This window comes from Parus major, chromosome 1A, assembly GCF_001522545.3.
Source record: "Parus major isolate Abel chromosome 1A, Parus_major1.1, whole genome shotgun sequence".
Lineage (NCBI taxonomy): Eukaryota > Metazoa > Chordata > Aves > Passeriformes > Paridae > Parus > Parus major.
This window is the reverse complement of record NC_031773.1, coordinates 63481366-63625544: the sequence shown is the minus strand read 5'-3', so window position 1 is coordinate 63625544 and position 144179 is coordinate 63481366. Positions and strand designations below refer to the sequence as shown.

General features: G+C 41.2%; 2 protein-coding genes and 1 long non-coding RNA gene across 9 annotated transcripts in view; 1 reads left to right on the top strand and 2 right to left on the bottom strand.

The window, feature by feature from the left end:
* Positions 1 to 13775, bottom strand: part of LOC107204696 — a 44156-nt gene extending 30381 nt beyond the window's left edge. The window contains exons 1-4 of one of the 3 annotated variants that reach the window (XR_004497500.1): positions 12988 to 13775; positions 11535 to 11827; positions 6342 to 6714; positions 693 to 1037 (exon numbers count right to left, since the gene is read on the bottom strand). This is a non-coding gene — a long non-coding RNA (uncharacterized LOC107204696). Of the gene's footprint in view, positions 1 to 692; positions 1038 to 6341; positions 6715 to 11534; positions 11828 to 12987 lie in introns of those variants that run through there. The other 2 variants (XR_004497501.1, XR_004497502.1) reach the window with 2 other exon arrangements.
* A 65-nt stretch (positions 13776 to 13840) lies between these two features.
* On the top strand, positions 13841 to 29851 carry NUP50 (nucleoporin 50). Of its 2 annotated transcripts, none has more exons than XM_015628280.3 (8): positions 13841 to 14082; positions 16639 to 16717; positions 17794 to 17877; positions 20492 to 20687; positions 22135 to 22794; positions 24050 to 24128; positions 25152 to 25270; positions 25938 to 29851. In XM_015628280.3, the coding sequence occupies exons 2-8, from the start codon at positions 16649 to 16651 to the stop codon at positions 26138 to 26140; spliced, it is 1410 nt and encodes a 469-aa protein (XP_015483766.1). In that variant the 5' UTR covers positions 13841 to 14082; positions 16639 to 16648; the 3' UTR covers positions 26141 to 29851. The 2 variants fall into 2 exon arrangements, with proteins under 2 accessions (XP_015483766.1, XP_015483768.1); XM_015628282.3 differs by lacking the exon at positions 13841 to 14082 and adding an exon at positions 14340 to 14459.
* Positions 29852 to 36698: 6847 nt separating this feature from the next.
* KIAA0930 (KIAA0930 ortholog) lies at positions 36699 to 110840 on the bottom strand. 4 transcript variants are annotated; one of them, XM_015628381.3, is made up of 10 exons: positions 110495 to 110840; positions 85545 to 85693; positions 59027 to 59134; positions 57719 to 57796; positions 52608 to 52709; positions 52044 to 52184; positions 49806 to 50000; positions 47470 to 47632; positions 43283 to 43438; positions 36699 to 41625 (listed from the first exon to the last, which is right to left on the bottom strand). In XM_015628381.3, the coding sequence occupies exons 1-10, from the start codon at positions 110616 to 110618 to the stop codon at positions 41585 to 41587; spliced, it is 1257 nt and encodes a 418-aa protein (XP_015483867.1). In that variant the 5' UTR covers positions 110619 to 110840; the 3' UTR covers positions 36699 to 41584. The 4 variants fall into 4 exon arrangements, with proteins under 4 accessions (XP_015483867.1, XP_015483868.1, XP_033370306.1 ...); XM_015628382.3 differs by having other exon boundaries at positions 59027 to 59131; XM_033514415.1 differs by lacking the exon at positions 110495 to 110840 and adding an exon at positions 71661 to 72035 and having other exon boundaries at positions 85545 to 85623.
* Positions 110841 to 144179: the final 33339 nt, after the last annotated feature.

The following is a 144179-nucleotide window of genomic DNA, read 5'->3' as shown; positions in this document are numbered from 1 at the left end:
CCCCCCAGCCTGGGGAGCCTCTGGGGCAGCTATGGCTGGTTTGACCCCTGGGAAGACCAAGCCAGTAAAGAAAGGGACATTAAACCCCACCAACTTCACCAGCTGTGAGGAGAAGACCCACGCCAGAAATTCAACAGGTTCCCAGCTGCTTTGTGAATTCTGGTCTCCTTCTTTCACAAAAAAAGGTAGTTGCCATCTTTGCCTCTTGGCCACAAAGTGAGATGGGGGTGGGGTGTAAGGTTCAATTTTCTTTTTTTCCTGTGCTTTGTGGGTGTCTTGCTTTTGTTAATAAACAGTTCTAGTTTTCTTTCACTTTCATCCCCTGGTATCTATTTCTCTCATCGGCAGAAGAAAAGGGAGTTACTGAAGCCCTCTCTCTCTAAAGAAAAACACTCAGAGTGTTTTTCTCCTAGAATTTGTCTTCAAACCAAGACAAGTCAGTAAAATACTGTCCTTATACAATCAATGGACCAAAGAAGTATAAAGATGGCCACCTTAAGTTCCTCTAGGAACTGGATACAGCCTTCACACTATAATGTAAGAAATTTCTCTTCTATAGACTTTCATAGATCTTCTAGGACCATATTTCCCACTCTCTCTTATCCACAGCCCAAGAAATGTACTTCAGACTTTCCTATTGTTGCCTTTTTCCCAATGTGAAAATGAAACTCAAGATAATTTTAGTATGGAGGTAATATAAAAGAGGATCTTTATTTGAAGGCCTTGAGAAGCAGTTATGGAATGATGTCCACGAAAGCCCACCCCGCACCCTCGCAAGAGTGAGCACATTTTTATAGGTTTTAGGAAATTAGCATAATTGATAAAAAGCACCAATTAGGAGGACAAGTGGTGATGCAATTCCCCTCCAGGTTAAGCCCCTTCTCAGGAGTCCCCTCCTCGGTACTGGTTGTACTTTGTCCATGAAAATGTATCTCAAAGAGCTGTTCTCAGCCTTGATTCCCAGGAAGAACCAAGAATGGATAGGGGTCTTGTATCTCCCAGGACTTGTAGCTCTGGAATTTGTTTTTTCTTTCTGCCTAGGGAAAGGCCATGGAAGAATATTGGGAAAACTAGCTACTAATACAATAGGCTATAAAGCTACAAATATGTGAAAAGAATACAGAGAACATATAAAATAAAAAAAGGCAAAACCCAAATGGCATCACTATTATTCCCACCAAGTTGTTACCATAGAATGACTTTTGCTGCTGCTGGCAGTGGGATCACACAGGCAACTTTGCCCCTTACTCTAAGGGTGATAGAACTTCATTGCACCTACACTGCTGAGAAACACCAAACTTGCTGCTTACATGTGTAGCAATGTTTTCCCTCAAATATCTGTTATTGAGAAAAAAGACATTTCACATAGGAGCTGTAAGAGTGACAGCCTCAAAGAAATTTCAGTGATGGGAGAAGTATCATCTTTACACAGATGTATGAATACGTATATAAACACTGTATTGTACTTATATATATATAAAAGGTAATGCTGAAAATCAAAACCAGACAGCAGCTCAGTATACTTAATAACCAGCAAATTATCATTTGAAGAAAATAGAAGAACACTCAGAATGGAGAGAATATTCACAAATCCCACACAACCAGAAAGTTTGTACTCAAAAGTAGATGTACTCCTTCAAGAAGGAGGTTGTACAAGATCCCTGTTTGTCTACCAAATCAATAACCACGTAACTTACTGCAGAAAATAGCATCAAGTGCTAACAGTAAGGAAAAGTGGGGCAGTGCAAGGTTGTGTTGCTCCTGGACTATACTGTTGGTGACAAAAGTAGGTATTGTATAAGCTGGTGTAGCTATAGCCAGTATATGAAAAAAGGAAATGCTTAGATGCATTCAAAACTAAAATACATTCAGGGCTGCATCAGGACTGAGTATTGTTATCATTCATGCTTTCTACTTCCAATACAATGTCTGCATATTTCTTGTATACAAGGTCTGGTGGAAGAGAGAATTCAAATGCGATACACCGCAGTTTGGCTGTCTGAGTCAGTCTGATTAGACTTTCATATATTCTGGAAGATTTACAAATGGATTGTGTGACTTTATTTTGAAAACATCCTTGTCTACATGACAACCAGCCAATTCAAAGCTGCTGCCCTTACAAGGACACTTGTTCTGAGCATAGAAAGGTGAAAAAATATTGACAACACTGTTCAAAATCTTTCAGCTGCTCTAGAGCAGGAAAACAGCCTGGAGATTTTCAAGAACCTCAGCTAAATAAATATTAAACACCTATTCTGTTGGCTTTGAAAATAGATTCAGTTATGAAAACTTAACCAGAATCAAACATTCACCTTTGCAATTTTTTCTGTATCTCCCTCACTGTGCTATCTGTATTCTTACAATGTAATTCAAAGTGTTTCTGTAGTCTTCACATGTCATGTAACTTTACATTCTCTTCATAACAGCAGCCACTGACAAAATCTGGGACCTTTACATCTGTCCCCAAGTGCCACAAGGAAGTGAGCGAAGACCTTCAGTATCAAGTTCCCTGCTGCCCTGCTGTTGGGAGCCTGGTATCAGTGAGTGCCACTGAGCTGCTCTCCAGTTCCTTTTCCTGTCAAGGCCATGGTCACAACTGTGTCACCTCACTGCTGCAGCCACAAAGGTTTGCCTTTTGCCAAGCTTTCCTGTGGAAGCATTTATTCCTTGCTTCATCATAATCTTTCCAAATCCTGCAAGGAAATAGTGCCTTGCTCCCTATTTTCTTGATGATTTCATGTTTCTTGCCCTTTGTTCACCTGTCTTGGCTCCGGAGGCATGTTCTGGGTGTTGAGAGGTGCCCAATGGGGCACACTGCACCTGCCCATGGACTGGGGTCTGGGGGCAGTGAGAGTTCCCTGGGGGGAACAGGGTAGGCCGGGGGATTCCAGGGACAACCCCTGTCTGGACACAGGGACAAGAATGGTAGCAGAAGCTAGTCTTTCTTGCAGTCATGGCATACTGAAATGTACACTATCTCCTGACTTTGCTTGGCCTCTTTCACTGAAGAATTTTTGTACACTGTATGGACTGTTCTACATGTTCCTCAAGCTTCTTCCTCGTCTAGCACAAAGATAACTGGAATAAAAGAATTTTAGTAAGGCTGAGGCAACTCCATGCCTTAATTCATCAATTAATGAATTTCCTTAATCCACTTCTCTCCACAAATCATGATTAAAGACATCTGCTGAAATAATGCACACAAACATTGCATGTAACGTGGACAGCATTCAGCTCCATAATTAACTTACATGCACCCTCTGTTACTTGTCCAGCTGAAATCTGTGCATTTGTAATTCATATTCTTATATTACTAACCAGGGTGGTCTAAATAAAAATAGCTTCCATTTAGAGCTCTATCCCAGACTTTGTGATGCTATCCCCCTGAACCAGCAGAATTGTTACTGCAGACAGGTGATGGAACATGATCATGGAACTTACCTGAGTGGAAACCATTCTGGCAGAGAAATAAACAAATTAGCATTAATCCAAACTAGTTCTCCATCAGCAGCAAGAAACATTAGCCAACACAGAGGAAATAACAGCTTGAGCTGGGAACAGGGAGTAGAACTACCTTTTCTTTTCTGGCAACAGTACCAGTTGAAGCCTTTATAAAACTCAGCTTTTTTTGTATTCAACAAGGCTTACAATGTTAGATGCACACAGACAAGTGGTTGAATGCTTTCTTGAAGAAGCCCACAGAAGAGAACCCTATCAGAAAATCAGATGAATTATGTTTTCTCAATAATTTATGATCAATATTTTATACTTCTTTGTGTTGGTTGTTTGGGGATTTTTTTAAATGGAAGTTTTCAATCAGCTTCCCAATGATCAATGTGATGCAACCCAGGGCTAAACCATGACTTGGTTGAAGAGACTGAAGGGAAAACTGGTGTTACAGAGGGTACAACTGACAACAGTAACTTCTGCTAGAAACTTCCTTTCTGAACTCCTTGCCTCATCAGCCTGAAAGAAGCATGGAAAGAAGCATGGAAACAGTGAAATCCCACTATTACATCATTGAAGGAAGTTCACAAATACCTACACTTGAGTTTAAAATGTTCTTCTAAGTTCCCCACCAAATTAGAAACATCTCTTTAATGCTCCTTTCAACTTTTCCCCATCCCATCTTAACTTCATCTTAAAATCACACCTATCAGCTGCATTTGAAGACAATACATAACACTTAAACAAAACTGTTAAGGATATTTTGCAGACTTCTTGGAGACTCAGTTCAACTCCAAGTGATACCAGGAAGATCTATCAGTGTTATCAGTGATTTCTTTAAAAGGAGAACAGTGTGAGACTGCAAGATCCTCAAGTGTAAATGAGAAGCACTTAGAGCAATGAATACTGCAGGGGTGTGGAACAGTCTGTCATCAATGTAAGGTAAGATTTAGCCCTAATTGTGTGTATAGTTGCTCTCCAGAAAGTGCAACAATTTAAATACAAAATGATTGATTTACTTTGTGACTAGAGAGACACATTTTCTCTTGTTCTCTTAGGGAAAAAAACAAACAAACAAGTATTTTTCAAAAAATGTGACTTCCAGTTCCACTGGTCAAAGTTTTTTCCGTAATTTATCATGCATACTACTGATTATATGGGTATCCAAAACACACACAGGGATTTAACAAACACCCAGCAATTATCTTCAGTACCCATGACACCTGCAGAGTGTTGCAAAAATTTAATATCTTTCTAGGGTTAAAGTTCATTAAAAGTCCTTTTTCTTTATTAAACTGTTGCTCTGCTCTTCTGCCTATTCATTGATATCATAGTATATCATACTATAAAATAGGACCGTATCTTGATAATTATGCCTAGAGAAGGGAGCTTCCTAAGCATGGATAAAAATGTTTTAAAACATTTTCTGTACTTCTGAAAATTATTAGAAAGTATTTCCATTACAAGCTTATAAATAAAACTAATTTACTTAAAAAAACCCCAACAAACAACATATAAAATTTCCCCCATTCGGTAATGAAACTTCTTCCTCTCAGTTTCCTTCCTAAAAAATGGCAAAGCCAAAAAGGCATTATCCATTGAAACCAAATTCAGGGAAGTTGTATATAGTGTGATCTGCACTGAAATTTCTGTCTTTAGGTGGGTACAGCATAAAACAAGTTAATAGCACAACCATACCTTTTTCAAATGCATGGAGATATTACCAGTCAGGTGAAAGGCAGATAAAAAAAAACTGTACCAAAGAGCAAAGCACTGGTCTAAATCCCTTCCCTTATACCTGGGTGAACAACAAAATGATCTATCGCCTCATTTAAAAAGCCAAGTACTTAAACCCAAGAAAATTAGTATTTAAAGACCCTATAAATCTTAGGCTGCCTACATCATAGATGCACCATTATTTCTAGGTGTAAAAAAAGTCAACTTCATCATAACAAAACAGCCTTCACTACAAAAATAAGAATAAACACTATTCTATATGTAAACATAGCATGAAAAAGCTGTGCAAAAAAATAAGCATGAAAGCATGGAACACTGGCTGAAAAAAAAGAAAGAGAAATGTAAATAATTTCTCTATGAAACAGAATTGAAAACTGCTCCTCTTGAATGGCAGATACAGTATTATTGTCAAAAAAAGGACATATAAATATTTTATAACATATTACTCAACAGAGAGTTTTTCTGAGCTGAAAGGACATGTCCATACCAACGTGTCTATACCACAGCAGACACCAGCCACAAAAACCTGTGGTGTCCTCCCAGGGTCCTCCAAACCACCTCCAAGTTTCTGCTTCATGGAAAGTGGCTGCCTTTCTAAGGATCTTTCTAAGGACAGGTGCTACATCCCAGGGACACCACACACTGCTGTAAAAACCTCTGTGGTTTCCCTTACCATTTGGCAGAATTTTTAGGTTGAAAAACCCATGCCACTGAGCACACAAAAAGATGCTTGCTCACTCAAGGAGAGACTCCAGTCTTTCTTACTGCACACTATTCAAATCCTGCTCCAAAAATCATCATTTTCTCCTTGCTCTTTCCACTGTCCTATTGTTTCTCATCGAAACAGAATCTCATATGCCTCTCCTGAGTAGCTAATCTATTCTTACCTAGCAGAGTAAGAGAGTAGTGCTGATGGCAGCTGAAGACCTCAGATCACAAGAATACACAAATTTTAAATGTTAAGTTGAGCAGAAATGAGCTAAACTGAGAGAGAGCAACCTCAGCACTTACTACTGTTTGTGCACCAGGCTTCCTCTGGGTAGTGTGTACTGGTTTGAAAGCAAACCAATAAGAGATTCAAAGTCAGAGCTACAATTAAATTGGAAAATTAAAATAAATGCAATAGTATAGGAACACTGACAGAGTCAGGATACAACCTGACAGCCAGTTGGTCAGGATGGTGGTAGCAGTTCAATTAAATGGCTTCTGCAGTCCTGTTGAAGTGATAGATGTAGTTCTCTTGAAGTGGTGATCCTGTAGAAGAGTTGGATCTTCCTCTGAAGGTCCAGTGGTGAATGCAGCTCTTGTCCTCTGGGAATCTAGTGGAGAAAGGCTGCCCATGGTGTTCCAAACTTCAGATTACATCCAGGTAGGAATGCTTGGCTCCTACCTCTGGGCAGAGCATCTCACAGTGGGATGATGCAATTTTATCAGTCATGCAGTGAGACTCAATGGCCCATTAACAGAAGATATCCCTCCAGAGGAAGTTATCAGGGATGTGTCACAGAAGAGATAAGAACACTGCCCCACCTGGTTTTAACAGATGGTGACAGAATACATACTTTTGGTTACATCTTGCATTGCAACCTAAGACAGCAGTACTAAACTGCAGAGCCTGCCTTCTGCAGCTTTCTGTTTGTTTAGTAGTTCTAGGGAACAACTGCAATTTCTGTCCATCTGAAGTATCACTAAAGTACGTAGCAAGAAGATTTATGTATGAGGAATGTTGTAGCTTTAAATCTACTTGAACACTGGGAAAATCTTATTCAAAGTACAGTTTTTTTACAAATAGACTACAATTTACAATAGTAGTAATTGTAGTTACAATTGTAGTCCAATCATAGACTACAATTTACAGATATCTCAAACACTCAAAGCTGTAAATTAAATCAATTATTGCTGTCCCTAAATATATGATATAACTGAATAATCCTAACTGGTAAAAAAAAAACAACCAAAAAACAGTAACAGTCGAAACATGCTAGGAGATATCTCTTTCATCACACCATTTGTCTTTCTCTCTCTTCAAGCTCTGTGTTCCTTAACTCACTAACAAAACTGGTCATTAGATAGCATAGCCTGGCACAGGGGAGAACAAATCTCACCTTACCTGACAGCTACATACAGTAGGTGATAGGCACAAAAGCTGCAACCAAAAATGAAAATATATTGCTTTTAGATGCAATATGGCTCAAAAGCATGAGTGTTGCACAACTCCAGCTCAAATTAACCAGAAACTTGGATAATTCCAATGCATTATCCACCCATGGATAAATACACCAACACAAAGCCCACAGATGATACCCATGGTTACTGAGAACCTTCAAGTATTCCAAGAAGAATTAACTCTAGACCCCTCAAACTCTCAAATCTTTCCATAACACTTTCATCAATATTTTTTTTCCAGAAAAATGTTTCATTTGCTCCCTCTACCCCAGTAATAAGTGAGGCTTAAAGGTATTTGGTTTGATGACTCTGGTGCTGATTCTGTGGATGTTTAAGTAGGTTACTGTGGGAAAAATATTCTCAGACAACAGAGAAAATATTGCCTACTATGTAAAACTTGAGTTTTAAGACTTAGAGATATCAAAACAAATTTACTAAATATGTATCACAATTTCTGCAAAGTTAAATGAGGAAAAAAATAAACATTCATTTGTAAAAAAGCTTAACAGTTTGATTATTTTAAAAGCTTGTTACCTTTTAAAAATCTATTTATTCAGCTTTGGAAGAGGTTTTCCCTAATACTGACTGGAAAATCCCCAATTCATTTCTTAGATATCTCTTAAGCTCAGTAATTCACTTTCCCTATATATTACTTTGTTCAACTGTTTCTTTTATTAAAAGCAAAAATTCAGTTCCTTAGGGAAAAATACCATTATGCCAACCCTTGATTTCAGGGAAAAAGAAAAAAGCCAAAGAGATACATCAGAATCAATTATTTCTATAATTGACTTGTGTTTTAACTTGTCTTTATCCAGCCCCCTTGGACTAGACATTATTTTGAATCAGTACAATGAGAAAACAAAATAACCTTGGTAGCGTTTCAACATTTTGAAACATGCATGGCTTTTTGCATTTGTGGTCTATAGCATAGTAATAGCCAGAAGCTGAATGCAGACTGTATCTGCTGGTTAAAAGTCCCCAGAAACTAGGCAAGGCTAGAAATTCTCTAGAAGACCTTAAACAGTAACTAGCACTGAGATGGCAGGAACCTCTTTCTGGCTTATATATTCCTAAACTGGGGACTGCTGGCTTCAAAGGTCTTCAAAGGTTGGACCCGATGATTTTGGAGCTCTTTTCCAACCCCAAAGATTCTATAATTCTGTTCCATTGCCTTGCAAGAGGGAAAGATACAAGTTACGCAATACTACCCCCAAATTTGTGGATGGTGAAAGTGTATTTGCAGGTATATCATTATCTCTGCAGTGGAACAAAGGGAGACAGGGAAGGTTCCTGCTTTCCAAATGGACCATACAAGCCCATCTCTCAAGGAAAAGATTCTTTAGCGAGCATTAGATTAGATAAGATTAATAAGATTAGACAGAAAAGATTCTTTAGGGCTGTAAATAGCTTTCTGCAAATATCAGGTAAAGAACTAATAGTCTCCATTAAGTCAAATTCCAGACACTTATGTTGAAACCAGCTTTGGAAGGGAAAAGGAACAGGGAGACTTGTGTCAGGGCTCAGTTCTGAAATGAAGACATAAATCTAAATGCCTATCTGTAGAAGACTGTACAACCAAAGGAGATACAGTCAGTATCACTGGTGGTTCCTGACCTGACATTTAGCATGTCTCACCTAGAACTGAACTGAAGTATACACTCCATGAAAGCTCATAGTCAACAAGAGCTCATGCACAAAGAATACAGGCAGAGGCCCAGATCCTCAGCTCTTGAGAGCATTAATGTTATTTATAGCATTAATAGACAGAGTTCAACCATGTGGTAAATGGCTCAGGCAACCCCAGCAAGTGGCATTTTCACAGACCTGTTTACCATCACATGAATCAGCATTAGAACCAGTGGAACCCCTGTGGCATAAGATAGGACAAAAGCACCCTGAGAAAGAAGACAGATTAACTCTGTATTACCAGAGAGGCTCAATTTATCCCATAGAAACAAGGTATGAAGAACAAAGAAATGCAGTATGTTATGCCTGGACCTCTCCCATTGGCTAATATTCATACAGCCCCATAATCCAAAGTACTTTTGAGGAAATCTACTCAGGCAAAGTATGAGGAAGCTCAACATTATCCATCTTCCTTTGATCTTTATTAACACCAGCCTATGCCAGGAGCACAGAAGTAATACAGCTGGCCCTCTGTGAGCCTGGATTCACCAGGAATCTTGCTGGGCAAAGCCAAGTTGGTGGCAAGGAATAACGGTGCAGAAGATGAGAGAGCAGAAGAAAAACAGAGGCTGTTAGACCATTAATTTTGTTAAAGGTTTAGAGTTCTTAGAAATAGCGGAGAGGATACAAGATCTGCCAAACCTGTTTACTTGGGGTGTGAGATTAGCAGTGGTCAGACTTACAGACTGCCATAGCCAAAGGAAGTTAGGAAAGGAGTGTCTAAGGAAAAGCTGGGTTTTCTAGGAATAGAACTAGCTATGATACATAAAATGAAAATGCCATTGTAATAGATTTTCATGGGGAAGTAGACTGACAAAAGGAATCCTCACCCTTCTTCTTCCTCAGAGTTTTACGAGTGTATCATAAACACTCATAACAAGCAGGCATGTTTCATGAAAGACATAAGAGTTCAACAACTTTTATTCAACTGATTGCAAAGTATTTGATGCTTCTGGAAGTTTGGACCATGACAGCTAAGATATTTTTGTGTATTGAGAAGTCTACTCCTGATTTAGCATGTCTTCAACTTAATGAATATATAATGTCTGCTTTATGTAATTTAAAAAAAACACCCTCATAAGTTCTGTGGTTAGTAACTAAGACACAATAAAAATTACAGAAGCAAATGAAGATTCATAATTAAATGCTCATCTGCCTTGGCCACTAGGTTAAATCACCAGCTATCCAGAGCACAATGGCTTGAGTTTTTTGGCTCAGAACTGGCAGCAAATGCTGCCTAGAAAATGGTGGTTTCTGTTGATTTCCCCCCAGCTTCCTTGAGTCAATAGCAGATGGATTTTCAGTTTTCTCACAAAAACTATAGGCTTAGAATAACAACTCTTACATTTCCAAAAGAGATAATGGAAAGCAACAAAAACAATAAAGAAAAACCCACACAAACATTCTAGCCATCTGGCCACTGAAAGGCAGATTGAAGCTCCACAGAGGCTCTTGTAACATGCCCACACTCACACCATGTAAGAATCAGGTGCTGTATTTCTATCATCTATCAGTTGTAGATTACAACATAACCTGATATTCATGAAGAAATAGTTTTCTCGAAAATATTAATAAACCTGATGGCTTCATAAAAGTTTATGGAGATACAGGCAAGACGATGACATTGGTTTCTGCAATGAGGAAAAGCTTACATGTGAAAAATAGTTCAAGTAATTAGTATTCTTTAAATTGAGATGGTTATTGCTGGAAAGAGCAGAAAACTCGGGACAAACTAATCTTTTGCTTGAAGACAGGGAGAGCAGAATTTACATGACAGCCAGAGAATGAGAAAAACTGACAGTCCTGACCTATTTTGCCACCAAGACTGAGTGGAACGGTGCTGTAAGCACTTTTAGACTGCTGAGACATGTTACTATGACAAAATATCCCACTCTTTCAGAATAATATTCCCCTTAAAACTGTATTTGTGTGTATATTTGGTGTATTTGTAAATATGATTTAGGGCTAATGACTCCACTTTGTAGTGAGTAATTACTATTACAATGATGATAAAGTAGAGTTCTAATAATGTAAACAAGAATCTTGACAATGTCATCAAAGAATTCTCTTTTCACAGTCATTTTTCCAACTGAGCTAGCAGAAACCAAACTGAACAGATATATCCCTGACTTGGAATTTTAACTTGGAACTGTGGCTTCTTTGGACAAATCTGTGATCTCTATTTAGTGATTTTATTTATGAGGAATGTCTTACTGAAATTTTACCTCCTTCCCCAAAATAGCAAAGAATGCAGTAAAATGCTACGTTTTCATTTCCTTTTCCCGATTTTCTAAAAGAAAAATTAAAACACCTCCACAAAAAAATGAACAGAAACATTTAGTTGAATTTTGGACAAAGCTTGTCAACTTGTCCTCAATTTGTAATTTTTGCCCTTCTTTGCCAACAAAGACTTTTCAAGCTAGTATGAAATTTTCATTTTTAGAATATTTCAGGGAAGAAACCATTAATAATTTGCATAGATCCTCTACAGTACTGACCTTCTATAAGATGTTGTGTTGATCCGTCTCTTCAGGGAAATGGGTGTATATCTACCAGACCTCTTTGATGCCTGGAGATGAACCTTCCTTATGCATCATACCTGCAAATCCTCTGTTAATGTTCTAGTTACATTAAACAGCCACCTTTGGCCATTGTGCTGGAGATGGGCACAACACATCAGAAATAGTTTATGGCAAGGATTCTCATTCATTCCATGAGTATTAAAAAATGGGCGTTCTGATACATTTTTCAGCATCCTCCTCACTGGGGAGAACACCTCTGTTCGAGGCACCTTGATTTTAGCAGAATTGGAAAAAATAAATTGAAAATACAGGAAAGAGGTTTAAGGCCTAACTTTACATAAATTAATAGATTAACATCTGGAGTCAACACGTCTTATAGACCACTAGGAGATTTTTTTTCCTTTTTTACCTCTATTAATGAAAAAGTTTATTTTTAATGCAAACATTAATCCTTTTCTAAGAATTGCAATTATTATTATTTCCATCAACTTTCAAATTTCTAAGTCAGTTGGTATTTTGAAGTGCAGCTTTTCTAAAAGATTTCCTACACGACCTCTGACTTTACAACTGTGATTTTTGTTGTTTAGGACATATTTGGTTTTGTTATTTAAGAAAAAGCTCCATTTCATTTCAACTCATATTCTTTCCCACTGAGGATCAAGAGACAACATAGTATTTTCAGGGGCTAATTAAGAGATTGGTGGTGACATGTTAGCAAATCCAGTTCCCTGCTGGGAAATATTAATTCTCTCTTTTATAATTTTTGGGCAAGACACAAAAAGTCAGGGAAACAAAGCTTTTTAAATATAGTTATTTTGAGGCACTTGGGGTTTTAACAGTTGATAGGTAAATACCGCAAACCTCTGAGAGACAATGACAGAAGGAAAATCTCTAACAAAACCCTAACCCTGACTCAACACCAAGTTTGTCACCTGGTACCTGCCAACAGAAGTAGGTGCCAATCCCATATTACCACACAGGGGTGAATATTTCGAATCATCAAGTTATTTAGCTTTGTGTGGATCAGGATTCCTATACAACAGAACAGCCATGTTTCCAGTTAAAATACTTCATAGGAATTCCTCAGAAAATCAATGGGGAAATGCCTGGAATCACATTAAGTGACGCTGGAAAACTCCTTATTCAAAGAGCATTTTGTAAATGGACTTTCCCTTCAGCACTGTGTCTTACAATAAATAAGAGTTGACAGAAAAAGCAATTAAAAAGCTACACTTCTGGAATAAGAAAATGGGCAAACAACGGAGAAAGTATTTAAATATTTTAAGTATTTAAAATTAAAATTTAATTTTAAAAAAATTAACTTTAAAATTAAATTTAAATTAATTAAAATAATTTAAATATTTTTTTTAAAAGTTAAATAAAAAAAACATTTTAAAAAAGAATACATTTTTATTTTGCTGCTTCTTACATTTCAGCATGATAGCAGTATTGGAGTTTCCTGGTTCTTTTCAGCAAACTCCACGTGAAGTGCCTCACCCTTGGTAAGAGCAGCCAGCCTGTCCCAGCCTCATCCCTTCGGCGGCCGTGCTGATGCAATCACACGGGCAGTGACCTTTTCAGCTCAAATCGAGTGTGTCTTGGCAAGGCAGCGCTGGATTCTTGTTCTCTGCCCCCCACTGGGACAAAAGCACCATCTTTATTTTCAGCATTTAGGCCGAAAAGGGCTGGGTAGAACCCTTTGTCTCCGGGTGACTTCCACCCTGTCGCGAAGGTATTTCCGATGATCATCCCAACCAGGCACCGTGCAGCAGGTTTCTGGACCATGCTTTCCTACAGGTCTAGTGCACACACTAGTGCACTGCTTATAGTTAACATCCTGATTGTGATTAATTAGAATAATTAATTGAAAATTAACGAGAAAAGTGAACTAGTGGCAGGGAAGAGGGAGGGCTGCACAGCAGGATAGCCCGTGACAACTCAGGGCACGGCAGCCCCTCAGCCGCCCTGAGGCGCCTCCCATGTTGGAAATGACGAATTATGTAATTTAGAACCAGGGAGCATTAATCTGTTAAAAATGTATAAATAAGTGAGAAAGGTTTTTTTAACAGCTTCTGTGTGGAGGCCGAAATTTTGTCGGGCACGCACAGAAGGATCCTGGGCAAGGATAAAGTAATGCCTGACTAGAAGACGACGTTAGGGGTTTATTTCTCCCGACGATTTCGAGACGGTTTGCTAAGACCGCGGCTCGCGCCGGAAGTCACGTGACTCGTGCGCTGCAAGCCCCCCCCGCGGCCCCGCCCCGCTGTCCCCGCCGGGCGCACGCGCGGTGCGGGCGGGCCCGAGACGGCGGCGGACGCGGTGTTCCCGGTCTGGGCCCAGCGAGCCCCGTCTCCCTGCGGACACACAGGGCCGGCCGGGCCCGGCGGCATCGGGGATTGCGGAGCCACAGTGGGGGATGCTGAGCGCGCCCCGGGGCCGTGCAGCCTGCGAGGAGACCCCACCTCCCGCCCGCCTCAGCGTCGGCCCCACAGCGCAGCGCGGAGAGAAGCTCCCGCCCGAGCGAGTGAGTCCCGCGGGTCCCACACGCGGGGGGCGCGAGGGGTGACCGGAGACGAGCGCCACCCGCGTACGGGGGTGCGGGGTGGGGATGGAGGGAGCGGCGCGGCGGCGGGGCTTTTGGGGGGACCGCAGCGGTGCAGATTCATAGAGTTCGGAACGCGCGGATGGGTGTGTGGGGTGTGCGGGGAACGCGCGGTGTCCCCGGGACGGAGCCGGGAGTCAAAGCGGAACGACAGCTCCGCGGGGACGGCGGCGTGGGGTCGCCTCGGCGGCATCCGGCTTCCGCTTCCTCCCGCCGGGACCCGCAGCGACACCGCCGGGGCCCGGCACCCGGCTCCGCTCCCTCCAGTGCGGCGGCGGCTCCGGCCCCTCGGTATTCAGGTGATGCTGCAAACCTCCTGCTAAGCCTCGCTTGGGAACGGCTGCGTTAAGTAGGGCAGAGAAACTCCTGGGCGGATCTCCGTAGATCGGCAAAGTATCTGGGTTATTTTTAAACAAGAGGAGGTTGTTAATCGAACAAGAGTTAGACTGGATATCAGGGAAAGGTTCTTCCCCCAGAGGGTGTCGGGCACTGAACAGGCTCCCAGCAATGGTCATGGCCACGAGGCTGCCAGAGCTCCAGGAGCATTTGGACAATGCTCTCAGGGATGCACAGGGTGGGATTGTTGGGGTGTCTGTGCAGGGCCAGGAGTTGGACTGGATGATCCCTGTGGGTCCCTTCCAACTGAGGATATTCTGTGATTCTTTGATATGTTTCTCAAAATACTTCTATCTCAGCCTGTTCAGAACATGTGCTCCTAAAACTTGGTAAAGTTTGTGAGCACCAACCTGATGTAGGTTTGTGTTGGTTCTTGTTTCACGGGGATAGGCTGCACTTCAGGTTCTCCGTTTGATTCATGTTAGATTAATGTATTTTAGATCCTCTACAGTACTCTTGAAGCGAAATTGTGTAAACATAGGTGGGTGCAGAGAACCTGGAGCACAGGTTGACAAGGTTATCCCTCTTCTGGTGTGGGACAGATTTATTTAATGTGCTCTTTCAGTAACTCAAATATTTTATGTAATAATCAAACTAATAAATTTAAATAATTTTATAGTATATACATAATGTGAATATATGCACAAAAATATACAGAATACTTCTATTTGTTATAAATTAAAGTTAAAATATATTATATAATACATTCTATATAAAAAGAAAGTATTGAAACAAAAATTTAAATAAAATGACTTCAAAATAACTTCTTTTTTAGCTTTTCAATAGATTTGATTGAAGTAGTCTCCCAGGGATCAAGCAAGGATGTCTACTTTTAGGACAGTGTGGATTAGGGCATTTAAATATGTATACACAGGCCAATCTTTGTCCCTCTACTTCTAGAAGCTCTAGTAACTTGACCTTATTTGTGATGCGTGTCAGACAAAATTCAGGACATGGATGTGTGATCTCCCAAGACTGCTATGCTGCTGGATTTATTGTTCTATAACATTTTAACATATAAACAAGATATCATGTAACAATGCGTTGTTACAATTTCTGGCTTTGAAATTCAGCTATTTGTGCATTTTTTTTTTCTTTTTTTCTGGGCAGGTCTTAATCACAAACCAAAGAGGGTTTTTGGAAGAGTTTTAATTTTTGTGCTTGCTTAAGATTTAAATTGCAACAAAAGTACATATTTCCTTTGGAAAGTTTTCATACTTAGTGAATATATGAGAAGATATAACCATTGTTAGTAAAAACCACTCTTTTTTCCATGTAAAATTCCAGTAGTGTAATTGCTTGCCAGGTTTTTTAGACTGAATCCAGCTTTCTTTCTTTGGTTTTGTATACAGCTCATTAGTTGTACTTTAGTAAAATGGAACTCGGAACAGTTACAGACCTTCTTTCTGCAATGCTGATTTTGCTTTACATCACAGAGATAACCAGAAATTTGATGATTTGTCTGCTTACAGTAATTGCTCTAAAATCCATGGCATGTCTTGTGTATCCTTTGTAGGAAAGTTAATCTCATTTATTCATAATCTTTTTTCAAATTAGTAATGGCCTACCAATCCAACTTTTAAAGGGGAGCATTGTCTTCAGTCTTAACCAAGCTCTCTGATCAGTTAATTCAGTGGGTCCTCATTAGTATTTATTTTAGATGTGATAAAGCAACTTACTTTTTTCTTGCTGCTCTCATGAGTATCCTGAGGTGGCAATGTGGACTGGAATATTTTAACCACAGCTTTGGGGTTTTTGTAGCCCTTCAGAATGAGAATATATGTGTTATAGTTCTGAAAGGAATTTTCCAGCTGCTAATTTATCCCATAACCGAACTGTACATTTCTATTGTTACTTTAATTTAAAATTGAGTATGGCTGATTACCACAGCTTTAATCTCAAGTGCCACTGATTGTTTTTGCCACAACATTTGGTTTTCAGTTGTCATTCCAGTCTTGACCTGCTTCTACATGAACTGCAATTCCTGTATTTTTGTTCTAAGAATACAAATTGAAGATCATTGCTACTTAGAATTTAATTTCTATGCAATTCTTTCTAAGATTTTTTGTTTCTTCCACACAGGTGTAGAAAAATGGCAAAGAGAATTGCAGAGAAGGAGCTGACTGACCGAAACTGGGACCAAGAAGATGAAGCTGAGGAGGTAAATAAAATACACATTAGTTCCCCCACTACGCACCCCTGCAGGTAGTAGAGTAGCTCTTTACACTTGCTCTGTATCTTGTGCATAAAACCTACAGTAGAACTGGTTAAAAGTGTAGTAATTAAAGATAATTTTATAGAAGTGGAATTTTAAAAATTGTTTTTATAAAGCTTCCAGTCATGCAGACCATATAGCAAAGCAGCTTTTAAGAGTTAAAATTACATTAGTAGTTCTGGGGAAAGGAACTTCATGTTTCTAGAGGGAAGCTTGTTAAAATGCATTTGGAGTCTTCATATGTGTGATAGATATTTATTGAATTGACAGGAAAAGCAGATTTGATTTCTGATTATAAATGCTCTGTATGCCTCCAGTATTTTTTTTTTTTTGAGGATCAGTAATTTTAGCTGAATGTCCCCACACAGCCGAAGGAATTAGGCAAATAGTTCAAGTGTATGTTTCATTTGATTGTAAAAAGAGATTTTCACCTTTAATGTCTCACATTTCCTATGGCTCATGTTTAAACAAACTGGTTTAGTTTTTTCTGACTAAAAGTATTCAATGCTTAGGTCTGTAAATGTAAGAAAGAAAGCTGACTCTCCCAGGAATTTGAATATAAGAAAACTTAATTTCCTCATTTATTGCAGGGTAGTACTGAGCCATTAGCTGTCTTTGCTACTGTTTGAACTACAGCAGACTGCTGGAGGTTGCCTTAGAGCCCACATCTCCATATATTTGCTCCAAACTGTGGATTACTGAGATTCCCTTCAGCAGAAAGAACATAGAGCTGTGTTTTAAAAAAACAAAGCAAAACTTAGAATATTTGTTGTAATAAAACAGAGATAGCACAAAGAGAAATGTAGTGCAGAGCCAGAAAGAGTTTTCCAAGTATCAGCTAACATTCAGGTGGCTGGCAAGCTAATGACAGTGCTGTATTTTTGGAGTGGGTTGGTTTTTAACTTCTTCCCTTGTTTTTTTGGTAGCAGTGTTAGAATTGTGTTCAAAACCTGATCTTGGCTGTCTCTTCATGTTGTGCTTTTCAAGTATTCCACTAATGATTCCATAACTTCCTCTTAAAGGTGGGGACATTCTCTGTGGCAAGCGAAGAGGTCCTGAAGAACAGAGCTATTAAAAAAGCAAAGCGCCGAAATGTTGGGTCAGAGGTAATGTAGTCACTTAACATGAATGCTAGAGTTTTACTCAGTTACAGAATACAACATCATGCTCAGGTTTTTACTTCCTTGGGCTGAATAAATTTATCATTTTGACTCAGTGGCTTATATGTGCACATGAATTTTGGCTATACTGCTCCATGCTAAGAATAAGGCTAAGGCAAATAAAAGGGTAATAGTAGTTTGACTGGGTAAAGAGGGTGTTCGTGCATATTTTATGAAGTAAAAATAAAGAGTGTTTCAGACACAATGTCATTTGCAAATGGGTAAAACTGATTTTTTGCAGAGATGGAAGTATGGAAATGCGAAGTTATTAGTTATCCATATTGGAGGGCTGGGGGATGTCTCAGAAGCTGTATTAGTAAACACACAAATACTAAGCTGCTCTGAGAATGAAAAACATGTCTTTTGTGAAGAAGGCTGCTACTTCTTTTTTCTCCCTCCCTCTTAAGAGCTTTAGTGCCATCTACTCTTTGCAGTTAACAAATTGAAAATTGAAAGGAGGTTGGCCTTTGTTACAGGTTTAGTCCATGTGAAAGCATCAACCCAGTCCAGCCAAATTGTTGTCCTTTCAGAAATCCTTGACAAATGCTTTGTTGTATATATATCTATTTCCTAGATATCCTTTGAAAAGGGCATGCATCATGTTAGAAATAGCCCTGGAGCTTTACCTGTTACACAGATTGCTTTAGGATTGGATGGGACTCAGCAGAGTTAGGACCTAGACAGTCTTCTCCTATGCTTTTGATTTTCCACCTGTAGTCCAAGCACTGTAAATGAGGAAGCTCTCTTAGCCCGCTAATGCCTCGAGTAGTGTTAGCCACAAATGTGGTAGAGGATACAGTTAAATAAAGGATTGTACTGAAAAGCAAGACAGACTACAACTTGAGCAGGACAGATTCAGGGGCAAATGGAATAGCAAAAGGGACCAAATGGCTTGTAGAAGAAGTCAGGAGACTGGGAGCAAGCTGTTAAGAGCTTGTAGAAGGGCTGGTGTGCTTTAACCCCAGCTGACAACTAAGGACCATGCAGCCACTCACTCTTCCTCCTAGTGGGATGAAGAGGAGAGTCGGACAAAAGAATAAAACCCCTGCATTGATGTAAGAGCAGTTTAATGATCGAAACAGAGTGATGATGATGACGAGAAGGGAACCAACAAAAAGAGAAAGAGATAAATCCCAAGAAAGATCATTGATGCGCAGGACAGTTGCTCACTACCCACTGACCTCACCCCATCCCCAAGCAGCAATTAGCTGCTCCCAGCCACCCCTCCTCTCCCAGTTTCTATGCTGGCCATGACATTCTGTGTTCAGGTCACTGTCCTGGCCGTGCTCCCTCTCAGCTCCTTGTGTCCTGTTGCTGGAAGAGCACGAGACACTGAGAAGTCCTTGATTGCAGTGAGCACTGCTCAGTGCTAACTAAAACATCCTTGTGTCACCGATATCCTTCTCACCCTGAATCCAAACCACACCACTGTGCCAGCTACTAGGGAGAAAATTAACTTTATCCCAGCCAAAACCAGGACAACAGACTGGACAAAGTCTAAAACACAGAAGAAATGACATAACAGCTGAAGTTGTGTAAGAAACCTGTGAAATATCTATGAAAAAGTAAACTTGAAACTTACTGATGTTCCTGCATGGAGCAAGCAGAATGCTGCAGTGGAAAGACAGCAGTTTAACTGGAAAATCTAGAGAGAAAGGTGAGACTGATCAGATCAGAGAGATCAGAGAGAAGCACAGTAAAAATGCCTACCTAGGAATAAGCAGAGGACTGGAAAAGATAGCACAAAAGGAAGCAAAGAGATCCATAACCATAAGGTCAGATACTGGAATACAGCCTAAAATTGACAAGCTTTGCCGTTTCTTCAATGGCAAAAGCAGATGAAACTCAGAAGCAGTTCTCCTCTGATGGTTTTCCAGGGATACTGAAAGTTCACTTCCAGTAGTAAAAGTTCATTACCTCCAAAGACTTAAAAGTTGCAGTGCTTTATTTGCATGTTAATCATACTTTGTCTTTTAGAATCATGTAAGAAATGATACCATAAAACAATAAGGTTGCAAAGACAGTGATCAGAACTGGGTAATGAAAAGGTTGCAGATAGATATTTTGTGGTCAGGTATACAATCTCTTTGCATCTTCCATCAGTCATACTGGCATTTTGGGGTAAATCACAAGAGGTTTCATAGGTGATTCCAGAGTGATGAGTGGATTAAAGTATTGGGCTCTTGATTGCCATTGTAAATGCTAAAAGTTGTTGAAAATAAACCTGAAATTGCAAAATCCTATGTAATTATTTAAAGAAAACTAGATGCTGTGAATGTCTAATAGGTAGTCAAACAGATCCACAGCTCCAAACAATTTCCATGTATCCACATCTTAGACCCAGTTTGTTTTCATACCAAACATCTGAGTCTTTTAAAAACAGTAGCAGTGTGTGTCAAGAGGAAGCTGTTAATTTTGTTTGCATAGCTGACACAGTAATGCATGGAATTACATGCTGAACTAGGGAAAAATAAACTAAGAATATCAGGAATATTAAGTGGGGATAGGATTTGTGTGGAGAAGATGTATGTAACTTGTTATCTCTTTTTTCTCTCCTCAGTCTGAAAGTGGAGGAGCTTTTAAAGGGTTCAAAGGCTTTGTAGTGCCTTCTGGAAAAGGAGGAGGTGGCTTCAGTGGATTCGGGAATGGTGCAGGAATAAAGCCTTTGGAAGGGCTGTCTAATGGAAGCAGCAGTGTCTCTAGTACTCCTTCTTTCAGCAGTTTGAAGAGCACCTCCGAAACACAATCAGCATTTGGTAAGTTTTAAATAAGCATACATATTTATCAATACCTTCAGTCATAAAATCTGTAGGGTTATTTTAGTAATGAAAAAACAAATTTAGACCATCTTGTAGTTGTATTTTAAGGTTTTGAGACTTTATATCTCTTTGTAAGATTTCTTAATATTTTAGAGTGCTGGAGGGACAAATTTTCACATGCATGCAGTTTAAAGAGGTGGCAACTAAATTCATATTTCTAATACTGGAGGGAAAAGTTTTCTAGGCACAGATGGAAGGCACTGTCATAAGGCAGTCTGTAAAAGGTATAGAGCATCTGGTAACATGTCCCAGTTATTTGAATTTAAATAAAAAATATATGCTGCATAGCTAAAGTCTTCATCTTTTTCCTTTGTACATCTGATGCTGCAGGCAGACTTACTCAAAATTTATCTGTTACAGTTATACCTACATTTTTAAATACTTTGGCAAGTTGAGCTCTCATGCTTTGGAATTCCCTGAGGAATATTAATTCTCTCCCTTTCTGCTGGAGGTGCAGAAATGTAATCCTGCCAACACAGAATTTTGGAGTCACCATGCCATAGAATAGAAATGCTGGAATTTGTAGTTCAGAGTAACTTTGATTTCAGTGAGCTTAAAAATATTAAGGGAAACTGAAATATTCAATGAGAATTTTTCTATTTTGCTTCTTAGGGTTTTTTATACAAAAGTGCTCAAAAGCTTGTAAAATTATGGGCTAGTGCACTCAGGGTGGTGGTTTAAGGCACACATGGCAAGAGATAAATTTAGTATTTTGATTTAATAAGTGTTACAGCTTGCTAAAGTTGTTAGATTTTTGTAAGATTTTGAAGGTTTTGGCAATATATAAGACATGTAATTTTTTAAAGTTCTGTACAAGATGTCTTTGGAATTTTTTTTTTATACACCAGTGTACTCCATCTACTTTGTCTATTCTTAACTTACTTGTCTAAATGAGAACTTGGGTCTCCTCACTGGCATGGCAGTACCTGGGGCACAGTGTGGTGACCCAAAAGAAGGAGCTCAGCTGAATAACGAAGAAGTGATTTGATTAAGAAATATTGAGCATGTTAGTTAGGCTTTTAAGTGACCTGTGCTTTCTGGAGAAAAAAGGGGTTCTAAGCCACATTCCTCACCAGGTTAACAAAGCATCCATGTTGTTTTGTTGTGTTATTTTTTTAAACCAGAGCTTATAAACCAAACGAGTCAAGTTGGATATCAGCAAAAGGCTCTTCCCCTGGAGGGTGCTTGGGCACTGAACAGGCTTCCCAGGGAATGGTCACAGCCCCAAGGCTGCCAGAGCTCTCGGAGTATTTGGACAATGCTCACAGGCGCAGGGTGGGATTGTTGGGATGTCCTGGGCAAGGCCAGGAGCTGGACTTGATGGTCCTGGTGGGTCCCTCCCAGCTCAGGGTATTCTATAATTCTGTGATTTTTCTTGTAACAGGATCCCCAACATCAAATGGTCCCACTGCTGCTGTGTTTGCTGAGAAGAAGGTTGTGAGCCCGCGAGCCAAAGGTGTCAGCCAGCCCTGCTCGTCTGGCAGTGCCTCGAGCGCGGCACACGGCTCCGGCACCTACCACAAACAGCTGGCTGCTCTCAACTGCTCCGTTCGTGACTGGATAGTGAAACATGTTAACAGCAACCCCCTGTGTGACCTGACCCCCATCTTCAGAGACTATGAGCAGTATTTGGCGAGCATTGAGCAGCAGCATGGAGGCGGAAGTGACAGCGGCTCCGAGAACGAAAGCAGCAAGACCCCTGGCCCGCGGGCTGTTCCTGTGTTTGGGAGTTCAAAGCTCCAGCAAGGCTCCACATTTTTGTTTAACAACAAAACTGAGGATACCTCAGACAGAAAACCTGATGCTGCATCAGAAAAAAGAGACCCATTGTCAGGAGCTACGTCAACTGTCTCATTTAATTTTGGCAAGAGTGTTGACAGTTCTGTTCTGGGTACCATTGGTTCAGGAACACTTAGTAGTTTCTCATTTTCTCCTGGGAATTCAGGTTTGTTTGGAAAAGATGCAAACCAGGCTAAGTCTGTCACTGCAGCATCCACCAGTTTATTAGAAGCTCAGACAGACAGTGGCAATAATGATGACAAAGGTAAATTCTGTGTATTTCTATTTGTAGTTATTTTAATGGTCAGCTCTGAGCATATGTGACTTACAAATACTAAAAAATATGCAATATTAAGTTCATTGAGATGATGGCATGGTGTAGTGTCAGAGGAGGTTTAGGCTGGATATCAGGGAAAGGTTATTCCCCCAGAGGATGCTCAGACACTGAACAGGCTACCCAGGGAATGTTCAAGGTCCCAAGGCTGCCAGAGCTCCAGGAGCATTTGGACAGCACTCTCAAGCACAGGGTGGGATTATTGGGGTGTTCTGGGCAGGGCCAGGAGTTGGACTGGTTGATCCTGGTGGGTCCTTCCCAACTCAGGAATTTCTGTGTTCTGTGATCATACTTGAATGAATCTGAAAGTGCAGAGTTATACTCCTAACCAGGAGAACCCAGCCTTATTTAAGCAACAACAAAAGTATGTGCTTATCAAGACTTCCATACTTCCGTCAGATTTATTTATAATTTATTTATAATTTATTTATAATTTATTTATAATTTATTTATAACTTATTTATGGTATTATATATTATATCTAATATATAATATAATCCTTTATCTGAGGACAGGACTTAAATTGATGAAATTTAAAGCAGCTGGTATGTTCACCTTGGAGCCTGGACTTCTCAATCCCACTATTTTTCCTAATAGGTTTTTCAAGGAATTCCTGAAGTAAAAAGTGAGGGATACAGAGCAATTTAGTCCATTTTACTTAGTTGATTGTAAGGTCAACAAAGTTACATAGTACCTGACAGCTTTGCTCTTTGCATGTGCTGATAGAAATCCCAGTAGTTGAGGGACTGGAAAGGCATAATCTGCTAGTCTCATCTGTTATTGTGCAGCTAATTCCCTTCCCCCAAATTAAACCTGGGTCTTGGAAAGTATTTATTGTGCTTTACTTGAACCCATTTGTGGAGCATACTCTTTGAAATGGGAAAGCTGTTCCTGTTCAAACAGAAGGTTTTGACTTACTAAGCTTTATATTGTTTGGTATGGATTGGGTATTTTCATCCCACTTAAATTGAAGGTGAGGATGAAGTTCCTTTAAGAGCTGAATGAAAAGCAAGTAACACTTTTTTCTGTAGCTGAAACTGCTGCAAAGTACACATGGACTGAAAGGTGTTCTGGCTGTTCCTGACTGGCCACATGTGTCCATGTCAACCATGGTGGGCATAAGGAACTTCGAATATAGTGCCAAAATCTGTGCTCATGTTAACATATTAAAACTTTCTATTTAAAGGAGGGGAAGAGGAGGAAGAAGAGCCACCCAAAGTCATTGTTAATGAAATAAAAGAAGATGATGCTTTCTACTCGAAGAAGTAAGTGACTTTAACTTGGAAAATAAAATTAATACCTGCATATTGCTATTCTTCACCACTGCAGCACATAATTAATGACATGTTCTTGACTTCCTAATTAATAAAGCTTGTTAGGAATCCATATAGAATGTGAACTTGTAAAAAAAAAATTAATTACAGGCAGGGGTGTGTAAGATCATACTAAAATTCTTCTGTATCTTGGACACAGCTCTAATAGTTTGTGTTGTATATCTGATCAGCTTTTTTACAAGTGAAGATGTTTCTGCCTACGGATTTTGTACAGTTAAATTTCAGGACCTTGGGCCCTTACCACAGAAATCATATACTGTACTGATGGAAAATCCACCAGTTGGCTTTGCATAGCCTAAAATAAGACTCTTCAGTTGGAAAATGTTGATTATTATTATTATATAAAGGAGTGAACAAGTTGTGCTTTTAAGCTCAAAATGAAGCTAGCTCTACTAGAAGCAGTTTTTTAAAGCATGTTCAGTAGTCCAAATAATTGTGTATCTGCTTGACACTCAGCACAGAATTTGTCCTGCTACAAAAAGCCATTAGCTTTATCTGAAACAAGGTGTGCGTGCTACTTGATTAAAATGGCTTTAGGTTTATTAGAGCTTCATTTAAAAAATGTTTATAAATTGTACATTAAAGTCCTATTGTAACTTCAGAATGATACAGCAGGTTCTTATGGCTTTCTAATTAGTGCTTTTTAAAAGTAGCCTATGTTTATTGCTCCTCACAGACCCTGAGTACAGGTTTCTGTGCCTTTTACTTTTCCCTGAAAGTAATACATTTATCATTTCAATACTGAAAGAAATAATCCACTTCCTCTTTGGTCTGCAAGTGCTGTCCGTTAGCACATGAAACAAGGTCAAGAATAATGATTTAGGTTACTCACAGCATGTTAAATCCTGATTACTGTTACTGCAAGTCAGATGGTTACATGCATCTGGGATATATCTTTGTATTTCATCTCTACATGGCTGCACACACAAGGATTTGGTATTTTTTTCTCCACAGGTGCAAACTGTTTTACAAAAAAGAGAATGAATTTAAAGAAAAAGGTGTAGGAACATTACATTTAAAACCAGCAGGAAATGAAAAAACTCAACTCTTAGTGCGAGCAGATACCAATTTAGGTGAGTACATTTATCCCAGTAACAAGTCTTGATGTCAAAATTCCTTGCTAAGCAGGATTTTTTGGTCTTTTTTACACAGCATTAATAGATAAAATTAGTGAAAACTTTCCTACTTTTTTTTCCTAAATCATTTGCAATACTGACAAGCACATTAAGTGAGCATTACAAAGGAGAGCACATGAAGCAGGGCATGAAGTAAAAGGTTATGGTGTGTATTTGGGGATACAAAGTACCTGTTTTACCCTAGTTTGTCCAGGTTAACCTCTGTACCAAAATGTTTTGCTTCTGCATGTGAACTGGTGGTCAGAATGAGTAACTTGGCATAAACTAAGCACTGTGAATGGATCCCTCATTTGCTGCTTCTCCCTTGTCCCCTTCCCTTTTTCCTGTGTGTCCCTACTATAATTTGATATTTGGGTTCCTCCATTTAAAAAAGGAGGATGCAGTATTTGTAGAGATTTTCTCATTTCTAATGAGGACAGAAATCTGAGAACAATGGCCATGAACAGATGCTTAGGGAAGAAGAAGACAAACATACATGATGTTTGTGAATTGACTTCCTTCCAAACACCACCCTAAATCTCAATACTAACATTATATTGCAGTAAATGTAATTACTAATTGTAAAAAATTACTAATTGTAATTTTTTCCCCTCCTCAAATGCAGGAAATATACTGTTGAATGTTCTAATTCCACCTAAGATGCCATGTACAAGAACCGGAAAGAACAATGTTCTTATAGTTTGTGTTCCTAATCCACCAATCGATGAGAAGAATCCAACTGTTCCTGTCACTATGCTAATAAGAGTGAAAACAAGTGAGGATGCAGATGAGTTGCACAAAATTTTACTGGAGAAAAAGGAGGCTTAAATAAGTTGCAGTCCGTAATTTGAGGAATTAATGCCAAACTGCTGCTGCTCTTTTTTTTCTTCCCTAACTTCACTTGAACATTTAATTCTTTACTCTGATATTAAGAACTGTTACAGGAATTCTGGAAAAATGATGTGAGGAAAAGCTAAACTAGCTAATAAAAGCTTTAATAGAACACAAGTGTTGGACTGTGCTCCGTCATTTTCAGTATCTAAATGCAGGACCCTCTTCTGGATAAAGCACATGGATATAAATCCAAGCATATGTTTTTAGTACCAGTCGACCAAATGGACAGAAATCTGAGTACAAAAACATGGTACCAGAGCTTCCTCACAGACTGTAATATAATGCAACCACCTCCTGTTTTGGGAAGGGAGGATGTTCAAGTTTACCTGTTGCAACTGTTTCTAGACTGCAGAACTTTAATTGGTCTGTTGTATTCTGGTGAGTCTGACCTTTTAGACTCAGTGAAGTACTGCATCCCACCAGTGACGATCTCCATTGTGCTGGGTCTGTACCCTTGCAGACCCACGTGCTTTCAGGACTCAGAGACTGCAGATACTTAAAAGAGAATTTACTTGTGTAGTCTTGTTGACAGTAGTGGTTCCTCCAGAGGAACTGTCAGTTCTGTTCTTGCTGGAGCAGCAAGCGAATGATGTGCAATATAGTACAAGCAGACAACTGGAGGACTGTTTTATCTTGGGCACACTGGCATTCCCTGGCATCTGACAGGTCAGAGGCAAAGGATTGCACTTCCACATGGTCCTTCCGAGGTGTTTGTCCCTAGTCCTGCAACCCAGCTGGGGCAGAGCTGGACGTAGTGCACTGGTCCTGCTGCTGGTACTTTGCTGAAGAGAGCTCTTCCCACCAACAAACTTCAGGACTTCTAAAGACCTTTCTGTTTCCTGTGGCCCTTGCCAGGAGACACATACACAAGGGTGTGTGTCAATATGTATTTTTCCATGTGATAAAACCATTAAGTAAAGCAGCAGAGTGCAGCTTTGGCAGAAGCTTTCTGTTGCATGTGGGGGGCATGGGGTAATTTGTAAACATAGTTTTCATGCTGTGATAAAATTAATCAGGTGGCAATAATTTGGGGATCAGAACATTGATTCTGGTCTCGGTTTCCCTCTCAACTTTGTCAGACTGTGTTTGGTGGTTTAATCCTTTTATTTTTTTCAAATGTTTGCTGGAAACTCCTTCCCTAGTAACTTTTTCTACTTTGCTTCCAACTCTGGGATTTCTCCAAGAGCTTGATGTTAATATGAAACTTGAACTGCTCTCAGATGTGTTGCACTGACCAGCTCTGGCAAGATGGAACAAATGCTGTTTTGCCTCTGGCTAATGTGACAGAGAGGAAAAACTCCTTTCCTTAAGTATAGTCAGTGTGACACAATTCATACAGGGAACCTGGAAATCCAGCACAGCGGCATCCTGTGGGCAGGGAACAAGGAATTAACACCATTTGATGAGGTGCAGCACATCTCACCTGTACCCCGGCTCTGGGGGGGAGCAAATGGCTGCCTCTAGGCCTAATTCATTGCACAATTCAGGTTATGGCCTTTTTTTCCCCCTCTTCAATAAAAGGAGGAAAATCTTGATTTTATCTATAGCCCTGTTTACCAAAGTTCGAAAACAAAGGCCTTTGCTCGCATTTCAGCCACGCTTAGTGTACAAGAATTGCATTTTGAATACTGGAGTTTGAAGAGAGCTTAGATGCCATTTGAGTTATTTGAAAAATAAACTGGTGCCTTTTGGGGTTTCTTTTTGCATCTGGCTAAGTACTTAAACCATTAAAAGTCAGTGACATTGCTTTCCTCAAAATATGATGCTTTTTTTGAAAAAAGTCTTGCTGCTACCTAAATTGGAGGCCCAAAGCTGACAGAGGATGTCTAAATGTGTATGAATGAAAAGCAGAACATTGCCTAAGAGTTTAGTCCAGGCTCTGGTTCAAGGGCTCAGTTAATTTTGCATTTGTCTTTTGACTGTAGTGTCTTAACCCTGTCTCTGTTCAGAAAGGTTTATAGACAGAGCTCTGCTTGTACATCCCATAAAGAACAGCTCTGTCTATAAAAGCTTGGCCTTGTCTTTGCTTACTTCCAAAAGCTCATGGATTTGGAACTGTTCATTCTTAGAAACGTGGACCAACGCACTGAACTTAATTAATGCTTCTTTCCTTATGCTTTGCCTCTGAAGAGGGCCCATTGTGGGGTTTTGCACACACGGATGTGGCCCAGTTCTGACAGTACATCTCTGGCCTGTTTCCAAACAGGGCACAGAGGGAATGGAAAAATAAGTAGAAGAATAATAAATTGAGTTGGAAAGAATTAAACCTTACCCTAGCCATTGTAGCAAGTAACACCTGAATTCTTCTGTGCATGTATTTAATCAGTAAAGCCAGGGGAAGCTAAAAAATTGGGATGTTACCTTCATTAGAATGTTAAATATATGCATAAACATCCAATTTTGAACATTTTATGTGGGGAAAATTGCCTCTAAAAGAACAGGGAAGAATTTCCCTGCAAAGCAGATTTTAATCAATTCATGGTGACCATACCATTATGTGGACTACGAAGCAGGAAAAGTCAGTTGCACACTGACAAACTTGGTGCTCAGGTATAAAGCACAGCCCTTTTCCAGCACTGTTAGAAATTTTGATGATGCTTCAGTTTCTATTTAAGAAATACTAAAATATAGAAATGCTGTAAAAGGCCAGAGATTGTTATATAGAAATAAAGGCCTTAAATGAAAAAGCAAATTTCATGGAGAGCACAGACATCAGTGTACTGCTGCCTTCATAACAAACTGGCACATGCTAGCCAAGGGAAGAATTTTGATCAGAATTTCACATCAAGGAGGCATTCTTGTGTCTTGGTTGGTAATGTATTGAACAGCTGGATAACAGACACCTGATATTAAAGATGCAAGTTTCTGCCCCAGTTTGCATTCATGCCTTCGCTGTTCCAGCTGTATGTAGATGTGGGAGTGTCTTAGCTGTTCTTCCTCTTCTAATTCTGAAGTTTCAGCTGGAAAATAAACATCTTTGCTTCTTTTAATTCTCAGAATAATTTCTAAGGGAGATTATTACAGTTGGCTTGAATTTAATTTTAAATTATATTAAATTGCAACATGCAAGGTTTAGTTTTTTGGGGGGTCCTTTTGGGATTTTTTTGTTTTTGTTTTTTTGGGGGGGGTTTGTGTCTTTTTTTTTGGTTGGGGTTTTTTTGTAATGTATTTAAAATTTGGGAGGGCAACACTGTGTTCCTTTAATCCCTTTTGATTGATGGATGTGAAAGTTTAAATTAAATTTACAGTTCAAATGAACATACTGTAGAACATAAAGCAGTCAGGTTTGCTTTGCTATTAAAATTGAAGTTCAGCTCCCTTTGCAGCACTGTAACATTTAAACTGTTAAAGACTTTCTTTCTGATGCCTTAACTTATTTGCATTTGATAAAATTTTGTAGCTGGTGCCTGTGTGCAGAAATTAACTGACATAAAACAATTTAAAGTGGCATGAGCTAGTCGAAACCCAATGAAGATGCTGAATGTGATGATTTGTTAGTTGTTAGTAGATTTCAAAATGCTCTGAATTTTTCAGTGCATACCTAAGTTTTACATAAAATGTATGTTAATGTTTTCATTAGTTCTGATACACTGAGGACATGTACAAAAATCCATGGAAAATGTGAATAAATGAATGGAAGATTCATTTGTCTTGTGTGAATCATTCTGAGTGCATAACATCACATTAATAAAATGAATTTTACAACCAGTTGCTTGCAGGTGAACTCCTGCCTGGAAAATGCTGGTCCTAAGAGAAGGAATGTCCTGCCCTCCCCATTCCTGGAGCCAGAACAGCAAAATGCTTCCTCCTTGCCAGGTCAGTGAGCTGAGCCAGCTTGGAGCAAGGAGCTGGCTTGGAGGACAGAGGCACCTGTGCTCACATACTGCTAGAGAGACTGACCTCAAAACCCTCCACATGAATATTAAAAGGATTTAGAAGCCACATAATCTAGATTTACCTGATGACCCTTGCTGAATTTATTTTAGATCTTGCCTGGAGGCACTAACCTAAGGTCAGGCCAAAGTGACTCTTTTCTTCATTGGTTTGTGAGAGTTTGCAAACACAAGAACCCCAAAATCAAATCCCCACTGAATGAAATTACCACAGATTTGTCATGCCAAGTATAGTTCAACTTCATGCACCTGGGATGCATGTTGACATTATTCCACATTTTGCACACTTCTTTCTTCTGCTTAAAAAGACTGTCATCACTGTTCAGGGTCTCCCAAACTTTTGGCAGCCATAAAAAAAAAGTAACAGCTCTCAAGGGCAGAATTATTTTTCTTTTTTGTGCTGGGGTAATCTAGAACATCTGATGCCTAATGCTTTGCTAATCACCAAAGATTTTATCACTTGCATAAGAGGAAGGGACAAAGGCAACCATGCAGAAGACATCAAGTCTAAGACTAAGAAAATGCAACTCCAAGAATGGAATGTGTTAATCAAAATCAGGCTCTTTCCTGATTCAGCAGTCAAATGCTCATGCAGGTCACAGCAACCACAGCATGCAGCAGTTGAAGCCATTCATGTGAAGAGCACAGTAAGAGCTAAAGGCATGCTGGTTTGGGCTGGGATAACTTAATTTTCCCAGTAGCTGGTAGTGGCTGTGTTTTGGGTTGGTGCTGGAACAGTGCTGATAACACAGGGATGTTTTAGTTATTGCTGAGCAGGGTGTGCACAGAGCCAAGGCTCTTTCTGCTCCTCTCCCACCCCTGCAGTGAGGGCCTGGGAGGGGGGCAGGAGGGCACAAGGAGCTGGGAGGGGACATGGCTGGGACAGCATTTCCCAGATGGCCACAGGGACATCCCAGACCATTTGGTGTCATAGTCAGCATACAGAGCTGGGGGGAGATGGAGGAAGGATGGATATTTGGAGTGATTGCAATTGTCCTCTCAAGTCACCATGGTGCACCATGGAGCTCAACTTTCCTGGGATGGCTGAACACCTGCCTGCCCATGAAAAGTGGGGAATGAATCCTGTTTTGTTTTGTGTGCATGTCTTTTGCTTTTCTGTCAAGCTGCCCTTATCTCAACCCACCAGTTTTCCCACCCTCATCCTCTCACCCTCTCACCAGGGGGAGGAGTGAAGGGCTGACCCACTGCCTGGGGCTAAGCCTTGAGAAGGCTGTGTGTGTCACTGGCTAGTAGATACTGACAGTAAGAAGTACACTTAAATCATGGTCCAAACAATGCCCCAACAGACAAGTTACCTTCCATAATAAACCTCATTTATCTCATGCTAAGGACAAAAATGAAAGGCAAATGCAGAGCAAGAACCAGCCAAGTAACTCTGGGTACTCTTTGCACAAGGCAGGACATGTGAAGGTGTGAACAAGTTCAAAGTTTGGGCAACAGCTTTGTCTTGGTTTGGAAGACAGGTGTCTGCTAGGGAGGGCAGGAGCCTCCCTTGGAATGAAAATGTAGACCCCCTCCCTCTGAATTATTATAATTTTGAAATCAAGGGGCTCTCAGGCAGAGATCTGGGGCTAGGAATGACAGTTCTTTACTAGTATGTATAACAAGGCACACAAACAAGAGTAACTGTGGCACTAATGTGAAAAACGAGGTTCACTCTCCTGGTAAAATTTAAAAGTTTGATAAAGGACAATAAGAGACAAAGAAAATAAAGCAAAGTTTAATGGCCAGGTGCTTGGCATTCAGCCAAGAGCACACCTGCTATTTTGGAGACATCCTTTACATACCTTTTCTATTACATATTCATAAACAATTATGCATATTTAAACTTTTCCCCAAACTAGTTTACATGCTCCAAGAACGGTTTAACATGTCTCCTCCTCAGGACTGCCTTTTTAGAGCATGTGCATTTCTTGTCTGTGGTTTTAGTCTGTTCTTACTGTCACCTTCAGCTTGGGTTTTGGTCCATACTTTCTACAGACAGTAAATGCTGATAGTTGTGATATCAGTAGCAGGGGGTCTTCATCATATATTCATTGGATGTTATCCCAACCAAGCAGGCAGTTCAATTACCATAAAAAAGCATAACTGTATCAGCTATTTCACTATTACACCTATATTACTGTGTATTACTGTGAGCACGTGAAGCTGAGTGAGTTGCATGAAATACAGCACTTGCACCAAGGAACCAAATGCTGTACAAGATGAAAAAAAAAAGCAGCAGCAGAATTTACTCTGTTTGAAGTAGTCAATATGCTTATCCCAGTTTCTGTTAGGTTTGTGTATTGCTTATTTTTCAAGCATCATACTTGTTTATAAATTCTTGTTTGTATATGAGCATCCTGCATAGGGAAATTTATTTTTATTACAATCAAAATCAGTTTAGTGGGTATTACTGTTAGGGACAACATAACCTTTACTGAGAGGTAACAAATTAATAATCTCTGGAAGTCTGCAGAAGTTTCAAAGCTATGAACAGAATTTCTTATTCAGGTTGTACCACTGAGGAAAAAATGTGACTTTAGTTTACTACCTTATAGCATGGATGACATAATAGACTACAATTTTTTTTTGTCTGAACTATGGTTGATGTTGTATCTGGAGCCTTACCTGGACTGGTGAGCACTTAGTGACACTCTTCTTACCTGTAAATAGCAGTTCTATAGGCAATTCCAGGGAAAGCTTGCAGATGGTTCATTGTAAAAAGAAATTTCTAACACTGAAAAGAAAATGGTGGTTCACATACCAAACTTACTTACTTTGGCAGTTTATGAAATCTGCGTTTTCCTTACCTTTACAGTGAAGTCAGAAATGACACCTGTGCTGATCTCATGTGCTTGTCAGGGTGACCACAGATACCCATAGCAGGAAGCATGGCATTCCCACCTCTCGCTGAAAAGCAAGCTTGAATAATAATAATAATAACTCCTCTTGCTCCTTGATGATCCATCTATCACTCTATTTTTCAAAGGAAAACTTAGTCTGACACTTGCAGTGAGGAAAGAGTAGGCTCTGGCAACTCTCTTGTCCTTCAGGAGGAAAGGAAAGCATCTAGACTCAGTGCAGGTATTCACTATTTCCAGTAGGGTTTAGATGAAACAGTGATTGCATTAGAATTAAAGGTTGAGTTTTGGACTTCAAAAAGTCTGTAGGCTTGTAAACTGCTTTTGATGAATCTCCATAGCAATATTGCTCCAGCAGGAAAAGCAGAACTGCAATCATAACCACACTTTAATGTCTGAGGAAGATGGGAGGTAGAAGAGCATGGGGTGAGTCAGCACACACTGTGAAATACTCATTCATGAATCACCTGAATGTTGGCATAAACAGGTAACAGGGAAAAACATGAGTGAAGCTGTAACTAATATTTTGAGACAAAGCTTTTTTGCAGTGTAGGTGCTCTCCACTGAGCTGTGCAGAAAAACTTGGTATTTTAGAAAATTACCAGCCAGCTCCATTCATTTCAACAAGGGTTTAAAACTGTTTATTCCCATTTTCCTTTGAACAGTTTATTTGAAGTGAATTCAGAAACATGCAATTTAACTACCTGCACACCTATTATTCAAACATGTCATTACCTCGAGTTCGTCCATGTAACAGCAGCAGCTCCAGAAGAATGCTCACTCTACCCAGGAAACAGCAGCAGCCCCATCTGCTTGGCTGAACAGGCACTGTTTTTCACCCTCTCCAACCCCTCACACTCATCTATTCCAGCCAGGAGGTTTTGCCTAAAGATCCTTCTTTCTGTGTAGGTGCCATGAGGTACAGATCATGTGAAGGTCCTGTGTGGCAGGTCAGCTTTATCTTCTGCACTGGAAGGGCATGTGCCTCACATAGCAAATCCTGTTTGTGCACACAAACCCTTCTGTCTTGTCTGAACAAAAAAATTGGATCACCTACCTTGGTTTTCATGCCACTACCTCAATCAGCATTAACCCTACTAGGAAAAGCCAACTAGCTTGTCTTGGGAAAGAGTTTCCTGGCATAACCAAGCACAAATTACTTACTCCCAACAATGAAATCACTAGATGTCATACTTACTCTATGAGGAACCAAGCTGGGGACAGAGTTTGAATTAACTAGTATTTTCCTTGATGTATTTTAATGTTTTCTTGACTGAGGAGCATCAGCTCCTCCCAGATTCTCATCTACACTGTTAATGGAAAATCAGACCCATATTCTTTCTTCATTTTACTCCTTTGTTTTCTGCAAAGTTTCAATTACAAGTTTCAGGAACAACACACTTCTGAGAAGAGTGCACAACTAACTGTTTGCTGACATAGATGCCTAATTTTCCTTTAATCTCCAAAGTGTGATTTTATTATGTGTAATCAGACCTTGATGATAAACTTGTATGCCAAGCAATGAGGAAGCCCTTGAGCCCATTAGGGGAATTTTTGGGCAGATGTCCTGGAAGAATCTGCCACAGGCTTCAAGGAAGCCTGACTGCTTAGGATGAGACAAAAAGCTTCTCCATGGTGCTGTGCAACACTAGGTAAATTTACTTCATCCCCTATATGTCAGTGACCTTTGCCTTGCCCCTGTACCCTGAAACTATTGGCTCCTGCCCCCAAACTGAACCTGAGACACTGCAGGAAATCCCAGTCTTTTGTCACTGGAACCTTTTGGTGGGGTTCTAATAAACCTCTCTGGAATACCATACAGGAGACCCTTTCCATGTTTCTTCACTGACCTATCCGTGGTGTGTGTGAGTTTTGGATACAGTGATTGTCTGTTCCAACCTGAGCAGCTTCCTCAGGAGACGCTTTGGACTGGTAGCAGCAACACTATCTATTTTCACACTGCTACAAAGCAATGTTAGGGTATTTCTCAGGAGCATCTCTCCAGGTGTGGCCAGCCAGAACACAACACATCAGTGCAGGAGCTCAGGACCTCTGAACAACAAACCAATACAATTTTGCAGAAGCAACTTATTGTTTACATTATGCACTTATTTATAGATTCCAAAACTAGTGTTCACATCCTCACACATTTCTTGATTGGTGCCTCTATCCTGCCCATGTGTTCAGCACGCACTTCTCAGGATCTGTGATTGGTCACAGTCCAGGCGTTTAACTGCCCTCTGTTATCTGGTTCTTGTGCTCTTGTTTTTCTGTTTCTCAGCTTCTTCTTTCTTATTTTAGAACAATTTATGTTTCAGCAACCTTGACAAATTCCAGAGGGTCTGATAAGAGATTCTACAGATGGTTTGGCTGGAGCACATTATGGCCTAAGTTGTTCAGATACATTGCTATACTCCAGGACAAAAGAATGTGAGTTAACTTCATTGCACAAAGCAGTGACACCATAGAACAACATGTACTGCCACACTGTTAATCCTGTATTTGTCTTTAAGTATAGTCAATAAATTAATTCAGTAAAGCTGGGAAAGCTTTTCAAATATGTACATGACAGCCTTCTTTTCCCTCAGCATTTGGATTAAAAACTAAACCCAAAACCAGCAAACCTTTTCCTGTCCAAACTCTTGAATGACTAACCAAGCAGGGGAGGTTTATTACCACCATTCATGAGGTTCTGCTGCTCTTTACCTTTAACTAATGCTTCTCCATTATGGCTGCTTACAAAACCCTTCAACTTCAGGCATTCAAGGGAAAAAAATACCACAGTTTGTGTCAAAGCCATATTTTAGTATTTCCCAGCCAACAAAGATTGCTGCCCAGTTGCATGAGCAGTCACAAAACAACACTGCCAACAATCTGCTCAAATATCCATGTAAAGAACTGAGACATCCTGTTCTTCTTAAGGTTTGTGTTTTAATTATCCCTAATATCCCACACATCTCTGAGCTATCACACATGGCTTAGGATAAATGTTGTTACTTACCACATGGATTCATCAAACATCCTGGTCTGGGATTCTCTGAAATGAAGTCAGCACATCAAGTCATGGACATTGTTGGTAACATTTGTTCAAGGAGTTGTAAACTAATTTAGTCAGAAAAATCCTCTGAAGGTTTCTTCTACTGTGAAATGTTAGTCACAAAAATCAAGTAGAGAGGGAGGATTCAGAGCCTTGCATGGCTTTAAATCAAGGCAGATCCCTGCCAGTACACACAATTTAAGGCAGCACAGATCTAAATACAATCTCATTTTTGTGACAATGCACAAACCTGCATTGAAGTTCTTTCTGAATCAATCAGGAAGAAACCATTACAGCCATGAGTCCTCACTATTATACACTGCACAAACATAAATATTCATGAAGTTTAGAACAAACCACAGATCAGTTTAGAAGGGCTGCTCTAAAAGCAAGAATGAAAACCTTTTGTAAACAAATTCAGGACCACACTGACTTTTACCTTCTTCCCCCTTATCCAATGTCAAGTTGTCAGGGACTGTTCACTCAGAGGTTCTGTAGCAGAATCAGAAATTGAGCTTTGCTCCAAGTGCAATCAGAATAAAGAGCAATGAGGCCACTCTGCCACATGAGTATCCATCTGGCAATGCCTACAGAAGTGCCATGGAGCACTATCCACCACTGGTCACTGCCACCACAAAGGAATACATCCAAACTCCAACACCACCAGGCACAGCAGAAAGAAAACACCACTAACAGAGTTCATAGTTGTTAAAGAGGTCTGTTTATTTGCTGCAGGGTCCAACACTTTCTTCACTGCTCCATAAGCATGGTCGACTTTATTTTTGGTGCACAACATTCTCCTTGCTCTTTGCTCAAATGGCTCAGTACAGTGCCAGCACAATTTTCAACCCATCACCTTTTAAGCAACACCAATGATTGATGAGGCAAATAAAACCCAAACCATGCAACATGTGTTAGGCTGATAAAATTAGGCTATTTATATATTTACATAGAGAATGTTCAACATTGCAACCTGCTTGCAGACCAAGTATCCAAACAGCTACATTCTGGTGTAAAATACTCTTTTGTTTAAGGTTTGGTGTAAAAGCTACTTACTTCACAATGCCTTTAACTGGATTCTACTGTACCTTGACACAGAATTTCTACACACCAGCACTACACACTTGCAGTCATACCTTGCAGAATGTGTAAGGCATTTACAGACATCCGATTGCTGTGACCACAGGAAATCCACTTTCCAGAGCTTTCAGCCATGACCTTTGGAAACCATGAGAGTCTTTCAAACACAAAGGGTGAGTTCATATGAGAGACATTGTTCATCCAAGAACTATAAACTTGTCATTTCTTGACACTGCTACATACAACACAGATACAATTTAAGACTAATAAATTATTTTCCTAAATAAAAATTTGTTCTTAAACCCCACTGGGTAACAACAGGGCTTAGGCACTTCTGAAGATTTTACATCTGTCTTTAATATGGAAGCTTCAGACTACAAAATACAGGACAAGCAATCATCTTGAAAAGGCAAAATTAATGACTGGCAAGAAGCAGGTCAATAATCTAAAAGTAGTCTATTTCCCTGGATTCCACATCCATACAGAACTTCAGTGACCAGATGGGATTCTATACATGAGGGTCTCCTGAAAGAAATCTGTCTGCAGAGCCAAGGACTTCACTGCCTGAATAATGAACATACTTTGGGAAAAACATATTACTGTGAAAAGCCACCTGTGCAAACAATTATCTTTTCTGGAAAACACACCATGCCCAGAAATAGAAAACTATAAAAATAGTAACAGCAATCCAGAGCCCAACATGCCCAAGCCTTGTAAACAATGAAGACCAGGAGAATAAAAAGAGAAGGAACAGGGACCAACACAAACTGGATTAGCCAAGACAGCTGAAAGACTCATCACTTCCAAAAGCATTTTCTTTTAAGAGGAGATTCAGAATCCACCTTGTCCTGGCTGGCAGTAAGAGAACATAATTTCACATACATGGTGGTCTCTAAGGCAGAGCAATAGTCAGCTAACACAAAATAAATAATTAAAGAGCTTTCTTTTTTTTTTTTTTTTAAAAAAAAAGCTTTTTATACTGGCTAAATTGATAGCAGTGAAAAATTTGTTATGGGTGAAAATATTCACATCCTTGTATTTGACATCTATCAATATACAACATCTAGGAAGAGCTCAAGTGGTAAGCCTTGTTCTCCAAAGGGAGTGAGTGGGCAGAAGGATGGAAGGACTTAACTGAGCAATGAGGTATCGTGGAATTCCAAAAGAAAGAAAGAGAAAGAAAGAGAAAGAAAGAGAAAGAAAGAGAAAGAAAGAGAAAGAAAGAGAAAGAAAGAGAAAGAAAAAGAAAGATAAAGAAAGAAAAAGAAAGAAACTTCTGCAAAGTTTCCCAAATTTGTTAACTGAGCTGCATCTTCAAACATCAGTGTAACCAATGAAACCCACTGTGCTCCAGCCACTAAGACTGACAGCCAAACAACCTTCATGGCACTGCAGGACATGCCAGCTCCATCTGCAGCAATTACTTCAATGGCCAGTGGGGTGAATCCTGCTTACTGCTTAGGACCCACAGAATGGAACCCCCTCCAAATTAATAGGTTGAGAGGTTCTTACTAACATTCACTTTTCTTTTTTGATGTAGTGCAATACCATGCTAAGGGTCTAGTTGTGCCATCCTGACCCAAACAAAGCTTTTTGATCAAATTCCCTGTCCATCTGTCCACACAAGGCAACAAATTATAATTTTCAGGGTTTGTTTAAAAGCAGAACAAAATGTGAAATTTCATAACAGAAAGTGGGAGCCACTGGTTATACATAAGAAGTCCAAGACAGCTGTTGAAAGAAGGAGTAACTGAGAATCTGGCACATCTTTGCTTCCAAAAAGCACTATTGACATTCAGTAGACTTTTTGACCTCTGTTTTCCATGGATGTCCATGAGGGCATACTTGTAGTCCTTTTCTACTAGAAAAGGTGAGTCTTCAACATACGTATAGCATATCCCACTAGCAAGATACAAGAAATAAATTTACTTTTTTTAGGACATTACAGCCCTTCAAACACTAGACATCAAAATCCAACCACATACATGTAACAAAGCAGATGATATCTCCTGAAACACAGATGTAGGATCTAAACTGTACCTTCCATAGCACTGCTTTTAAGCTAATGCAGTAGCTTAGAATCATTCCTCATTTGCTTTGAAATCTTACACAGCAAGATTTTCTCAGTCTTTCAAATCACACAAAGTTAAGCCACCTAAACATAACACACAACATCAAGGGAGCATTACAAATTCCTGTCCACTGAGAAGTGATCAGGCACCTAGCACTGAGGGTCCTATCTGGATACACTTCCTTTTTACATTGTTCCTCCAGCTTCCTGACTGAAAGGTACCAATTGTTATGATTAGTACAAATGTGAGCCCTCTCTCCCTTCCCTCTGCAATGAACATTTGAAGGAAAACCAAACGCTGATTTGCCCAGTTCAGCAGTATGAAAGCACAGAGTAAGGAGCACACTGAGAGGCTTGTTTTCTAGCTGAGGAGTGGTTTAATTCTCAGCATGAGCAAAGAGAGAATATTTGTACCGACTGATGGCAGGAACACTACCTGTGGGATCTCAGGTACCCACCCAGGCTGCGTGGCAAGTTCCTTGAGAGGGCACTTCAGCTGCAGAGCGAGGACTCCACCTCTCCCCGGGCTCAGGGGGAAAGCCTGGGGCAACCAGGTTAGATGGTGGAAACACCCTCACATCCACACAGACCACAGGCAACATTCCAAGGCTGCAGCATGAAAAGTGGGTGTGCTGGTAATGACAAAGGGAACGTTTTTCTAAGGCCTTGCAACGCATTCGAAGCCAACTGAAAACTGATCAGCTGTCCCTGTCATATACTCATGCTGCCAGTGTAAGAAAGGCTGCCATGCTGTGCTAAGGGGACAACTTCCAGGCCTGGCCTCAAATACAGACAGACACCCTGACTATGCTGGAGTCATCAGGGTCGGCTGAAGGGCAAATCTGGTCAGCCTTTATGCTGAAGTGGCGCTATTTCCATGGAATCTAGCCTGAGGAAAAAAAGCAGAAAGTCCTATTTGAGAGGTTAAGTCATTAGATGCTACTGTGAGAGTAACAACAAAGCACTTGGGAAAGACCAGGTATGAGGGAGACAAAGGTCCAGGCTCAGAGCACATGCCACAGCATCAGGTTTAGGTGCTCAGAGTCTGAAAAGTGACAAAAATGGCATCTTTGCTCTCCCTTTGTGCATGTACTGGAGTCTCATGTGCCCTAAGGGACATGGCACCCCTCTCACTGCTTTGTGGTCCTAAATAAACCCAAGTATGTACTGTCTCTCATCAAAATAGTTAGCCAGAGTACAGTAACCTCAACAATCAATAATTTTGTTTTTAAATGTCAAGGACAGCAGTTTTGCTGTTTAGAGAGAGCTGAACTTCATGTGTAAACATAAGGCTGTTTTCCTGAGAGCTCCTGGCACATCATTCTCAGACCTCCCACTATGCAATTTTTAGTCACTTTTCAGAACAGAATTACGTTTCCATCTTTTGTATTTCAAGAAAGCTCTCTGTGCTTCAGCACGTAGCAACCAAAGACGGAAAATCTGGGTAAGCTGCCTGACCACAAAGCAGCTCCCATGCCTTCCTTGGCTACAAAGGGTACTGCAAAGACGACTACAAACTCTCAAGTCCAGTGCATGCAGGAGGATGGGTTACTGGTAAGGTTTTAGGCCTTTTGAGACCAATTAGTCTCCTGTTTTTTCACTTTAGACTCAAACTGGTATTGACTCAGCTGAGAGAAAGACAAGCAGCATTAGTACTGGAGAAGAACCTCAGCTTTACTATAGCAGCACATTTTAGCCTTCTTTTCATTGGCTCATTTTCTTAGCCAGTTCTTGAGGATGAAAATGTTGCTGTTCTTTGGTAGATACGGAAATCTGTCAGCAGCTTTCACCTGTCCTAACACTGACACATGAAAAATGGGAACGTTTTCAACCTCTTCTAAGCTCTGACCTGACCTGCTGCACATACCAAAACAGCAATGCATCTTTTTCCTTTTCTTCCCTTAGGAGGAAGCTGCTCTCTCCCCACTCTGCTCCACACATACACAAACACACACACACACACATGCACGCACACACGCACGCACACGCTCGCACACGGCTGATCGGACGAAGAGAGGGTATGGCCAGAGTCTATGGGACAATGTCCAACAGCACATCATTATGAAATTCTTAGAATGTTTCTCCCAAAGAATATAAAGTTTAACACATTCTGTACATATTGTTGGCTTCTTAGATATAAAGTAAACACAGTAGCAAACTGTCCATAAGGTGTTGACTCAGTTTAAACGCAGCCCCTTCTCATTTTGTCTTGCTGAAAGTCCTCTTCCAGTCAGAAACACTCCAGTGATGTGGGCATTTGGTGTGTGACAGCAGAGGAAGGAAGAAAGAGGCACTTTTGATCGGCTGGTATTCCTGGACGTCTCTTTTTCCTGCGGCGGTCTCTGTTCCCGACACTAGATGGTAGTGTTAGCACAGGAAACTGCTGTGGATAGGCACTTGGCAACAAGGCTCCAAGGCAGTGCCCACTCTCTGCTATGTCATCAGGATTGGTTTCTGCCGCACTTCCAGGATATCTGGGCATGGGAGAGAAAAAAAGAGACACAGCCAATTTAAGAGGCTGCTGAAAGCAGCCACAGTACCAGGAAGCACAAAGAACTGGAGACATAAACGTGGACTGTGGCACAGCCCACTAAGAATCTAAAACATGATGAGTACATGGCTTTGTCTGTTAAAATCTGAGTTAACCAGGATGCAGCTGGGAGGCACTGAAAGATGACAAACTGCATCATGTGGAGAGGACAGCTGATCTACTATCATTTATACTGTAACAAAGCAACATACATTAGACAGGGAGTGGCAATATTTTCCAGGGAAACAAGTGTAAGTGCCATTAACAAAAGATGCCAAGGGGTTTCCCATTCTTGAAGGGACAAATGCAACATCGCCGAGTCCCATAAGGAGACTTCTGTGGGTGCAAATAATTCAACTCTTTCATTCATTCTATAGCCCAAAGCCTACATTTTTGCACTCAAAAAGCTGCCATGTAAAAACATTTACCTTTTTGGCTCTTTAATTTCATATTGTCCAAGTGGGACAGAATATGAACCTTAAAACTTCTGTTGTAATTATGGGCATCTTTCTAAATATAGGCAGTAAAACCAACATGGCAGGCACTATGCAGAAATATATGTAAACTGGGCTGTGATGTCCTTTTCAAGGCTACACAAAGAATAAGGAACATGGGAAAAGGGAACACACAATTAAAAGGCTGATCAAACACAACTGCATGAAAAGGATGACATGAGCAAAAATTGATCCCCAGCTCCAGAGGGCTCCAGACAGACCTGTAAAGAATTAAACACAGTGGAGGGAGTCCAGTGAAGGGCCATAGAGATGACTAAAGAACTGGATCATCTGACATATGAGGAGAAGCTGACAGAATTATGATTATCCAACATGGAGAGAAGGGTCAGAGTAAAGTCTTATCAACAAATTCAAGACATTTTAAAAAGTACTTTGATCACTATCACTGGGATTTTAATATCTTAGCACAGGTTTCCTGAACTACCCAAGAGAAATGAGCACCTTTCCCACTTCACCCTGCCCCACACGTAATACTCCTGCTACCTGGAAAGCTGTCATTGGCACAAATATATTGATTACAAAAAGGCCTTGGAAACAGGGCCTACACAACATGTGAAGCAAAAGAAAATGTGTGTACGGAAAATCAGCAGATGAAAATTCTGCCTTACAGCCCAGAAATTTCATGTCCTCTTTCTGTGTATCTCAATAGATACCCCAATTCTTGAAACCGTATGTTCAACTTAATTTGTTGAACTCAGAAAGGATGTTCAAGCTCAAAGCCAGGATTTGAGCATGGAGGCATTTGTGCCACCCTCTTGAGCAGATATTAAATGCCAGCAGAAACAACAAATCTTTGAATTCCAAAATGCCTGTGGTGAGAGAATGAGTAAGCTTGGTAACTCCAGCTAACTTGTTGTAAGACTATCAACACAATGATCATAAGGAATAATTATGTATTTTGCTGAACCATTGTTCAAAATCCATCCTTAATTACAAATTACTGATTCTTTACTGGAATCTGTAATTTCTTCTAAATTGAAATCAATTCCTATTTACAACAGCATTACAGAGAAATACTTGTTCCTCTGTCATAATAGTGGAATCCCCCAACATTGTAGGCTGCGCACAATGCATGTCAAAATTCACCTGTTAAAATTCGATGCAATGGCAAAGTGACATATGTTAAGTGTGCATAGAGTAGAAAGTTTTCATCTGTTCTGTTCAGCTTCAGCCACGAGCCCACCAGCGAGCGTCCTGTTCCAGACAGGGACCGTGACCGGAGATTTGTCGCGTTGTGCAGATCTGTAAAGGCAGGAAGAGACAGCAAGCCTCAAAGGACTGTACTCTACTGGAACACTTGTGAAACTCAAAATAAGACAAAAGCTTCCTATTCATTGTTTAGAAACAAATCACATGCAGGACACAATCATAACTGCTTTTTTAAAACATTGCCTGGCATGGAGTTCACCATTTACACTGAAGTTAATAAATGGCAGCAGCAGCAGCTGAAAACAATAGACAGGAGAGGGTTTGTGTTACCATACTGCACCAGCACAACACTAACTCAGCCTTACCTCATACACAGAATCATAGAATAGCCCTAAAATTAAGTACTTACTCATGCAGAAATTCACCAAGGTAACAAAATAGAAATTGATTCTTTTGAAGAAAATTGCCATCTAGCAGACATGGGGAGATTTAACATTAATACCTCAGTTTCCTGCACACCTCCATGCACATTGTGAGCCACATCTAAGACCCTTCAGTTGAGCCATTGTCTTCAAAATTAGTTTAGATGTCCCCAAGTAACCCTTAAAACAGAAAGATACTGAGTCCTCTCTGGGCCAGAGGAGTTTTCTATAGGTACAGGTCTCTCCCACAGCCATGTGCTGCATTTTTGGTGTTTTTAAATCTTTGCTCTATTGCCCTGTAAAATTCAGCCACATCCCACAATGCTAAAATCAGATGTTGAAGTCGATTCATATCAATTCATATCAATTCTGAACCAGAGTGATCCAAGCACTGGGACTGAAAGCAGATCCTGATATAAAGAGGAAAATCACAGTGGCAGCTACTCTAGAAAGATGTGTAACAACGTGGGAGGAAAAAACCTGAAAAATCTTTCCCTCCTTCCCTATACATATGTATAGCCAAGCTGTCTATTACCTCTTCCCATGCAAGACCACTATGCCAGAAGCACTGTGGTGATCACAGAATCACAAGGTTGGAAGAGACCTTCAAGACCACTGAGTCCAACCCAGTCCTAACACCTCAATTAGACCATGGCGAGTGCCACATCCCGTCTATTTTTAAACACATCCAGAGATGGTGACTCCACCACCTTCCCAGGCAAACCATTTCAGTGCTTTATCACCCTTTCTGTGAAAAACTTTTTCCTAGTATCCAACCTAGTATCCATTTCCCTTGGCGCAGCTTGAGACTGCGTCCTCTGGTTCTGTCAGTTGCTGCCTGGTGAAAGAGACCGACAGACTGCTGTTTTAAGTTCCCAGCAGATGTCTGGCAGGTTGAAGTCACCTACAAGAACAAGGGCTAGTGAACCTGAGACATTCTCCAGCTCCTTATAGAATAAGTTGTCCACCTCTTCTTCCTGGTTGGGTGGATGATAACAGACTCCCAGTGGGATGTCAACTTGTTGGCCTTCCCCTTAATTCTTAGCCATAGGCATTCAATGTCATCATCATTAGTTTCAATATCCATGGCATCAAAAACCTCCCTAGTATAAAGTGCCATTCCTCCATTTCTTACCCCTTTTCTGTCTCTTCTGAAGAGCTTGCATCCATCCAGTGCAGTGCTCCAGCCATATGAGTTGTCCCATCATGTTTCCATGATGGCAACTACATCATAGCTTTGGTGTTGCACCATGGCTTCCAGTTCCTTTTGTTTGTTACCCATGCTGTGTGTGTTACTGTACATTCATCTCAGCTGGGCTGCTAAGTTCACCACTAACTCAGGTTTATCATCCTTGGGCCTGCTTTCAGAGAGCCCAGCTGCATCCCTTTCCCCCTTCAAACCTAGTTTAAAGCCTTCTCAGTAAGTTCCACCAGTCCATAAACTAAAATCCTTAACAGAAAGATGGAATCCATCCAGTTCCAGCAGGCCAGGTGCTGAAAAAGTTGCCCCATGATCGAAGAACCCAAAATTCTGTTGATTACACCAACCCTTGAGCCACTTGTTAATAATGCAGGCCGCCTATTCCTTTTAACATTTTTCTCCACCACCAGAAGGACTGAGCAGAACACTACCTGTGCTCCAGCCCTATCAACGACTTTACCCAGTGCCCTAATGTCCTTTTTTATTGCCCTCACATCCCTCTTTTCAGTCTCATCATTACCAACCTGGAGTATCAGCAGTGGATAATAATCAGAGGGCTGAATCAGTCCAGGGAGTCTCTTGGTAATATCCCATACCTGAGCCCCAGGGAGGCAGCAGCCCTCCCTGTGGGATGGGTCCAGTCAACATATGGGGCCCTCTGTTCCTCTAAGAAGGGACTCACCTACTACAACTACCCTTCTTTTCTTTTTAATGTCAGAGGTGGTGATCCAGCCCACAGACGAAGTGTAATTAAGAGGCTCACTGGGTAGATAATTTTCTCTTTTAATCACCCTGCTGCTCACCAGAGGAAAACCCCACCCTGCACCAGGCAAGAATGCCTGCCTTCAGGGCAGAACGAGCTGACTCTGGAAGCTGAAATAAGCACAACTCTCCTGCTGTACCATGCTTGCACACAGCAAAGCCACTGAAGTGAGCCTTGATGGGCTGTTCTGTTCACCACAGGTTTGTCTGCACTGGGGCAACTCTGCAGCAGCACTGGCTGTACCAAGGACACTGCTGATCTTTACACAATCCACATCTTTTCCTCCACCCACAAAGCCAAGATGCACCCAAATCTCTGCTCCTATCTCTGCATCTTCTGCATCTGGCTTTTTCATGCCAAAGTTTCACCACTGCAGCTCCTGTCCTGAGGAGCACTGGTAAGACACTCAGGTTTCTGAAACTTGTAAAAAAATGACAGTTTAGTTACTATTCCTTCTAGAAAACTCATCTCTGAAAATTCAATTTCCTAGCATAAGCTGTTAAAATATTCCTCTTTTTATTTTTCAGATGAGCAACAATAAGGTCAAAACACTTAGAAACCATTTCTTGGTATTTTTATAAATGCTATAAAATATCTGAAAAATCTAAAATTTGTTTACTTCCATAAATATATTAGAAGGAAAAGGATACGAAAATAAAATTAATGTCCATCATTACCACTGAATACTCTAGGATCAGACCCTGCAAGACAACCCTGAGCAGGCACTGCACAATCCATGAGGGCTGCCAGAGAAACACCTTGAACTCTGTTCTATCCTGGGCAACCTCCAAAATAAAGATACCAATACCAGGACTACACGTGGGGGAAATTTTCCTTCTCCTCACACTACCCTGTGCCTAATAAACCATACTAAAACACATCTCATTTGAAATAACATACATTTTGATTAGGAAAATTTAGGAAAAAGAGATGAGTGAAGGTTTTTATTGACAGAACCCTGAATTAGCTACCACCAGTTTAAGCTGCCACAGAATTTGCACTGAACACTGTCACTTCAGTTTGTTTTTTAAGGTGCAATTCTTTATTAGCTAGGGTGGTCCAGTGCTGCTGATAGGCAACATCTTTGCTACTTCAAACAGAACTTGTAATCTGGAAATTACCCTTGGGTTTATCTGTTAGAATGCTAACACACACAGTTAGATTTTTTGACTGAATTGTTTATTTTAAACGTATGAGAAGTAGTTTGGACATTGACATTTTTGAGTTTCCTGCCTCACAAGACTGTGATGTGATTGGGATTTATATACTCTATTCTGAGTCAGGCTCCAGCTTGCCGTTGTTTCCTGCTGAGTAACTAGAATTTAAAGGGAGAGTTCCACAGGGCATTAAACTATTATACAGACAGACTCATTAGGTTTTCTCTTTATAAAGTTCAGAACTGATTCAAAGCACTTATTGCTGAGTACATGCCTACCCCACTATACCTGGAGAAGTACCCCCAGAGAGTGTGACATCTGGGAAAGTGGGAGGATCTCAGCTGCTCCAGTTTCCCTCAGATGGGTCCACACAAAAGCAGTAAGTTTTAATATATTCAGGAGTTGTGGGCTCCAGCCTTCAAAGAGATGCTTAAGCCTGTGAAAAATCTCATTTTCAGAGAGACACTGGCTGTATGTTGTTTTTCCACCCTGCAAACTTTGAAAACCCTGCACTGGGAACCCTTTCCACAGCTCTGTGCCCTCTCCAGACAAGTCTGTTTAGCTGTCAATACTTCTCTTACCTCCACCATCATCATCTCTGAAGAACTCCTCACTGTCGTTTGCTGAATGGGACTTTTTCATCTCAGCAATTCGATTTCGGGGCACTTTTCTCTTGAGGGATGGGGAGAAGAAGGATGGGCGGTTGTTACGTTCTGGGGTTGGTGGTGTGCTGAAAGAAGTAATCTGAAAGGGAAATAGAAGAAATGCTGGAGAAATTCTTGGTTATCTCTCCATGTGCCACAACGCAATCACATGTGTAAAAATCAGAATGATGACTGCTATCTAGCTCTGTTTTATCAAAGTGGCTAGAGAATTTAAACTGAACAATCATCTCAAGATGTTTATCAAGGGGAAAATATTTTGATGTATCACAAACCTCAACTGTTACATGAATAATGAAAAACCTTTCTCCTCAGATAGTCAATTTAAACAAGGATTTGCAGTCATAATGGCACAAAAATAGTAATTTAGGCACCAAGAACGTTAACCTTATTTTTGCATGTTGAGATGCAGGAGACTTAATATGCACTAAGAATGTACTGTATTGAACACACTCAAAATGTGCATCTTCATTTCTTTGGCACACACAAGGCAGCAGTTTCCCTGCTGGGAAGGCTATCCCATGGGAACCCCGTGGAAGGTCAATGTCCCTGGGGAGCAGGGTCACAAATCCCTGAGCCCAGCACACTGAGGCAGAAGTTAAGTCAATGTTCTCTTTTATGTGTGTCATGTTTCAATACTGGAAGGAGAAAATTAAGCTGTGGTACCTCAGAAGATTTGGTTAGTCCAAGTGATGACAAATACAGGGATGAAACTGTCTGTGCTGAAACTCAAGTAAGGAACAAAACTATGGAGAAACCCTTCCTTCAGAGCAGTAGTTGTCACTGAATAAACTACAGTTAAAGCCAAGTACACCTGTTTTAGAGAGAACTGAAACATAGTGCTGATGCACTGGCTTTGATTGCAGTATTTGAATAGTTTAATTTCAAAGGGAAGAAAATAGGGATAACTACTTTGCAAATGGACATGAGTAACTTTTATCTTGTCCTTCCTTCTTCACACAGTCAATTTTACAATCCTGTAAATCTCCCTGAGCTGGCACATGACACTGCTCATATATGTCCAAAGAAAAGCAGAGGGAGGTGACATGAAGTGATGATGGCAGCCAAGCCAGGTTGAGTACAGAAACACTACATGTTGTCCCTCTATCACTAATGTTAGAAAAATAAAATAAGGGCACTATAACACCCAGTTGATCCTCTTCCCAGCATACTTAATTTCTCATTTGTGCTTGTCTCTGATTTTAATTTGGGATCTAATATCACACTGTAGGGGGAATCAGAAACAGACATATCAGTGTTAAAACCATTAGCAAAAAGCAGTGGTAACACATTATCAAATCTAATTTAACATTTTCCAGCTGTCACTGGAAGCCTTGGAGACAAAAGATCATGTTGTCCCTCCAGGCCTGATTTCTTCAGGCTGTGTTCTTGTGGTAGAGAGCAAGAACATCCAGTTAATGAGTTTTGTGCTGGTAGCTCATGTTGCCTTTTACCAAGTCAGAAACAAAAACAATACCACCTGCATGGAGACCTCTGGAAGACATTCTGCAGATCTTCCAATGATAAAGGTTAGCTGCACTACACAGAAAACCATATTAGACTCCACGAGGTTCTGACCCAGCCCAGGTCTGTGCAATACCAGGTCTGGTATTTTGAAGACATGTTGCCTAATTCCCATTAATCAAGTAAGATGTCTTAATGGAAAATAAGGCTCAGGATTGAATAAAGGCCAAATCAGCATCTGTGGTCTGATTCTATTGGCATTTTACTGCACTTGCATTAAAATTAAGCATATCAATGAATATGATGCTGCATCTGGATCTGTGATCTTTATTTTAGCATTATACTAAATGGCTATTATAGGCTTTGTGTTGGCAGTATTCCTCAGTGACAATACCTAAAAGCACCACTTCTTGTGAGGTTTAGCAAGCAACCTATATAATACACAAATCCCACATTTCTAGGTAAATCCCATTTCACACATAAGCAGAATCTACTTTTTTTTATAGAAAACAGGCAGAATCATCGGTTTCCCTGGCATCAAGATTGCTGTTGTTTCAACAAAACCCTCCTCCAGAAGTATGAATCATCCAGTCATCTCTGTATTCAGCATTTGCTCAGGGGAAACTGTGTTAAAGGATCCATCTCACATACTGAGTACAACCAAATTACAGATAGGCAAACCTAAGTGCAGAACCTCAATGGAGTTAACCCCAGCTTTAGCCTGCCTCCTGGCTTCGGAACAAAGCATGTTTATGCTTCCCCTTAAGACAGTATTTCTGTCTGCTACTTACTCTCTCATGCACTGGGGAGTCTGGATTTGAATCTTCTTCTGTCCCATATGGTGAAGTGTCACCAGTGGAAACTCTACTCACTGCCATCTCTGCATGTCCTTTTCCCTGTGGTCCTTTCATTCGGACAAACTCCATGTTGTTGTATTTATAAAAGCCAAAAGACATTCTTTGAGCCATCTTAGCTGCAACACTCACCTACAATGCATCAAGACAGGAGAGAAAAACACGTAACAACACTCTACAACTTGAAAATAACATCCTCTGAAAGCAATTATCTAAGAAAAAGTTAGAACCATAGAGGATAATGATTCCTAAGACACATTTTAAACCACAATCTGAAGTAATCTCCAAGAGGAAAGTAATTTTACAGAGACAAAAACAGGTTCGGAGAAGAACCAACTCCTTCAGCCATCCAAAAGGCAGAGTTAGCAATGACACACTGAGACAAAACCGAAGGTTTTAATCCAGGCCCACACACTGTGGCACATGAGAGCACAGGCAGGCATGTGCACAATTCAATACAGCCTGTGCTGGGGCACTCATTTGAGTCCAAAAAGCAATAGCCACACACACACAAGATGCCTCAAACCAGCAAAGCACACCCCACAACTGAGTCACTACTTTGTGCCAAGTAATTTCTGACATTTTTATGTCCACACTGTCAAGGCCAAAATATAAGGAACCAGTCCCATGCACAACTAACCTGCACGGCTCACCAAGACACCCTGACAGCTTTAAATCCCCTCAACAGACACAGGGGCTCAATTTCCAGTCAGCACAACTGAACTGAAAATTGAACTGAGAACTGAAAAAAGGAACAGATCAATATGAAAACAGTCAAGGTTTTGCTAAGTGAAAATGATGCCTTAAGTTCCTTAAATCCATAAGTTTAAGTGATTTATTGTGATTTTCATCAGTTTATGAAAAGGCCAAGATGCTCATTGGCTTGTATTATACTGAGAATTACAAAATCCTAGAATAATTTAGGTTAGAAACTACCTTTAAGATTATTAAGTCTGATCATTAACCAAACACTATCAAGCCCAACATTAAATCATGTTCTTAAATGTCACATCTACACATCTGTTAAATATCTCAGGGGCTGAGGACTCCACCACTTCCCTGGGTTGCCTATTCCAGTGCTTGACAGCTCTTCCAGTAAAGAATTTTTTCCTAGTATTCAGTCGAAACCTTCCCTTAAACAACTGAAATCAAGTCATTTTCAAAAGCATAGAGATTACTTCTGTTCTGTAAAAACAATGGTAAAACTTAGAGTTTTGCCTCTGGCCATAATGAAATATTTGAAGAGTTAACAATTTACTTCATCTAACAAAATAATGTCAAGTAGCTATGTGGTCAATCAGGACATTCCTAGGCTATGAGGTGACACAAAATCTTATCTTTCCACTGCAGGGCTTTCTTTTTATGTTGTCTTCAGTGATTCTCCATTCCCACTAATTTTAATAACCCAGCTGCTAACAGTGTAAGGCCACAAGATGAAGGTGGGAGAGAAACAACTTTTGTTTCACGTTCTCTCAGAAACCTGCTGGAAGAGTGTAATGATTCACATTTAAAACAGGGAGAAGAGAAATTATTCAGGACCTCTCCTAACAAGGGTAGAAACGAAGAGAAATTTAGAGGCACAGCAGATATTGTGAGAATTTCTTCTGTTTTGTTTCTAAAAATCTCTCAGGATTGTCTTCATAATAAACCATTTGAGAAGTTTACTGACTCTTGATTTCAGCACTAAGTGAAGGTGAAAGTGCTGGTATTTCATGTTTCTGTAGAAAGCAAAAACATCTTCTCTCAATGGCAGTGAGACTAGAGGGTCTTTTGAAAACAGCCATGAGTGAAAAATATAATGAAGAAAAATATACTGTATCACAAGGTAGTTACCAGAATTTAAAACCTCCCATGAAATCATACCTTCTCTGAATACAGAAATATCTATGACTTTTAAAGAAAATGAAAGGACTCCAAGAACTGTTGTTCAGGTCCATTCCTGTGTCACTCTCTTGACCATGTATCCTGGCAAACAGCAGAGAAATATATTCCAGTCTGAATACCCTCAGTTATCTAAGCCAAAACCAGCATCTTTCAGCTAACTTTCAAAGCCAAAAAAGACAGATTATGATGCAGCTGACCTAACAGGACAATAAGCTGATAGCCTCAGCCACAAAGAAAATCTAGACAGAGCACCATTGCTACAAAGGACATTGTCTTTCAGAAGCTCCTTACCCTGTTGTCATAGACCTTCTTGAGTGCTTCATAGCGGATGGACCCCTGGAAAATCACCCCTTGGAAGGTGTTGCTTTTATCACTGGCCACTAGCTCCACACAGACCATTTCTCCTTCTCCCACAGTCATGTCACTGAAAACCTGGCAAAGATGCAAGATGAAACACTTTGATGCAAAGTTGTTCAAGTCAAAATACATTCAGATTCCCATTGCTGTCCTAATGCCCAAAGTTCCAATAAAAATTGTAAGAGAGCAGAATGTTCCAGCCTTTCAAAAAAGCAGATTCCAGGCAGTGCACACTGCAAATCACTTGTTGAGATGAGCAGTTCTCACATCAGCCTGTCATGCTTTAGCCCAGCATAGGCACTGATGCCAAAATCCAGCTTTAAGATCAGATTTCAAAAAACATTAAAGAGAGAGGAAGGTTAAATAAAATAAAGTAAGATCTAGCAGAACATAACCCTCAACTGGTCAAGAACATTTTCTCAAAAGGCAATAAAACCAGCTAATTAGGACATAAGACTAGAATAGGACAAAACTTCGCTGCTGCAACAGGGAACTCACCTCCTCAAAACTGTCAATCATGAAGAATATATTGGGGTAGCTGATCTTTGACTCCTCTCCTTTACTGTCCATTGGGTGTTTGCTTGGAGATGCAAACACTTGCTGAGAAAGATGCAGAGAAAGATACCACTTCTCAGTTAAATGTGCTTGGGAACAAACACAAGGCAAGCAATTACAAAACACCTCAGGCTCACACTGCTCACTTACATTAGAGATGCTGAACATCCTGCAAGCAGAGCTGAGCTGGTTTCTGACTAAAGCCAGATTTGCAATAATGGCACTTGAGAAATCCTTGGTTTTCACATGCAAGTAATCAAAAAACTCTTTGTTTCACAGTAAATGTCTCTGTGTGTACCCGACCTCTCACCACACTACAGTACACCATCTTACTTTTTCATCACCACTTTCAGGTGCCTTTAAGTTGCCACAGTGCAGCAGCCACATTGCAAGAAAATTACCATGAAGCAGCTGACCCAATGCCTTTAATTTAATTGCAAATTAATTGTTGTTATTTACTTAGAAGCACACTGTTGGGGGTTAGGTGTCCTTCCTTTTGTTCCTTCTTACCTATAGAATTTTCCCCATTAGAAGTGGGGAAACCTGACTGCTGAACACAAAGAGTTTGGCTGGGCCCAGGGGAGAAGTGGGGCAGGTAAAAGGGAGAGTGGGGGCAGCTGCTGGTTGGCTCTGTTCTTTGGCTTCAGAGCAGCACACACTTGAGGAAAGGAATTGGCCATAACCAAGATAGAGCTGCTGCTGCTGCTGCTTCTTCTTCTCTTCTGGGCCTTGCACCTCCTGTCCTGCCGGGACGTGTGGCAGTGCCAGGCACCACCACGGAGCTGCTGATTCACCTCATCCACCAGCCCAGGATCTCAGCTCATCCCTGCTGTTCCAGCTGAGTGTTCCTCAGAGCCCTGCAGGAGCACCGGGACTGACTGCCCGAGGGGTTTGTGAAAACAAAGCCTCTCCTCCATCCCTTCCCATCTCAGCCGAGAAAGCTGTCACGGGGTCCCTGGTTCTGTTTTGTTGTTAACGCTGTAGTTATTGTTGTTTGTGTGCCTTGTTATACATACTAGTAAAGAACTGTTATTCCTATCCCCAGATCTCTGCCTGAGAGCCCCTTGATTGCAAAATTATAATAATTCAGAGGGAAGGGGGTTTGCATTTTTCATTTCGAGAGAGGCTCCTGCCCTCCCTAGCAGACACCTGTCTTCCAAACCAAGACACACTAAGATCAACCTCCCTCAGCAAGGGTAGCCTGGCTATCCTGGGGTGATTCACAATGTTATTTTATTCCATATCTATCTGCACCCAAAACCTGTTACTGTATCTTTACAACTCTGCAGCCGCAGACCTTGTGTGTGTGGTTGCTATCGTGGACATTTTTGAAATTAGTGTGGGGGCAGTTTCTGGGCTCTTGGCTGTGTAGTATTCACTTTGCAGGGTACTTGGACTTTGTTCAGGAAAAGACTTTTGCATTTTTCTTCTCTCTTAATTTTGGGTGGTTTTTTTTTCTTTGTCTAGGAGAGACTGTAGTTAGCAATTTTGGGCTGTCTGGGGGCAAATTCCACAGGGGCCCACCTGTAGCAGCCCTCACTCTGGTCAAAGCCATTCCAGGAGAGAAGACTATGGAGAGTCTCCCTTTTGTGGCAGCTTTGGGTTTGCAACTTGTAGAACCTGCATTTTGCAACTAGAAACTTTCAGAGTGAATTTTACCAACTCTCCCTGCAGCAACAAAAAAAAAAAAAAAAGAGGAAAAAAGCCAGCGAGTTCCTGGGGCCAGGCCGCGCTGTGCCGGTGCCCACAGGCCGGTCCTTCCCCCCCACCCCCGGCAGCAGTGCAGAGCCCACACAGGCCAGAGAGGTTCCATCTGCCTCTAGAGCTGCTCTGTGGCTCCTGCCCTCCTGGTAGGGGTTGACACCATCTTGTCACTTTATCCCTGGGGACACACGGTCACCTGGGAGGCCCCATCTTGGAAGGGAACAGTGTGACGCCGTCTTCCCTTTGTCCCTTGGCCACACAGCTCCCTCCTGCAGGTGCTGTTTTGGGAGCAGGTGTTCTGGCATGTTGGGTCTCCATTCCCATGGGGTTTTCAGTTATAATAGTGTGGTATCTAGCAGTTATTTATATTTACCTTTTCCCCCTGACAGCTGGTGTCTGATAATAAAATGTCAGTTTTTCACTTAAATCTAATTGTATTTAATTCCTTATTGGGGAAAAGGATTGGTTGGAACCAAGGGGGAGATTAGTCATTTCAGAGTGCCCACCTCTTTAGACTGTCTCAAACTGTTGGAAATGATACCGTGTTTAAAATTTTTTTTGTAACTCTTTAGTCATGAGTTTTGTTTGCCTTTGCACCAGAGGGAAGGGAATTGAATTTTATTTCAGGAGACTGTTTCACCACTGGAGGCCTGATGAGTTTAACATCTCAACAGAGTTGGGAGTAGTTCAATAGATACACAAAAGATAACGACCATTAATGAACATTTACTCCAAACATGACCCCTGACAGGAGACACCTGGTCTGGGAAATGGAGAATGAGAACCTCATTAATATCTAAGGTGAAGAGATTGATAACCAACAGGAAACCAAATACTAAGAACTGTGTAATGTGTGACCAATGAAGATTGAACTAGTGAATTTCTACGGGTATTGACTGTATAGGTATGTGAAAAATCTAGTAAAAATTATGTGTGATGGAATGATTTTCTCTGCAAACCTGGCCTAAGTGTGCATGAAATTATTCCTGTTGCACATTCTGGCCACAATCATGTAACACCTTATTTCTCTAAAGACGTTGTTGAAGAGTTTTTGCTTTTCCCCGCAGTTTTGATGACAAAACCAAGACAGTGGCTCACAGGAGGACAAGCACTTGGTTTCTTATTGGCATCTTGTGCTTCTGTTTCTTCCCCTATCACTATGCTTCCTCTTGCACATTTCTCCCTCCCAAGCAGTTCCTGAACTCCTTTATTGACTTCATTTAAATAGCTAAAGACTTTAGATTTTATCATTCCAAAAATTAATGAGTAGGTAAGGAGGGAGAAGGAATTCATACCAGGCAGCTTTCTTTGCTTCCACATTTGTTTACAAAGCTTTAAATTAAAGAAACCTGTTAAATATTAGCCCACTGTGAACATGCTGAAAGCTATGGATCTGACCAGGGTGTCAGGCTGACATTCTTTCTACAAACCATTCAACACAAAACATAATTAAGAGTAGGATATTAGATATTCATGAGAGGGTTGCTTTTCCTTATTTGTACTTATGCAGCCTTTATGCACATTGAATAGAATTAAAAAGAAAGGTTGCTTCAAGATCAGAAACATCATTAGAAAGCAACCAGAGTCCTCAAAAATGCTACTTCCACCAATGCCTGAAACAAGGACCTCTTCCAGGCATCCCTGCTCTCAGGCCAGCCAATGAACAACAGAACACCCTCCCAAATTCATCTCCAGTCAGGCACACCTGAGGAAAATACAGTTTGTGGAGATCTTAGTGTCAAGCCAGCAGTTTGCAAGAAAAAGTCAGCCTTTTTCATACTGGCTTCATGCCGTAGGCACTCGTGTGAGCAGAGTAGATTTGTCATAGGTCTCAAGTAGGACAGCAAATCTTAGGCCAGCAACATCTGACTGCACATGGGAGAAGACACACTTTCTAAAGAAAGAACCATCAGAGCAGAAATGCAGATCCAGACCAGCTGGATTTTCTTCATCTAAAACCAACAGCGCCCAATAGTGGGTGTGATAATGAAATGCCCAACTGGAAACATGTTTCCAGTTTGCTACTGAAAACTGCTACAGCATATGGAATTGCTTTTGCTGTCTCTGTAGATCAATGCAATGATGCTGAAATGTTATTGGTATTTACTGTTTAATTGAAGTTTATTTTAATTTCATTTTATTTTAATTTAATTTAAATTTAAGTTTAATGTGGAAAATGGAAGACAACAATTTATAAGCTGTCCCACAATAGGAGCCTCTAGAAAGGAGGAACAAAAAAACTTCCTCTTCATTCTAAATACTGCTCACATGCAGTAAGGGCATATCCCTCATCTTCTCCTTCCTAGTTTTCAAATCTGCAAATAATATTTACAGGGGTTTTTTTTACTCAAAAACAATTGCAGAAGTTAACTTGGGGTGAAATTTGGACTAGCAAAAAGAGAAGAAAGCAATGAGAAATAACAGGCTTAAGTTGACAAGTCCAATGTGGCATCTCAACAGCGCCTAAGGAAAAATCATGTGCTTCATCAATGTAAATCACAGAGACAATAGTCAGCATTGCTAGTTCTGTTTGTAGGCAAAGCAAAAGTTCTTTTAAAATGGTTAAACATAATTAAAAACTGAAGAACTAAACTTTGGTTTATTTAAGTAAAGCTGCAAAAACAGCTGCATGAACTAAGGGAATGGAAACGCCTGGGAGAAACAGCCACTTAAATGCAACAGGAGCCTTTTGAAAGAAGAATTTCTGCTAACTAGCAGAAGTTGTTGCAAGATCTACATTGCAAATTGAAATTGAGTGGGGAAGCCTCAGGTTTCTTGTTCCTATCCCCTTTTAGCTTGTTATTCAGTCTCTTCCACTATCCTAAACCCAGGATTAACTGCAGAAAAAAGATAAAAGCATATGATTTGGACATGAAAGGAATGAGCAGTTTAAGAGAGTAAGAACCTTGTAAAATAATAAAAATATAAATTGGTAATCAGTAAATTGTCTGCCATTTAACAGCTCTACATTAGAAATTTACCCTGAAGACTACTCATAATCCAGATCTCATACAATTTCAGGTTTAGTCTTGGACTGGGGAACAGTTTGGCATCATATTCCTTCCTCCCTGGCACTTTCCCTTTCTTCTCTAAATCCAGAAGGCAAAGATATACACCCTGAAGTGTGCAGGGGTCTTTACAATTCCTTGAGAGGTGCTATAAAGGACATTTGGATCTCACATCTAGATAACTGTCAAGAAATGTCACTAGACAAAGACTTGCAATGCTTCATGGGATGAATCTGTCAGACCACAGCCCAAGAACCACTGTCCCAGTCTTGGAGCAGTTTTTAGGATTAGATAATACTGGATACCAATCTCTGATTCAAAGCAATAAAAGGGGAAGCTCACCTGAGATTTCTTTTTGTGAATATGAATATCTCCTCCATCGGAGCGTGTGCACACAGCACAGGTCACTACATAATCCAGCTGGAACAGGGCACCAAACAGAGAAATTAACATTTAGAGTTGGGAAAACAAAACATTCATGTGCATGAAGCAAAACACATTCTGTCTCATTTTTTTAGCTGTCTAAAAAGCAAGACATTTTGGTGTTGCCATTTTCTTTAATCCCTTTACTATACTGAACTGCCTACAATTTTTAAGCCTGTGTTTGTTCATTAACTCAGTGACACCAAAATCTCTTAATCTCTTGTACAGCTGCTTGTTGAGGTACACAATGGATGGGTAAGGAAAGTCCTGCCAATATTGTTTAACACAAGATTAATTTCAGCTGAGGGAATAAGCAGTGCATGCGCACACACACACACACACACACACCCCCCCACCCACACACCCCCACCCCCCTAAGCACACTTAAGGATAGAAATGGAAAAGATTTCCTCCCTTTGAACAGGGAAAAAGAGACACCAATGAACACCAATGACATGTTAGGTCAGAAAACACTAGCACAGCCTTCCAAACAACCTGAAAAAACTTATAAGGAGCAAGAGCAACAGCTCTGGACAGCAATACCCTGCTGTAATAACATCTCTGAATTCTGACTGTGGCAAATGTATCCTGGTTTTATTGAGCATCAAATAAAGGCAAAAGCTGCTCTCTGCAGAAAAGTTCTGCAAAGAGACTTCTGGGAGGAAGGAGAGAGAATGAAAACAATTTATTTTCCAGGATGTGTGCCAACAGTTTCCCATTCTGAGATCATAATGAACAAAACTTTTAAGGGATCTCAAATGATTACAGTAATATTCAGCTTTCCTAAGCACCAATGTAACACATACAATAACCAAACAACCTATAAGTCAGTTAAAGAAATAATTAGTTCTGGCTTCATGTTCCTATCACCAAATGTTTTATCGAAATTCTGTTGTCAAAAGCAGTAACCCCTCAGCATAATCTATGATACTGCATTTACACTCTTCTCTCTTAACTGCACCAGTACTGTGAACTCTAATGGAAATGCTGCTTGTCTAAGTCTCATTCATTCTCAAAAAACATTAAACTGGATGAAGCCTTCCTTTTGAAAAACTTAGTTACAGAGCATAAAACTTAGCCTAGCTTCACTACAAAGAGTTAAAAGTTTTTTTGTAGAAAGCTATTAGGGCTCTATTGAAAAATAATAAATATCTCAGTTTATGTTCACTTAGATTCTGAAAGGCAAAAATCCATAAATAGTGAAAATTAGATAAGCTTCACTGTTACCTTCTGCAGGATGAGGTTCAAGTAGACACTCTCTTCCCAGTCAATGTCGGGGTCTCCAAGGCCAGGAAGCTTCTTAGAATCTCTCCGGTAAACTTCAACTTCAACCTGCTAAGAAAATACCACATCTCTTTGAAAACTATTACTTAGAGGTACCTATTTCCAAACATAAAACTGATATCAGAAGCTGCACATCATGTAGCTTCCTAGTTTTCTGTCACAATTAGATTTTGCTGATGATGCAAGGTTTTGTGTAGAAATGAACTAGGGAAATGTGGGATGTATTCGTGAACAGGGAAGAAAGGCAGGAGACTCTGTGTGCAGGAGAATCTTTTTTGGACAGGAGCTTCATTTATTTCTTCTGACAGGTATGTTTCAACAAAAATGAAATTAATAAAATCAAGGATGCATACACATACATATTTCTCTTAACACATCCCTCAGAATCAAGCATGTCACTACACTAATGCTCAACACAGTCCAGCCCATAGTTATTGCTTATTTTCCATTGGCATAGGAGTATCTGGGAAGACAAAGCCCAATAATTAAATCACAGAATATGCTGACTTGGAAGAGCGCCACAAAGATCACCCAGTCCAACCCTTGGCCCTGTACAGGACCATCCCTAAGAGTCACATCATGTGCCCCTTGGGGAAGGTCCTGTGTGCTCCACACAGGATATTTTAGAAACCCCTTTGTGCTTGGCTTGCACGGCCAGGTTTTGGTAGCAAGGGAGCTACAGAGGTGGCTCCTGTGAGCAGCTGCCAGAAGCTTCCCTTATGTGCAGCACAGCTAATGCCAGGCAGTTCCAGGATGGATGCACTTCTGGCCAAGGCTGAACCTCTCTGTGAGAGTGGCAGCACCTCAGTAACAGCAGGTTTAAGAAGGAGCAGGTGGATGCCTGAGAGAGGCTGTTACCCTGTGGAGAATCCACAATGGGGCATGTTCCTGGCAGTACCTGAGGAAGAAGAGCCCAGGCTGGAACAGATATGCTGACAGGACTTCTATCCCTGTGGGGGACTCACACTGGAACAGCAGGTGTCTGGATGACTGGCCCTGTGGAAGGGATCCACACTGAGCAGTTCCTGAAGGACTCTCCCATAGGAGGGACCCCACTCTAGATCAGGGAAAGTGTGTGATGAGCCCTCACACTAAGGACAAAAAAATGGAGGCAATGTGTGAGGAACTTACCATAACTTCCACTCCCCATGACCCTGTGCTGCCAGAGGGGTGAAGAGGTAGAGAAAACCAGGAAAGAAGGCCAGGAAGAAGGGATGGTGAGGAGAAGTTGTTTCTAATATTTAATTTTATTTTTCATTGGTAAAAAATTAAACTAAATTCCCTAAGTCCATTTTGCCTCTGACAGTCACCAGTGAGGAACCTCTCCCTGCCCTTATCCTGACTCACGAGCCTTTCATTGTATTTTCTCTGCTCTGCCCAGCAATGGAGCCGTGTTGGTGGGCATCTGCCAGCATCAACATCCCACAACTTCTTCCAAAGTGTTCACACTGGAACTACTGTTTGGAAACAACTACATGCAAGATTTTCAGCTGTACTAGAAAACAAGCAAATTAAATATCACAAATAATCTCAGATCATAGAAACAACTCTACCTATCCTAACAAACTGAAGCAGCTGAGACAAATAAAAAATGACGAAGTAGTACACTGAAGTGAATGTAGTTTGACACTTCCAAGACAAATCAGAATAAAAATAAATAAAGCTAAAATGCCAAAATATAGTGAAGAAAAGAGAAACAATAAATATTTCAGGATTTCCACTATCATCAGGCACCATGAAAGCTGAACACAGTGCTCTTAACCATTAGTTTTTAAACTATGACGTCTATAGACGTCATTCTTCTTTCGGTTTGTTTTTATTTCTTCCAAAGCTCCCATCCATGATTTTTTTATTGGCAATATAGTTACACAAACTAATGACAGGTACTACAAAAAACTAAAGATATAAGCAGGTGATGGAAACAATCTAATTTAGATTCACCTCCAAACAAAGGTAATATTTGCATTTCTGTGCCTAAAAGCACAGAAGCGTGACATGAACAAAATTCCAGCAATATAGTGTGAAACAATAGCCATCCTGTCACTGAAGGAAAGAAGCAGTAAGAAAACAGAAGGCAGGACTGAGTAATGTCAGGGTAAAACTCCAGCTCTAAGTAACAGCAGGGAAAGCAAAACCAAGTGTACAGACATTGTTTCAGTCTCTCCTGCCTCTGTATCCATGAAGTCTTTATTTTAAGCCAAGTAGTAGTTAAGCACCTCGCCACACTGAAGTTGAAACCTCCCTCTGCAGAAGTCAGCCACTAATTGTTTCCGGTGGTGAAATTCTCCCACACATGAACAACTTCTCCCCAGCAGTTACAATGCCACTGCTCAACAACTCTTCCATGCAATTCCTTGCAAGTCTATCACAGACACAGGCACAGGAAAAGGGTTTTCTTTAACCAGTTTTTCCCCTGTGCACTAATTCTGGGTAGGATTTCTTGGTGAACCACCTGTGGGTCAGGGCAGAGCGGATCTCCATGAACCACAGCTCTCCATAGACTGGAGAACATGCTGAACTTCAGACAGCTGAGTCCTCCCAGGAAAATAAATCTGTCCCAGCCAGGCATCCAGGAGACACTGGGTCTTTTCCAGGTCTGCAGCTGACTCACTTGGCCATCTTTGTGCTTGTTTACCTGGCTCTAGATCAGATGTGCCCTCCTGCAAGCATGAAAAGTTATTAATAGAAACAACTACGCAAATACTAATTATTTATCCCCAGTGAAATCCAAAAGCCAAGCCAGGTATTTGCTCATTCAAGTCAGTGACACTTCTGGAGCTGAAATCCATGACGCCACCTTTGTATCAAGTTTTCACAGGGCTCCTGAGCTACAGCTGTAAAGGACAAGGATCTCAGCCAGGCTGACCTCCCACATGCCATGGACATCTTACCATGTTACTTCCTCACAGACCCCAGTTAAACAACCTTTGACTAGACACTACTGGGAAAATACCTTGCTTTGAGAACTCATTCCAATGATTAATCATCCTCTTTGGTTCCAAGTGTGCAACTTCATTTAATTTGGCTGCTTTCCTTTTGCCAGCCTCTGGATCTTGCCATGCCAATTTATATATTTATATATATATGAAGAGGATCTTGAATACCCAGTTTTGGGATTTTTGGTTTTGTGTTTGGTCTTCTGGGGTTTTTTTGGTCTTGTGTTATTCTTTGCTAATCTTTTATATAAACCATACAAAATACTTTTAGGAGACCTCTGAGCCTCTCATTTATTAGGCACCACCTCATAACTTGTGCTCCTTTGCCACCCACTTGGTGTTACATAATGTGTGTCTTAAGTTATCCACTTTCAGACAACTGGAACATTTTTATCATAAAACACAGAAAAATCCATTTAAGACTCCAGTCTAGGTTTAAACTCTTTGTATTAGGGTTTACAAGAAGCAGTATTTTGTTAGCATTGAGAAGCCAGCCAAAAAAACAGATCCTGGTTTTCTTCTAAATAGAAGTCTAATGGAATTACAGGTCTATTTATAAGTAGAACCATTTTCCAGGTTTTCTTTTCAGACCAAATTCACTAAAAAATAGTAAAGGGGAGAGGGTTGAACATGAAAAGGGGGAGGAAAGAGACACAGGGAACAAAATTCAAGACTTTCCACAAACACAAGTTCTACAAGAAAATACTTCTACTGTCCCCAGAGCCAGCTGCAATACAGAGACCAAAATTTGATTGCTAGGATCTTACATTGACAGGTTTGCTTCAAAACAGCAGGAAAAATCCACAAAAGTAAAAGCTTCTTTTAAATGGATCCATCTGCTATGAAACCCGAATGATACCCCAGCATGTGCTCAGATTTGAAAAGCCCCATCACACAGCATGTCCAGCTCTAGTGGCTTCAACATTAGAAGCATTTTTCTCACATTTATCCAGGTAATTCCTTTTACCTCTCTTTTCTGGAGCATAAAGGTGTCATTTCAAAATGACATTTGAATTCAAACCAAATTAAATGTTCTTTCTAAATTCACCAGCCAAATGAACTAAAGTCCTCTTCCATGCTTCAGACCCACCCCCAAGCAGCCCTAGAGTTTCTTCTGCCCTTTTCTTGTGCATTATCTATCAGACACTTGTTTTATTTCCTCACACTTTAAAAACCTCTTTTCATACTAAGCACTTTAAATGGTGAAACTTTGGTGGACATTAACAGAGCAAACTGGTACTACCACTGCAGAACATCATCTCCATTTCCAGACAACACTTCTTTCAGATAGTCAATACTTTTTAGCTCCACAGACACTTATTTAAGCACCTCATCACATAGCTGGGATTTCTGTGCGCCACCCTGTCTCGTCACTCCAGCAGCTCAACTTACAGCAGCAGGAAACCAGACCTGTTTGATACCAGTACCAATGGATTGCCACAGCATGGGCCTGGCACAAGGCAGCAGCTGGAGCTGTTTGGCTTTTCTCTTCCATCTAAGCAGTTTCCCATAAAGCAGCACCACCACCACCACAGTGTGCAGTTGTTTCAGAGTTTGCAGGCACAGACACACATCCCCATGCGTCCCCTCACTCTGAGCAGCAGTATTGGTTCTCCAGGATTCAAGGCATCAGAAAAGCCTCCCTGGGCAGCTGGATACTCAGTTGCTTCCATACCAGTCTCCTATATAACTAATACAGATCACACTTCATGCAGCACTAGCTATTTAGTTATCAATTTGGATTTATAAGATTACATTTTTACCAGCATAAACACTCTGAATTTTTTTTTTCTCTTAGGGGAATGGAAGATATCTTAAAAGAAAAAAAATCAAAAAATATGCAAGGTGCAACAAAAAAGTGGTGCTAAATGCTAAACACCAGCCATCAAGCCACAGCAGGGCAAAAAAATAATTAACCAACTACATTAACACTGCAGTTACAGTTAGCTTCTAATTACACATTCCTAAGCTGGGCACAACATTAAACCCCCCTTTCTATCTGTATCCTTTCAACACACAATTTCAATTATTAATTATTAATTGTTAATTATTCATTATTCATTATTAATTTAAATTATTTCAAGTAACTTGAACCATTTTATACAGCACCAGAGGTACTACTGTAGTAAGGAGGTTTTTGGAAGTGAAGGAGAGAGAATTTGTGACTCAAGCAGCTTTTTATGTAAATCATCTGGTTAGACAGCAAGAACAAACTTTGGGGCATAAGTAGTCATCTTTGGCTCCTTCAGCAACAAAACTTTATCTCTTTTTCCCCAGTGTACACAAAGACATCAATTCTCACCCCAAACCTCAGCTCTCCAGTATCCTTATAATGCAGTATCTCCAATGGACTCTCAAAACTCATGGATTTCTGTGGCATTTCCATGACTAATGTCACCAAGGCTATCACCAACAAACACAGAGGTGCTTCAAGCTATAATAAGTTACTAGAATGCTGAGAAGAGTCCTAAAAAAGGGTCTGGCAACTTCAGATAGCAATGTACCTCCACTGGAATACAAATTATTCAAAGGTCCTTCAGTTTCTTTACTTTCACCATAGTTCCCAAACACTTCAAATCCAGACAGGCTTGCTCCTAACAAAGTGAACTAAAAAAATAAAATACATATACACACCCATGTAACTTTCAAAATATTATTTTAGCTAAAGATGTGGAGACCCTAAGGTTCAAATCAGCCTCACAAATGTTCTAAGCTAATTTAGTACAGTAGTAATTGGGGAAGGATGTGTTATATTGATTTCTGCAATTAAAAAAAATAAATTAGTAAGCCATGTGACCCTGATTTAATGCAGAGCACTCTTCCTATGTTGAATATTCCATGGTGATGCCTACTTTGAGATTAGCAGAAGGTAGATTCAGTCTGAGCAAAAAGCTACCCAGTTTTGGCTGGGTTTGGCAGTGATTCCTGTTCATCTGATTCTTGACAAGAAGATGCAGGTAATTCCTTAAAAACACAGAAACACTGCACATAAGAGTGCCTGAAACCAGCAGCAATGCAGGCCTGTGTGACAAACACTGCAATCTTTGCAATGTCTCTCTCTAGCTGTAGCGCTTCCTTCAACTTCAGCAAGGTTGATTATACAGCCAGTGACCTACCAAAAGTCACCAAAACATGTCCAAACTTTCCCTGTAGCACAAAGTTTTTTTGGCAAAACCCTACCCCCCCCCCTCCATGGAGACACCATGTCATTCCTGGCTTCCCTCTCACATCAACAGCATGATGCAATTCAGGAAAAAAAAAAGTACTATCTCAGGAGCTGCCTGGAGCCATTGATGTGATGTGCAAGTTGTGGGTGGGGAGACAGAAATTCACAACTCAAATCCTCTTGATCCTCAGACAAAACAGCCTCGTTTATTATGCAGAGCTCACTTTTATACTCAATTCAAAACTCCTGGGCTTAGATAGCTCATTGTCTGGGATCTCTCTCCACCCACATCTCTGGCCAGTGATATGCTTACTTCTCAGCTCGAATGGGGATGGCTGAGGGTCCCCTGTAACTTACCTGGACATGTTCAGGCATGAACCAGGCCAGCTGTTCTGTGACAATACTGTGACAATTCACTCCTTTCAGTTAAATTAAAAAATGTAAAATGCTCTCTGCTACCCTATCTGCAGGGCCCCTTTGCACACAGGGTGACAGGAGACTGCTTGGATTTCATTTGAATGAGGTTTTCCATTTAATTTGACAAATCTAGTTCCCCTCAGTTAGCAATGTGCTTCGTGTACTAAAAGGAGTTTGCAGCACTCGCTCCCAGGAGCTGGCAGGTGAGATCACAATCCTTCAAGCTGATATGCCACAGGTTAACTAACTACTTATAGTTACAAGTTATAACTTAACATGAAAAAATAAGAAACTATTTAGAACTGAGATCATACCTTAACTCTATAAACAAGAATCAAAAAAAGCCACCAAAACATACAACCTTTAGAACTGTGAGAAAAAAAACAACAGAAAAACAATTTGTATACAAATGGAGTTTTTAAATGAACTGTCTTTTCAAGAGTCACAGATTTTCATGAGGTAGGTGAATAAGTTGTTCTAGTTACTCTTCATTCTGCTCCACCACATCTGTTGAGGGGCCATCAGGAGAGTGCTGCTTGTGGTCCCAGGCAGGACGGACACATCTGGCAGGTACCCAATGTGTTCCAGTATCCGTGGAAACACAGTCATATCCCCTTCCCCAGGTAATGAAGCTCCATGGGCCTCCCCACTAATTGATGAGAAGGTCTTTCACCATTACCTTGGGCTTAGGCAACTGTTCATCTCCAGATGATTGTGGTGATAGAAAGTGATTTAAAATGACTGGGTTCTGGGACTTTTCTGACACTGTTAAGTGATTTAGTGTATAAATAGCCTTAGTTCTGTGGGGGTCTCACTGGACATTCCTCCCTCTTGTTTTTCGAGAATACATTTTAAAGTGCCATGTGCTCTTCCCACATGGCTTTTCCTGTTGCTATTTGGTGTGCTACACCCCAGAGCTGTAGGAAATGTCTTTTTTTCTGTGAGATGTATGCAGGGCCATTGTCTGTCTTGATGGTGTGAGGAATGCCCAAAGCCACAACAGCTGACTGCCAATGTGCCATGGCATCCTGACTTTTCTCCTGTGTGCACTGTAGCCCATATTGCTGATGAAAAGGTATCAATGGATAAGTGTACATATTTTAGACATCCAAATTCAGGGATGTGTGTGCCACCAGTCTGCCAGATTTGCAAAGCAGGCAGTCCATGGGGTTTTACTCCCATCTGCAGTGGTGCAGTGTGGCCCTGGCAGTCAGCACAGGTGCTAACAATATTATGAGCCTCTGTGTTTGTCAGCTGGAATTGCCATTGTAGGGCCTGAACATCTTGGTGGAAGAAATTGTGTGATGCCTTTGCTTGTGCCAGAGTGTCTGGCTGTGGTGCTGTCCAGGCAGGGCTCACTAGCATGTCTGGTCCTGCATTACCCTCTGTGATATAACCTGGTAAATTTGTGTGACTCCTAATGTGTAAGATATAACAAGGGTAGGTTATCTGGCTTGGATGTCATGGCATAGTTTTTAGCAGATTAAATAATTGTGCATTGTCAATTTCCTTTAATAGTGCCTGGTTTAATCTCTGTGTGATGTCAGATCTGTATGCAGAATCAGTTACTATATTTAGAGGAATGTGGGGAAAATGTTGGAAAGCCATTGCTACAGCATGCAACTCCACTAACTGGGGAAATCATTCTGATAACTTTCCAACGTTTGCCACTCACCTTCCTCTTTCCATGTTACTATGGCTTTTCCTGTTTTCCCACAGCCATCTGTAAACACTGTAACACCCTTTAAAGTGTTCTGCTATTCAGAGGTTTAAGAGACAATGTAATTTCCCCACTTAACTTCAACAATCTATGGCTTGGCAAATGATAAATGATTTGTCCTGTGATGTTTTTCAGGGCACTTTGCAAGGCTGTAGTGTTAGCAAAACAGTATTCAAAGTGTTCTTGTGTCACAGGTATAATAATTTGTGAAGGATCCCTTGCATTCAAAACACCTGTGATGACATTTGATGATTAATTGTGCTATTAGCTCAAATACTGTGGGTGCTGTCTTTTTTTGGCTGATGAGGTAAAAACATCCACTCTAAGATGTGCAGAGGATCAGGGCAGTGAGTGTTCCACTGCCCTATAATACTAGTAGGGTGAAGATTTACAATGAGAATAATACAGTGTTACACACCTCTGGACATATCTGGTGGACTTGTCTGTTTGTGATAGCTTGCTCCACTGTTTCAAGAGCACCTTGTACCTCTGGGTTAATTTTCTAGGGGAAGTTAACTCTGAATCACCTTTTAGGAAGTCAAATAAAGGTGCTAATTGTGAGTTGGTCAATCTTCAATAAGGCCTGACCCAGTTGATGGTACCCAACTGTGCATTGTTCAGTGTTTGAATTTTGGTTGAAAACTGAATTGTTTGTGGTTGTATAGTCTGGTCTGTTATTTTGAGTCCCAAATATTTCCTGGGTGCTTCCTGCTGCACCTTCTCTGGTGCTACCTGCAGCCCAAATGTTTTTAATGCATTGGTTTGGGTTGCAATCAAAATGTCATCTATGTAATAACAGTATGCTTGTGGAAACTACTCTCTCACTGATGAGAGTGACTGTGCAATGTACCACTGGCAAATTGTAGGACTGTTTTTCATGCCTTGAGGCAAAACACGCCATTGATAATGTTGCACTGGTACCGCATTATTAACAGAAGGCACTGTAAAAGCAAACTTTGGGGTACCATCTGGGTGCAGTGGAATAGTAAAAAAACCAATCTTTCAAGTCTACTATCAGAATGTCCCAGCAGGCAGGTATCATTGTTGGAGACAGCATTCCAGCTTGCAATGTGCCCATAGTCTCCATTACAGAATTGATTTCTCTTGTGTCATGGAGAAACCTCCATTTACCAGATTTATTTTTTATGACAAATACTGAGGTATTCTAAGGGCTCATAGATGGCTCTATGTGTCCTTGAGCTAGCTGCTCTTGTACTAATGATTTCAGGCATCTAACTTCTTATTAAGGGACCACTGTGGTACCCACACAGGCTGGTCTGTAAGCCATTTCAGGGCTGGGGCAGGATAACTTATGCCTATCAATACAGTGGCCCCGTCAAAAATCTGTTCTCATTCTAACTCCCCATGCAGACAGAACATCCTTCCCCCATAGGTTCAGTGATGCTGTGGTGATGTAAGGTCGAATTGTAGCTGTTTGGCCTTCTGATTTTTTGACCAACACAGGGTGGCTACTCAAGCAGCTCTGTGTGGTCTCTCCGAGGCCAGCAATGGCAGATCCTGCAGGTGTGGTAGGCCAGGATGAAGACCATGTATTGATGAGATGATGGTGACATCTGCCCCTGTGTCCATCATGACCCTTATCTGCGAGGGCCTGACCTGAGGCACTGTAACAGTACAAACCATATCAGGTCTTTGATCACCCACAACCTGAGTCCAGTACACGTGGGGCTCTCCTGTTGATCCAAAGCCTTGGTCTCCTCACTCCATAGAGTCTGCTTTGGGGACAGAAGAGTTAAAAGGACGAAGCTGTGTAATTTGGGTGTTAGCAGGGATAGTCACAGGGGGAGTAGGGGTTGACACCACGGCTTTTATTTGTCCTGTAAAATTGGCATCCATGACACCGGGGTGCACAAAGACACCTTGGAGCGTGGCACTGGATCTTCCTATTAGCTGTGCACTCTGTCCTTTCCTTATCGGCCCCTGGGCCTCAAGAGGGACTTCATGTACCTGTAATGAGTTTATGGCTATTGGGATTGAGGTGGAAACATCCATACCAGCTGATCCTCTTGTCCTTGCTGTGAGCTGGTCACAGGCTTGTGCCAGAGGGTCAGAAAATACTTGTGTCATCACACGTTTCCCTTTGCATTGGGCTTCTCGTTTTCCTGGTCTTTGAGAGATTGCCCACTAACAGAGATTTGGACCCGCATACCTTGGCTGTATGTCTGACTCTCCCACATCAGTTGCATCTTGCGTTACCACTTCTTTGTCCCTGAGATGTCCCCTGTGGAATGGACTTGTGAGGGCAGTTCACTTTCACGTGGCCTTGTTGTCCACACTTGTAACGGGGTGTCAGTTTAACAGCAGCTGTAATAGCATCAGCTAACATATCCATGTTGTGAGATCCAGTCCCAACCTTAGCACGTGCTGTAATCATTTCCTCTAGAGATGGATTCTCTTTAGATAATGCATCTATAATCTTTCTAGACTTGGTTTGCATTATCTCGTGCCAATTGTACCATTGACTCCTTGCTTCACTGTGACCTGCTTTTCCATAGCATCCTGCAAATGTTCTCTGAATTGCATATATTGCTCGCTGGGGCTTTGTCTTATGCTTCAATAGCTTTGGGTTGGCACAGACAAGTTCGTGATTTTTGTTAGAGCCCACATTGCTGAGTCCTTTACTTGGTCTAGGATTGAGGAGTTCAAATGAGCCTGGGTTTGTGGATCTTCCATGGGGTGTAATCCCATTAATTGAGGGATCCCTGCCCCAAAACTTGGGTCCTGCTGTGAAGTTCTTGAATTTTTCTACCCCTGGTCCTTTGCATATGATCTCCAGGCTGTCTCTGGACTACAGATTAATTTTGCAATATTCTTCATATCATAGGGAGTTAATTCACTAGCAGTCATAAATCAAAGCATATTTGCTACAGCAGGTGACCCTAGCCCGTGTTTAGCAGCCAGCTGGCGCAGCTCTGAAAGGATTTGCCAATTAAAGGGTACGTATTTATTGAGTGTTGTGCCATTACCTTGCAAAACTGGGAATGCTCCAATTGTTCCCATTCCCTGCTGCCAGCCCTCTTATGAAGACATGGAAGCAGAAATCAGCTCAGGCCCCTCTATATCCCTGCTTTCAATTGCCTTTTGTTTTACACCCATCCAAAAGATCAGCGGATCTCAAGTGGGAATGGTTTCTGCTCTGAACATCAATGGAATTGAAGCTGCTGACAGCAGGATTGTAGGGGCTTGTCCTTCCGAGCTGGTAGTAAGGTGAAGACTTTGACTCCCTCCATGGGAATCTCATGTTTCCATCAGTGATGTGGCTCCTTGGCCCTGTGGGAGCCTTGGCTGTAGCTGCATTGGAGCTGGGGCTGTGCTGGGTGCGGGACCGCTGTCTGGTGCCGGGATGCTGCTCCCTGCTTCCAGTACAATTCCAGGAATGAACCCGGGCACTCCATGTGACGTCCCCTTGGGCCCCCCACAGCAGCGAAAGGCAGGCGTGGCCAGTGGAGGCGGGATTGTGGGCGTGGCTTCTGGGCTGAGCCAATCAGCTCTGGGCAGTTTCCATGGTGCTGAGGGGTGTGGGTGGCTCCAGTGGCTGAGGGCCGGGCCTGGGGGCGATGTTGGGCTGTGTCATGGCCTTGGGCTGCTGGGCCAAAATGGCAGCGTTCTGTGACCTGGGGCGGCAGGTCCGTGCAGCTGAGGGGAGATCCGGCACTGCACAACAGGTCAAGACAGCTGCTGGACGCTCCGACACAGCGCAGCACCCCCTCAGCGCAGCCGCACCTTCTTTGCTTGTCGTGCTCCTCTCAGCTGTGGTGGTGTAGGCACAGCTCAGGGCCCCATTGCCCTCTCCGGCCCCGCCGCCTGGCGGGATCCAGCCACATGGTGAGATTGTGCAGTTCGGCTCATTGCTGCCCGCCAGTCTGTCCATCTGCCAGGGCACGGCCAGCTGTGCTCTCCGGCATGGTGGGGTTGTGGGAAATGGCTCACTAAAGGGCAGTCCCAGTACGAGGGGAGCATTCAGGGTAGTCCAGCCACATGTGACAGCTGCTTGGTGGTGCCACTCCGCCTGTAGGCTTGGAAGTGTGTCCCAATTTCTCTCTGACCCCTCCAGAGCCTTGTTTTCATTTTGCAGTCCAGAATTTATGTCTCATCAAGTCAAAAATAAATCTCCAGGGCTTTAAAATTTTTATAGAGTTTTCGGCTCCCCTTGAGGCTGCTCAAAGTATAAATTGTCCAGTTCGCACCCATGTATTTATATCAAGGGCAGTTTCTTTGGTTGTGTCCAATCTGTGGGTTTTTTCCCCACATTATTAAAACTAATAATGCATCTTTATCATATTCTAAGTCCCATTCTTGGAAAAAAAGCAAACATACCTTCAAAACTGGAGGTGGTTGAATTGATATCCAGGCTCCCATGGCTCTGATGAGTATTCTCTTCTATTTTTAAGGGTAAGTCCAAAAATATTCTGGATTCTGCGTGATTTTTCACCACAAACTGCTCTCCACACTGTGTGTTTTAGATGGCTTTTTCTGCACACCTCTTGTTTCAGCTTTTTGTTGTAGTTTGGGCTCTTCTCACCTCTGTTTTTTCCAGCTTTTCGCTGTTTTGAACAGGCTCTTCTTGCTCTGTCCCTGTCTGCCACCTCACTCTGCTCGCAGGAAAGGCTGGGTCCTCACACGGAGTCACCACATGTAACATGCCGGTTGTGGGTGGGGAGACAGGAATCCACAACTTGAGTCCTCTTGGTCCTCAGACAAAACAGCCTCGTTTATTATGCAGAGCTCACTTTTATACTCAATTCAAAACTCCTGGGCTTAGATAGCTCATTGTCTGGGATCTCTCTCCACCCAGATCTCTGGCCAGTGATGTGCTTACTTCTCAGCTCAAATGGGGATGGCTGAGGGTCCCCTGTAACTTACCTGGAGACATGTTCAGGCATGAGCCAGGCCAGCCAAATTGTATTTGTGTTATGGTCACATTTACTTTGTCCAGTCCAGGCCAGCTGTACTGTGACAATACTGTGACACTTTGGCACAGAAAAAGGACATTTTCTCAGTCCAAGAAACCACCACAAACAGCATGGAGGTTGTTGGTCTAATATCCCAGTGCTTCCCATCTTTTAACAAGCTGGGAAGCCCCAGACGTTCAGTGCCCAGCAGCACTGGAGAACAGATACTCAACAGGACACAGGCTGAGCTGGCCAGTTGGCCATGAAAACCCATCTGCTCATGCATCTGTTTGCCAGTGACATCCCTGTCTCTGCTAAATTGGAAGGAAATCAAAGGAGCCTGCTATTTTCTGGAGCATGCAGAGAAGCCCTGTGGGAAGGGTGCACTACCAGTCCTGTCACACAGGGATGTTATAAGCCTCCACTAAAATATTTATGTCCAAGATAATATTTAAAAGGGGACAACTGTATTCAGCAATGCAACAATGCCCTAAAATGAAAGATTCTTTCAGATGTTATACGGAAAAGCTTTCTTAGGATTATGGCTACTGAAATTTTCACTGGTGTTAACAGCAGAGGACAGTGTAAAGAATACACTCCAAGACAAAATTCCTATTTTTTTTTTTTTTTTCTGGATACTATCAATTATTCAGAAGTTGCACCTGATCCTCTCGGAACACACTCTGGAGCCCACATAAAGGCAGCATAATGCCCAGTTGCTATGGCAACTCCACACCCACCATAGCTATAAACCTGAAACAAAGCCCACTGCAATAAAGCAACTGCAAACTGTGCAAGAAGCAAAGTTCAGCTACAGACAATCTGTCCATTTTGAAAAATTTGCTTCTGTGTCAATTACTTGAATTCTGTGCCCACAACCCCTTTGTACAACCAAATGATCAAAAACTTTGGGACCTTTTCCTTGTGCTAGTGTCTCAGTTTAGAGAAAAGTTTAGGAGAAGAACACTCCAGAATGAGTGTTTCTCTAACAAAAAGGGGGCTCCAACAATCCCTTTCTGCCAATGAGAGATTAACAATAGTGGGTGAAAGTGTAAAAACTGAACTGTTTATTGACAAACAGAATGCCAACACAGCACGGGAAAAAAATGGTAAATAAATGCTAGATACTGTGAGAAACTATGCTCACTTTTGAAAATTTCAAAGGTTTATTGAACCTTAACAAAATACAACAAAGGACTGAATAAGGAAAAATTATAGCACTGGGAGTCTCCATGACCAGCAGCCACGTGCTTGTCTACAAAATGGATGTTTCGCTTTCTTAGACCCTTGGCCCCGCTCAAAGTCTTGTCAGTCAGCTCCTTTTCTGCCATTCATTAGTGGAGATCATTTTCTTACAACTCAATTGGAGATCAGGTGTTGCCAAGCCTGCCTCCTCCAATGCCCGGACCAGTGTCAACAATACGAGGGGGAAGGGAGAGAGAACTATGAGGTGAACATTCTCTTAACATACACATCCCTTAATTGTGAGAGCCAACCACAGTATTACCCATCTATAACAAAAATAAACTATCAGACCTTGTTCCCTGCCACGGGAACATAAAAACCACAATGGCCACAACATGGTGGGGAGGAAAAAAAAAATATGGCGTTGGCTTTTGCCTCAGGGAATGAAAAAAAACCAAAGGGTTCACACAGGAGTCCGTGCAAAAACAAATAGGAACCTGGTGAATCTCTGATTTTAGTCTCCTCTTCATAACAGAAGAAGCTGGTGGATTTAGGGACCTTTTAATAGGGAAGATGTCTTTAAAAACAATGTGATGGGTGAAGGTATGGGTGTTACTGTCCTTGAAATGGGTCTTACTGCCTCTATTGACTTCAAGCAGCAGGTTTGTTGCAGAACCCAGACAGTCTGACTCCTGAAACAGAAAAGAGGGTCTGCACAAGCCTGAACTGCTGAACTTTGGGGCAAAATGACAGATTCATAGGGGAATATGGGGTAGCTAGTTCAGGAAGGCTGTACCTTCCTAGTACCTCAGCCAATGGGGAAAGAAAAAGGGCAATATGCAGCTGGCAGTTTAGGATAAATGGAGGCTGTGCCCTCCAAAACCTCATGAGGGAAAACCCTACAGGCATGTGCCCCAGTGGACTCTCTTCCTTTATTCAAATAAAGTGGACTCCTCCCTCTCCTTTATCGACACCGGCTTTTCATAGCGTAATTTTCCATACACTTTCTTTTGTTGGGTCGACTATTCTGAGATTGCAGGGTGAGATGGAGCGGCCACTTGGCTTCCTGCCTGCCCCCCAGCTGATTCATCTCCTGTTAATTCTCTGATCTCGGACCAAAACCAAATAGAACAGTTCAGGAAAAAAAAAAACCAAAGGTCACTGAAGGATTGCTGTTGCAGTCTCCAAGGCCAGGGAAAGGAAATAAAATCTTCTCCTTAAACTAACAAAAACCCATGCTAGTTAAGGAACAAAGTAACGCTATCACCTAGGAGCGAGGCTTTGAAAAACACCCGTGCAAGAGTCCCAGGGCTCCCCTATCCCCACCTCAAAGCTACAGCAACCATTTCTGGGCATAGAGCAGACAATCAGGGAATAGAAAACCACCCCAAGGCAACCAGCCAAAAGCTTTATCCAAAGCATCATACAGTTGTGAAGGAGAGCAAAGCTGAGCTTTTTTCCTTGAACAAAACTCTGGGTACAAAACACTAAAATTTTAATCTTTCACCACTTTATTATCCCACCCTGGTACCTTCTAGGTACTGATGGTACTCAGCCTGGGGCTCTCAGAGGGAGCTGCACCCACACACTGGATCCCTTATTGTCTCCACTGAGCAACTGCAGTTGCAGTCTCAGCTTGAAACAAAGTCAATTCACGTGTAGCCTTTATTCCTTTTGATATTCAGTCCTACAAAGCTATTCCCACTATTCACATCGGTTTTAGTGCTGCTGTAATTCCTCTAATTCCTTACAACCTAATCTTTCTCCTGTCATTCATGGATCTGGTTGCAGGTAATGGCTTAATGACCTAAGACTGCCCTAGAGTTAACAATTTAGTTTACAAATGCTCTGATTTGTCAAGACCAGCCCCTTCAATTTAGGGTTAATTACACTGCTCATTATCGTAACTCTTTTAGAGAAGATGAGGTATCACTGCAATCATCTTCCAACTTCGATTTGTTGGCACCCTCTCCTCCCACCCAAGTGTCTTTTTGTGGGAGGAAGAGACACTGGTTTATGAGTAGCTCTGAAATGAATGGTGGAGTTCAAAAGTCAGATCTCACTTAGCTCTTAATGAGAACAAGAGTAAAAGGTATGCAGGGAAAAGAAGCTAGAAAGAGCAGTTTCCTCCATCTTCAAGGACAGAAAACTCTCCTGTAACCTTTGCCCTTCATCAGTCTAGAACAAAAAACTACTTGCCCTCTTCATGTGAAGACACACCAACCAACTCTTCTAGATCCTGCGACTGCCTTTAGATTGTGTTTTGTCACTGAATTCTTATTTTTACATAAGTTTATATCTCAATATTAAAGAAATTACCTTAAAGTTAATTATAGCTCTTGCAAAAGTACTTCATCAAAAGGAATACATACCAAATGTATTGTTTTCTTTTGAAGAAGCAAAAGACATTCCTTCTGATTGGCAATTCACAACCATAGAAAACAAAAGATTTAACAAGCCTACATATCTGCTTTCAGTATCTGCACCTTGTATATGGAAAAGATTCTGAAGTGATAAGATTGAGTAAATTATACAATTGAGTAATGCTAACAGGACTCACAGAATTAAAAGTTGATTTCAACCAACCATAATTGAAATTACTTAGGTGAAAAGGACCCCAAAAATCTAGTTCTGCCTTTTTAACCCCAGAAATAGCAGAAGAGGTATAAAAGATGAAAAATAAAAGTGCAAGTTTTTCAAATTACTAGAGCAGTCTAGAATGCTTGAAGATGCTCATCAAACAAATGAGGGGAAAGCAAAACTGTGCAAACCTTAAGTCACATGGGTGTGGAAACTGTTTATCCCTAGCCTGGCTGTGGCATCAGGACAGTGGTTAAGAGTGGCTAAGACAGACAGGGTTAGGAGTTCATTGACTTGGTTTTGGGATCCTGACAAAGTCATCTTTGCTGCAGCCTCACACTTGTACTATGTGAATCCCACCAACTTTAACTCCCCAAATGCTCCACGGATCTGCTAAATCAGCTTTCCAAAATGAAGCAAAGAGATACTTGTGTGATAATTTAAGCATTATCAAACCTGGTCCCAGACTACAGAGTAACCTGTGTTTTCAGGTGTTACAAATTGCTCACAGTTACCTTATTCCTGTATTGTTATTTTCCACCCTTTCTGAAGCTCTTAGAGAAGCATAAGTACCTGAAGCAACACAGTGTGCCTTTTGCAGTATCCAGTCACCAGGATTCAGGCAGATACATTATGTCCGTAGGCAGCAGACACAGTCATGGGAGAAAGAACATTACAGAATGGTAATAAATCAGTATGTTTCAAACCATCTCTGTTGAATACAGAAATGCATAAACTGAGTTAGTGACCAGAAGACAGGTAGGGGAAAACGCTGGTGCAGACTTTAGACATCTGAGTTCTAATTACCAATGTTACTACAAATGTGATGACAGTATTCCAGAGCTCCAATTCAATTGCATATTAATTTCAACACCCAGACCTTCCCATACCTCTAATAAGCAAGTTGACCAGTCTGTAACCCACACATCAAATCCACAAAGTGCTCCAATGAACCAGTGGCTTCATGAGGCTTTTGGGGAGCTCCAAGCAGACACTTTTAGCTTTTCCAGCATGCAAGCTGAGCCTAGCAGTGCTCTTCTGTCCCTCCACTCCCCAGTGACTCAGACAGATGTAATGCATTTCTGATAATGAATTACTCAGCACAATTCATCAGATAGGAAAAACTGTGTCTGGGCTTCTTCCCTTCCCAGTGAAGTTGCTCTCTGTAGCAAAGAACAGAGCATCTTCTTGGCTGCCACATTTCAGTGTCATTCATATTAAAATCACATCTGATTCTGGATTTTTTGTCACCCTGTGTGACTCCTTAAGAGTTCTTCAGAGACTGGAAGCAATATAAAAGCTTAAATTTATTGAAAATGCCCCTGCAGCCCACACCCCTTCCTGAGTCTGGAATTCTGCGACATTGAAAGTATTTCAGCTGTACACTTGCTTTGTCTCAGACAGGAATTTACTCTGGAAATAGGGCAGATGAGAGCATTATCACCCTGACTGGTGTTAGCCTGTGTCCTGGGGTGACTTTATGATGTTTGTATCCTCAATCACCTTGTTTACGTTACATATTAAGTTCTGCACCTGTAAGACTGGCTCTGAGAGCGAAGAGGGGGAAGAAGAAGCAGCACACAGTTTGTGTTCAGAAAGAGCCCTCACTGTCCCCCATCCTGCTCCTGGACTGTGCTGTCTGCAGCATGGACAGACAGAGGGACAGAGCTCTCCTTTGCTTTCAGTTAGTTTTTAGCTCGCTGAGGCAGACAAGTTCCCAGAGAAGTTTGTTTTTTTCCTGGATCTGTTCAAACCTGCCCTGGGACAAACAAACCCCGGGAGCTCACGCCTGTGGCCCACCGGGGCCTGGGCCTCATCACTTTCCAGTGCTGGAGGGACTGATAAGAGACTGAGCGAGCTGAGCTACACCCATGGAAAGGACTTTTCTGGATTTGCCATCTCTTTGAACAGCAAGAGGTTTTATTGTTTAATATTATTCAATTTCTGTTAAATAAACAGGTTTTTTTTCCACTTTTCTCCAAGGAAATCTTTTTCCTGAGCCAGTTGAGAGAGGGGCTGCTTGAATTTGCTTTCTGGAGGGACCCCATTCTGAGGTTTTCTCACAAATTTGCCCTAAACCAGGACAGCCTGCCACATGTGTCACAAGCATAGCGCAGGCCACGGACAGCCTGGATCATTCTGTGTGGAAAAGAGATGTTTCTGTCACACTCTTCATAGACTTTTTTTCCCTTGTTTTTTTTCCAAGCAGTGTGCCACAGCACACAGAAGAAATGGAGATGGCCTTTGTGACCTTAAAAATTCTTCCAACCAGGATGATTTTGTAAGTGCATCATGAACAGAGGCTCTGAGGTAGCAGCTCCTTTATCCTCCATTTAGACAATCTAAGTAGCATGAAAAAGCACAGGGGTTTCCAGCAAGGGGAGCTGCAAATAAAAAGGTCTTCACACTGAAGATGTTGAGCTCCTTACAAAAAAAACAGAGTATCATTCTGAAAATATCAGGGTTCCTTTTTCATGTTTCAGAATGAAAGCATTGTGTGGATGCTACACTCTGCAGGAGCCACTGTTCCTGCTCACTGCAACACCTCTACAAGTTCAGCACAATGGAAGAGCTGAGGCACAACAGCTGATTCCATATAAACTTGGATGTGTTGCAATCATTGTTCCACATACTACCCATGAACAAGGAGAAAATGTATTCAGCAAAAAGGATGCAATTTTTGGCCATTTGTTTCTCTTCAGCATTTGGGTGGTGGCATAGGACTGCCACGAAGTATAGCATAGAGCTCTTCTGGAGACATCCTGTTTGCTTGCAGTGCTGAAAAAAAACCCAGCACTGGAACAGAGCCAGCAATGAAAGATCCTTAAAACTTGTATTTTTATTAGATGCTGAGTTCAGGTTGTTGAATATTCCAGGCAGCCAGACAGTGACAGTGAATTACAGATTCAGTTAGGAAAATCCTGTGATTTTCCATGCAAGTCATGTGCCTGAAGTAATTTAAGTTTGAAAACTGACTGGTCACACCACAAGCAGCATTTGTTGAGTCACAGTTCCAGATGCACATGAACATGTAAACCATGACTCTGTTCAGCTCTGTCTCTGAAGCTGCAGTCACAACATCAGTAGCTTAAGCTTTTTAGAGACTTAACAGTCCTAATGACTATCCTGTGCATTTGGCAGCAACTCTACTCTTCCACATTCATAGAATGCTGAAGAAAATAGGAACTGCTCCAATATCCAGGCAAGCTCAGAACATATGCCCAGGGTATCTTACATTTATCTTTTTTATTGCTTTGCCCTATAGATACGACACCTTTCCAGGTGAAAAGGCATGATGAAAGGCAAAATACAACCTGCTGGTCTGCCACTGAAGTTTTATCTTTGTTTCCCAGCTTTCTGTGTAACACTATATACTTGCATCTTCTGGATTCCCAGGTAAAGCTGCTCTTTATAGAAAGATCAGAGATACTCAATCTTTACCTAACAGCATTTTAAAATCATAATCCTAAATTCAACCACGTTAACCTTTCAAACATGCAATTTCCAAGACAAAGTGGAAGTGAGGATCAAGGATTACATTTTTTCAGTAGATCACATCAGCTGGCATGAGAGGCAGCAGCAAAGCAGTTTTTGAGTCTTGACTTAATAAAGAGTGACAAATCAAAGGGATTCCACTTTACAAAACCCTGCTAAATTCCTTAACCTTGGGAAAAGCTACACTCCACAGTGCCCTGGTCTGCAAAGAACCTAACACAGGGGGTCTGTGGTTTTGCTTAAAGACACCAAGAGAAGATGTATTTTCAAAACTTGGCAAGAAAAACTGCAAGCGTGTTATTGTGATGTGCCAAGGAAAGACAGAATTAAATGTCCTTCTCTGGGATCCAAGAGTCTGTGTAGTGGATATAGCCCAGAATTCAATATGGCAATTCTGCCCTGGCATTCACATATTAAGAACTTAATTTCTGTTTCACCCATCTATGCTCAGTTTAGAAATTGGTGGGAAGGAAAAGAGAAGCAAATGGAAAGTCACTTAGACCAGGAAGAATGCAAAGCAGACAATTTAAAAGGCCATTTAAAATAAAATATATGTTGGTAAAGAAGTTTACCACCAGCACCTACAGGACATACCAAATGGTACAATTTATTACTTCAAGCTGTCATGACTAAGCTGCATCCAAAGCCCTTCTCATTCAGTCTTAAAACTGCGTAGAACCTCTAATTTAAATCCTATCCATTTTTTTCTGCTTATCCTCTATTACACTTCAGTTTAAAATCAAATGTTATTGACAACACTCTTCAGCTCCAGTTAGCACAGAAAAACCCAAACCCACAAGCAGGAACTACTTTTAGTCACACGGGAGAGGCACCTCCACCAAAGCCTGGGAACCACTGGAGTTATTGACACTTGTTTCCCACTGACACATACCATCACACCAGGGCATGGAAATGATACAACCCAACACCACCATTGTCAGCATTCAGACAAACAGCCTCTCCCCACTCAACCCCTTCTGTTGCATACATCAGTACCATGATTGCTATCCTCAGAGCTGCACAGATCTTATTTTCATGAAAATAAACTGATGTTCTGAGCTGACATGGGACAATGAGTCACCTCCACCAGCACTCTTCAGCCAAAACCTGCAGCAGCACAGAGCACATATATAGTAGTGTTTGTGAAAGAACTACAATGAATTTGCTTCACTGTACAGTCAGACTACCAAGTCATCCTCAATGTGATCCATGAAGGAATCATCACCAGATCATTTGGCTCAGCCTGGCATAAAGCAGGAGCCAACAGCACAGCTCCAGTTCTAGTCCTAAATGTCCCCCAACAACTCTGAACTCTCCCCTTCATTTACCTCTGGAAACCTAAATGAGAGCATAGTCTGGTAGGTGGCAGGGACGCTTGCACTTCTATCCAGCTTCTACAGATACCAGTCTCCATCTCCCCTTCAACAGTATGACTTCAGCATTTTGACATAATTTTTCAAGAAACAATGTCCAAAACTACAAAGTAAATTAAAAACCCATGTAGTCATAATTCAAAGTGTAAGAGTAGTTGTTTGGTGTCCCACTGCACTGGACAGGCTCAAAAATCAGATAAAAGAGGAGTTGGAACTACAAAGCAGTCAAGTGAAATCAAACAGGAGGACAGCTGAACAAGTACCAAGGGAATCACTGACTGTGAAGTTTCACAAAGCAATTGAAGTACTTCAAAGTCACAGGAAAGGTTAAATTCTCAGAAGCCATGCAAAATACAGCCAGCCATGGGAGAGTTACAAAATGCTGCTTTAATGTGCTTTAAGGCCCACTCCCCATCCCAGCTGTTACCACACATGATTAACTAGTGCTGATTTTGTAGTAACCACCACTTATGCAACCTTCTCACAAATAAGAATTATTTCTGGTGCTTTTAGAAAGTTTAAATAATACTCTGAGAGCAAATACAAAGGTTTATGTCACTGTCACCTATCCACAAGATGTTCAAACACTTTAAGTTAATGAATCAGTTAAACAGATTGATCGGGGGTATATGAATGGATTTAAGCAACTAGGCTGTCTCTGAGATTCACTTTCCTTGTTGAGAAGAACAAGAGGTTAAACAACCCATGCTTTTACCAGGCTGAACAAAGCCATAATATCATTTGATGTGAAACAGGGATGCTTTTATAGGCACTTAAACAACAATCAGGATAGAAGTTTACCCCACGAGTCTTAAAGCTCCAAATACACTAGATGAAGGCTAAACCACTCATCTGACGGAGAAAGAACCATATTTTTCAACCTTCTGCTTAGTGGTTGTCATGATGGAAGCTGGAGGGCCAGGGAGAAGAGAGAGATAATTCTGTCCTGTCACAGTATTGTACGGTACATCTGGTCTGAACTGGACAAGGTAAATCTGGCCATAACACAAATGCAATTTGGCTGGCCTAGCTTGTTCCAGATAAGCTACAGAGGATCCTCAGCCAAACCCATTTGAGCTTAGATGCAAGACGACCACTGTCCAGAGATCTGGTGGAGAGATCCCAACCAATCAGCTATCTGAGCCCAGAAGATTCAAACCCCCTATGAAAAGGGCAACCATATTAAACTTGTTGGTGGTGTCACATAGATCTCTGACAGTTCACGTCATTTCTGCCTCCAACCAACAAACCCACATAACACGTGGTGACCCCGACGTGATCCGACTCAGCCATTTCCCGTGAGCAGAATGGGGGGAGGCAGGCCGGTGTCCAGGGAAAGCTGTCAGAAAAATCAGCAGGATTAACTGAAGAAATAACTAAGAGCCAAGTGTGAAGAGCCATCCAAAATATACAGTGTGCAGAGCTGTTCTGCAGTGGAAGCTGCAAAAATCCAGATTCTCCTTTGTATATACACCCTTTAAATAGAAGAAAAACTCCACTGAAGACATGGGAGGATCCATCTCCATAGAGGAACATTCAGCGATGAAGGTACGGACTAATTTTCTAAGGGAAGAGGATATAGATTATGAAGGAAAAGACTTTATTAGATTTAATAATATGGACAAAAAATCGGGGGTTAGAACCTACCAAAAGACTGTGCTAGATATACATACATAGACAGAGGCTGGTAAATATATAATAGATGTCACTTACAAAGGTGAAAAAAGTACAGATAAAATCCTAAGACCCTAGAAAGCTAATATTGAACTTAATAATGCAGATAAAAACTGAGATGCGTAGCGAAGACTGGGTGCTGGGAGAAGTGGCTGCACAGTGCAGTGATGAATGGGCACCATGTGTAAGATTGTGCAACAGCCCAGGCAGGCAGCCCCAGGAGGGTCAGCTGAGTCCCAGAGGGTAGCGAGAGCCCGCGCGGTGTCGGTACCTCCGTGCGCCCAGGCAGCGCCCCAGCAGTTGGCACAGCCCCACAAAGTGGTGAATTCCCGGCACATGGAGGGAGCCTGCATGCTGCCAGTGCTGCAGTGGCTGCCAGTGCCCAGGTGGAAACCCAAACCACAGTGGATGTGGCTGCACAGACCAGCGGCACAGTGGCAGATGGCAGGGCCCCAGCTTGTGGCAGAGCAGAGGCAAATACAGACACGGCGCTGGCTCCAAGCTGCTGTGCTGAGTTACCGTTCAGCCACTCCAGGCTGAAGTCCCAGGTCAAGCAGCACCACCAGGACCATCCTGCAGTGTCACTTGGTCTCTGGGACTGACCCCCCACCGCCTGCACTGGGCTGTTGTGCCAGGCTGGACAATGCCACTTGGGGCATGCACCCCATGCTGCCCCACTCCACATAGCCAGACCACCCCGCAGCTGCTCTGAGATGTTGCACAATGCCACTCTGTGCCGCTACATTGAGAGAATATCTCATGACCACACCTCCAACACAACATCTGAGGGGATATGGCTGTGCCTCTGACCCCGCCTTCATGGGGCATGGCTGAGCCTCCAACCCCACCTTTGTGGGGCGTGCTTCACCTCCGATCCCACCTTTGTGGGTCATGGCTGTGCCTCCGACCCAGCCTTTGGGGGCAGGTGCATGAAAAGTGTCACCAAGAGTTCCTGCAGACACAACACCCAGAAGCTGCGCTGCTGTCCCAAGCGCACCTCCCCTGCCGGAATTTAATTTTCGTTAGATTATGTACCGACAAAGAACGCAAAAGATACCAGCTGAGAAATCCAGAGCCATTGTCCCCCTGCAGAGCACCGTGATATCACTGCCATCGCTGCATTGCCAACAGCCCTGCCCGATCCTGTGAGCATCTGGCAAAAGATTCCATAGCAGCTACTATTAAACTAACACTTCAGTACTACCAACATGGACAACAAGGCTCCTCAACGGAGCTGTGTGTAGAAGAGTGACCAGAACAACTTACACACCTACATCATGAAAATCTGAGACTATTAAAATGACAATTCATTTAAAGACTCTCTTTGTTTACAAATTTTTTTTCTAGTATTTTTTTCTAACAGTTCTAAAAGTTAAATCATTTCTTGTTTTTTAATGTTAGGTTGTAACTTATAAGTAATTAATCTGTAACATGTTAGCCTGAAAGACTGTGATCTCACCTAAAAGCTCCTGGAAGTAAGTGCTACAAACTCCAGCAGTACATGAGACACATTACTTGCTGAAGAGAGCTAAGTTTGTCAAATTGACTGGAAAACCTCATTCAAATTAAACTCAGTCTGTCCCCTGTCATCCTGTCTGCAAAGGGCCTAAGATAACAGAGAACACTTTGCATCTTTTAATAAAAAAGAAAGGAGGAATTGTCACAATATTGTCACAGTATAGCTGGTCTGAACTAGACAAGGTAAACCAGGCCATAACACAAATGCAATTTGGCTGGCCTAGATAAATTACAGGGGATCCTCAGCCAACCCCATTCAAGCTTAGATGAAAGCACACCACTGGCCAGAGATCTGGTGGAGAGATCCCAATTGACCAGCTATGATCAACTATGAGCTTGGAAGATTCAAACCCCCTATAAAAAAACATATTAAACTCATTCCTGTTGTCGCACAGATATCTGAGTGTCATTTCTCTCTCCAACCAACAACCCCACATAACACTGTCCATTTTGTGTATCTTCATCAAAAGTGTGTGAAAATGTTCTGGAATATTTTTCTCAAGGGAGCTGACAACTGTGGCTCTTTACACCACCACAACTGAACCCAGAGAACTCTTGCATAGCTTAAACAATTTCAAAAAAGTTAAGTGTTACAAACACTTTCACATACATAATGCCCAAATTCCTGTGATTCAACAATAGTGTCAAATATTTAAATGTGTCAGGAAATTAATTCCTGTCTTTTCCTCCTCCATTTATCTTCCTGCAGCCACCAACCTTAATTCTCAATAAAACCATCCCACCTCTTCCTTCTGTTTCCCACAACTAAGTTGAAAAATCCCTTGGAATGCTAAGAAGTTTCTCAGATCTCTTATGGGGAAATACCTGTGCAGCAGCACTAGGATACCCAACTATGTTTGCAAGGTACAATAGTTCTTTATGAGGGGCATATTGTCTTAAATGTAGACTATGAGAATACAGTAGTTTCTCTGCTGTTTGTCATTGCTGTATCCCACCTCCAGGAGGCTGTTTGTAATCTGCTACTGAGTACACCCAACAGATGTTCATTCCTGATAGTCTGGTAATCTCAACCAGTTTTCTTCTAGAAATACCAATATGACCATCTTCCTTTTTTTCTCCCTTCCTATAGACTTATGCTTCGAATTTATAAAGTATCATAACTGAAAAACAAAACAAAAATCAGCTTTCCAAAAAGGCAGGGAAGCTTTCTGATTTGCACAAGTCTATGATAGTGCACCTCATTTACACTGCTGCTGATGTTACAAAATCATTAGGGTTGGAAGAGACCTCTGGAGATCATCCAGTCCAACCCCCCTGCCAAGGCAGGGTCACCTGGCATTCACAACCTTAACCAAGGTACTTCCTCCTTATGGATCAATTTTGTGTAACATCTTCTGGTGAGCAGAGATGGAAATTCCTTATGCTTGGTTTGAAATTCTTCAGATGTGTCAGGCACTCCAGAATACCAGTGTTAAATCCCATGTTACCTTAAGCTTCTCAAGTTAAAATACATCATTACTCACCTTTTTACCCTCTGTACTCTCCCCACTGACATAAGACAGTTTCCGACGGACGTAGAAGAGCATATCATCCTGTCGGGGGGCCCACTTCTCCATGAAATATGTCGAAAACATCCAAGTCCAGAACACAATACGGTCATCTTTGAAACACCCTAAGAGGTATAAAAGAAAGGAGAGATATGAGTTTTGAATGGGGATGTCACTTTTGCTTGTGCTTAACACAACATCAGAATCGTAGCTCTAAGTTCTTCTATGGTACATAGACCAGCTGTCACTTGGCCTGAGCCCACAGCCTATCTTGGGCCATTGTCAAGCACATCCCAGCAACCAATCTGCCCCACAAGCACAGGTCAGGGCCTGGGAGCAGACCCTGGTTCTGCCTGTGCCATGAAGAGGTGCAGAGACAACGCACTGTGGGAGAACACATCAAAGCCACACTTGAACCCTTTTAAAGACATGTGACAGTACATGCTCCAGTTAATGACCTGAAGCCACAAGGTGCCAACAGGTTTCTTATGGGGTCTTGGGGATTATAGCCAATCCTTCAGGAACTAACAGCTGATGCCTTCCTTAAACCAATATACAGCAACAAGAATGTACCTGTGCAGGATGACTGTAATTCACCCTATCTTTGACAAAGGAACAAAATTCAGCTTAAGGAAATTATGAGTTCACAAGCCTTGAATCCCAATTACACAACAAAAAGCAGAAGCAGAAGGGCAAAAATGGGAAGAGGAAGATGCCACAAAGTCACATTCAAGGAGACAAATGACATCAGCATCAGCAATAGCACTGCAGTTGGGCCTCTACCCAAGAAAAGGAGGCACAGCAGAGGTGACATCTCATTTTGTGAAACTCTTCAAAGCACTTAGCTGTAATAAAACAGCAAAGGATGCTGCACCTTTGGTGTTACTAAAGATGAGAAGAGAATGCAGTACTGTGCCTGGTGATAGAGGAGCTGATAACTATGCCATTGAGTGTTTGCATCCCCTCCCCAAAGCCCTACTGAGAGGTAACTGGCTGTTACAATCAAGCTGTTTTAAACACGTGAGGAGAGAAACACTAAAAAATATAAATAATTATATTGCTGACAAAGAACAAAAATTTAAAATGGATAGTGAGAATAATGGATGGTTATTATGTACAAGACAGCAAGACAGGTGGAGGTGTATGTAGACATGCAACTGCCAACCCCTCCTCCAGAACATCTACCTTTTACAGGACATCCTCAGCACATTTTCTGACTTTACTCCATGTGCAGTATTTTCCAGACAAATCTTTCTTACAATCTTTAATTACCTGGGTGAGCAGGAAATTAGACTTTCAAAATTTTAGGAGACAGATGTGTGACTGAAAGAAAAATATTAAGTGTATCCAAACAAAATAAAAAAGTAATATCGAAACAATAAAAATCCACTGATGGACCATGCAGAGAATACCTTAATCAACATCAAGCAGGACAGTATTTGAAAATATGTATATAGCTAATTAAAAAAAAAAAAAATGGAAAGGCTGAGGGAGAACAGAAAAAGGCTGAGGTAATTAGCTCCCAGTGCAGGTTAATTCCAGGCCACACTGCAATTACTTTATTTGCAAGACTGCAGTGAAGTCATTTCAATTACTTAAGGGAGCATGGAACATAACGTGTAATCCTGAATAAAATCTGCACTAAATACAGGAGTAGTTAAGGACTATCCATTTCTTCCAGCAGACAAATGGAATCAAACAGATACAGGATCCTGGATATCTTCATGATGGGAATGTCTCCTTAGGACACAGATGAACAGGACTGTGTATAGCAAACAGTTACACCTGAGAGCATAATATGCAAGAGTGGATTCCAGTGTGTTCAGACTCACAAAACCAGTCTGAAAAAGGCCAGGATTATCACTGGTCTGTATATTCACAGAAGAACATCAAAAAGAGAAAAAGAACTATTCAGGTTTAAGGATAAACCTCGCTGACACAAGGACAAATGGCTCTAAACTATCCACTGACACATATGCAGGCTGAAAATTCAAAGCTGATTCCTAAGCATTCAAGCCACAAAGTTCAGGAGCAGACCCCTCAGCTGGAATAATGAAGGCAAAAATCCCTGCAGCTAAGACAGTGCTCAGCTTGGTTAAGAAAGTTCCTGTGGTGCCAGTGACAGCCAAGGACACCATGACCCAGTCCTGCCTCTATATTTAGCAAAGAGCAGAAAATGGCACACATTCATCGTGATTAACTAATAGTCTCAAAGACACTTATTAAATCTCATAAGGTTAGAGTACCTGAATTCCCAGCCTTAATTAGACAGGGAGGGAGGAGGAAAGAAGGAAAGAGGATTGCCCTGAGTTCCTCTGAAGTTCTAAGAAAGTCAAAGGAAAAACTGAAAAATGTACATTCTCTGAAAGTGCTTTAGTGTTCAGAAATACACTGCTTTGGTTTGCTCCACAGACTAGGAAACAAAATAAGTCTAGGCAAGGCACTCCTAGATTTATAATGCAAAGTCAAGTTATCTAAACCCAGCATTAAAAAAAGGGTTTATTAATCACTACTTGATTCTTATAATACATGCCCATGAGCTGCTGACACCATCAAGTGTGTTTGAGGCTCTAAGCCACAGGAATTACTATGCTCACATAGGTATTTAGGGATAGTAATAGCATATATATTTAGTATATATATATATATATGTAGCATATACATTTCTGGTTGGTTATGCCTGCAGGAGAACAACAGAACAGGGTACAATACCAGGACTTTGTGTGTGCTTTTACACTTGCTGGGGAACAGAGGACAAACTGATACTCTGGATTCAACCTTAGCCTAAACAGAAAACCTGGGGATAAAAGCACTGCAGCACTGAACCTACTTCAGCACTGCAGCACAATGCAGGGGAAAAGCCCTGGAAATCCTTAGAGCCACATTGGATCGCGGTCAATTCCAACCCCACCTGCAGCTGGTGAGATGTAAAACTCTTCTCCATGCTTCAGGGATAGTTGCAGATTCTGCTGTAATTAAAACCAGACCAAGGATGCTGTGACTTGTGACTGCAGTGGCAAAAGGACTCACCTTGAAGCCAAAAAGAGCCAAACCACAGCAAAACAGCTGTGTTTATTCAATTATAGTAGAAACAGAGAGAATGTGCAACAGCACACAAGAAGAAATACCCTTTTAAATCTACTATTAAATCACATTAACTTTCAAATGAGACAACATTTTTATTTGTAACCAGAACTTCTTAAAACTTGAGAAGGAGAAAATCTATTACAATTTAAAGCAAGAAACTGTCAGATCCAGTATGTCCACTCAGGAATGCCTTCAGCTATTAGATCCCCATGTTAACAGTAATTTTGGTCATTTACAGCATCTCACTGGAAGCCTTCCAGCTTTGCCAAGAAGAAAATTGTAAACCTCTGTAATTGAGAGCATGTAACAAGTCAGCTTCCTGAAAGCACTCCTCCCATAGAAAATCTTGCTTCTAAAGGAATAAAATGGAATTAAGAGTTCAGACTATAAATCTTAATAAACCCAAAGTTGGTTATATAATTATGAGACCTTTATCATGAACAAATCCTAACAAAAAGAATTACTGTAATTATTCGTCTACATGTATTTTATCCTCTTTAGAAGCAAAATTTATGCTAATTGCTATGTAAAAAATGTCTTTCTTCTTACCTATTATTTTATACTCAACATTCATTTCAGGGAACTAACTCCATATCCACATAGGAAATAATGAATTCACTTTTTTTAATGCTCTCCAAAAAATCATTGGATAAAGGGAAGTGTTAGGTTATTATTTTGCTTCAAAAGGAATAGAAGAAAAGACTTCCCAGTCAGTGGATAATAATTTTTTCAGCATGTACCACTCAGAGCTTAGAAGAACAATTTCAGCTAGACAGGGTTTCTTCCTATGCTTTTATTCCTTTAGTCTGCCAGGAGATACTTCTCACCATGAAACATTATAAAACTCATTTCATCCAACACTGACACAGTGATCATTTGTAAAGTAACTGTCCTTAGATATTTACGGGTTAATTAAACACTAATGAAGATCTTTACAACCCCAGCATGGTGACAAAATAAGAGTTCTAAGCAATTCACACTGTATTTAATTTTTGCCTTGAGTTTAGCCAAGTATATTAAAGCTACCTTTGATTTTATAAGGTTGTAATTATGACTGCATAAAATCAGAATGGATGTTCCCTCTCTAGAGATTGTTGCCAGCTAACCAGATCATCAGAAATCTAAAGTTCAGGCTCCTTCCCATGGCTATGTACAGGGACACCACTTAATCCCTTCAGCTTGACCTTATGAAAACAGGACTCCAGTGAACTTCCAGAAGTTCAGTGGCAAGCAATAGTTGGAAGGCAGGTGACACAGAAAGAATAAATTTTACCAGCAGAACTTTGGCTAAAAAAAAAAAAAGGCACCATGGTAACAGCAGCAACAGGGGGCAAGACAGGTGCCACAGACACAAACCCCCTCCTTACCCTAAAGAAGAGTTAACTATTCTACCCCAACAAATGTGCCATGTACACATCTATTATCTAAGACAATGAAGACTCAGTATTATCCCAGTCAGAAAGACCTGAGATCTCTAGCTTATATGTTTATTCAGAAAACTGCTGGAGATGAGCCAAGAAATCCATAAAAGGGTGTGGAACCTGTCTGCAAAGAGGCAAGGACTGATTTCAAGGAAATCCATACCTGCACTGGGCTCCCCAGCTGTGCAGTTACAAATTCAGGAAGTCTCATAGTGCCTGTGCCATCTCACCACACTTTTTGGGGGGATGCAATCAAATAGTCTGGAGATAACTAGAATGGAAGCAGCTCTCCCCCTTCTAGCTAAACTGAGGAAGCACTCAGCCTCCCTTCCTCTGCTTGAGTCTGGGAAAATGAGCTGTTTCCCTCTTTTCTCTACAGCTTCAGAGACTGAAGCAGCCCACTAAAACACCACTACAGAGAGGCAGACAATGAAGAACCTAAAGGGTTTCTGATGCTGCTCTACTTAGCAGTAGAAGAAACCCCAAAGTGACTGAAAAATAAGAAATGCTGTTGACAAAAACAGGTACCAATTGTTTTTTCTTCAGCCTTTAAGTGATTTTCAACATGCATGCAACCTCCACCTCCCCCCATCTCCTTCTTCCTGAGTCAAGAAGTCCTGCCAGGTCTCTCCAGCCTCCCAAAGCTCCACTGGCCAGGAACTGAACAGGCACCTCATTTCAGATCCAGCCCCCACCCCTGCCACCACATCAGCCAGGAATGACACGGTGCCATATGATGCCACTGACAGCTTTTTCTGGCTCCATCACTGGCTCCTCCTAGCACCTGGCAGAGCCTCTGATGGGGGAAACATCACAGTGCCCTGGAAAAAACTCCAAAAGAGTCACAGGAACCCCCCTGAGCTCACTGGAACAGCTCCTGGCTGCTGCTCTTTGCTGTTCCCTGATTCCTTTCCTCCTCCAGCAGCCAGTTCTCCACTCCCACGGCCCCTCAGCCAGGGCTCAGGGTGCTACCCAAAGCTGCCCCTTGGTAGCACTGTGAACCCCAGGGGATGCCCCAGAAAGTGCTGTTCAATGTGACAGGGGTGAATTGCCACCAGCAGGATCAGATCTTCTCAGGACTCATTTTTACAGGTACCTCCCCTTCAAATCCAGGTTGGGCTTGGTCCCACCACTTGCTTTTCCCAGCTGCTTCTCAAGAGGCACCTGGAAAAGTTCTGCCCTGCCTTCAGCATATCCTTCAGCACCTTCCCTCCAGTGTCATGACTGAAAATATTTATCTGGCCAGACTTTGGGTTGATAAATGTCTTTTATCATTTATACAGCATAGGAAAGGTAAACTTAGATACATTAAATTCTGAGATACAATAAATCTGGACCAAAGCAACACTAATCAGGTTCTTCATAAGGCATTTCACCCATCCTTGGGGCTGTTTCTTCCCAAAGGAATGAATACCCCAGGAGGGGTCTGTACCTCCAAAGAGTTCCCTTCATCTTCACCAGCCCCAGTGACAATGTGCCACGGAGCAAAGGCTTTTGGGAAATGCTGCTTCCACATGGGCTTCCCATGCAAGTGACACTGGCCACTGCCATGGCCTCAGGGTCCAGGCACAGAACCCTGAGGTCACTAGATGGCCCCTTCTACATGGCCTCTTCTTGCAGAAGCCTCTGCTTCAAGGGCCTCTGCAAAGGCTCCCAAGCACACACATCTCCCACCAGAACAACCCCAATGCCTTCTGAACTCCTGGGTCACTTCCAACCTCATCCACTTGGGGAAGACAAATCTCACAGACAACAATATCCCCATAAGTGCCAGCAAACAGAGGCAAAACCAAGGAACTCTGCTCAGCACCTCTGGTACAGGGCATGGGGGAAACCTGAGCTCCACTTTACAAAACACAGAATCCATGGGACTGAACCTTTTCAAAGCACAGTATCCATAGGACTGAACCAAAGAACCCAGGAGCCCAAATGCCCATAATCTTGTCCTTCCTTGCCAGCCACGAGCATGGACCTGGTAGGTGTCATCCCTTTCCCTGTGTCAGACACTGGTGATGTCCACCTCTACCTTCATGCCACTGGCACTATCCCACAGGTGCAGAAAATAAGCCTGATGAGAGATTTGGGCAAGCAGTATAACTTTCCCCTTTCATGCAGGGTCACACAGCATTTTACCACACAAATTTCCCTTTGCTGCCATCCCCCAGCAAGTCCTGTCTGCTACACAGACATTGATGGCTCTTGCTATAAGCCTTTGGAAAAGCCCTTGGAAGTGACTGGGGCATTGCAACAACCAGCCTGGCCACCCATGTACAACAAGAGACCCTACTGCAAGTCCTACAGGGGAACTGCCAAGGCTCTGTTCCCCAACAGTTCAACAGCCACACAAATTCCTTGCCTCTAATCCCCTTTGTGGCAGTTTTAGTTCAAACTGGGTGGAAACATGAATTTAAGTGCAGTGGTTTAGATTTGCCAATTTGAGTATCCTGGCCACTGCACCAAATAACATAATGGGTTTAGCACTGGCTAAAATCACCAATGCACCTACTAGAATTATTACTCATTTGCTGCCATGAGATATGAATTAGGAGGGAGGGCAAAGCAGGCTAAAAACTTAAAAGGTATAAAGAAAACTTTATGAACAGAATTAAAGAATAATAAGAATCAGAATAAAACCTTCAGAACACTTCTCCTCCCCCTGCCCAACTTTTCCTTCCCAACTGAAAATATAGAGACAAAACCTGGGATTTTCAATCAGTTATCACATCTACAATAGTCTTTCATCAGTTCTTGTAGGGAGAGGAATTTCTCTGGCCATGCCATGGAGACTTCTCCACAAGAAACAATTCTCTTGTGGTTTCTTTATTTTTCCATGAAATTTTCTGCCCAGAAAATCTGCAATCCTGAAGTTCCTCCCATCTTTCACAGCCTTCCCACAGCTGAGTTCATGGGCCATGTCAACTTATGGGGTATTATTTTAAGGATGAACTGCTAAAAAAGCAAAGGTTCTTTCCATCTATCTCTGAGATCATCTTCATCTCGGAACAGAGGTCTTCTTCTTTCCTTGGAGGCAAAAGGGTCTTCATCACTCTCATCTCTGTCTCTGTTCAAGCTTCTCATGGGACCACAGCTACTTCAACACCTGCTTTGCTTTATTATGGATGTTTTTGCTCACCTCTACAGTTTGAACACTCCATCCCCCCATACTCTTTCATGAATTAAAGGGAATATTCTTGTGTATCACAGTCCATCTCCATGGCCTTACCAAAAGAACTTCCAGCCCAATGCTAAGGCACCTCCTCATTCTACTTCTGTCTGGGACTTAACTCCTTTACTGACCTTGGTGTCTTCATGTTATCCTCTACATGTCTTCACTCTGTCCTTTTCTCTCACTTGAGGGAGGATTGAGGTCTGCAGGTTTCATCTGTGCACTGAAAGAGTTAATACCTCGCCCAGGCCTGCGGATGGTCATGATGGTTTCTGCTGGGCAGTGGCTGAAGCAGTCACGGTGATGGATTTCAGGCCGTGCTGGGGCTGTACCAAGATCTCAGGGGGCCTGGCCAGAACGGTGGTGGCTGCTCTGGCTGCGTGGCTGGTCTCTGGCCCCCGCCGGGCCATGGCAGAGAGGGGGCGGTCCAACCAGTGCCCAATTGCTTCTTCATAGTCAGAAGCAAGAGAGAGATTTCCTGGGCTTGGCATCTTTAAGATGTGACTCTCACAGAGGCAGACTTACCTTCTAAATGGTTTAATAGGATGTCATTTTTCAGAGCTAGCCAGCTATTGGTTTTTGCTAAGCACAGAGGAAGCTCTTAGCAGCTTCTCTCAGAAAAATAATTTCTGTGGGTGGCTTCTTCCCTCATCACCAAATGTCAATTAATGCAAAACCAGCACACCCTTCCCAAAACAGCCACAGGAGGATGCAGAGGAACACCAGAGTCCCTACCCCTGGTTGCCTTCCTGTACTCAAGCACTGCACGTAGGGTTTGTATAAATTTGCCCTGATTAACAAGAAGTTTGGATGTAGAATTGAACTATCAAAATCAAATAAATAAAGGCAAGGATACCTGGTGCAAATCTAACACATGTGCCCAGACTTCGTAATAAACATAATTATGGTATTTCTATAACACCTTTTTGGGATTTTCTACTTTCTAATTAGTCCCTGGCAAGCAAGAGGACACAGACAGTGCCCAGAGATCAGAGCAAGGTTCCTCCACAAAGCTGCTCATATTTAACTGAAGACAGCAGAACAGAGCAGACCTTTAGACTGTCGGTATGTCAGTTATTTCTGGTTTATTAACAGTATCTGTAATGATCTATCCAATAGAGACAAAGGACTGATCTCTTTGCAGACTTCTGTAAAAAGCCCCAACTTCATACAAAAAAAAGTGGCAGTGCATTTATTCCACCACCTGCTGATTTTGTGTAAAAGTCCATATAGACCAGCTACCTAATTACACATAACTCTTAGCATGTGTAACTACATCCTGGCTATATTATCCTGACTTTCAAATAATGTTTTTTGAGAGGTTATCATAATTATCCCATTTAAAAAATTATCACTAGAGAAGTATTTCCTGTATCTCATCCATCTGGTGGTATCTTGAATTACTTTTCTTTTTCCATTTAAATCAAACTTTTACCAAACTCAAAGAAATGGGTCTTGCTATCCTACACCAATCTCTGAAACCTAAAATCCATTTCCCTACCTTTTCCTGCAGCTCCTATTGTTTTAACCTCTCCCTCTCCTGACAGAAACTGCCTCTTATGTATGCATCCACCCAGACCACAGCTAGATTAATGAAAATAATACCATGCAATCCTTTTAGGTACTGGTCATTACTGCTGACCCTAAGAGCACACACAGCCCAGCCAGTCAAAGTTTCAAACACTTAATGCATGTCTCATGTATTTAAGGACTTAACTTGGCCCCAGTAGTATTCACAGACTTTTGGAATGGGGAGAGGAGGGCTCAGGGTGAAGAGAATCTTCAAACACAATTAACAATTCTCCAGCTTGCAGGAAAACTTTAGGAAAGGGGAGGTCTCAGCTGGTTTTCAAAACAAAATACAGTACTTTGGGATTAAAAAAAAGTGTAAGAGATGGCTCTAGCTCACCTAGGAAAGGGCTTAAGGAATAAAAAAGCAGCCAAAAGAGGTTTCTGACCTTGCAAACTTCCCCAGCTGGAGAACACAAAGTAGAGGGCAAAGCACAGAGAGTAGGGCTTAATAACTCATCACCTGAAGGATCTTTTTCAACATTTATTTTAGGGCCCAAAAGTTTTATTACTTCCTTAACAACAAAGAGGAGTTTGGGGAGGGGGTGGGTGGCACAAGGGGTGTGAGGCACAACACTTCTGCACACCTAAATCGTCAGAGTCTAATCAGAAGGAGATTGATCAGTGAGAGCAGAGTCAGACAGCTCGAACCATAGTATCTGCCCATTTTGAAGGAGCTCTTTCACATATTTAGACACTGAATTCATAAAGAAGCATTCACAAATTACAGAAGGTATGAAAATTCAAGTCAAAAATTAACACCAGAAGAGGGTTATTTGCCCCACCACCAACTCTTTTGGTTTGAGTAAGTCACTTAGCAGCCCTGCCTGACTATTCCATCTGTCAGAATAACACACTATCATCATCCTGTCACAGAGATAGATCAGCTTAATAAATAAACCTTCCAAATATTTCATTTGTACTTAATGAGAAACATGCTTTAAGCTATTCTTTGTCAAATATGCTCTCAGATCCGTAGATTATGACTCTAAAGTAGTGTAAGCAGAGATGAGCCTATGAGCATCCATGGAAACATAGGAAAGATACCAAGGACCTATTTAGACACCGATTATCAATCTAAGTATGGAACTGCCACTTAGAGTGTCCTGAAAGGACACCATAGAACTGCAGTTTAACCTTTTCCTAAACTATCTCCCTACCAGCACTTTGATCTGCCTTGGTTAATTAAACAGTGACATAAAGAGCTTATTTTTCTTGTCTAATAAGAGCTTATTTGGATTAACGCTGGGGTATTATTCTGCAGCACAATGTTTTACATTGGGTTTAATGATCAAAGTTATATATCCAGTAACTCCACAGAGTTACTAAAAGATCAGCATAGAAATACCACAAAGTAGCTAAATTCAGATAATCAAAAACTGCACAGTACAAAATTAAAGAAGCAATATTTCTAATTATCTCTGTATTACACTTCATAGTGAAACACTACTACAGGGCATTCCTGATGAGGAAATCCCTTGAAGAACACTTTCCTTTTAATTCCAAGGAATACCAAAACATCATGTAAGAACAGTGAGTCAAACCCAAAGGTTGTCTACCCCAGCATTGTGCCTTGGACAGCCAGCCCTGAAGACAGACAGGGAGGAGCAGAGGATGATACAGGAGTGTATTCCTTTCTCCTCAGTATCCTCACAGCCCCCAGTGTTTCTGTGCCAGAGACCAGTGAACATGCAGCTCCTGCTGGATGGCCATTTTAGTCACCTGTTCACCATCTCTTTGGACACACCTAGACATTCACACCCTACAATTGTTTGTGACCCTGAATCCCACAGCTTTTACCATACAGAAGGTGGTTTTGTTTGGTTTGTGAGTTTTTTAGGGGCTTGGGGTTTTCTTTCCTACCAATTTCCAACTTTAAACAATGGTTTTAATCACAGAAAGGCACAGTGAGCAATTACTGCCTACACACTGCATTCGCACCATCTACTTCACAAGTATCTTGTGGCACCCAGGACCTGAAGCATCCCTTTTCCAGGCTGACAAGTCCTACCCCACTACATAAGTATCCCCTGTACAAAAATCATTCCCACAGCACCTCTACTGCCCTTCTCTGAACCTTTTCAAGTCTACAGTATTAAAGATGAGCAAATGCCATGGAAACTTTCTGTGGCAAAACAAGGATTTCAATCCCTTCCCTCACAGCTTCTAAGTCCTCTTTTGACTACACTGAACACAGGAACAATTACAGCTTGCTCTATGAATATGTTGTTTGCTAATCAGTCAAACCCAGGGACAGAGTTTCTAATGCAATAAGTTTTGGGGCACAAACTTGCCTTTCTGCAAAACTATTTCCTCTTTTTCCCTGCTCTTCACATATCCTTGCAGAGCTATAGCACAAATAAAAGGAAGAACCCTTATGCACAGGCAGAACAACAGTGCAGATTTCAAATGTCCTTGTGCACAAGTGGACACATTACCAGGCCTAGAGGAGGGTACATTAGAGCTCCTACAGGGAACACTTCAAACACAACCAGGTGTGAAACTGCACAGGTTTGCATTAAGAAAATCTATTCCAGAGCTCTTCACTTTCAATGCATCTTTATCAACAATACACAGGAAAACTCATATTTTATATGCTTTCATTTTCCAATATTAAATTTATAAGAACCCACTCCATCAGCAAGGGAAACCATTCCACTCACCTGAGGAATACCCATGACACTGAAGAGCAATCAACCAACAGACAAATTTCTCATTTGCCTCTCTTGCTCCTAAAATTTGTACAGCCACTTCTGAATTCAAACAATTCTTTTCTATTTTCTGTTTTACTGAATTTCACCCAAGAGAGAAGGGATTCACAGAAGTAAACTTGAGTGTGGCTTTAGGCACTTCTGCAATGCACAACGAAAGGAGAACAATACACAGCACAAAGATGTTCTATTAATGACCAAATTGCCTTTTCTATGGTGAATTGAGCACCTCCTTATAAAGAAAACAGTAGCACATCCCCCACAAAGAGCTGTTACTTAATGAGAGAAGGTACACTACAGTTCAATTGCTAGAGTTAACAAGCATTCTTTTTCAGCTTTGGGGTTTTATTTTCATTTTGGGATTTTTCTCTTCCTATTTTCTTATTAAACTAATATTTTCTGCCCAGTACTGATCTCACAATTTTAGATATCAATAACATATCTTATTTACGTCCTCAATTGCTCACTAAACTACTTGTGGGCAAAAGTAGTTTCACTTTTTCACTTCAGAAAACTTCAGTTTCTGGAACACTTGTAATTCCACATTCTGAGGTTCATAGATAACCTGCCACTTTTATTACATTTATAATGTAATAGTAAAAAGTTTACTTTCTCTCATGCAGAGGAGCACAGAATGAACTTGCAGAAGTCCAGCACAACATATATACATTATTTAAGTTCAAGACACATGAAGAGAACAGGTGATCCCTCATGCTAAAGTTTATACAACAGCCATGCATCATCATATATTACAGTACTGGAATGCATTTGATGCTGGCCACCAAAATGCAAGGGACACACAAATTTTTGTGTAGTATTTTGAAAATCCACTAAAAGTGACAAAGAAAGGTATAGCTGAACATGACTCAGGTTAAGCACTGGCCACAAGTTTGGCTGGGGTTTCAGAGCTTCCTCAAATTGGACCCTTTGATTCTTCACATCCTGGAAAAAACCCAGTATTGCTTATTTGTTATTTCATTTCATGCAGGTAGTAAAAATATTGAAGGAAAAGAAGTGCTCACTTGCACAAAAGCATCAAGAAGTCTCACTCTTTGGACTCTGCGCATTGCAGTTTTCTCCTTTATTCTCCTTGGGATGGTTTCTACGTTACTTAGAAGTAACATAGTCAGAAGTGGAAGGTGGGAGAGAGATTAGTTTCTTTCATCCACATTTGTTTCAATTCTCCATTTCCATTTTTATCTGCACTTCTTTCACAGCAGAAAATTGCTTTATAGCATCATTGTTGAGAAGACAAAAATAATCTCCTCTAGAAAAAGAAATTGTAAAATGTATTCCTAAAGTTCACACATCTTCCTGCAGGTCTCTTCTTTACTATTACATCATATGCTGAGAAAACCATCATTTCAGTTAACATTCAATATTGAATCAAAGCTCACATAATTTAAAAGAATAAACTACTGTGCACCATCAACAGATTTCCACTTTGAAAAAATAGAATTCAGATGGGACCATAATAGCATGAGAAATATTTTCCAACAAGAGTAACCCTAGAAGATAAATTTAGAGAGAAATCACCAAATATGACAGGTCAGTATGAAACACCAAATAAAGTTTTAATTAAATTAAGTTTTAAATTTTACAGGCATCTGGAAATTTACTTTGAATCCTAGCAAGAGTCAACACAATTGAAAGGGTTCTGTTACCTGCTACCAAACTGCAGTGCACAGAAATAATAAATCCATTTTCATCCAACAGTTGTCAGCTACTTTGCTGTACTTCAGCCTCTCAAAGCATGCGGTAGTTCAGTTCCCTGGAAACAGCACCCAAACTAAATCATGTGCAATTCCCCAAAGGACTGCAGCATCACTTCCACAGATTTAATTTACTCATTAGGGAAGCACCAGAGGAGTCACCTTGTTATGCCTTTCATAAGAAACTACTGCAGAAAAGCTGCTATGTTTCAGAGCTGGCTTAACTGGGGATTTAGTGCAGGTGCAAACATTCTCCTTCAACAGAGGCAACCACACTGGATGCAGACACTTTAAATCCAGTGAAAGAGGGGAAAAGAGGTTACAATGTTTTCTACTGCTGCTTCCACGATTACCCAGCAACAGTCACAAACTTTCCAAGACCTAGATCCAATCTGGAAAGGCCACTTGGCAACTTAAAAAGCATGCTGGCACTGCTGGAGTACAGAAACGTGTCTGTAACAGTACAAATGTGTGTTTTCACTGATAAAATACATGCTATTTTTATTCTCTGCCAAAGGAATCCCTCCTATCAAAGACTGCTACTTCTGTAAATTCATGACATCTAAGGTTCCTATTTTCACACTTAATAAACACCACTGTCAAAGCCCTGTCTGAAAGATTACTGTGGTAGACATGGTAAAACCAGCAAATTGTATTTTAGAAGTATTCCAGCCTTACAAAACTACCAAGACTGTGGTTATTACTGATAATTTCATGTACGTACCTCCCACAGTACCTTATCGTTGCCCAGGCTGCTAGTTGGCAACTTGCTGTCAAGGCAGAAGGAAGGAGTAGCTATCACAACAGCAGTTTGCAGAGAAGCAGAGTTATTTCCTGCCCATACTTACTACCACAGGCTGCTATTTTCCAAATTCAGTTTCTTTTCTGGTTAGAAACATCGACAGCATCTTTCTGACTGAGCACTTGGCAACTTTACAGTGGAAGCCATAATTCTCACTTACCTTCTACACCACAAACCCACTCACTTTTAGAAGCTGACAACCAACACTTTCACCCATCTTGCAGCCAAGATTTAAAAAAAACCTGTTTGACATTGCCATCTCTCAGCTGGGTGTCCAACCTGACATGCACACATAAGACAACCAGTCTAAAGAAGGATGTATCTCTTAAAAAAAAAAAAAAAAGAAAGAAAAAGCCCTATAAAAAAATCCCACTTTGGGTTGTTCAGGGTTGGAGTGTCCAACAAACTGAGTGTCATTGCCAGCACCTAGCTATTTCAGCTAATTGGGAAGCACCCCCTTTAGCATTGACATTACTGTTAATGCAGGTTTCTAAGACAACAAATACAGCTGTTTAGCTAGAAATAAATGTGAAATGCCTGGCTACTCACCTACATCTCAGTGAAATCTCCTCTTATAGAAAAGACAGGCCACTCTCTTTAAACAAATCACAGTCGTGCATGAAAGAAAAATGTTTCCTTCTAAGAGCTGATCACTTTACTGTGAAACCATCAAATTGTGAAGGTAGCATGCCCAGGCTATCCTGCAGACAGTGCAGGGTTGGAGACCATCGATCCCCTCATCAGCACCCCAGGTTTTCATGCTGCAGGCACCTCATACATGTGAGGAAAGGGATAGTTTCTTGACAGTCCCAAGAAAGGCACAAGAATTTAATTTAGTCCACAACCAAATAACTGGAAACAAGAAAAAACTTGGCTCTCTGTGGAAATGGTCATTATTGGGGGAGAGGAGAGGAGACGGACAGGGAGAGAGAGGGAAAGGAATTTTATTAACAGACATGACATACTAACTTCAGTCAGACAGAACCCAAAAAACTGCCCTAAAGCCAGCATCCTACTCCTTAAGGGAAAGCAACTACTGCAAAGTTGCTGTTCTATTTCATAAACAGAGGTTTAGTCTTCCATTAATATTTTAGCTTCTGAAAACATGCCATCCCTTTCTATTGGTAACAAGCATCACTGTTCCACTTTCTCCTCCAAAGGGGAGACTTGCACAGCTACAGATCCCTACAGACCTGGAAGGCTTGTACAGGGGTGTTATAGTAATTATTTATTAGTTATTACAGTAACCTGGCTAAGGGAACAGAATACTAGGCTTAAGAGTTAAGAGACTTCGAAGATTTTGCCTCCAACCTGCAACATGACTATTGCTTGTTTCTTCAGCTCTGCTTCTTTCACGCTCCTTCCCTCCCTGGGTCTCTCCCATCCTCCACATCACCCTCAACAGGCACACTCTCCAGACTAAAAAGAGTTTCAAAAAATGGTTTATAAGTAACCAGAGACAGTCACAACCTTTATCTACTGAGAAATCACTTCTTCTATCTCATGACAGTTACAAGGTCTCAAGTGAGAACATGTGAGCTGAAAAAGAAAGGTCTTCCTTAGAAAAATCTCAGCACAAGCACCACAAGACAATGTCTTTTACTGCCTTTGCCCACCACTGGGCTTACAAACATCCTCCCTGAGATTTCGATTACACAGTTTACTGCCTTTTGATGTTGCAACTACAGCTTAGAAGTAAAGAATATAAATCTTAATATTCTTCTATTCAGTCATTAAAGCACTGAAGCATAGATCCTGCATTAGAAGAGACACACCAAGACTTTAGATTCAGGCACAGTAACCCAAATGTCCCCCATCCTTTTGTTTTCTGTAAATTCTAGGGAATGTCCTCATCCTCAGGTTTCATAGACAGTGATAAGCAAGTACAAGGTAAGCATGCCACAGTACAGCTGGTCTGTAGCTTGAAAGATAAATCTGGCCATAATAAGAAACCCAATCTGGCTCTCCTAGTCTGATAAACAAGTCCCTTGGGTGAGTGATGATAGGATGGATTTGAATACATACAAAGGACCACAGCCAATCCCATTCGATTCTAAGTGCAGACATATCACTGGTCAAAGAGTTGGGTGGTGTTAAAACCCAGACCAATCACTTGTCTAAGCCTGGGGAATTCAAACTCCCAAGGTTCCAAATAATAAAACACACTGTTTGTTGAGGACCCTCAGTGAGTCCATGTTGCTTCTGTCTCCAACCAATGACCTATGTAATATAAGCTTATATTTTTACTTGCTGCATTCTTCACAGCATTTTGCTGAAGAGACATTTGTGATTTCCTGAAAAAAGTTTCTTACCAGAAAAGGAGACAGAGGAAGGACATATCTACACCTGATTTCCCCCTTTTGCCCCATTCAGAACAACATAGGGTGAAAAAGTCGAACCTGGAGTTTTCTTCATTTCTGGCAAAATGATTCAAATTGGAAAGGAACTCAGAACTCAAGTTTTGCTACAAAAAAATCACAGACAACCATGTGTTTACATTTTTTGCTAATAAAGCAGAATTTCTGTTATTTACAGGCCAGGTGGTGCTCCAGGCCATGTCACAGGAAGGAACAGAGGACAGCACTGCTTCCAGGAACAGGACACTAGCCTGCTCTGAGTGCAGCTCTGACACTGCTGGCACCAGCTACAGCAGCCTCAGAGCAAAACATTAGAGCAAGCTTCAACACAGAAAGTCTAAATTTTTAGTCTCTATCTTGGAGACATCCAGAAATGTTACTTTAGAAATTAATTCAAGACAGCAAAATTGTAAAAGAGACAGACAGCATACTTGAGATCTTACACCTTGCCTCCCTTTACACTTTTCCATTTGAGAGTCACAACCACATTTTCCCTACTGGCTTCTAGGAGCAACTAAATGCACTCAAGTGTAGAACAAATGCAAAAGTATCATTCTTCCATTCAGAAATACTTCTGTTGTGTCATAGGATTAATGCATCATATTAAATATACACACATATGACTACTTAGATATCTATCACTAAATGAGTTATTCTGACAGTTGTTGGATAGAAGAAAGTAAAAAATCGTAGGAATTATTCTGGTCCTATAATATTTTTAAAGCACCTAATGCAAGCCTTTAAATCTTTGTTCCTTTGTTAACTGAAAGAAAAGAAAAATCACTTATGAAGAACAATCCAGAATGAATCTGAAGAGACAGAGCAAAGAACTCAGCATAATGTAATCTATACTTTTAATTTCAAAGATTGAAGAGGATAAAATCAGTTATCCTTTAATCACGTAAAACATGGGCTACTAACAATTCAAACGATGCTTTGAGTAGAGTTTAGTCACCCTTGTTAAGAAAAAAATGGGTCATCTGTTCAGACCTTCATTATTTAGGCAGAATTAAACTACTCTTTAGAAACAAACAAACAAACAAGGTACTTTGACAATCCTATAAACTATATAAAAAGCTGGGTCATCATTATTCAGAAAGACACCTGGGTTTACAGAGCTTTATCTCCAAGTTGTAATGTCACGAACTTGCTGTTTTCCTTCTGAAAGGATGAGATCAGGCAGCCACTAAGCAGGAGTGTCCCCCCAAGAGGCAATAAATTCATCTCCTCAATCTGATCTCCTGATTATTTCACTCATACTGAACGCCTTGTGTATTATTACAGAGCACTGAGTGTTATGGAAATTTGAAACCCACCTCTCAGGGTCCTTCAAGGCAGGTATGTAAACATATCCCTTACTGGAAATGTAACACTGGTAGACATTCATGATCTCCTGCATCTGCTCTCCAACAACACAGAGGAATAAATTTCCAATGAAATCCTTCACAGCTCTTAGGAGAAAGTTACAAATCCATTTCAAAACACTTCCCTCATCTTGATGGTGTTTCAGCATCTCCAGGCAATTAAATCAAGCTCTTCATAATGCAATGACAGCTCAAGCTTCACTGGCATCTTAATCCATTTCTCAAGCTCCTGCTGATCACATAAAGCCCTGCAAGGCGGGACCAAGAACTCCCAATGTACTTCTGCCTTTTAGCCAAGCTTGGCAGCTAGACATGCAAACAGAATTTGGAGCTAAAACTGTTATTTCCAGACACAGATAATCAGAAGTAATCTATCTTCCACCTCCATGTGTTCAAAGGAAACCCCACCTAAGTGTTCACTCATTTTCCTACAGAAGACCCAACACGATGCAGTTCCAACAGATGGATAAAATGGGAGCAACACCTAACGCAATATTCCTGACACTTGAAATCACTGTGACAGTGCAATTCCTGACATGGGGCCTTTGCATGGGAGCTTATGAAGAGCTGGGTCACTATTGAGCCATAAAGATTTTCAACACAAACAGGAAAACCAAGGGCAGTCTCAGCCTGACTCACTGAGCACATCTTGCCTAAAAAGGAGGGACAAAAAAGCCCAATGCTGTCATTTTCCAGAGGGAAACACAACAAAGTTCAACAGATTAGGTCACCCCAAATGCACTTCTGCACATCCAGCACACTGTTGTACCTGGAAACAATCCAGAATGCTTCAGATGTTAAGGACTGATGATGACCTGCCATCTGCTCTGCTTTCTGACATAAGAAAAAAAATTATGCAAAAAATATTCTGAAATACCAAAAGCAGCCTCAATACCAGCACCAGTAGTTGTTTCCTCACTGCTGTGGCAGGACAGATATGGCTCCAAAATGAACTGCACTTCACAAGACATTACCTGCCTGCAAAATATTACATTCAGCTAAAGGGATTTAACTTGTGGTCCCTAAGGAAATACATCTAGGGAACCCCCAGAGTAGGAAGATAAAGGATATCACTGTTTCCAGGGTTCAATTTCTGCACACTGTCTATACCAGACGAACTCAAACGACAAAAACTTTAGTTTTAAAGCCTTGAAATTGCAGAAATATAAATCTTTATAATCTTTATAAATCTTTACACATATAATTTGTGCCTTAAACAATAAGAAAACAGGGGAAAAAATTACTTAGGACTGTTGGTGCATCTGATTAACTTCAGCCAACAGAACCTCTGCTGCAGTGTGCCCAGGTGACCACAACTCCACAGCAACAGCAACATGATCTGCTGTTTCTGTATCCTGATTGCATTTTAGTTCCTGCATAAAGAAAGGCAATCAAAATCTTCTTTATGATCACATACCCCAAAAAAACAGCAACCTTGATTCCCTGAAATTCACTCTGTTTAACCCAAGGGGCTACAGACAGACCAAAACCAGCTTGTTTCACATACTTTTGAAGACTATTCAGTGGGCTCCTGACACCTTGAATTGATTTTGTGCAGACTTTCTCTTTCTACCTTATCGTTCTCTTCCCGATAATACTTAAAACATCAGTGAGCTCCTCCCTAATCCTACTGAGCCAGTTTACAAGGATAAGTAGATGCAACAATCATTACTAACTATTTAACTGCAGGGTTTTGGTTTTCCAGAAGTGCAGCTGGACATAAAGACACAGTGTATTTCAGCTACTGATAAGTCTGCATCCTCTGAGCTTTTTCTATTGATCAGCACCCTGAACAGTTAAGAGAGGAGATCAACACACTTAATTCTTCAGGAAATTCCAGTTTTCATTCCTTGGAAAGAATCCAAACAGATAGAATGTTAAATCTTTGAAAGATCCATCCTGAACCTTACAGGTCAGATGTGTCCTAATCTCCAAGACAAACCTCCCATCCATCTTAAATTCCAAGAGAGAACTCAGACTTCCAAATGGATTTACCACTTAGTACCCTACTAAAGATTTAGAGCACACTATTAGAACAACAAAACTAAGCAGCTAAGGTTACTAGAGCTACAGTATAACATCAGTAAGAGATGTGTGTTCTCAAATACCCTGACTATTCCCATTATCAGGCTTATGGATTCATAATTCTGCCTGGAGGGAGACTAATTACAAAAAAATAAAAAGGGGGGGGGCGGGGGATTTAGCAACTTCTGCTAGCATCCAAAAATGAACAGCAGTATGCCATGCCTTAGAGACATAACTGATCATTTTGGTAGGGAAACAATGTTCTGGAAGGTATTTTGTGGAGATATTTTTTGGGTTGTTTGTGGTGGGTTTTTTCCTAGGTTTAAAAAAATCTTACTTCAGCATCTCCAGTCTGATAATTTGAGCATATACACTCTCAAGCAAGACATGAAAAATCCCATAGGGCTTCATCTTTATTAAAATGAAAGAACAAACTAAAAACCCAACTGTTAAAAAAAGATGTTAAAGTTGTAATAAAAGAGAGTCTGTTATATTATCGATGTGGCATGGAATATCTGTCACACTCCAGACAGAAGCTAACCTTCAATAGCCACATGACAAATCCCTGAATGTACCAGTGAGTGATGACAGGCCATTAGTGACATCAGCATGAACAAGGAACAGCAATGAACTAAGGAACAATTAAAACAGAATTTTAAATTAATCACCTTTAAAAGACAAACAAAAAAGAAAAAAAAAAGCAAAACAAAACCCTCACAGAAAAACCCTAGAAGGCTGCAGCCCTGCAGTATAACCCCAGGTTGCCATTATCCACAGCCTGATCCTGCAGGGACACTCCCACACTTGACTGTAGAAGTGACAGGATGGGATCCCAGGACACAAAGCCCAAGCAGAAACACATTCCCATACCCTGGACAAAGCCACTGGATTTAAGAGTTTTCTCCACCTGTGGTTTCTCCCACACCGCCCTATCCAACTGCTGAACTATACATCAAATGTCTACAAGTATTTGATTGCAGAAATGTCTTCTAGACATTTTTCAGTGCCAGGTTAAAAAAAAATAAAATTAAAATCATCTTTCATCAAATCACTAGAATTTCTTCACTATTTGTTCATCTTTATCCAGCTACAAATCTGAGGTTCAATACCTCAGGGTATTTACCTGAGGGTAAACTGGTTGAATCACTCTGACTTCAAAGTATCTACTTCAACTCTGATTTAAATTATCTGTTCTGATCTTGCATTGTATTTGTGCTTTCTAGAACTTTTCCTGAAAAGAAATACAGATTCCTCCTGGCTGGAATGTTGTGGGGGGAGTATTTTTGGTTTTGACTGATTAGGAAGCTACTCTATAAACACGTTTTTATTTTACTATTTGTAAGTTTCTTACATTAGTATCTTAATTTTCTCTTCAGTATTTGACTACATATCTTTTAGTGAACATTTCAGATTCATTAGTTGCAAAACACCTTATAAATGGGCAAAAGAAATTGTGTAAATAAGGTAAAAGTAATAAAATACATATTTTTAAGCTGAAATAAAATTGCTCTAAATTAAACAAACTCATTACAGGCCACATTAGCCATAGTTGGTGAATTTGGTTGTATACATCCCTCAAGTTTTTGTTAGGACAGATGTGGTTTCCATACCTCCTTGTTATTGACAGATGAAAAGAATAAAAAGCTTTGCAGCTTTTGTAGTTTCTCACCTTTGACTCCACAACTCCCTGAACTAACTCCAAGAAGAACCATGAATGAAGAATGTTTTCTGTCTGCTGGAAAGTGACTCTTGTCAAACCAGTTCTGTGCTGCAGTAAATTCTCTGCAGACACTTCCACCTACTCTGTGGATATACTTTCTTCAAAGTTACAGATGCAAATATATCCTTCTTGAATATTATAATTTAATTAAAAGTTACTACACTATGAAGAAGGTAAGGCCTGAATATAGTACTTTCAAATCCAAATTAATTCTTCTTTTAATTTTTCATTTTAATCTCTTTTGTTTTCCAAAAAATTTCTTCCCCTGTTTTTCATGCCTTAACCCACACTGTGTTTCCATCACAGGGACCAGCATTTACTGTGTGCCACCTCACCTCCCCTTCTCTCAGGAAGGCTAAAGAATTCTTTCCAGGTCTTATTCATCAAGGCAATGTGGTCCATGAATCATGCTACAGTCTTTTCTCACATGATGAGCCCTGAGGTTTGTGCACTGCTGCACAAACAAGTCCAGGCAATCCTCTGGCTTTGAGGATGAACATTCCTGCTTCTGTTGCCCCCATGCCAAGTACACCCTCCTCTCCTCAACAGCTGTTCAAGTCCCAGAACACCCCCAGGACCACCAGGAAAGAAAGCACAAGAAACTTCACGACAGGTAAGACCACTGGGCCTCTCTGCGGGCACCTGGAACAGGTTCCTGTTACACACCTCAGATTTCAGCTGCTTGTTAAAGCCCCATGTGCTGCACTCCACAGGGCAGTCACCTTTTCAGGATCTCTATGACTTCTCCATTTTTCACCCATGACACATCTCCATTATGGACTAGCCACAGTTCAAGAGTTTGTTTGGATCTACCTGTTTATTTTCTCTTTGTCATTCTAGGATCCAGTACAAATAAAGTTACACTCCATCCAAACCCACTCTACTACTCTTAAAAGCAGGGCAAATTATCACTGAAAGACAGAAGGACAAGGAAATGAAGTATCTGAAAATGTTACACAGTAGTATCAGGAACCACCAAAACCAACACATTCCTCAGTTCAGGGCTTTGGCCAAAAGGCAACTTCAGAGCCTTACACGCAGCCTGGCTGAGGAGACAGACAGCACCTCTGTCCTTCCCTCAGGAGGAGAAATATTTTGCCAGAGAAATGTTGCAACCAACAGCACTTCAGATGGACCTTAGTTGACAACACCAGAGCAGTACTGTCCAACTGGAATGACACAGACATCCAGCCAACAATTCTTGGAGAGACATCACCCTTCACAGCTTGGTAAATAACATGAGTCATTATTTTGAAGTGCTACATTTTGTACATTACACAAACAGGACATTACAGAAAATCCCACCACACAAGGGGATTTGCATTTTTGAGCAAAGTCTGTCCAATTGCTTATGTGACATTCTTGAAACAAGCAATTCCTCTCACCAAACCTCATATCAGCAAAAATAGCAATTTCCTCCTCCTTGGGCTCATTTTTAGGAAATACACAAAAGGAGAGAGGATGGCTATGTTATGACCCAGTGAGTCCCATTTTATTGTTGAGGGATTAGGAGCACTCAGGGAAAAGCCTCTGTTGGGAGTCTTTTTCAGCTGATTTGAAGAGAACTGGAAAACAACAGGTTTCACCTGCTGATAAAGCTCAAAAGGATATAGCCACTACAAAAAACCCCACCATGAATAGGAAACCAGCTGTGGGTATGCAGGTCCTGAAGCCCCATAGGTGATGTGCCATCCAGGCACAGAAAGCAGACAAAATCTCTGTGCTGACCACCTGAACCCAGACAGGACTGTGACTACTTTCATGAGTTCTGAACTTGAGAAAAATCCTTTACATTTGCTGTGGGCCCAGAGCTCAGCATACTCCAGAACAACCTACGCTATTCCAACCAAGAACCATTTCACTTTGTTCATACAAGATTTCACTCTGTGGCAAAGCAAAAGGAAAGACTAGAGAGCCCATTCCTTCCCAGGGAGACCACAGCAAGCACTGGCAGACAAAGTGATGAATAAAGGCAGAGAACCAGAGATCCCCCATGTCAATCCCAACCTCACAGCCTGTAAAATGTGAGTAATAACTTACCCTGAGCTTTTAACAAAGACTCAAAAGTGGATGAGGCTTTTGGGGCCTTATTTATAAAGGAGCTGAAGAGGGAGGAGTCATTAATAAAGGCACCATGGAAGAAATAAGTGTTGTACATCACTTTTCATCATTTGAATCACTACCCCTGCAAAAACTTCTGGATATTCACCTCCTTAGAACACAAGTCCAGTCCTGGCTATACAAAAGCTTTGAATAAGGTAGACAGAAATTTTGGATGTAAAGAACAATTTCCATGATCTCTACTGCTGCATATAAAAATCAGTAATTCCTATTCATTAGCCTGGTCAGAAGAGTTTCCTGACATGAACAATTCTGGTTAAGGAGCTACCATACCATTCTGTTGCCTAAAGTTGACTGAATTTCAACCTGAAACTTGTTTTACAGTGCATAAGCTTTGCCAAAAGATAAAAAAAGATGTGCCATGTGAAATCTGCATCACCCGAGATGAAAATAAACAAGACAGAAAGCTTAAGAAATCCTTCACGGTTTAAAAAATTAACTGACCTGCTAGAGCCACAACATCCTGCGCTTACTAGACCATGGCAAGCGGCGTGAAGTCATTTAAACAGAGAAGGGAGGTGTCAGGCTCAGAATCTCTAGAGAGCGTCTGAGAGCCGCACAAGAGCGAGCACTGGCAAGAGGCACCAAAAACCGGTTCTGTTTCCATCCCAAAACACAAGACACGTAGTTTCACTTAAAAAATACGATATGGTCTGATGTGCGCGGTGCCGCCTGACCATTTTTTTCCAAGGGCATTTCAGACAATGGAGCAGGGGATGAGCCCGAGAGGCTCGGAAAGGCAGGAGGGCCCACCCCATCCCCGGAACACAACAGGTGTTGTTGACAGCGAGCCGGGCGCGGGGCCGGGCCGGGGCTGCCGCTCCCTCAGGGGGCTCCCGGCGCCGCTCCCCGCCCGCCCCGCCCGACTCACCGAGGCCGCTGATGTCGTGCCGGAGGCCGGCGCGGCTCCTCTCCTCCGCTATCGCCCGCAGCATGTGCCGCAGGGAGCGGTCGGGCTCGCCGTCCGCCTCCCCGTCCCTCCGGGCACAGGCCATGCTGCCGCCGCCGCCGCCGATGAGCTCATGTCAGGCCGCCGCGGAGGCGGCACCCGGCGCTCCCGACACGGCAATGACCAGGAGCCCTCCCGGTCCCGCTGACCCGGCCTCTTCCCCCTCGGGACGCTTCCCGGGCGTCGCCGCCGACCCCTCCCCGGGACACGGCGATCGCCGCCGCTGCCCAGCCGCGCTCCGCCGCTTCCTGCTACTGCGGCCGCCGGGCGGGGCCGGCAGGGCCGGGAGCCGCCCCGAGCCGCCCACAGGGCGGATCTGCCACCCACCGTCATCCCGGGCAACCATCCTCAATCCCTGACATCAACCGGCATCCTGGGAAACCCGTCCTGCACCCCTGACAATCCACCCTGCACCCCTGACATCAGACAGCACCCTGGGAAACCCACATAGTCCTGCGGCCCTGACAACTAATGGCTCTTTCTGGTCAGGCTTTCTGGACGCCTTCTTCGCTAGCCTTCCTTCTCACGGGGTCCCACAGATCCGTCTTCGGTCACTGCAGATCTCTCCTGCCCACCGCATTGATGTCATAGACCAGCTCCTGCTTCCTTCTTGCTTTCCTGTTCCCATGTGTCCCCTGTGGGGACAAAACCCAGCCTAAGGTGCCTGCTGAAATCTCCACCAAGGTCTGTCACCTCTTCCTTAACATTAGCACCTCTCGTGAAAATCAGGAACTGGTGATCTCAGGCAATAACCCAGCTTGTGCTGCAGAGACTGGATCCCACATCCTCCTGCTGCTGGTGGTGGTTGTCCACAGCAGATTCCAACAATGGCCAAAACTTCCTCAGAAATTTTTGATTTCCTAAGCCACAGTTGGAGAGCAATACCACTACCTGCTCAGCTCTCCTGCAAACAATTCACTCAATGTTTTTTGTTTATAATATTTGTTTAGCATCTCCTTAGTTCCTAAAAATACCGTAAAGGCCTAGGCAGACTGTTCTTCGCTCTGAAGCCCCATTTGAAAATTGGCAGGCCTTGCAAGTGGTGGTGGGGAGAAGCAAAAGGGTCAGAGGACTTCAAGTGTGAGATGACAGCATTTGAGAGTTGGGCTTTTTACAGCATAATGAGAATGAAAAGTTTTCAAATACTGCATGTCCGTTCTCCACAACGGCATACATTTACCCCGTATTGCCAATCTCAGTTTCATGTCAGCTTTTGACACCAGTAAGTTAACAATCAGACACCTGCTGAATGCAATTTACAGTCATGCACTCGTTTCCCATGACACCAATATAGATGAGTATTTTCTGTGGAAGGCCCTCATGCTGAATTGGACAGAGGAGAGAAATTACAAGTTGATGCAGCATTTTGCTAGTGAAATATCTAGTTCTTTCTTAAAGAAATAGAAAGCAGGGACATACAATCTCAGAACTTAAGCACCTTTTCCTTTGTTAAATCTGATAGTTCTTTCTCTTGGAGAGAATGAAGTTTACAGTCACATGTTAGCCTTGTAAATGCATTCATGCAATAATTAATGAGAATTATTTATCCCACAGGGAAGAGCAGCAGAAGACTGTCCTGTACTGTTACCCTCCAAGTTGTTCCTGGCACTGTTGGGAGAACAAGTCTCTCTGCTGCCAGAGGAGCGACAGTATCACCTCCCCCCCATCATGCTGAACATGCTAAGGATTTGATGTCTTTTTCCTGCAGATTGCTTCTGGATTCCAACAGCACTGCTATGTTGGGAGCACACGGGAACACTTGTGTCACCAGCCAGAAGCCAACCTTGCAGCAATTTCACCAGATCCTCCAGAAGTTCAGCCTCTCTGTTGTGCCCTGAGCACTATCTGTAAAGTTCCAGCCACCTTGATTTAATAAAACAAACAAACAAGGAAACTTGCTGCTGCCCTGTAGAAGCCTTTTATAAAATTAAAAGGTATTTCTGCCCCATCTTAGCTCCCCACCCTACCTTCTACTTTCTCTGGCTTCTATCAAAAGACACCCATGGACAAAAAATGAAGCTGTTTTCCTTCTTGTAGGCTTCCCTAGCTAAACATACCTCCTAGTAGATCACAGCACTTGATCAGAGAACACAGGAATAAAGTTTGTTTTCTTAAAGGGACTACTGATTAAGTACCCTTAGGATCAGTTAGAATCCTGGAATGCTAATTGATTTTTGTTTTTAAAGATCTCATGGTACACTGTAAAACAAGAAACCATTCTGTCTAGCCAAAGTCTTTCCAGAGAGGGGGCTTTGTATCTAATCACTATATATTGGTCATAAAGGTCTTCTTCATCCACACTTAACACAATGTTATCACTATAATAGGCACAAGGAGCACTATCTGACCATACATGCTCTCACTCAACTCAATTACACACAAAATTCTCTGTCTTACAAAGGGGTAATAAATGTTATGGTCCTGAGGGCTCTAAAAAGCCTTAATGGCCCTCATCCCCCTCACCTGGGGCCTCCTTTCCCCAACCCCAGGCTGGGATCTCTATTTAAGCTCAGTCCTGAGGCCCCTTGAATGGAGTGGTGGTTTTAGGGTGTGGTTCTGTTATAGCAGGCTGCTGCTCAGTTTAGCCCCAGATCTGCCTCCAGACCCTGGAGGTGTCTTTGGACCAGGACTCTGTTTTACCCTGTGCCCTCACTGAGATTCTGTTATGCTGAGCTGTGGACCACAAAGGCCCTGCCAACCTAGGAGTGTCTCTCCAGGGAGCTTTTAAGCTGTGCAAGCCCTGACAATAGGTTCCTGTGCTTTCTTATATAATAGTGCACTTCATGTCCTGATGTAAAATATGCATATTGATTGACAAGATGGATATGCTTTGGGGCAGAGGCTGGGCTGAATTCATCTTTGTACCTTAGGATGTGTGTCCTGTACGGAAGAAAGGTAAATACAAAGCCTTTAGGCTTATTAAAAATATTTAACTGCCTTAATGTTTTGGGGTATGCCTTTTGCAATGGTTGATAACAGTCACCTCTGGTATGTGAAAGTTAGGCAAATTATTTATATGAGGCTTATTTTTCTTAATATAGTTATTTTAGCAGCAGCTAATAGTAATATTATAAATTATATTTATATAATTATATATATAGTTATAATTATTTTTAATATATATTATATAATATATAATTTTAATATATATAGTGATAATACATAGTATAATAGCTGCAATGTATGGTAATAAGACAACATGGGGTGTGAGTATCTAATGGTGAAATCGAGTTTGCAAGTTAGCAAATATGAGCTTCTTGAATACATTTGAATGTCTGTCTAATGGCTGAGTCCTAGATTAGGTGTATTTGACAGTCCTGGCCCTGTCTGACCTGTGTGGCTACTTAGAACCTGTCAGAGATCAGCATTACTTGAGCACTTCAAGCTCTCAATGTGTATAAACTATCGCAGGAACAGATTTTGTAATTCTGAAGCTTTGGAAGTTCTATTCAACCTGTTATAAACATGTAAAGTACCCCCATTTTCCCCTCATGTTCCTTTATTGAAAATAAGAAATTAAGATTAATAACAGCTATATGTAGCAAATGAATGTTATATCTAGCTTGAAGACACAGGGCATGAAATGCAGTTTTTTGAGGAAGAGATTAAGCAATTTAAAAATTTCAATCCTATTTTAGTTTTAAATTGGTGTATTGCCATCTTTGGCAGTCTGCTGTTCTGCTGAGGGCTTGCCTATGGGTCAGTGGCCATCCAGGCAGTTTGTATGCAAAAAGGAATTCTGCAATCTTTACTTAGTTGCCTCTTTAACTACCTCAAATCATTCTGATTTAGGGTATGGCTGTTTGGGACTCCCATTATAAACTGTGTTAAATTGTCTGTCTTGAAAGATAACTCAAAGTTACTTCAGGAACTTCCTTGTGTTCAGCACAGGCCTGGTTTTTCTCCTAAGATTAAACATACAAGTTACTGAAAGTTTTAGGTACAGAATGTTACAAGATCTTTTTTCAGCTAAAATAATTCTTTGGAGTCAGATCTCTGAATGCACAGCAGAATATTTAAGGTCATTCTATTTTGAAGTTAGAGGTGTTCTACATGTTTAGGTTTCTTTTCCTCTTTGCCCTTTCTTTGTACCAGTCTTGTTACCCCTGCTCCTACTTTAATCTGTTAATTTCCATGGGTTATACTGAGTGGAAGCCAGAAATACTCAGCCTTGCACTGTAGGAGTAGAAACACATTTGAACTTGTATGTAGAGCTTTCAGCCCAGACTGATCCCTCTCCTCTTCAGCCAAAACCACTGAGCTTCTGCATCTGAGCCTTTTATCCCAGGTTGTTCCTGTGCTGTTCCTGAGAGGATAATTATCTCAACAGGAGTGACATATGAACCGTAGCCTTTGTGATAACAGTCTTCTGAGATTTATAAGCCACTTACTCAGAATCCATGTCTCATTGATTTTCTTGAGCTGTACTTGTATCCAGAAACCCCTCATCCCTTATGAACCCACCCCAATCTGTTCATCAACTCAGCCAGTCTGAAATCCATGTAGGAATTATTTTTTCACATAGCTAGGCTCTTGGATAAGAGGAAATGGGGCAGCTCCTTGCAAGAAAGAAGGCCCTGCCAGGCTAGGTAGGGCTTTTCATTCTGGGCATGAGATTCTGCTGAAAAAGCTGAACTGGCTGGAAGCCACCACAGAGAGCAGAGATAATCAGGACTTTGCACAGGCTGAGTATCTGCTGACATGTCTGCCCCAAGGAGTGACACAGCATTGCTTTCCACAGGAATCTTACATGATGCCAGTATTTTGCTAAGTATAAATATGTGTTACCTTATCTGTGTAACTTTTTTTCCTTGCTTTATTCTCTACTTCTTGAAATGGATTTCTCAGTTTCTTCTGAGTTTAGCTCCTTTGGGATTCTCCCTCACAGGGAGCTCTGTTTATTTGAGTTCTCCGGGTCAGGAAGAAAACTCCAAAGCTCATCAGGAGCTTATTTCTCGTGTTTATTAGGATGTTATCAAAATACTTGGCAGGTCTTCCCCAGACCCTTCTGCACAAATTCAGCCCACCATCACATGGCTCACTTTGGCCTGATAAGCACAAAATGGTCCCAAACTACACAGTTTCTTTATCTTTATACTTGTTCTTAGCCAATTAACAATAGGGATTATAAATATATTATTTTTCTTAATGACCCATCACCTGTGTGCTGCACTGAGGCATTTTGTATCCAGTCACCTACTATTATCCAAAAACCTCTAGAAGAACATGAAGAAGGAAAAGAGACAATACCCTAAATCCTTCAGCTTGTCTTCTGCTCTCTAAACTAGTTTAAGCTCTAAATTTTAACTTTTTCACCCAGTGACTTAAGAAAACTTCCTAATCTACACACTTACACTTTTAGCTTTTCCATCTAACAGTTGTTTTCCTGTAACACCATGAAAACATGCTCATGAATCTCATGTTATATGAAGTTCAGTGTTTTCTTGGATGTCAGAGCTTGGGATCAGAGGCAAGGGCACGTTCTCTGTGCCTCAGACTCCAACAATCTGTCTCACGTTTATGTGCCTGCATTTTTGTGCCTCGTGTGTTACAGGCTTTGAGATCATAGGCTGCAGTTGCTAAAAAAACATTCACCACCTCTTGGACACAGAATTTCAGAACTGTGAATGTGTAAGTCTGCCTAGGTATTACCTGTGTCCTTTGAAAGGACAAATCTGGTGCAAGAGAATTGGGCCACAGGGGCTCAGTGAGGTGAGCCAGGGCTGGGAGCTGACCTTGTGTCACACCAAGCTGCGGCTGTTGGGAAAGTGTGTTTGCCTTCCGCTTCAGGAGGTGCTCAAGGCTTCTGCAAGACCTGTTTGTAACCACAAAGAACAGGTTTCAGCCTGCCTTAAAGAGAAATTATATCCCAATAGGCAGTGACAGAGGGTATAAAAAAACCCACTTCTCCAGAGAAATAATCAAATCATGCAAAGTTTATAAAGAATGCAGAGATTAAGTCTTTAATTCTTTTGGGAAAAGATATGTGATTGCTTTCTAAAAATAAACTGACTTTTCAGAATTAATTTCTAAATAATTATGTTGTAATTTAGAAATGAGTTTTTCTAACTCCTGAATTAGTGTGTACACTTCTAGAAATACAGGGGCAAAATCAAATCTGAGTATGAGTATCAATTCTGTGAATGCAACTAATAATAATGTATTATTTTTTTTTAGAAATGTCTAAACAATAGAAATACTTAGATATTTTAGAAATATCTAACCAAAAGGGTGTTTGAAAAATTTACAATTTTTGTGGATGCTAACTCTGAAACAGAGAAGACGGTGCCGGTGGAAATTGCAGGCCACATAGCTTCTCAGTCTTGCCTGAGAAAGTGGCCTGGGAAATCATGGGGAGGAATTAAAACAATCCTCAGAGACAGAAAACAGCCTTGCAGGTGCTGTTTGTCTGTTCCTTGTTTTCTTGCAAGAGAAGGTCGAGGGATGGTTAACCCTACTGACCAATGATGGTGATGTGTTTGTTAGTTTACTAACCAATAAGAGTTTCCTTTCTGTACTTTTCACGTATCGGTCTATAAAAAAGACCTGAAGTAAGAAACCAAGAGAAATTCTCCTGATCGACTCCCAAGAGCTTCTGTGTTGTTCTTCTCGCCATTCCTAGTAGAGTGACATCTGGTGACCCCGACGTGATGTGCATCTAGTGACCCCCAAGGTTCGATGCAACCAGCGGACAACGAACCAGCCGCTTCCCCCACAGAGGGGTAAGTGGAATCTCCTGCGCTCTCCTGGAGGGAGCTGGTTTTTAGACCAACAGGATAGTGGAGCCCTGCCAGTGAGCAAACTTGGAACGGCTTATCTTGACAAAGCTAGAGCTTGAAGTCCCAAGTTAAGCCACTGCATCTGGATCATTGCATTTGTGGGCCATCAAGATAGACAGTTCTCACAATGGGGAACTGCAATTCAGCTAATGAACAGCTTGTCTTCTCTGCGTGGCAGGACGCCTTGCTGAGCATGGGACTCACTATTTCTGAAGAAGCTATGCACGCTTTGTTCCAGTGGGTAAAAGCTCAAGGTTTTACTGTGACCGTTGATAATGCCTTTAACCTCGAGATCTGGCTGTCAGTGGGAGACCACTTATGGTCTGAGTTAGCTGCAGAAAATACCAGGGTGTGCAGCTTGACAGTCACCTGGGGTGCACTCTTTAAAGCGCTGGAGTGGTGCCAGTCTTGGGACAGTGATGCCGGGATGGAAGATTCAGATGCCAGGGGTGCCTCTTTTGTACACCATGAGAGGCTGGGGGGTGAGACCGAGAACCCATCACCTGCAGAGCTGGGCGCACAAGCCTCGCCAACAGAGGCAGCAGGAGAATGGAGATTGCCTGTCCCTGCCTGCGCCTCCGTCTGCGTCGCCTTCACCAGCGCCACGAGCACTGCCACGGGGGGCCCTTTGCTGTCGATGGTGTTCTTCAGCCCCCCCGTGCCCTCTGCATTTCTTTCTCCTGTGCCTCAAGGGACAGCACAGACACCCCCTCTGCAGCCTGCTGGCATGACAAGAGGAGCAGCCCCGCCATGTCCATCTGCAGGACCCCCCAGCGCGGCGGGGGGAGATCAGTTTTCAGCCCCCTCACGTCCAGCCACGGGGCCCACGCATGCGCGAACCTCACCAGGACACCCATCGCAGCAGCCCTGATCAGGGGTGTTCCCTCCAGCCTCCACACCGCCTCTGCACAGCCCCCTGACAGCAGCAGCACTGCCCACCACGGCGGAGGTGGGTGTGGACGCTCTCCTCCGTGCCCAGCCCGGCAAGGCAGGGCAAACGGGTTCACAAGCAAAGCTGCTGCCCGGACCAGCTACTGCAACTTTGTTGCCAGGGCAACCACGGCTGGAAACAACAGCTGAGCAGGAGCTTCAGCGAGCAGCAACACCAACAACTTTACAATGGAGTCAACTTTACAGAACTACGGAACATGCAAGCTTCAAACCGTTCAGCAACACAGCTACAGAACCCGACGAACAACAGCATGATCCTGATGAATCAACCATCTCTACACCTCAGATAGCTTCCCTGGTTACTTCACTGATTGCAGAGAGTCAGGAAGCTTTTGACCACAGCCATGTGAACTCTACAAGTCCCTCAATCATATTTGAGGGGAAAATCCAATGGTAAACAAAATAAAAAAAAAAGAGGGGATCTAAGCATTGTGAATTGCATTGTTAACTGATCTGTAAAAAATTTGTAAGTTTTACATAGTAGAATTGAGTAGAGTTTCACTAGATCTAGATATGAGTGTTCTTAAAGTAAATTTGTCACTTTGGTATTCTTTTAAACTTCCCTTTTGACAAGTTAGACTGTCAGTTTAAGCAGACTAACAATGTTTTGTTTGCTGTGTGTGTGTTAGTTCACTGAACTAGTTGTATTAGAGTCAACCATCAAGTCCTTGCAAAGAAAACAATCCTTAGACATTGAGAACATAAGCCAAAACATTCCAAATCAGTATCCATTCAAAGTTCTGTTGAAGGAGATCTCTTGTGCAGTGTTTGTTCTCTTTCCTGCAAGGGCCCAGCAGGAAATTACAAACACTGCTTTTTATTTTAAAACAAAAAGGGGGAATTGTGGATGCTAACTCTGAAACAGAGAAGATGGTGCCGGTGGAAATTGCAGGCCACATAGCTTCTCAGTCTTGCCTGAGAAAGTGGCCTGGAAAATCATGGGGAGGAATTAACACAATCCTCAGAGACAGAAAACAGCCTTGCAGGTGCTGTTTGTCTGTTCCTTGCTTTCTTGCAAGAGAAGGTCAAGGGGTGGTGAACCCCACTGACCAATGATGGTGATGTGTTTGTTAGTTTACTAACCAATAAGAGTTTCCTTTCTGTACTTTTCATGAATCGGTCTATAAAAAAAGACCTGAAGTAATAAACCAAGAGAAATTCTCCTGATTGACTCCCAAGAGAGTCTGTGTCGTTCTTCTTGCCGTTCCTAATACAGCGACAAATTTTGGTAATAATGTGATTTTATTTTAGTGGTTTTAATGCTATAGTAATTACACTATATTGTATAGTTATGTTAATATTTCAGTATTAATGAACATCAGTTAATATTTTTAATAACAAAAAAGATACAAAAGAATCTGTGAGCAGAGAGCAAAATAAATTTCACTTTTCAGATCTGCTTTTGTAAACTGGGTTGCTCTAATAAATGACTCGAGCAACAGCTCCAGATAAAAAACTTGGTGTGGCAGGTTTTTTAGGTTCATATTTACTTAAGGAAAAATTCAGTACGTCAACTACACAAAAGACAAATTTGGGCAATCTTTAGAGCTCTGAGCAAGCTGGTCTAGTGGATGGTGTCCCTGCCCATGGCAGGGGATTGAAATGAGCTTTAAGGCCTTTCCAAGTCAAACCAGTCTGTGATTCTGTGATCTTCAACAATTTATCTAAATTTTTTCTCTACAGATTACCTGGCTGAACTCTGCTCTGACATGTTCTCTTACATAATAAAAATACTTTTTTACCTTTACAAAATATTTTGGTGCTCATACCAATATATATAATAAAAACATGAATTAGGGAAATCAAATTTTCAATTTGAGAAACGCATTAAAAAAAATTAAAGTATTTTCAGGATGACTTTGACTGGAATTTGGCCTGACTCAATCATGTAAAAGGAAGCAGTCAGTGGGTATCAATAAGGTCAGGAATTAATCCTGAATTTTTTTTTATTAACTCAATATTTTTTTCTACCTCTGCAAAATAAAGACAGTAAATGTGTGTTACAAAGACATCAACTCATTTGCTTGTGCAAGAAGTTCAATCTTTAATTTTGTAAGAGGAGTTGTGTTCAAGTTGTAAAGCAAACAAAAGAAGCTGAAGTACTATTCATGTTTAAATGAAAGTATATGAAATGTTGCCTTTTTTTCTCTCAAGTCAAAACACAATCTCATTTGGTCAGAGGTGGGGAGAAAGAAAGAAAACCTGTGAAACAGGAATTTTATTCTGAAGATGGTTCTCTAAATTGTACAGTGTATTGGTTTGGAGGATCTGAGTAGTGATGACATGCACTTTTCTGCACATGAGCTCAAGGTGACATAGCCAGCCTTTCTGCACACTAGCTGAGGCATTAAGCCAAATCAGTTGTCTCCATGAGATTTTCCTTTTCTATCAGTGGTGAACTGAATAAATGCAACTAGCTGGGGTAGCTTAAACTGTGAAGATTGGTCTCAATTTTTTTGTATTTTGTGAAGCATTTATTAGTGCCCAAAGTGATTATTTCACTTTCAACAAATGCTTTCATAAATCATGTGATCCACTATTCTTGCAAAAAAAGATAGGAATTATACCTGTATGTATTAAACAGGTACCCATCTAATGAGTTCACAGCAATTTATGATCATTTCAAATAATCCCTTTTCTTCTCCAGTTGAATTACAAACAATTACCTCCTCAGTTTCAGACCATGTACCTTGACATACACACACTGCACTTTTTGGTGTATTATACAGTGTTTTATGTACAGCAATGCCTGGAAAACGTCTTGTATCTGAATCAACTGTGCTGCTGACAATCAACATATATTTACTAAAATTGAGCAAGTTCATCCTGACAAGATGAAACATAAGAAATAGATAAGTCAGACTTAAATCCTTGTAAGGCCCAGATATATCCAGAAATGTTGGAAGGGTGTTGTGTGTTTTCCTGTATTATGACACTATCTCCTGTTAAAGACAATTTATATATGTGTAAACCTTAACTGGGCTTATGGTATCCTTTATCAGTGCCTAAAGAATTCCTCCAATGGTACTTTAGAGGTATTTTACTGTGCATGCTGGAAGTAAAAGTTTCTGTACTACTTGTAGACAAGCTTACTCTGTGCTGTAAGGCATTTGTGTCTCACCAGGAAGAAAAAGAAAGACATTTGAAGAGTGCCCAGTGCTTTTCCTGTTAGTGGTAGGTAGTTTCCTGGCCAGTTGCACACTCCCACACTGTCCTGGGGAATGTTGATCACATTGGTGCAGGCAGAGCAGGAGGAGATGGAGTCTTAAGCCAATCCATTTCTGGGTGTCCTCAGGCATAGCAACCCTTCATGTAGTGCTGTTCTTCCTTAGTCAAATATTTTAAACCACAGATAAGAAAAAGTGCTCCCCAGATCAGCTTAAAAGGTAGAGACATCTGTTAGATTGAGGGAGCTCATTATGTGCTTATTTCAGGCAGAAGACTATGAGATTTCCTTTCCTCAAGCAATTCAATGAAGAGAGGCAGCTAAGGAGCTTCAGGAGGTGGGATGTGTCTTTCCACTGAAGAAAGGCTGTTCTTAGCATATTTAAGATAAATAAGCTGAAGAACACCAATTTGAATTTCACAGTTCTAATGGCTTATAGAACACTGAGGATTACTTGATTCCATTAATTTAGGCAGAAACCTTTCACTCTTGAAACATGAATTTGGTTGCTAAGGCCAAAAGAAATGCTGTATTGCAAACATCTCTTCCTCCTTCACAGCTGTCCCAGTAAATCCACCCGAACTGTGGTTCCTGGGAAAATCCTTTCTCTAGTCAGTGTTGCATGTCAGGAGTACCAAGGGGTGCTGCCTTGCCTGCTCTGAGCTGAAGTGCACAGCAATACACACCCTAATCCTACCTGCTTACAGGGACTCTTGAAGCTTTATGAACATCAGATGCCAAATTCTCAGAATTATTTCCTGCATCTTACCAGTTCTTTGTGGAAATATTAAGGGAGAAAAGCAGTCTCCTGTCAGGAAGATCTAAAGTCTCTACGTGTAAGCACCAAGTCCCTGCAGAGCAGGGGTTTCACATGCTGTATCTCTGAGCCAGGCACAATCAGATAAATGGCAAGGCTTGGGAAGTAATTACTGAGTGCTTCCTTGTCTGTCTATGGATGCTTGGCTGTGTGTTAGCCCTGACAAGTGCTTTCATTCAGCAGTGTCATGGACAGCTGCCAGAGTTTCTCTTGATGAGCTAGTTTGATGTCATGCTTTGTTCCAAAGGCTTGCTTGTACTGCGTGTTCAGGGGAAGTACACCTGTGAGGCTTTGCAGAGGGTAGAAAGGGATGATTCCACTAGTGAAGAGTTTTGTTGGGCAGTATGAAAAAAAAATAAGGATAACATTTTCAAATTAAACTAAAGGAAAAATGCCATGCATTTAGCTTTGAATGCTACAGTATCCCACACACACAATATCTAGGGGCTCTAAGTTATACTAGGCCTAATTACTATGCATGGACGAAAGAAGACAGTCCTCGTCTCAAAGAGATTAAACACACTAGTTATTGATTATGAACAAAGCTTTAGAAAATAGAGGTCAGAAGCCTTTCAAATCACATATGGCAGCAGTCAGATAAAGAAATTGTTATAACAAAACCATCCTGAACTGTCAAGTCTTTTCTTTAAATTGGATGTCACCCATTTCATCATCATAAAAATCTTCTCTCTGTATAACTGGTTGTGAGCCTCATTCCTTATTTTGTTTCTTTTTTCCCATTTTTTCTCATCCTCCAACCTTTCTGTCAAGCCTAGATGAATCCTGCAATCCACGAGGAAAAGAAACTCTGTTTACAGCTCAGGCTGCTGACCTTTGACATGTTTTTACCACGACTTTGCAGGCAAACCAAGTACACCTGAGACTGACCCTGAACTGTGGCATTGCCTGAGGTTGTTTTGCTCAAGGACCTGGAGCTTGGCCTGTCCCAGTCTATTTGCCTCAGTCCACAGATCCAGCGTGTCCAGGTCCCTCTGAGAGCCTTCCTGCCCTCCAGCAGATCTACACTCCCACCTAACCTGGTATTGTCCACAAATTTATTAAGGATGCACTTGATCTGGGCATCCAGATCATCAATAAAATATTTAAATAATTTGGCCCTAATAGTGAGCCCTGCAACTTTTCCATACTTCTAATATATCTGTATCTTAATTTGAAAGGACAAATCCAGCAACAGAAAATAATTTGGCTTCTCAGTTTAGTAGTAGAATAGAGTAGAACTTGGCTCCTTCTACTGCCAATAAGAATGTGAAATGGAACTACACTGTTTAAAGGATAAAAAATAGCTTTACCTTACATTAGATCTTTATGGTCTGGTCAAAAGGACAAGTGATGCTAACAATATTTGGCAACTCCATCCAAATGTTTCACTCCATTTCTAGAGCCAAGAATGGATCATATTAACAATGTTTCCAAAGCAGTTGATAGAAATGCTGTAAACTATTTATTGTTCATTAGTATCCATGGCTTTAATGAGGGAGACTTCAGAAGTGTGAGAAATGAGCACAGCACTTGTGATGGTATTGGCATTGAAGCATCTTAGGTATTCAAGAACAGTCCATGACACATGCCTGGTCAGATTCCCCATGCTGGCCCACTCCCTTGCACTTAATATTTGAGGGAAGTACTGAAAATTCCAGTGTGGTTATGTCCAAGAAGCAGTGTGATAATGGAATTAATTTTTTATGCTATCTATAATATCTACTATAGTTAAGAAATCAAACCAGTCATAGAACTACTTTTAAAAGCAAGATTAAATAGCAGAGAATTTCATGTGGCTCCTGAGCACCTGAAAGTTCTGTAGATAGAAATGGTCATCAAATCAACTTGGCTGCAGCAGAGTGATGGACCTTTAACAGATTTTGCAATGTCTGCAATTACATATTTCACTTGTTAAAATGCAGGATTGAATGTGTTGAAAATCCTGGAAGTTCAAGGGATAGATCTTGTTGACTCTGCAAATAAGGAATCAGAGAATTCAAGTGATTTGAACCTATAAACAGGATGACAGTAATTGGGAAAAAGAGTGGCAGAAAAGCCTTTGAAGAGCAGTCACTTGTTTTTGCCTCTTACAGGAAACAGTGGCAGTGACTAGAGTTCACCTGGTTCTAACCAAAGAAAAGTAAAACAGTCCCTTTTGTGTCCCTCAGAGTTCCCACCTGAAGTCCTTTGTTAGTGATGGTGATAGAGCCTCATATGCACAACCCTTACGTGTAAACACACTTTAGAGCTTTTTAAGGGCACTGGTTTCTTGATTCCTCCATGAAAAGGGCTAGAGGACATATACAATAGTACAACATGCTCTTGCACTTCTGAATTCAAACCTTTGGCTTGTATCAAGAAAAGAAACTCACCATGAAGTACTTGTCTTAAACTCTGAAGGTCTGAAGTTTTGATTCTAGTTCCTTGTTTTGTTTTATAAGTTAGATCATAAAAGGTTTCCCAAAGCTACTTAAGGAGAAAAGCAAACTTGAGATGGTTCAACACCCGGAAGAAACATCCAAAATTCCGAATCTGGGCTATGACAGTTTTGAGCTTATTCGCCCCTTAATTTCTCTATATGCAAAAACTTATGGGATTTCTGTGCCTGTTCAGCATGTTCGTGTGGAAATATGAAGAGAAGAAGGAGAAGTTGGAATTGGTAGGACAATCAACTTCCTAAACTTAGATAAAAATCAAGTCTCTGACATTGTGGCTTGTACAAGAAGTTCACTACAGAACTTCATTGTTTGGCCAGGATGTTCTAAATAATTCAATGTCCACAGATAGGTTTGGGTTCAAAAATATTTCTTTTCAAATTATTCCTTCTGAAAAGAGTATGCTGTGTATTGTGTTAGCTTTGGTGGCTGAACTCTGAAAAATGTTGGTCACTGCTTAATGGTCTTCAGCATTATTGAAAATCTAGTTAAATTTTTGGCTGACTATGACTTCTATTGATCCATAGACATAAGACTCTTTCTGCACAAAAGCAAATAATCCGTGTGCAAAAATATGAAGTGATTTATTTTCAGTTCTTCAGTGGGATGGTACAGTAGATATGTTTTTTCTTAGTCTCTATGCTGTAATATACTCAAGTATATTGCATTATATAATATTCAGTATATTCAGTATATTCATTAGAATTATGAAATAAATTAGAGAATTGCTAATAGCTACCATTAGGTGAATCTTATGTGAAGATTGTAGCAAATATAATAAAATAAAATGGATATAATAAGAGGCAAAATGAAAGAAAAATTTAATGGTGGGAAATTTTGTGTAGTGAAAGCTCTGCTGGAGGCAAGTTGGGTGGATTGTAGAAAATGTTGAGATACCTCATGGCAGAGTCTATATAAAATAGCCATCAAGGTCAACAGGAAGTTTGGGAAAGTATTGATAAGAACATGAGGATACATGGAGAGGCACATTTGATGTTCTTCTTGATCACAGAAATAGTCAACTATTGTTCCTTTCAGACATTCAGATGCATTTTTATGAATAGATAAAATTCATTAAAATAAATATACATTCCTTATGACATCAGTATTTGAGTCAAATATAAACAAACCCACAACTCTGAATTTTGGTTACTTGGGAGACAGTAGTTTTCTGTATGTTAAGAGACAAATGTATATTTGTTGTGGTTTCCAAAAAAGTGAAATAAATTACAGCAAAATTTTTCATCTCTGTGCATGTTTTTTGTTAAGAAAGGCTGACAGTAAATAGCAACAAACAAAAATGACTGCAATATTTTCTCTGCACTGGTCAAGTAACTGCATAAGAAAAGTGCTGGATCTGGCTTAATAATTCTAGCTCCAAGAATTCCCTATGTCTACAGTGTATAATAGGTGGAAATACTACAGGAACTTTGAAGGAAGCTGGTTCAGATTTGATGGCACTACAGGAAACTCTACCTAGGCAAGTTCAGTTAAGGCTGGCTGGAAGATGCTCTGTATGTGTCTCACTGGAAAATGTAGCTCAGTTTGTGCAACTGAGAACTGCTCAGACTTGGACAGTATTTATTTTGCTGAAGAGAATAATGGCTCTGCACATTTTGTCATATTAGCTGCTTATCAATCCAGAATTTACAACATCACCGAGAACTGACATCAGGACTTAGCCAAGGTTATTATGTGGGTAAGTGCATTTTAGAAAGAGAATTTTAATCTTTTTCTATTCTGTAAAAATCAAAACAAGTTGAAGTTAACGTGCTCTCTTGGCGTTTATGCTGAAATGGAATGCCAGCTCTTCCACTCTCCTCGTTATCCAGCTTCCAGATGTGGCTGCCTTCCAGGCATGGCTCAGCACTTGCCTCACATTTTTGCAGGGTATTCTAAGCCCAGCCTGTGGGCAGCACAGGAAATGTTTCTTCCTGCTCTAATATTACTGCTATGATAAGAAGCCAGAGCAGCAGAGAGCCTGCTGACAGGCATGGTGCACTCCAAGCATGGCTGGAAAGGAATTACAACACATGGCTCTGCAGCAGTTCAGCTACCACTGGCCTGCCACAATTAAGGCAGAAAACTAATCATGCTGGGCTTTGATTATGTGTTCTCTTTTTAATTTCTGTGTGTGCAACAAAATGAACCTTAACAAAAAAGCCAGAGCTTTTAATTTTAAATGAATTACACTTTTTCAGTGGGGAGACCTTCTTGTTATTGACATAAGTTTTAAGTCAATATCTTAGCTGGACAGCAAAAAATGCAATGCCACCATGTCTTTGAAACAATTTCTTCAAAGCTATAATGCACTTGTAAAGTGACTGCTTTTTTAGGAAAAGTCAGTAAAAAGATATAAAAATCTTCTAAGCATCCAGACATATACATGCACACCCATCCCTTTTTATTATTCAGTTGATTTAAGATTGTGTAGAGAACTAACTTGAAAGAATATCTCTGGTTTAGAAACTAGATATGTATCTAGTAAATAACTTGCAGGAGAAAAACTCAGCTGAAACTAGTCTGGACTTTTTGTGCCTGCATGAATGACAAAAAATATAATAGATGTGAAAAATATATAGTTCTTACTTTATTATTCCAGATATTCCAGATGAGTGTAAATTTTTTTGTGAGATTTTCTGTGCCTCAGCCTTTCAACAAGCAAATGAGTAAGGTTTTTGAAGGCTGAGTTCCCAGCTGGGATGTATTGGCTATGTACCAATAGAGCTGTGCAAGCCTAAAGTGCTAAGGATATGGTCATGTGTTAGTAAATATCATAAATCTTTAATATAACTACCTTGTATAGATATATTAGATAGTCATACACTATCTGCTTTTCACAGCATGCAGTGTACTTGGGTTTTGGCTGTTAATGAAGGGGGAGTGAAAATTCAGAGCAGAATTTTTAAGAGGTTTATGAAAGTGAAACCTGAAAGGGCAGCTATAGAACAACGTATTATTTCTGAAATGAAATTTGCATTCTATTGTAATCACATTTTTCATTTTGTGGTTCTCTGATCTATGCCATTCCTAGCAGGACCCACTGCACTGTAACACTGTGCTGCAGAGGTCTGTACCACAGTAAAACAGAGATCTGTACGGTCTGTACCACTGTAAAACTCAGCAAATACACTAATAAATCAAAATAACATCAGCTGTGGAGTCCATATCTGTGCACACACACACACACACACACACAGGCTTTAAAAAACAGGAGAGGTCATTTCTCTCAGCCACTGCCTTGCTTTACATTTTCCCTAAAAGCTGATGCAGGACTCAGCACTTCCCAATTAGCGAAGTGGTCTGTACAGTTCTGCTTTCCACAGGCTGCTGCACTGTGTGTGGGAAGCTCTCTGCTCCATGCTGGTGAGGAGCCAGCTGTGCTGCAGAGGGCTCAGGACAGCCAGGTCTCTGGGGCAGCTTGTGCCACCAGTTATTCATCCACAGGGCACAGCTGAATGGACACAGGAATGAGCCCTATAAGCAGGGAGCAGTTTGGGTCTGAAATGACTAGTGACTTGGGAGCTGCACAGGTTCCTTCTGGTCTGTGTGACGTCCCAGCAGCCCAGCACGTATCCTTGTGCTGTGCTTTGTTGTTGTTACAGTCCTGGTTCACTAATCACCAGGTGAAATACTTCCTTATAGTTGTCACCCCACACGGCTCTTTGTGGCACAGGGAACCTGTGACTGAAAGAGTTGGGGTCCAGTCCTCAGGCACTTATCACAGCAGTGCTTCATCTTCTCACCCCTTTACTCCATGAGTAAAAACTTTCAGACCTTCAACATACCTCACTCCTCACCCCCTTCAGTCCTGCTTACACCAAGTGTTAAAATCCTCTTTGAACCCTGTCCTTTGAACTGGCATGAGGAGTGCAAGGCTCCAGTGAACAGACTGTTGACCCAAACTCTGGCTGACACTGAGGGAACATGGTCAACTCATTTCACATCAACTCACATCACCCTCGGTGAGTTTCTCTGCTGGACAATGCTACAGTGTATGAAACCAGTCAAAGACAAATTTCAAAACATACCCAGTCCTTGCATGAAACTACTAGGCCTTTTCTGAAACTAGGAAACACAGGAAGAGCTGATTGTAGTGCGACTTATGTAAGCAATGCAAGGTAAGGAACAGCCAGAACAAAGTGATGTCACTCAGTCTGCACAGTGTGTGGTTAAATGCAGGCACTGCACTGATTTATGGATGTACCTGCTGGACTCGGAATTTAGAGTACATTCTTGGTGTTTTTATAGGGGGCAAACCATGGTTGCAGAAGTGCCCTGTGATCCTGTCACCGCTCCTACAGGAATCCTGGTTCTGGCCTATGCCTGGCCAAGTTCAACCCACTAATGATTCAGACTGCATGTCTGTCTCTGTGTGGAGTTTGTGTGTGTGCTTGTATGGGGAGCAAGGTCTATTTTATGAACAATAAAATAAATAAATTAATAGAATAAATAAAACAAAACAGTTTCTCTTAAGTGTTTGTATGTTACTGCACAGTATTAGGACAGGGTGATTTTTTTATGTGGGATTTATTGCTTTATCTTTATAAATATTAATTGCTCTATCACTGCATCAGATTGGTCCTGTCTAGATGAGATTCAGAGTGCTATAATGATTTCTCATCATATCCAGTGGAAAATGAAGGATCTGGTTTTCACTTTCACAACCGTAAAAATGGAGTTAAATGGCTGGAGAAGTAATAATATAAAATCAGTCAAATCCCCCAGTTCTCACCAAGAAATAAAAACAGTGTCTGAGTCATATTTCAAGATAAGAGCTGTCTGGGTATGTTCTCCCTTTTTATTTGGAAAGAAACTCCCAGATAGTGCTGTTTTTATGCAGCTTGAGAAACGTGCTCAGCCTGCTGCTGTGCAGCTTTCGGATGATTTCAGTTTCTATAAAAAGGTTGTGATCTCATCCTCACTACTTAAAGATGCATCACCCTATCTTTTCCCCTTGGCCCAGCACAAAGGGGAATTTGAATTTATGAAGCCTAAAGTGACTATTAAAGGATTGAGCTGACTGACAAAGGCATTATTGTTAACCCCTTCACTTCCAGCCTGTCCAGACTTATGTCCTGGCCCTGAGAGCAGCTGGGAATTGAGATCCATGCAGGGCATGTGTGGTGCAGCAGATGCTTCATTCCCTCTGAGCTTGGGAATCACTCATGTGTGGAATACCTGGGGGCAGACAGTGTGTGTGTGCTCGGCTCTAGGAAAAGAGAGGGGCATAGACCACCCCATGCATTCCCTGGCTAGACTGTGAGAGAACTGGTAGCCACACAGAAGGGAGAAATGCATATTACAGGCATTTATCAGCATATTTACCAATAGCAGAGTAGAGTTTGAACCCTGAAGTTATATTTTGGCATGCTCACTAGGATTTGATTTTCAAAAGCACATATTTAAGTCTGCAAGAAATGCTTCAGGTCAAGCTACTCATTTGGGGCCAAATACTAAAAGTTCTTTAAGCACCAGAAACTTCTTGTTGCTAAATTTAATTTGAGGATTTCAGAATTAAAGCATTTGCCCTGAGGTTCTTTTCTTTTGTCCATGTGTATGCAAGAAGGCAGATCTGTTTAACAACCTGCTTGCATTTTCATGACATAACAGTGGTTTTTTGCAGGGTCGTTTAGTAAACCTAGTCTAATCCCAAAGAATTTTTTTTTTAAACTGTAGAAGGGATACATACTGTGGTGAGAAAAAAATTTGTGCAGAATGGTGCATTTGATGTATAGACCTTTGAGTATTCCACAAAGGTTTCTCATGAAGCCAAAGCCTAAGAGGAGGTGGGCTGGAAGGCAGAAGTGGTCAACAGTGCTGTAATTACAGCATTTCATAGCTAAACAATCAGCTCTTTCTATCTTACCACTGCTTTGTTCCTGCCTACCACTGACAGCACACACCTCAAAATGAAAGCCAGCTGTGTATTTACATTTCAACCCCTTCTATTGCATTTCTTCTTAAGAAACTCCTTAACCTCATCCAGTAGCTTTAAAGTAAGCTATAACAGATGAAAAGTTGTCCTGAACACAATAGGTGTCCTAACAAGAAAGAAAGGTTTCAAAACCTTTCCAGTGCTTTATAGAGTGGTATTACAGAATTGTTTGGGTTGGGAGGGACCTTAAAGATCATCCAGTTTCAAATCCCTGTCATGGAATGGGGCAAGGACAGTCTTCTTTTCTTTTCCTTTGGTTTTTTTTAGAAGCATGAATCTTTCAGACTGGTTCTAATCAAAGCAGTTTAGGCATCTCAATTTACCTCAGCCAGCACTATACTTGGAAAGGTTGCTCTATTATCAAAATTAATTTTCTCCTGCCTTTAAGCTCAGGCTCAGATCTTGCTGCCAGGTGCAGCGCTTCTCATTATGGGTATCACTGCTTATGTATTGCATCAGAAAAGAAACCTGACATGGAAGAATGATTTCAAAAGAAATTACTTTACACTCTGATCAGTAGACGCTGGTGTTACAATTTTGTTCAGAAAGGGAAGAGAGAAGCTGTGTATCACTTTTGCACAAGGCCTTTTTTCCCTTAGGTTTCTCATTACTCATTCCTCAGAGTTCAGAAGCTTTCCAAGCCCTCCCTAAATTATGGGATTTCACATAGTAGAGAAAATAAACAGAGAAATTAAAAGGTACTCAAATAATAATTACAAATAAAAATACTTCACATGGGAAAAATGTCTTTCCACAAATTTTTTACAAAACCCTTTTTTTAGCATTAACAAGATCTCACATATTTCTTAAAGAAAGATGAGCAGAGTTCCCAGTACAGGATTTACTGATAAAATACAGCTGCTTCAGGGTGCAAAACCCAGCTGTGCAGTATCTTCCGGTAAGATTACAGTTTAGAAAGGAAGCCATGAGGATTCTGCAAGTTAAAACACAGGCTAAAATTGAATTATCTCAGCCCCGAGCTGGACAATGCTCAACAAATTACAGCTCTGAGAAATCTTCAGTGACTGAGCAGGGTTAGCAGGCAGGAACATTCTTCTGTCTGTGTTGCAGACAGGCTGGAGTGTTGCTAACGCTGCAATAAAGCAGTGTTATACATCCTCTCAGATTCCAAGGAGGCAGTCCTACTGACCCCTGTCTAGGAATGATACCAGAAGGGAACAGCTGCTTTATTAAAATCACAGATCACAGAATGGTTTGGATTGGAAGAGACCTTTAAGATGAAACTGTTCCACCCCCCTGCCATGGGCAGGGACACCTTCCACTATCCCAGGCTGCTCCATGCCCTGTCCAGCCTGGCCTTGGACACTGCCAGGGTTTGGGCAGCCAAACTTCTCTAGGCAGTTTGTGTCATCCTCACAGGGAAGAATTTGCTAATCTCTAATCTAAACCTACTTTCCCTCAATTCAAAACCATTCTTTTTGTATAATGTTGCAAAATGTTTCCTTTCACAAAAAAAAGGGTATGCTTATGGAGAATAAACTCATTACTTCACCTTATTTTTGGCCTGAACTTTGGATTTTTTACTCTTGCTACAAGCACTAAAATCTGAATTATAAGTGGATTCTTACCCTCCATCAATCACTCCACTCCCCACATCTGAGGTAGTTTGTTTTGGGGGTTGTTGGCAAAAAAAAATTACAAAGAAACAAATTTTGAAGCACCAAATTTCTCTCAAGTCTGGAAAAAAATTATATATATGTATAGAAAGAACTGAAAGAACCAAAATATAGTCAAAAGTTTGATTTCCAACAGAGTGCCCAAATTATAATTCCATATTACTGAAATGTCACTTGTTGAATGTTGTTTTTTCTACAGACATTCTGACCTATGAAGAACTGGGACTTCTTCTTTTATGCTAAAGACAAAACCTCTCTTCAGAGCACTTGGCATTTATGGACTGTCAAAAACCTGGATGCAGTTATCTTGAAATAGGATGCCTCTTAAAATTGGCATCCCATTTTACTGTGCAAATGAAATTCTGTGCTGCCCAAAATGACAGTAAACCAGGTACACAATTAAAGCTCCCCCCTCCCCACCAATTTTAATGTGATTTGTAAAGCAGAGTAAGTCTAGTATTCAAAAGACTTATTAAAAGAAATGATAAATATGAGAAGAGGAATGGGTTTCCTGAATGGTTTATCCATCTACCCTACATGGCAGTCATTCTCAGGTAAGCTTAAGAGATCTCTGAGATGCCTAAGGCAGGACCTCAGGAGAGATCCTCTGAAAATAAGGGATTTTCGTAGCTGACTTAGGAGCTTCATTGACATTCAAGAAAAATTGGAAACCTGGGATATAAATAGAAATGGGAAGGTAGCCTTGGGCACTGCCAAAGCCTAAGGCTATGCAAAATCCAAGTCCATGGTTCTTGCTTTTATTTCCATTTTAAATGAATGTGTAACTCTGTTTGACTCAAACCTGTGCTTTTAATTTTGAGGTGTTTTTTTGCCATTTAAAATTAATTCCACAGAGGCTGAAAATTAGGGATGCTATCAATTTCTCTGGAGGTACATTCTCAAAGCCAAAGCAGTGCTGCAGATAAAGCAGGTGGGTGTTAGGGTAATAGTGGTTTATCTTCTCCAAAACTGAAATGCCAGTGTGACTTGTCAAGTGCCAGAGGGCAGAAGCCATCCCAATGAATTAGGAGAAAGACAATCAAACACTTCAGAAAATCTCAGCTTAGTTAATACAGCTTGCAGTTGACCCTGAATCAGCAATACTGTTAGCTGCAGTATTTGTTTGTCATGAGCACAAGAAGAAAACAGGTTATTTCCTCCTGTTTTTCACAGCTTCTCCTCCTTTATCACGAAGTAAGAATGACATTGGTGATGCCTTTTTTAAAGTTGTTATTAGCTTGTAAGGCAGAATCCCTATCTAAGACTCCTGAAATACACAGCCTAAGGATCAATGAACTAAAGCAAAAGACACCAATACAGAGCTATTCAAATGACACTTTAGTGGCAGCAGTTTTCTCTTACTGCAGAATCTCTCAAATACATTATGTTATATTACCTGAATAACGATTTTTTAAAAGTAATTGTGAGTCACATCCTAAAAATATGAATCTATAACAGATTTGTTCAACTGAACAAAATGTGTTCTGTCAATTGAACAGAGAGCATGAAATAGCATAAAGGACCTAGATTTTAAAGTAAAGGAGCTGTTTATTATCCATGAGAAACCAAGTTTTATAGGGTCGTGAGCTCTCACTTTTATTAACTGAAAATACAGCTACCCCACACTTCTGGGAATTAGTTCTTAGCTTTCTAGTGCTTATCAAAAACAATCCATTACAAAAATGGATTTGCAAATATTTACTTTGTTTTGATTTTATGAAAGTAGACTATAGTCTGAAATTTGACAAATAAAAGAATACATTAATTCCAGCAGTAAGTCTAGTGTCTCTCTGTTTAACATCTCCATTAATGGTCAGGATGGGGGGAAGAGTGAACCCTTGGTAGGTTTGCAGATGACACCAAGCTGACAGGAGTGGCTGATGCACCAGTCTCATGCTGCCTTCCAGAGGGACCTCAACAGGCTGGAGAAACGGGACAACAGGAATCTCAGGAAGTTCAACAAAAAATGCAAAGTTCTGCCCCTGGGGAGGGACAACCCCAGGCACAGTTATGTGCTGAAAGCAGCTGAGGAGGAGAAGGACACCTTCTAGACAAGGACTTGCTGTGTGTATCCCTGAGAGCACTGGGCTGGGCCTGTGCCTGCAGCGTGCAGTTCCTGCAAAGAAGACCAGTGGCATCCTGGGCTGCATTAGAGAGAATGCAGGCAGAGGGAGGTGATCCTTGATCCTGTCCCTTTCCCAGTGTTGGTGAGTCCACACCTGGAGCTCTGTGTCCAGTTCCAGGCTCCTCAGTACATGAGAGACATGAACATAATAGACAGAGGTCAGTGAAGGGCTACAAGGCTGATGAAGAAACCAGAGTCCTTCACAGGTGTGGAAAGGCTGAGAGCTGGGACTGTTCATCCTGGAGAATAGGTGGCTTGGAGGGATCTCACCAATGTGTTTAAATACCTGAAGGGAGAGTGAGAACAGGATTGAAGCAGGTTCTTCTTGGCAGTGCCCTGCAGAGGCCAGGGGCACACACTGAAACACAAGAGGGTCCCTCTGAACATCAGGAAATGTTTTTTTGCTGTGTGGGTGACTGAGCAGTGGACAGAGGCTGCCCAGAGAAGCTGTGGAGCCTCCATCCTTGGAGACATTAAAAAATCCAAATGGGTACAGTCCTGGGTAACCAGCTCCAGGTGACCTGTCTTGAGCAGAGGTACAGATGGATTAGATGATTTCCAGAGGTTCCTGACACTTCAACCATTTTCTGAGTCTGGGTTAGTGTTGAACAGAAAGTTTTAAAATGTACACTTTTGCATTTCTAGCTGACTGATTGATAGTGATTAATGAGTTCCATGGATCCCACAGAACTGATTCCCTCTTCATGAACTGGTTGACTTCATCTTGGATAACAAGCAGGATTAGAAGCCATTCTGAGTTTGTATTCCAGAGAGAAACAAGGGGTAAACCTTTCTTGAGAGATGAAATCAAGTCTTTTGCTTACTTTCTTCCACTGCAAAACTGAATTCTACACTCATCACATAGTGATGTTGACCTAGAAAAAATACTAGTCCACATTCAGAATGTGTTAAAATCAGAAGTGGAGAGTGCCATGTGTCTGACCCTTAAATGTGATCCCAAAACTGTACTTAATCCAACTCTCCTGTTACCCATGCTGTTTGGATGGAGAAGTCCAAGTATGTTTAGCTCCTACTGAGGCTTTAATCTCTCCTTCACGTAGTCTCAACAGTTCTGTTTGTAACTCCATGGAAATATCAAGGGAACAGCTAACATCTTGTTTTTAACATATATTGTAGACTTACCTATGGAAGTGTGTATAGAATGCATTATTAAGCAAGTGAATAATTATTTGATCACCAAATTAAAGGACACTCCTAAGGTAATCAGATGCAAAACTACCTTGCTGCCCAGGTCCTTCTGGTCCTTTCTCAGTTACATTTAGCTCAGATTACTTAATCAAGGGATGACTCTTGAGATGGAATGTGTTTCTCAAGCCTGTAAATATATTATTTCACTGTGATGAATATGAAATACAAGTCCATCATTGTACACAATGTGCATATCCTAAGTGTTGCCCAGGGATTAACAGGATTTATGAGCAGGTAGAGCTCTGACTGGATGTAGCCTTTAATATGCCTGCAAGTCCAAGCAGTGATAAGCTCCAAGTATTTATGCTGGGGAAAGCTCTTGTTGTGTAGCTTAATTAAACCTCTTCTGGTATCACCTTTATTACTCTTGATGATATATTGCAGACAATTTGAACTGCAAATTGGTGAGCTCTGCCTAGATTTTGGCAATTGCTAATTGTTAAAGCTTTTTGGTTCATATTGGAGAAGGAGTTTTATACTCCTGTTAGTAGGGTGGTTACAATATCATCAGCAAAATCCAAATCACACTTGCTGTTGTTAAGCTATCTGGTGCTATATAAGCCAAATGATAAATACCTTCTCATATAATTCTCATTATCCCTTCTCATAATGAAGCTGGCAATGACATAAAGGTGAAACAAGACTTTTTTATTTGACATTCAGCTGTTAAATTGTTCATTGAAGCTATGCTTACTAAAAATACAAAACTATGTCTTGCTAGAAGAATTTTATTATTTTTCTTGGATTTCCTAATACTTCAAGATGACATTGACACTAAAGCCTGTCAAAAGCTTTCTTTAAATATGTGAAGTTTGGTGGCATTTGCTATTCAATTATCTCTTTGATGACTGTTCTTACGGTAAGAATCTGGTGGGGCCTTGGTTTTCTGGAAACCATATCTTGATCTTTCTTTACTTTCACCATGGTTCATTAATTCTGTTTAAGATAGTTCTGTTTTTGGAGAAGACTGAAGGGACCCCAAAGCCCTCACAGTTTGTGCATATGCTTAGGTCATCCTTTGCATTTTGAAAGAAGTGCTGCTTTCAGATTGCTGAGAAAGCTTCCCTGTCTCACAGGATTTTTCACAGCTACTGATAACCTCACCAACTCCATCTTTTTGTGACTGTTTCTTTTTAGAGCTGTCCCTCTTTGCCTGAAACTGCAGTGGTTTTACATTGTATAAAGATTTTTCACAGCTCTGTTTGTGATGTGGAATGATCAGGCTTTGGCTACAGCTGCTGACTGACAGCGTCACTGGTTTTACATGCTGCTTACAGCTTGCTGCTGTTCCATCTCTTAAGCATGATTTGTCCATAGGCCTTTTTTTCATGTTACTGAATTTTTTCTTCTGTTTATTTGTAACAGGTCATCCAGTTGATATAAACTTGTCACTCAGAATTTTGCTTTTCTTAATTAAGTGATTTACACTGTGGCTTTCAGAAGCCTTTTCAGTTTCTGTGCTAGTGTTGACTCACATATTTGCTTGTTTCTCCCAATTTTTCCCCCAATATATGTTACATAGGGGGTTTAACTGCTTCTTTTTTCAAAAATATTTTTGAGACTTAGGTTTAGAAAGAGGTTCTTCCACCTCTTCTTTCATAGAGCTTTCTCTGCCTTCACTCATCAAACTTCAGATTTGTTTTTCCAGAAAAACATTGCAGTTGTTTCAATAAGAACACAGCCAAAGATCCCAGACCAATTACCAATAGGCCTGGTCTAATCGTCTCCAACTTTATTCTTTGGTTCAACTTTATACTCCTTTTGTTATGCTTCTTTGCTAATGTTTTTTGCCCTCTGTAAAATGTTCAAGCTTTGAGGATTTATGTTCTTTTTAAAATTTAATCTCAAAATTACCATACATGAGTGAGTTCTGCTTCCCTATTAGCTCTTGCATAAGCTCAAACATTCCTGGAGGTCTTCTGCAGTGGAACTTCAGTGAAGTTCTCTGGATTAATTACAGCTGTCTGTTTTCAGGGGGCTGACTTTAATATGAAGCAACTGGCTGTTCACCTTCACAGCTGCTTGTGTAGTCCCAAGAAATGACAAGCATGCAGGAACAGGAGCAGCATCATGGAGAGCGGGAACACTTCTCCAAGTAACAGCACTGGTGCAGGCCAGAGTGGAATGTTTGTGGAGCTCCAGAGTGAGGAGATGATCCTCTAGTCAGCACTGGCAGTCAGGATCTGAAGACAGCTCTACCCCTGAGCACTGACCTTGCCACTGCACAGTTTTTTTGGTCTGTGCCATGGCCAGTCTTCTATGCAGGCCTCATCAACTGGTAGCTGCCTTCTGTGTCAGGAACACTTTGCTTTGAGCATAACAATTAATGCTAGCCCCACTGAGTCTTGCTTGCCTTAAAATATACAACTTTATTGACACCTGTCCATGGCTTCTATCAGCCCCTTAACACTCATGGTAATTTCCTCCAGCAGTCTTGAAACAACATTCATATAGTTTTTGCCACCTCATAACTTCCACTTTGCACCCAGCTTTCTATAGGCCTCACACCTACTTTAGTTTGGTTTTAAACTGAGGGATTCTTAACACTGAATTCCCCAGTAGCTTTTGCAGTCTTTCCAAGCATGCCAAGAGAAAACCCATTATTTTAGTGGGATGCTTGTCACTTATTGTGTTCCTGCTTCTTTGTTCCTACAAGCATAGTCTGATAGCTCATGACTGAACTTGATAACCAATGCATTTCAGGTTCCTAGTCTCAAATAATCCAGTTTTTATGACTTTGACCAAGCCAAACTTCCTGCTATTACAGAAAAAGGTAAGCACTCTCACTGGGACAGTGCACACTTCAAAGAAGGAACAGTGTGTGTGGAGCAGCACGACTCCTCTCCTGGAAGGAAATGGGAAGGGGTTTGCAGGTTTGGGCTGGGGTAGAGTTAAATTTCTTCCCAGTAGCTGGTAGTGGCTGTGTTTTGGATTTGTGCTGGAGCAGTACTGATAACACAGGGATGTTTTAGTTACTGCTGAGCAGGGCATGCACAGAGCCAAGGCCTTTTCTGCTCCTCACCAGCAAAAGACTGGGGGACACAAGGAGCTGGGAGGGGACATGGCTGGGGCAGCTTTTCCCAGCTGGCCACAGGGACATCCCAGACCATTTGGTGTCATGGTCAGGATACAGAGCTGGGGGGAGATGGAGGGAGATTTAGAGTGATGATGTTTGTTTTCCCAAGTCACTGTTGTGTATCATGGACCCTGACTTTCCTGGGATGGCTGAACACCTGTCTGCTTACAGAAAGTGGAGAATGAATCCCCTGTTTGGCTTTTCTTGTTCTCTATAGCTTTTGCTTTTCAAACTATCTCAGTGAACCAGATTTCTCACTTTGACCCTTCCAATTCTCTCCTCCATCCCACTAGAGCAAGTGGGAACATGGGGCTGAGCTGCAGATTGGGATTAAACCATGACAGAAAGTTACAGCCCTTTTCTAGTGCTCTATACTATCTGTTTAAAGAAATGAAAAAAAATTAAACTTCTTATAATTTCTTTTTAATTTTTTATTAACAGGGACAGATTGGGAAAACTTAAAGGTACTTGTTAAACTCAAAATGTCAGACTCAGATCTGCTGAAAGTTATTGGAAGTATTAAATGCACCTCCAGCTATGTCCCATTTTCCCTTCTTAGAGTCAATGATATACTTTACAGCTCCAAACTTCCAACAAGATACAAATTTTTCTACATTTCCTTTTAGAAAATAGATACAAGTAATTCACACAGCAAGCTCAGCCAAAGTCCTTATCCAGTATGAAGATTAGAGCAGCTCATAAAAATACCTTGGGAAGTGTTTTGGAGAAAAATGACTTGATGATATCCCTGAACACAGATGATCTAAGCAGCTCTGTAACTTGTCAACAGAAAAGGACTTAAACAAAAAATGCAGCAAACAAACACTTCTCTGCAAACAACAATTTTACAGGAAATGTTCAGCAGCCTTTGTGTAGGCCAGTTATGATTCCCAGCTCACCTGCTGCCTGTGGCTGGAGAGCCTGTTACTACACTGTGCAGAGCACAGGATGCACAGAGATGGCACTAGGGGACAAGGGGGTAGCACAGGGCTCCCCTTCCTCGGGAGAGGCCTTTTTACATTGACAGTTGTATTGCTTCAGAAAGGAGAAAGGAGGCAGCAAGGTTTAGAATACCATGTAATACCCTCCTGCCCCTCTTTCTGGCATCAACAAGGCTGATCTCACAAAGTTCAGAAACACGGTAGAAGCAATCAGTGTAGAACTAGTGTGCACTGAAAAACTTCAAGAATGGGCACTTTATGGGAGCTGCTGAAACATGTGGAACATGCTTACCTGTTCTAGAAGCTGTTAGAGCTATTACAACTAGCCTCTTAAAGGTATTCTGATTTCCACAGCGAATGTTTTGAGCTGCACAAAACAATGGGCTGCTTTATAGCTTTACAAGTGCTTGAGATGAGACTGCCCCCAAAAAGTAACCTGTTTATGGGCTGGCTCTCTCAGGCCTTGTCAGAGGAATTTACTGGTAAATGGCTGTAGGCAAAGTCACATGCAAAATTCTGCTTGGGAAAGCACCAGGAAAAGGTGTGCAATGCGAGCAATGTGGCTGAAACCTCCTTACAAACCAAACCCATCATTGCTGTCCACATTGCAGTGTGAGACTTAAGTGATGAGGGCAGTGTCTGTGGCAGAAACACCTCCCTGCAATGACAGAGTGCTTCATCACCCACTTCTGAGAGCAGAGGACAGGAACAGCTTGGCAAGGCACACACACAGAACAACTACCAAATGCTGACTCTGGCATGAAAACAAAGCAAAAAACCCCCTCCCTGAATTATTTCAGAGAAGATGACAAAAAATGGCTGTTTTGAACAGCTCAGTCCTCCAGCTGTGCCAGAAATACATGTCTGCATAACAAGACCTAAAAAGGGATGGGATGTTCCATTACTGAGTTTCCAATTAGCTAAAATGGGGACAAAATTGTTTAATACTTAAGCTGATTCAATCAACTGTCTTTAAATTTCAATGCCAGACTAGTAGTAATTTCAAGCATGTTCTCAGCCATGCAGTTGTGACAGCTGTAGATGAGCCAATTCAGAATATGCATCCAGTGAAGCTGATCAAGAGCTGGTTGACATACATAATTTGATTTCTATTTTTACTTCTCTCTTTTTTGTCAATCACTTGTGCGTTGGGAATTTGTAGTGATTTGCGCATCAATGCCAAGACTAACTACAATTAACACACATAAAGATATTTCTTACATACCAATAGCAAAATGTTTTTATTTGCATTGTTCTAGAAATGTAGACATGTGACCTCTCTGCTAGTTTTTGTAGCTAGCTCACCATGGTTATAGCTATAACCCACATAGCTGGAATTGTCCACTCAGTTCACACCATGAGTCACCTTTAGTCTTGTTTTACTGGACCAGCCTGAAAGAACTGGGAAAAGCCCATTGAAAAAATTACAAAAAACGTGTCAACAATAAAACTTTCTCTCTAAACCAGCTAGTTAATGATCACTTTGTATCTTTCCCCTCTGATCAACTGCTGCAGTTTCAGTGTACAGTTTGTAGCCATGAGAGGGGGAAAAAAGAATAAAATTTGTAGCCTGACAAAACAGTCTTTTCATTTTAAAGTATTAGAAATCTCCCTTTTCAAAATGTCCCTTAGCTGCTTACTACAGGTTTTTGTACATGAGAAGATGTACTGTGTACACAGGAATATCTTCGAGCTCTGCCTGTGGTTGTCATCTGTGTTTAGCTTTTGAACTGACTGATGTTTTATATTAATGCACTGAATCTTCTGAATATGCCATTACCATTGAGAAATATTTCATGGTTATTGGTACCCAGCCCAGTTAAGCTTTGAGTATTCATTATATGTGTGATGATTTAGTTTGTTGTTCAATACCTCAACAGCTATTCTTTACTCTCCTGAAATCATGGCATACTGTGACACATGCCTCTGTTCTAGAAGCTATTAGAACCATTTTAAGAGGTATAAATACATCTTGGTTTGGAAGACAGGTGTCTGCTAGGAAGGGCAGGAGCCTCCCTTGGAATGAAAATGTAGATCCCCCTCCCTCTGAATTATTATAATTTTGCAATCAAGGGGCTCTCAGGCAGAGCTCTGGGGATAGAAATAACAGTTCTTTACTAGTGTGTATAACAAGGCACACAAACAACAATAACTACAGCGTTAACAACAAAACAGAACCAGGGACCCCGTGACAGCTTTCTCAGCTGAGACGGGAAGGGATGGAGGAGAGGCTTTGTTTCACAAACCCCTCGGGCAGTCAGTCCCGGTGCTCCTGCAGGGCTCTGAGGAACACTCAGCTGGAACAGCAGGGATGAGCAGGAACACTCAGCTGGAACAGCAGGGATGAGCTGAGATCCTGAGCTGGTGGATGAGGTGTATCAGCAGCTCTGTGCCAGGATGTCCCAGCAGAATGATGAAGAAGAAGAAAGAAGAAGACGACAACCAATATTTTCATTATGTTCTCATTTATATGTTCATTTTGAGGGCTGAAACCCATGAGTGATATCCCTGTGGCATTGCACAATACTATCAAACACAAACAAAGTAGCTTTCATTCTACGTTATCTGATTGTTCTGCAGTACATCTTCCTAAATTCTCTTTAAACTATGAAGTGGCAAGTACAATATGGAAGATGAAGCTTCTCTCTGTCTGCCAGAGTACAATTCCCTAGGGCAGATCACTTAGCAAAAACCATTTACTGTTTTTTTTGTCATTAATTATACTTACTTTTCATATGAAAACAGGACAAAATATCCCATTTTTAAGAGCTATCCAGGGTAGTGCAGAGCAGAGGATATTTTGCTGGAGAATCTGCAGTTGCAGGATTTGACTCTTCTACTGACTTCCTTTCTCTGCTGGGATTTAGTTTTCTTTTTAGGTTTTACTGAGACTCTTTCTTCCACCAACTTCTCTCTGTAATCTCAGTTCAAACTGTGTTTCCAACAGATTCTTAATCTGGGAAGAGATGATAATTCAAATAGGTTCTTGGAAAGTGAAGGGGAAAAGCTATCTTTACATACACAGAAAGACAGGAGAGCATTACAGGACTACACAACATCACCATGTAAATTCTGACTGTTCTGTTTTCTTCAACCATCCAAGCAATCTTGTGGCACACACAAAGAGGTGATTTAATTTTATTTCAGAGATATACCAAGCTTGGCTTGCGTTAATAGATTTTTTTTGTCATGGGGAAAAATCTGGTCACCGTCTTCACTTTAATTTCTTCTGTGTTGTTTTTTTTTGTGAAAAAGATCTCTCCATGTCAGAAATAGGACTACAACTTTTCAGATGTAATTCAACAGCCCTTTCTCATTTTCCTGATATACTCCTGATCATTTTATTAGGTGAAATTACAGTAAAATGTATGCTTTGTCCTAACCCAGATGCTTCACATTATCACGTGACTTCTGGGATAAACAGCTTGGTAAGTGTCAGGGCTGAGTAAGAACTTGTGAAAACAAAGGGCTAAAAATAAAGCAGAAGAGGAAGAAAACTAGGAGGAGAAAAAAAAATCGAAAGCATTCACAAATAAGAAGAAAATACTCGGTCTTTTTAATCACAAAAAAAGAAAATGAGAAGTAGTACAATAATGATCACAAATACACCATGATTTGCAAATCAACCGTATTACAAACAATTTTGAGTTGTAAAACTTGATATAGTTGTATCAGCTAAAGTGCCAGTCAAAAACTACAACTGCCTAGGCTGCAGAAGATGGATATATGTGAAATTTTTCTGACATGCAAAGCACCCATGTCCGTAACTACACATCCAGGAGCACCCAAGCTGTGCATGGCTCTTTGCAAAACCAATACAGCCATTATGAATTTCGTCTGGCATTGCCTGTTGTGGAAATGGTTTGAGCTGCTACTGGATGCAGGATGGACTACTCCAGCAAGCTTGTCTAGGCTTAGGCACCCCAGGACAAAGCTCTAGAGAAAGCATTCAAGACTACTTTCAAGCTGAATCTGAATGAGCAACTAATCTTCCCCAAACTATGTTACCTCTAGTCATTCCTACTGGAAATAAATTCCCAAGATAATGAATTCTTAATTCAAAATTGAAATTCTTCCATTGCCATTACTCCTAGGCCATGCTTTATATATTTTCTGGATTAAATAAACAGTTTCCCTTCCTCAGTATTGTTCAACAGTGGGATTCTTTTAACTGCCTTTTTTTCTTTTGATGCCTAGACTGCTCAGAGAAATGACTGTCACAGCAGGTACTTGGGCTTCACTTCTTTGTATCTCATGTAGTCATCTCCAGATAAAGCTGGTGAGTTATGTGACAAACTCCACACTTGCTAACAATTCATTACATGCATTAACAAATCTTTATTTCTTGGCCATCACAGCCCTGGGAGACAGTATAACCCTCCCAGCCTCTTCAGCCCTTTACAGCCCCCACAGCCCTCACAGACCTCTCAGCCCCCTTAAACTGGGGATGTTCTTGTGAGCTGGAGCCCAGCTTGGCACCTTACATACCCACAGGTGCCACCATAGCTCCATGGCCATGCCAGATGTTCCCTT

What these genes read in the sequence shown, in the direction of transcription:
- NUP50 (XM_015628280.3), top strand. Translation starts at nt 16,649, where the DNA reads ATGGCAAAGAGAATTGCAGAGAAGGAGCTGACTGACCGAAACTGGGAC. An exon ending in CGAAACACAATCAGCATTTG is followed by an intron (nt 20,688 to 22,134) that starts GTAAGTTTTAAA and finishes TTCTTGTAACAG; the next exon opens with GATCCCCAACATCAAATGGT. An exon ending in GATGCTTTCTACTCGAAGAA is followed by an intron (nt 24,129 to 25,151) that starts GTAAGTGACTTT and finishes TTTTCTCCACAG; the next exon opens with GTGCAAACTGTTTTACAAAA.
- KIAA0930 (XM_015628381.3), bottom strand. Translation starts at nt 110,618, where the DNA reads ATGGCCTGTGCCCGGAGGGACGGGGAGGCGGACGGCGAGCCCGACCGC. An exon ending in GCACGACATCAGCGGCCTCG is followed by an intron (nt 85,694 to 110,494) that starts GTGAGTCGGGCG and finishes TATACCTCTTAG; the next exon opens with GGTGTTTCAAAGATGACCGT. An exon ending in TGATTGACAGTTTTGAGGAG is followed by an intron (nt 52,185 to 52,607) that starts GTGAGTTCCCTG and finishes CATCTTTGCCAG; the next exon opens with GTTTTCAGTGACATGACTGT.